Genomic DNA, 116,515 nt, shown 5'->3' with positions numbered 1-116,515 from the left:
CGCGTCCAAACTCCCCGGCAGAGCATTGTCAACCGATGTCAGCTGCAGATTCGCTACACACCCAGTTGTAGCACAACCCCTCTGTGGGAGGAACTCATTAGCTGCGCGTAGAAGAAGAAGGATCTAGCAGCATGCAAGGGGCAAGAGCCTGCAATTTCTTGTTCATCCATCAACCACCCAGGGGAGGGATAAAAAAATGAGAGATTAAAGAATAGAGAGATGTGCGTTGAGAGAAAAAGTGAGAAAAAGGCTTTTTAAGAAAAACAGAGCCTGAGGGCCGAGTGATGTGAAAACCACAAATGAGAAAGGGTGGGAAATAATACCCGGAGAAACTGGCTCCTCGTGTACTAAGAGGTCTCTCGTCTTTGTAACACGTCTGTGTGTCATGTCTTTTGGTTTGTTTGTCTCGATTCTTGCTTTGAGTCGTTCCGAGTGTGTCTCGATGTGTTTAGATTGTTTACCTTTTTATTTTCCATTATTGAGTCTTTTTCGCTGTATTCAGTTGTAGGCTCAATACCTGGTCGAGAACTCATTTCTCAATTTCAAAAAAAAATCATCTTGTGCTCAGAGTGCTGTGCTATTCTCCACATTTGTGCAAAATAGTATTTGTTCTTTCATAAAACTGCAGGGTCCATCCCCGATAAGTGTGAACAGTAAAACAAGGACCTATCTGAAGCTATGTGGGTTCCAGACTACAAAGCAAAAGAAAAAAAGGGAAAATCGAAGCATCTGAGTGTGCTTCAACTTCAGAAAATTCCGTGATTGTATTCCGGATATACCTTTTCAAGCCTTGTCAATGCTCCGAAGTATGAGTATGCCTTTACCTCAAGCGCAAGATCAAGCCTGCTTCAAAGTTATGCACCCTTCCACCCGCATTGTTATGCATTCTTCCACTGGTACTGTCATGCACGCCTTTACTTGTGTTGTCATGCACACTCGTTGTATTGTCATGCACACCTTACTTGCATTTATTTGCATCCTGTGTTATCTTCTACCATTTATCCTTTTACGCTGAGTAGCGTTTGTGATCGTTGTCCTCCGGGACTTTCTCAGGTTACGTTGTGCGCGCACTTGAGTGGTTGTTTTCGGACCTCCTCTCACGATTTCATCGTGGTTTGAGTGTCCCGTTCCTCACACAATTTCAGCGTGTTTAGAATTTATCCCAAGTTGCGTTGTAGACACGCTGGGCGGGCTGTTTTTGTACCTCCTCTCACGATTTCAGTGTGGTTTGAGTGTCCCGTTCCTCACACGATTTCAGCGTGTTTGGATTTTATCTCAAGTTGCGTTGTGCGCGCACTTGAGCGGTTGTTTTCAGACCTCTTCTCACGATTTCAGCGTGGTTAGAGTGTTCCTTTCCTTACACGATTTCAGCGTGTTTGGAATTTATCCCAGGTTGCGTTGTAGACCGCTGGGCGTGTTGTTGGACCTTCTCTCACGATTTCAGCGTGGTTTGAGTGTCTCGTTCCTTACGCGATTTCAGCGTGTTTGGAAATTTATCTTAGGTTGCGTTGTGCACGCACCTGAGCGGTTGTTTTTGGACCTCTTCTCACGATTTCCGCGTGGTTTGAGTGTCCCGTTCCTTACGCGATTTCAGCGTGTTTGGAATTTATCTCAGGTTGCGTTGTGCGCATGCTTGAGCGGTTGTTTTCGGACTTCTTCTCACGATTTCAGCGTGGTTTGAGTGTCCCGTTCCTTACGCAATTTCAACGTGTTTGGAATTCATCTCAGGTTGCGTTGTGCGCACACCTGAACAGTTGTTTTTGGACCTCTTCTCACGATTTCAGCGTGGTTTGAGTATCCCGTTCCTTACGCGATTTTAGCGTGTTTAGAATTTATCTCAGGTTGCGTTGTGCGCGCACCTGGGCGGTTGTTTTCGGACCTCTTCTCACGATTTCAGCGTGGTTTGAGTGTTCCTTTCCTTACACGATTTCAGCGTGTTTGGAATTTATCCCAGGTTGCGTTGTAGACGCGCTGGGCGGGTTGTTGGACCTCCTCTCACGATTTCAGCGTGGTTTGAGTGTCCCGTTCCTTTCGCGATTTCAGCGTGTTTGGAATTTACCTCAGGTTGCGTTGTGCGCGCACCTAAGTGGTTGTTTTCGGACCTCTTCTCACGATTTCAGCGTGGTTTGAGTGTCCCGTTCCTTAAACGATTTCAGCGTGTTTGGAATTTATCTCAGGTTGTGTTTTGCGAGCACCTGGGCGGTTGTTTTCGGACCTCTTCTCACGATTTCAACGTGGTTAGAGTGTTCCTTTCCGTACACGATTTCAGCGTGTTTGGAATTTATCTCAGGTTGCATTGTGTACGCACCTGGGCGGTTGTTTTCAGGCCTCCTCTCACGATTTTAGCATGGTTTGAGTGTCCCGTTCCTTACGCGATTTCAGCGTGTTTGGAATTTATCCTAGGTTGCGTTGTAGACGCGCTGGGCGGATAGTTGGACCTTTTCTCACGATTTCAGCGTAGTTTGAGCGTCCCGTTCCTTACGCGATTCCAGTGTGTTTGGAATTTATCTCAGGACGCGTGAAGCTGTAGACACCCCATTTTTGACCGACCTTAAGACTCAGACGTCACTGATTGAGCGCTTGGTGATGTTGTATATTGTGCTCGTTCAGAAGTTTCAGAGTCGCGGCCGTGAGCCCTGCCTCCGGACTTCCGAACCCTCTTTTGTGCTTTGCCTCGGTTTGCGAACCAGGCTCGGTTTTCTCGGTTTCTTTTCCTGAGGGAAGGGAGAGGTCCCGTAGACCATCTCTCAATGACCGTAGGCTACATTTCGTGGTCGTAGGCCATTTTGCCCATTTCGGAGTCCGGCTTTCGGTTTTTCGGAATCGTTGGCCGTGTGCCTCGGTTCGGGACCACCTAACCATCTCCATTTGTTCTGATTTTTGGCATACTTCCTTTATACCCCCTTTTGAGGGACACTGGGGTCCGAGAAACCCACTTCGAGGTCGAATACCATTTTCGGTGTTTAACGGGCAGTTTCCGGGGCCCCGAACTGCGTGTTTTGGCCCCCGAACATTCGTTTTGCAACGGTTTTCGTTCATTTTTGGCAGGTACCTCTGTTTTATCACTGGGGAGGTCACTGAAGGGTGGGAGGCCAGTAATTGTTGCAGCAACCAGTTATACATCCTCTGACGCCCTCCGGCGCCCGTTTTTCACACTTCCGGGCTAATGTTGAACACCTTGGGGCCACATTCTTGAACTTTCAACCACATATTTGTGATGTACACACTTGGGAGGACCCTAAAAGTTGGTGGCCGGCCAGTAATTCCATTTGACCCTTTTGAACCCCTCCTTCCGGGCTAATGTTGAACACCTTGGACCCACTTTCTTGAACTCCAAACCACATATTTGTGATGTACACACTTGGGAGGATCCTAAAAGTTGGTGGCCGGCCAGTAATTCCACCTGACCCTTTTGAACCCCTCCTTCCGGGCTAATGTTGAACACCTTGGGGTCACATTCTTGAACTTTCAACCACATACTTGTGATGTACACACATGGGAGGACACCATCATGTGGTGGCCGGCCACTAAATCAGCTTGACCCTTTTGACCCCTAGCCGGCCGGCTAGGGGGTGTGGCCGGCCGGCCACCTGCAACCAAAGTAACTGGCCGGCCGTAATCCCCACACTGTTCACTTTACAGCTGTATAGCTTTATCCCCCAGAAAATATCAATATCCGGGGGATATTTTGTGGGGGAAAGTTGGCCTCCTTTTCCCCCACCTTTACACCCCCTTTTTGATCCTTATAACCAGCTGGTGGCATCACATATAGGGGTTAGAAAATTTGTTCTTCAAGCCTCAAGATCCATATCTCCCTCCATCCTTCTCATTTTCCTAAAATACCTTAAGTCCTACACCTTGTTTTCTTCATCACCACCAAGCTCTACCATCACCACTTCATTTCCAGCAACAAGGAGGGCTTCTCAAAGGCTAAAGGAGCTGCAAATTGGTCCAAGAAGCAACAAAAGACTTGTCTCCAAGGGTGAGTTACCATTTTCTCTTTTTTGAGCTTTTATTTGCAATATTTCTTAGCCTCTCCTTCTTATACATTTGAGCTCCGACCAAAACTGAAAGTATCTTTTTTTTGAGCTCATTTTCATGTCTCATTAAGGGCTCAACCCTGTTTGAGCCCTCCATCTTGCACTTGCTTCATTATCCCTCTAAAAGGTCATTTTCTTGCATGATATTTTTAGCTTGTGTGTGATTTATTTTGGAGCATGTTGTAAACTGATAATAGGCTTATTTTGAGCCCCTCTTCAACATTGAAGAAGGGCTCAACACTGTTTGAGACTTCCATGTTATACTTCCCTTTATACTCCTTTTTTGGTCCCATTTTTGCATGCTATGGCAGCCTACCATGCTTTTGTTTTTGGCCATTTTACAGTTCTGGAAATAGTCTTATTTTGGTCCATTCTTCATGTTTCATTTAGGGTCTTTCATGGTTTGGGACCTCCATATGCCACTTCATGTTATATCTCTCTTTTATTCCCCATTCTTGCATGTTTAGTTAGCCTATCATGCTTTTGTTTTTGGCCATTTTACAGTTCTGGAAATAGTCTTATTTTGGTCTATACTTCATGTTTCATTAACATTTTTTTTTCTATTTGGTGATTATTTTGTATACTTCATGCTATAGCACCTTTTGAGCCTCAATCTTGTGCCTTTTTTTTAGCATGTTTGTATATTGATTTGAGGTTTTCCATATACTGTAAACATTCATATTTTTGGTCCCTATTTAATGTTGTAGAAGGAAATTTTTCAGTTTGAATTTTGCTTATATCACTTGCTTCATTACCCCTCTCTTGGCCCCTATTCTTGCATGCCATTTTTGCCCTACCTATGCTTGCTGTTTGGCCATGTTTATAACTGTGAAAGTGCCTTTTTTGGGACTTCCTAGCTTCTCTCTTTGCATTACATGTCCATATCGTGCATGTTTGGCATAGCTATAGGCCATTTCGGGCGCCTAAATTCGCATTTCGGGACTATTCCATGCATTTGGTGTTATTTCGCCTCATTTCGGGACTGTTATACCCCATATTTCATTGCTGAAAATCCATTAGCATGCTTGCATACCATTTTTGCCACATTTGCATCGCATTCTACCATTGCCTCGGTTTGCGTGCCCGTGTGCACGCATTTCGAGGCACTTCGTTTTCATCCATCGGCATCCTATATAAGTGTGGCTGAGGCTCACTCATGTTGGTATAAGCCCATATCATGTTTTCATGTCATTGCATCAAATTCTACCATTGCCTCGGTTTGCGTGCCCGTGTGCACGCATTTCGAGGCACTTCGTTTTCATCCATCGGCATCCTATATGAGTGTGGCTGAGACTCACTCATGTTGGTATAAGCCCATATCATGTTTTCATGTCATTGCATCGCATTCTACTATTGCCTCGGTTTGCGTGCCCGTGTGCACGCATTTCGAGGCACTTCGTTTTCATCCATCGGCATCCTATATGAGTGTGGCTGAGGCTCACTCATGTTGGTATAAATCCATATCATGTTTTCATGTCATTGCATCGCATTCTACCATTGCCTCGGTTTGCTTGCCCGTGTGCACGCATTTCGAGGCACTTCGTTTTCATCCATCGGCATCCTATATGAGTGTGGTTGAGGCTCACTCATGTTGGTATAAGCCCATATCATGTTTTCATGTCATTGCATCGCATTCTACCATTGCCTCGGTTTGCGTGCCCGTGTGCACGCATTTCGAGGCACTTCGTTTTCATCCATCGGCATCCTATATGTGTGTGGCTGAGGCTCACTCATGTTGGTACAAGCCCATATCATGTTTTCATGTCATTGCATCGCATTCTACCATTGCCTCGGTTTGCGTGCCCGTGTGCACGCATTTCGAGGTACTTCATTTTCATCCACCGGCATCCTATGTGAGTGTGGCTGAGGCTCTCTCATGTTGGTGTAAGCCCATATCATATTTTCATGCCATTTGCATTGCGTATGCCATTGCCTCGGTTTGCGTGCCCGTGTGCACGCATTTCGAGGCGCCTCATTTTCATCCACCGGCCTCTTATGTGAGTGTGCCTGAGGCTCTCCCATGTTAGTGTAAACCCATATCACATTTCCATGTCATTTACATTGCGTATGTCATTTTCTCGGTTTGCGTGCCCGTGTGCACGCATTTCGAGGCATCTCATTTTCATAGCATAGTGCATACTAGGTTGTATCTTAGATCGCATTCTGTCATTTTCTCGGTTTGCGTGCCCGTGTGCACGCATTTCGAGGCATCTCATTTTCATAGCATAGTGCATACTAGGTTGTATCTTAGACCGCATTCTGTCATTTTCTCGGTTTGCGTGCCCGTGTGAACGCATTTCGAGGCATCTCATTTTCACAGCATGGTGTATGTTAGGATTGTATCTTAGTTGCATGTCATGCATTTTGCATCGTGTTCGGGATAGGAGTTAGCCCGGGCACGGGAAACGAGGTGCATTTCGTACTCCGAGTGACGGAATGTATCTCAATTCCCCAGTCACCGACACTCCGGATTATCCATGATGGAGCTAGGTTTTATTGTGTTTTTATGTGCATTCATCCTATATTGAATTGTGCATTTCGACTCCTCGGCCATCATGCCTCGGTATGCGTGATTGGTGGCACGAAGATCGAGGCATGCATATATTTGTGAAATACATTGCCATGCCCCTTTCCTGCTCTCTGTTGCAGCAAAATGAAGAATCAGTAACTTTTTGGAGTTTGGCGCGCATTTCAAGAATAACTGCTAAACAGAGGCTAATTGGGGCATCCCGGTGGATTTCCGCGCAAGGCAACCCGGACATGCATCATCTATCAGAAGCGAGGCAGTCCCTGGCTTGCACGCCAGTTTTATTTATTTTCTTAGTTAAATTGTTAATTAATTAGGAATTTGTACATTATTTGGACTGTTATATTTGGACTGTAATATTCTTTCATTTGGGACTGTATTATTTATTCGGACCCTCCGAGCGAGGGCGTAACTGTAATAAGTGTGCGTGAGTGTGATGTATGTCTTCCAACCCCACGTCTTTCTCCCTTTTATTTATCCGCTTATGATGGTTAGATTAGGACATATTTCAATTAGCATACAATATGACAGCATGTTTGCATTCATTCATCTATTTTTGCATGCATCGGGCTCGGCGCATTATACTAACTGCATTGTATTTTCAATTCCAAATTGAATATATGTTAGTTGTAGCATCTCATATGCCATATTTAGAATAGCCGAGCCTGCTATAGTTGCATTTTTGCATGTGTTGCACTAGGCATTTCTGTATACTTAGGTTTCATGCATGATTTCTAATGAGTTTCTGTTTTGGCTTGGAGTACCCGGTAAGTTTTATGCTTTAGCATCCTTGCATGCGTGTGAGTGACTGCCATGAATAGCATGCTTACCATGAGGCTATTTGCTTATGTGATATAACTGCCTGAATGCTTGTGGGTGAAGGTTGGGTTATTTGGATTGGAATAAATCATCAAATGTTTCAAGCCTACCTGCGGGTAGCAAACCCTCTTTCAAAAACAAACATGAAATGTTTCGTTCCAATTCAGGCGACCCGGTCTATACTTGTATGCTGTGCGCATCACATAGTAACCTAGGCTAATAACCGGATTAAGGACACACAAAGTTTTCAAAAATTGATATCATGGTTAGTAGAGGCTGGTCTATGACCGGGCGAGCGGGGGTGCTCACGAAATGACCTTCCCCAATCGTATCCAAGTTCCCGAGCCGAGGCAACTTTGGTGATGACGGACACGTGGCCTTTTGGCACCGAGTCAGGGTTTCCTAAATTTCCCAAAATAAAATATTTAGGTGGCGACTCTGTATCTGACAAAGCAGTCCATGTTTGGCACTTCTTTCAAAAAATCTGTTTTCTCAAAAACGATTTGCCGGATTTGGACTCTTTGGTTCAGACTTAGAACCGTGGCTACAAAGTCGAGTCCGAGCTGTAGCGAGGTCCCCCGCGGGCTTGTTACAGAACCGCAGCCCTAGGCGTGTTTTATCTCGAGACGTGTGAAGCGCGAGCCCAAGCGGTTTCGGACCTCTTCTCACGATTTCAACGTGGTTTGAGTGTTCATTTCCTCACACAATTTCAGCGTGTTTGGGATTTGTTTTTCCTCCTCTCACGATTTCAGCATGGTTGGAGTGTGTTCACCTTTTGCATCTACTCTACTATCTGTTACATCGCGTCTATTATCTATTGCATCATATCTGTTTTATCGCCTGGTCTAGGAAACCTTAAATCCTCTAAAGGCGCAATTCCTTTGGTGTTTATCGTGCCCGAACGACTTCCGGTGGTCTGGTATAGCCACCTGCCTATGTCTGCGGTGAGTTCCTAAGAGACCAACTAAGACGGTGGAAACTAGAGTTCGAATGGCTCATGCCCAGAACACAAAGGTTTGAGATTTCTGAGACTAAAGTCTGGTTTAAATACCCAGGGATATATCCTTGGCTTGAAATCTGTATGGCTGCCCCATACATTGAGATAGCATGTGTATGCGCCTTAATTCTGGATACTAAACCAACCTAGTCTGTCACCCTGTTAGAGAATATGGAAAGCTGCAACCATAGTCAGGGAGAAAAGTAGTACCTGTAGTTCAACCAAGAAGAAGCGAAAGATCCCCAGCAGCATAAGGTAAGTCATTGCCAATTGCCCCTGTAAGGTACCTTTACCTCTTAGCTATTACATTGCATTTTAGCCACTACATTACAGTGCATTGCATGAATCCTCAATTTTCGAACCGGCTTCGCGTAGCGTATAAGTCCAATTTTTAAACTGGCTTCGCGTAGCATATAAGTCCAATTTTCAAATCGGCTTCACGTAGTGTATAAGTCCAATTATCAAAATCTTTCTGCATATCATTTTGCATCCTGCCCCTGAACTATGCTGGTTTGATTCCTTGCAAAGGGATACGTAGGCAGCCTGCGGGCGCAACCATTTATTTGCCTGTATTTTGTTTGTTTGTCCACGTCTTCGGCCTTGTCAAAAATAGGTCGTCTCTGGGCTTTGACACTCACTCCGTCACTTCTTGACTTCCGAGTTTTGTCAAAGAGGGGCAACTGTAGACACCCCATTTTTGACCGCCTTTAAGACTTGGACGCGACTGATGGTTTTAGAAGTTGTGCAGTGCAAAGGTTCAATTTCTTCGGCAAGGAGAGAGTCAAATCTCAACTTCATACCCCATTTTTTGGACCAAAACGATCTTGATCAAAAGATTTTACACTTAAAACCCTCTCTTTCAAAACGTTTTTGAAATAAAGTTTTTACGATGTTCCGATGCTCGCATTTTGTCAAATGTCGCGCTTTTCGGTAAATCGAGCAAGGACAAAGTGAAAATGAATGAAAGAGAGCTGAAATCTTTGAAAAATCTTTCAAAACACCTTGTTCGGGGGTTTGGAGTTGAAGAAAAGAGGAGAAGAGAGAAGAAAACTAGTTTGGGAAAAGTTCGGCATGAATCCAGTTGGACCGAATCTGTACGGCTTCACCGAAACGGGCATAACTTTTTGCACAGGAGGAATTTTGATGCGAGGTTGGTGCCATTGGAAAGATAACTTTTGGGGCTTCAATGTGGCCACATGGCAGACCAGAAAATCAGATGGCCGACCAGCTTTTGTGGTCAAAAGTGGTTCAGTATGAATCTGGGAAGGAGAGAAAAAATCTGCGCGGCTTCACCGAAACGAGCATAACTCTTTGCACAGGAGGAATTTTGATGCGAGGTTGGTACCGTTGGAAAGCTTACTTCCAAGGCTTCATTTTTTAATGAAGAATCTCCTAAAGCCAAGTCCAAGTGTGTGAGATATGGTTGGTTGAAATCCGGTTGGACTAATTCTGCGCGGCTTCACCAAAACTGGCATAACTTTTTGCACATGAGGAATTTTAATGCAAGGTTTCCGGCATTGGAAAGCTAACTTCAAGGGCTTCATGGACGACCAGCTTTGGGGCTTGAAACTTTTGACCCCTGGTCGGCCGACCAGGCCAAGTGGTCAGCCGACCACCTTGGACCTTTTGAACTGGTCGGCCAGCTTTGTCTCAGTAAGTGTATTCCAGCTGTGCCAGTTGTTTGCCATTTGCTACATCCTCCATACACGTGTATGGGGGATGTTTAACCTAGTTTTAAAGCTTCTTTGAGAAGCTTTAGCCCCTCTCTTCTATAAATGGAGGCCTCTTCTTCCATTGCAGGGGTTCAACATTTTTGGTTAAGAGATATACATACATCCCTCTCTATCTCTCTCTTTTGTGCTCAAAAGTCCATTTTTCTTGCATATTTACACTACACCTCTTAGCCTAACACCTCCAATACCAACCTAAGCCTCTTGGAAGGTCTTGAGAGGTCCTAAGGGATTGTTTTTTGGGACCAAAAACTGCTGGAGGTCTTCTCTACAAGGGTAACACTCTATTTCCCTCTCTTTGATCATTATCTTGCTTCATCTATTAGCTATACTTGAAAGCATTTTTTAGCCTTGGTCTAAACTGAAAATAGTCTTATTTTGAGCCCCTCTTCATGTTTGTTTAAGAGCATTTTTCTGTTGGGGGTCATCTATCCCATTGTATGCTTCATCTCTCTTTTAGGGATTATCTTGCTTCATTCTTTAGCCTTATTTTCAAGCATTTATGGGTTTCGACATAAACTGTAAAGTGTCTTATTTTGAGCTTCTCTTGAAGTTTGATTAAGGACACTTTTCTGTTTGAGGTCATCTACCCCCTTGTATCTTCCATCTCTCTTTTAGGGCTATTTTTGCATCCTAGCTTAGCCTTACTTTCAAACAGTTTCGAGATTTGTCATAAACTAAAAAAAGTCTTTTTTTAAGCCCCTCTTGAAGTTTGATTAAGGGCATGTTTCTGTTTGGGGTCATCTTCCCCTTTGCATGCTTCATTTCCTCATGATTAGGGCTATGCACTAGAGCATTTGCATTGGCCTTGGTTTGGGCTCTTAGGCTTAGATGTATTTTTGAGAGCCAAAATCAGAGAGGGGTGACCCCCTCTCTCCTTGTCTAGTTTGTTGCCCTTTTTGGCCTTCCAAAGGGGCTCCTATTTGCAAGCTTCCAAGCTTCATTTCCAGCATTTTTCAGTGGGTTTTAGGACCCTCTTGAGTCATTTCCAGAGCTGGTTTTGCTATGCTAAGTGTTCTTGTTGTATGTGTAGAATACCCCCTTGCATAGCCTTCCAAAGGAGCTCATCATTTTTGCATGCATTGACTGAGTTTCAGTGGTTATTTAGGCATATTTTGGCATGGCATACATCTATTTTTGGCTGTTTTAATGAGCTTTCATATGCTTCATATAGTTGTAGAACAACTCATGGTTCACTAGCTTTCTTTGCGTGCTTTGTGAGCCCTTGATTTTAGCACTTTTTGGCCATGTCATAAACTGATATTGTACTTATTTTGGACTGCCCTAGCTCTGTTTTCAGGTCTCATGATTGAATGATGTTTGTTTTGCATGCTTGTAGTTCAATACCCATGCTTAACTTTGAAATTTGAGGTCCATTGCATGCATGTGCTGAGGTGTGTTCATGTTTTGAGGCCATTTTACATCACATTTCAGAGCCTATATGAATGCCATATTGCCATGTTTTCATCTCTTTAAGTGTGCTTGAGAGTCGGGCTCGAATGCCTTGTTTACCGACCATTGAATGAGTTTCATTTTCATGCTTGTTGAGCCATCATTTTAGGCCAATTTTCCACTGTTTCAGACCTGCCTAGGGTCTGTTTGGGGTTGGTTTTGCCTTTGGTGCATTACTTTGGGTACCTCTAGTGTAACGCACCTCACTAGTTTCGGTACCCAGGCCCCCTAGCTTGCATTGTGTGCCATGTTTGCATGATTCGGGACCATTGAACATCATATTTTAGAGCTATAAATTGCATGTTTGTATGCCATCTTTCATCCCTTGCCATGCTTTGGTAGAGTGACATTTCATGCCTTAGGTTTGGTCCTTGGCATCCGTGCATGTGTGCATGCATTTCGATTGTTTCATTTCCATCAAATGGCCACTGATGTGAGTGTGGCTGAGGTCCACTCATGTTGGTATAAGTCCATTGTGCATTGTATATGCCATTTCAATCCATAGCACTGCGTATGCTAGGTTGCATTTTAGAGCATTGTGTATGCCATGTTACATCACGCGCATTGTGTATGCCATTTTAGTACATAGCATTGCGTATGCTAGGTTGCATGTTAGTCGCATTGTGCATGCCATTCCATTTGCATGGTGCTTGGAATAGGGTTTAGTCCAAGCACGGGAAACGAGGGGCGTTTCGTACTCTAAGTGGCGAAACGTGCCTCGATTCCCGATCCCCGACGTTTTTGATTATCTATGATAGAATTGTTGGCCTCATATGTTCATATATGCATTCATGTCATATTAAAACGTGCAATTCGGTCTCTCGGCCATCATGCATCGAAATGCGTGATTGGTGGCTCGAGAACTGAGGGCCACACTCCCTAAAGCTTATGCAAGGACGGGGAGAGTGGTCGCACACACCCATGTTGAAAATACCTTGCCATGCCTCTCTCTTGCTTGTCGTTGTAGAAAAACAGGATCCAGGGGCAGAAAATGGTCGGCCGACCAGGTTTTCTGGTAGGCCGACCACCTTTTTTTGTTTTCACCATGAGGGGTAGTCGGCAGGGGGTTTCCAAGCCAATACCTGGTTGGTGGCTTTCCTAAGGTGGAGTTTCAGCCTCTTGGAGCTTTGTGTAAGTTTCTGAAATCGGTTGCAAACAATGGTGAGACAAGGCATCACGATGGAATTTACCGACAAAGCGCATCGAGCATGCATGCATCCATTATCATCCAAAATGGAGCCGGGGCAGTCCATTTGCATGCCAGTTTATTGCTTACTTAGCTAATTTGTTAATTAGTTAGTGGTTGTGTAATAATTAACTGTAATTCGTTATTCATTTCGGATTGTATTATTTATTCGGACCCTCCGAGCGAGGGCACAATTGTAATAAGTGTGCGTGCGTGTGATGTCTGTCTTCCAACCCCATGTATTTCTCCCTTTTATTTACCAGCTGATGATGGTTAGATCAGGGCATGTTTCAATTAGCATACAGTATGATAGCATGTTTGCATTCATTCATCTGTCTTGCATGCACCGGGCTCGGCGCATCATACTAACTGCATTTGTATTTCAATTCCGAGTTAAATACGTGTTAGCTGTAGTATCATCATATGCCATCTTAGAATAGCCGAGCCTATTGTAGTTGTATTCCTGCATGTGTTGCATTAGGCATTTCTGTATAGTTAGAATCATGCATGGATTTCTAACATAACTTCTGTTTTGGCTCGGAGTACTCGGTAAGTATTTATACTTTAGCATCCTTGCATGTGTGTAAGTGACTGCCATGATAGCATGCTTACCATGAGACTAATTGCTTATGTGATATATCTGCCTGAATGCCTGTGGGTGGAGGTTAGATTGCCTGAATTGGGACAATTCATTGATTGTAAATTTTAAGCCCACTTGAGAGTGAAATCATCATGTTTTCTAAGCCCATCCAAGGGTGGCAAAATCTCCATTTTAAGCCTACTTACGAGTAGCAAACCGCTTTCAAAAACAAACATAAAATGTTTTCTTCCAATTCAGGCGATCTAGTCTATACTTATATGTTGTGCGCATCACATAGTAAATCTAGGCTAATAACCGGAATAAGAACGCATAATGTTTTCAAAAGTAGATATCATGGTTAGTAGAGGCCGATCTTTGATCGGGCGAGTGGGGGTGCTCACGAAGTGACCTTCCCCAATTGTACCCAAGTTCCCGAGCCGAGGCAACTTTGGTGATGACGGACACGTGGCCTTAGGCAACGAGTCAGGATTTCCTAAATTTCCCCAAAATAAATATTTAGGTGGCGACTTTGTATTTGGCAAAGCAGTCCATGTTTGGCACTTCTTTCTAAAAAAATCTATTTTCCAAAACGATTTGTCGGATTTGAACTCTTTGGTGATTTGTCAATCTCACATTGCACATTGTGAGATCAGATTAAGAACCGACACAAATTGAATCCGAATTGTAGTGGGGCCCGAGGGCGCGTCTACAGGAGAGTAAACAACGAGCTCATAATTTTTTCAAGGATTTGGCACCTGAGCACTAGGCGAATTCATACTTCAGGTAATAATAGTTTCCTAAGGTGTTCCATTTGTCAAGTTTAGAATGGTAGCGATGTGAATTTTCAGTTTAGAATGGTAACAATCTTCGAATTGTGTTTCATGTTCAATGTAAATGATGTGAATGTTCACATCTGCTAATGATGACTGATGTGAATAATGTGAATGTTCGCATGTGTTAATTTGTCAAACAGTCATGCAATGTATTAGAGATGTGAATGTTGACACCTGTCATATTTTGTTGTTGCTAACATTCACATCTGTCTATCATTTAAGTTGACAACATAATAAGCATATAATGTTCAATGCGAATGATGTTAATGTTCACATCTATCAACGTGAATGTTCAGGCCTGTTAAATTCCATATTGTACAATGTTTGTGATATTGTGCATGGGCATGCGTTATGGGGAGATGACATCCAATGCAGCGGAGTCATTTAATAACTAGATTAAAGAAGCACGGAATCTTCCTATCACTCAAATGGTGGACATAATTCGTACTCAGTTGATGCGGCAAATGTCTGCACGGCGTGACCAAGCAAACAAATGGAATGAGCTTATTTGTCCTACATTCGAAACAAGGCTTATGGATTCGTTCAATGACAGTAGGTCTTGGCAAGTTAGCAAAGCCAATGAGGATGTGTTTGAAGTTCATTCGATACTATCTGTTACAGTTGATGTTGCAAGGCGTACATGTTCTTGCTTCAAATGGCAAATCAACGGATTCCCATGTAACCATGTTGTTATTGCCATTCAGAAGAGCCGCTACAATCTCAATGATTGCGTGGAACATTACTTTTATGTAGAGACATATCGTGCCCTATACCATCGGTGGAGAAGCCGTCTTTTGATCCTACGGACTTCACTATATACCCGCCAACCGTGAAAAGACCACCCGGAAGGCCAAAAAAGAATAGGATCCCATCAAGGGGTGAGAAACTGAAGCAAATAAGGTGCGGGAGATGTGATAAGTTAGGGAGCCATAATCGGAAATTATGCACGGAGCCGATATAGGATGTACATTTTTCATTTCAACATTGTATTTTACATTGGATTCTTATATTCATTTTTGAAATAAGATTGTGTTATGTTGGCAAACATTGTGTTGCAATAAGATTACGTTGCGTTGGCAAGCATAATAATGCATTAGTATTTGATTTGTGTTTTAATTTTAATTTTTTAAAGTACCAATCTAAAATTTATGTTGTTGTGTTTTGGATAAATGCATGATGTTAACATTCACACTTGTGTAATATAATCACATTATGTGAATGTTCACATTGTTGAACTTTCAAACATTTCTGTGGTGTGAATGTTCACATTGTTGTTACTGTTAACAGCATCAAAGTAGATGATATGAACGTTTACATCAATGTAACCATTCACATCATCAACTCATAAGATGTGAATATTCATGACATCATTGTTGCCATTCAAATATTCAGAAGTTATGATGTGAATATTCACATCATCAAATTATTAGATGTGAATATTGACTTGTGTTAAAAAATATCATACTCACACCTGTCATATTGTGTTACATGAACACTTCAAGCAATATTCACATCGATGTAGTATGGTTTAAAACATAAGCAAGTGTACGATCATTCTGTGATGTGAACATTCACATCATGTCATGTGTCAAAAAAAAAAAATACAATCTTAATGTGTATGACCAACGCAAAATAGGCCTGAAAATGCATATACATATATTGACTGAAAAATATCTATACAAGCAGTGATATAGACTTAATTTACAATTAAGCTAGTCTGCTCCAATATGTAAAATCTATTGATACTAAATTGTCTTAAATGTGGATAACAGATTTGGGTAACAGTGATAGGTGGACACCCCCCACCTATAGGTTTTCACATTGCACTGTCTTTCTGTGATTCAGAAAAAGGTGTACTAATGAGTCTCTTATTTGACACCATTCAAAGCGATCTAGGCTGGCATCAATGTCTTCGCAGTATACATGCGCCCTCATGATGTAACAAACTGCAGGCCCGCAATCCACCCTGAAAATGCAAACTTCTTGTTAGATTTTGAAATTTATGTTGGTAATGGTTGTGGAACATTTGTACAAATCGATTTTAGGCTTACGAATTTGATGCTTGCTAAGGACAGATGTCTACTGATATGATTGTTTGCGAAGTATTTTGGCTTGATAAGTTGGTCCATAATGGTGATGATGGTCTAATGTTGTGCACCAAAGCCGCGATGTAGTCCCTCTGCCAACAATGAAATTTCATATTAAGCACCAACCAACATAGTGCATACGTCCAAGGTCAAATATTACACATCATGACAAGTATTATATGTGTCAGCCACTTACCACTATTTGTGCTTTGTCAATATGTGGGTCATATATGCCTTCTCTTGGGCGCAGCGAGTTATAATGACTCCATACATTCTCTTTCACGTCGTACACAACAATTGTCCAGTGGAAATTGTCGTGTAATGGGAAGATTAAGAATCTCTGGCCTTGATACTCCTTAATGTGTACATCAATCAATTTATTCCTCGTGTAAGGGGGATACTCTTGCATGATTTTCTGCACACAAAGGGCATACAATGATGTACCAAGTATTTATATCAATGTTTGATATGAATGATGTGAATGTTCACATCTGCTAATGGTGAGTGATGTGAATGTTCATATCAGCTAATGGTAAGTGATGTGAATGATGTGAATGTTCACATCTGCTAATGGTGAGTGATGTTACTGATGTGAATGTTCACATCTGTTAATGTGAGTGATATTACTGATGTGAATGTTCACATCTGTTAATGATTAGTGATGTGAATGATATGCATGTTCACATCTATTAATTTGTGAAACAGTCATGCAATGTATTGCAGATGTGAATGTTCACACCTGTTATATTGTGTTGTTGTTAACATTCGCATCTGTGTATCATTTAAGTTAACAACATAAAATGATGTTAATGTTCACATCTGTCAACGTGAATCTTCTCATCTGTCATTTTATGTTGTTGTTAACATTCACATCTGCCTATCATTTAAGTTAACAATATAAGCATATAAAATGATATAAACATAAACAAAGCAAAAGTCTAGTGGTTAGCAAACATGTGCTTGTAAAGATGAATGATGAATCCTCCAAACTTGGGTTGACTAGCCCTTGTAGTTCAAGTAGAATTTCACCATATGCATCTATCACCTGCAGAAACAGAGGGGTGGCAGTACATTATTTGCAGTGTCTTTAAAGTGTGTGTGTGTGTTATGTACACATTTACAGTTGCCATACGTTGTTGGTTATTGATTCTTCCTTGATGATGTGTATAATGTCATCAAAATACACATCTTTAGTCTTTGAGTCCCCTCGCCACACTAGCAACCTGTGCATTGTTATTACAGAAAACGTTAATGTCAACATCGCACATTTATGAAATGATCAAATTTATTAAGTATGTATGTGAACTGAACATGAGCAAAAAAAAAAAATCAGTTGGGAATATGTAAGATCACTTACTCATCACCGCCGTTCTTGTGCAAATTTTGGACCTTCTGCTTGTTGAGTTTGTTCATATTGGCCCAAACCTTCAGTTTGTTGTTCAAGGTTAACTTCTTGTACTTTGTTGGCTGCTTTTTTTGTGGTTGCTTGTCTAAATCTTGTGCAATTTGGACTGCATGGGATTGCTCTTCGGCTCCCTCTTTGCCTTTCTTTTGACCAGCCAAGTTGGGGTATTCAAACTCATCCATCCATTGTTCTTTCCTTACCTTCTGCTTTATGCGCTTTACCCTCGATGATAGGCTGATAATGTGTTCCAATGCTGCAGTAGGATGCTTCTTAAGGCTGTCTTCAGCCTTTTGTGCTTCAACTTGACTGATAATGTTGACGAACTGATCGTCAAAAAGGTCTTAAAAATTGTTTTTCACATTCTAAGTTGACGACCAACTTTGTTAGCCGCTGAATTTCTGTATCTTTTCACTCCATGCAAGTCTTCATGTCCATGTCCATATTGGATGGGCCTGATTGGTCAAATAGTTTGGCTTCAAGGGCAGCAATCACCCTTGCCCTCAACTCCCATGATTATTCCAACTGTTTGTATTTCGCTTCCCATTGTTGTACAAGACCCCAAGCTTTTTGGTTTTCTTTTATAAGTACTTCCACAATGTTCGGTTCAGTTGGTTGTGCTATGATGATACCTCTCTCGGCATTGGGGGTGCTACAGCTGGGGTTGACATCATGTCCAACATCATTCAAGTCCGTTACATCGACAGAAAATCCATCCCTGTCGTCACTGCATTGACTGTCTTTCCTTTCATCGTCATTGCTTTCATCTTTCTTTGCTGGTGCACTTGACAAAACCTCAGGTTTTGGCTCCACATTCAATTTTGTATGATGACACATCTTCATTTCAGTTGTGGATGCCATTAGCTCGCTGCCATATACCTGCAGTTGGAGACAGTATATTAGTTAGATAGTTCCTTGTCTTACTATGTGAATGGGCACAATATTTTTGGTTGTACTTCTACCTCATTTAAACCAAGCTTAGCCAAAGATATGGACTTCATGTTGCTATGTAAGGCTGTGAGGTCCCACTTTACGCATCGTGGAATGGCATTGGGGTTGTAGGGTTGTAAGATTGTTGTATGTTCACACAACCAGTACTGAAACAAATAACAAATATCAGTAATGTGTATATTCATATCAATTAACACCGATGTGAATGTTTACACCGCATGGGCAGTAATGTGAATGTTCACATCAATTAACACTGATGTGAATGTTTACACCACTAGGTAGTAATGTGAATGTTTACATCAATTAACACTAATGTGAATGTTTACAGTAATGTGAATATTTACATCAATTAACACTGATGTGAATGTTTACATTAATTAACATTGATGTGAATGTTTACACCAGTGGCTAATACTGTGTGTTTATACATTACTGAACAGTAATGTGAATGTTCACATTATTGATGTCAACTTTGATACCATTGCCCAGTAATGTGAACATTCACATCAGTAATGTGAATGTTCCAAATTTGTTTTAGTGCTACCATCACATCAATCTAGACTGATGTGAATGTTTACACCAGTGGCTAATACTGTGTGTTTGTACATTACTGAACAGTAATGTGAATGTTCACATCATTGATGTCAACTTCCACACCATTGCCCAGTAATGTGAACATTCATGTAACAACCCTCACCACTGTTTACCAATTAACCACTGATTACTGCTAAACTGAGACTGATTATGATAAGTAATTGAATCGACTGAAATACTGAACTGATCGATTGAGTGTGCTAGTTTAAATGCATATCTATCTGTTGATTGTTAAATTATCTGTTTATGTTTTATGCTTTAAACTGCAAAGTGAAGGCCTTATCGGCGGCCGAATCTGAAATTGATTGATGATTTATGATCATTAGAATTTTTGTGATTTTATGGCATATCTAATTAAAATGTGATTTGGTATGTTTAAATTAGATTAATTATTGATAAATTACAAACTTGGACTTAATCACGACTTTGCCATGCCTAGTGACCCACTAACTAAACACTTTGAGCCTCATACACACTTGACCAAAACATTTTCTTCAGCCATTTCCTTGTTCTAGCCGACTAGAGTGAGGGAGTGAAAGGAATTGAGTTGAACTTGGAGAATTGGCTAGAGAACTTGAAGAATTGAAGTATAGATTGCAAATTAAGCTCCCTTATCTTGCATTGGAGACCTAAGGTAGTATAATCACCCTCTTGTTTATGAATTGAGCTTGTTCTTGCATGATTCATGTCAAAATTAGGGGATTGAGTCTAGAATTGGCTTAATATGTTGAATTGCAGCATAGATCATGCATGCATGCTTCCATTGTTGAAATTTGAGTCGATTTCATGGAAAATTGTTACTTGCATGTTCAATTGAAGTTATGTTCTTGAAATTTGGTTTGAAATTGAGTTGAATTGATCTTCCTTTGGGGCTTTGGTTTTACAATTGACCTTTGAAACATGTTGTTCTATGAGTTTACAAATGTTTTCCAGCAAATTAGCCCAAGAGGATCAAAATTCATGTTTTAAAACTTGATTTTGAGTTTGAGGTTCAAATCTGAGAATTCCAGATTTTGAACTCATACTCGAGCGGGGTGACTGGGGCTCGAGCGTGAAATTCGTGCTCCCAGTACTTTGCACTGTTTTGAGGTCCGCTCGAGCGGGACCTTGTGTATTACGCTCAAGCGGGTGTCGAGCGCCCAATCGAGCGTGAATTTCACCCATCCAGCATTTTTGACTGTTTTGCAGTACGCTCGAGCGGGTATGTCTGTGCTCGAGCGGAAACCTTTGTCTGCATGTCCGCTCGAGCGGAGTAATCGACGCTCGAGTGGGACCCCTGTTTTCTGAAAATCCTAAAAATGTTTTTAAAGTGCATTTTTGCATCCTCATCCCATCCTAGGCATTCTTAGGCCTAGTTTAAGGCATCTTAATGAGGATATTGGTGTAGAACCACACCGAGTCAAGATAGGGATTAAGTTATATTTTCCCAACCGTATAGCTTAGTGTGTGTTCACTCTGTACCTGTGTAAGGTTGGCATCCGGAGACGCACTCTAACTTATCTATAGCCCAGAACTCTGTGAGTAACAACTGTGTAAAGATATGTTCAAATATGATTATCTTCTGAACAATTGAATTGTACTGTTTTCTGAAATGATACTGTTACTAAATGAATGATGTCCTAATTGTGAACTGTATTGTGGCATCCTTAGCAACCTACTGTTACTGTGTTGTACTGCCACTGTCACAGAGATCTCTGTCGGTTCCTATGTTAGAACCACTACTGTTTACTGATACGATGGCCATCAACTGACTGTTCGGTCTGATAAGACCTACTGTACTGTTTTGCTACTAGATGCACCACATATGACTGTAATGACTAAATAACTGATATACTGATTGAAATAATTATTTTCAATACTGTAAGGACATTCATTTTTAATCTCTTTATGCGTTATGTTATTTACTGGGCTTTAGCTCACTGTTTCTATACATATATGTAGGTGTTTAGGCACCAGATCGGAGCTAGGAGCGTGGGTTAGACTCCCCTTTTTGTCAAGCCAACCACTGTGCCTCACTGCGAGGTTTCGAGCCTACCAAGCTATGGCTTAGGGGTGTTTTAATTTCCCCCGTCTATCTCTGTATCTGTTTTGTAATGTTGTATAGACTGATAGCACTGTACTGTACTGTTTCAATAGGGGTTAAGTCCCTGTCCTAAATGATTGTAAATGTCGTATATACTGTTTTGCACTAATGGTATATATGTATCAAAAGTCTTTTTGCATACAGACTGTCACAGCTCATTGGACATTGTTTATTTATTGTTTTGGCTTCCACCATGCCCCTGTACTCTGTATTATTGTTTGACCGTTAAGCAGGCCTTCGGTAATCACGGATTACTGGCCGGTTACGGTGCTAAGCCTATAGGGGTGGGTTTGGGTCGTGACAATTCACATCAGTAATATGAATGTTCCACATTTGTTTTAGTGCTAGCATCACATCAATCTACACTAATGTGAATGTTTACACTAGCGTCTACTAATGTGTGTTTGTACATTACTGAACGGTAATGTGAATGTTTACATCACTGATGTCAACTTCCACACCATTGCCCAGTAATGTGAACATTCACATCAGAGTGGGCAGACCCCGTAAATGTTCATATTTAAACATAGCATAAGTTTTATGAGATTTACCATTAACAATATCACACATCCGGTGCCTCGTCCTAGTTTTCCACAGTTTTGGCCCAATGAACCCATCAGGTTTGCCCGGATGCTCTCAGCCCAATCATACTCGATCATCTTGTCTAATGGGTCCATGTATGAGTAGAAAGCCCATCCAATTATTTCTCCCGATGTAGAAAAGAATAGCTTGACGCATGCATACATGCAAACTAATCTTGCGACCTCTTCATTGTCTTGTTTCTTTGTGCCCTTCAATGCTTCGCTCAGAATTTCTCTTATTTTGGCAGCACTTAACCGGCTAACATCCTTGCACATTCGGTGTATGATGCCGGTTGTTGGTTTTGCACCGTAAGAGAGGTCCATCGACTTGGTGCCGCAGTCCACCCCAAAAATCAGTGATATGTCGCTTCTAAAAATCTGGATGTTCTTATCCCCAATGTAAAACCTCCCACTAGATGGCTTGAATGTCTGTACTATACGTACAATGACATCATCATATTTCATGTAGTGGTTGAGGTCGACTTCATTACTAATCAAGCAATCAAACAATGGCCAAAACGGTGTTTTTCTAAGGCACTTCAATTGGCCACTTGTAAATTTTGTATCCTTTAACAGTTTGACCAATCCAGTTATATTTGACCGGTAGTTAACTTTTTTCATGTTCACTTCTTCAGGAACAGCTGTTTGATCAGGTTTGGCTTTGGCACGAGATTCCCCTCGTTTTCACTTACCATCAAATCTATGGGGAGGACCTGGGTGTTCAAATAAGAACATATAATTAGCTGAAAAACAGAAGATGGAACCAAAAGCACCAAACAACATTCAACAATCAGCATTAACAGTAATGTGAACATTCACATCCTTGTACACTGATGTAAATGTTTACATCTGTGCATACTACTGTTAGTTTACCCAGTATACTAATGTGAATGTTCACATCATCTATGTTTGCAAAATCAATTCCGAAAACAACACCAATTATAGGGCAATGTAAATGATTTCATGGGTGATCACATTATGTTATAATTTGCTAAAAATCAAAGGGTGGAACCAACAGCACCAAACAACACCCAAGAACACAAACAAGTCGGACATTGATGTCAGAATATGAATATTTACATCATATTTCATCACATTGTTGAGTGAAGTTTGGGGGTTTTGTGGACATTACCAATCAACAATATCAACATTGACAGTAATAGTGTCTACTACTATAAGTTTTACCCAGTAATTAACACTAATGTGAATGTTCACATCATCTATGTTTACAAAATAAATTTCGAAAACAACACCATTTACAGGGCAATGTAAATGTTTACATGGGTGATCACATTATGCTATAATTTGCTAAAAATCAAAGGGTGGGACCAACAGCACCAGACAACACCCAACAACACAAACAAGTCTGACATTGATGTCACAATGTGAATATTTACATCATATTCCATCACATTGTTGAGTGAAGTTTGGGGGTTCTGTGGACATCAACAATCAACAATATTAACAGTGACACTAATGTGAACATTCACATCACTATACACTGATGCAAATGTTCACATTATCTATGTTTACAAAATCAATTCCGAAAAGATCTATGTTTACAAATTCAAATCCGAAAACCAGAAGGTGGATGTATACATCGGCGATGACATTATGTTTGAAAAGCAAAAGGTGGAATGATATTGCTTACTTTTGTTCCTCATGGTTGGTGGATATGGATGACACTCAGTGGATGAAATAAACTCAATGCGACGACAAGAATTTCCGAACGACGAAGCACCTTCCTTCCGATGTGAACCTTTACAGCGGTGAGATGAAGAGGAATCTGGGGTCGACGGTCAATGGTGGCCGATGACAACGTTGGTGAGGCGATGTGAATCTAGGGTTACTGGAGGCGATGTGAATCTCATTTGGTGGATTCAGTTTTTGTTTTGGAAATTTTGTGGATTGAATAGTTGGAATGGGAATGGATTTTGCAGAATCGGTTACATGCGGGAGAGGCAAAGGAGGGTTATTTCATCATTTTACAATTAATGGACCTAATGGAATATTCAGAAATAGTTTGGATTTTATGGAATAAAACACTTACAAATAGGATTTATCAAAAAAAAGCCCATGCTTTTTTATCTAGAAACTGTCACTCATTGTTATCAAATAACTGTCATATTCAATAATAATATTATTTATTTTTTGGCATCAAATTGTCGAAATAAGCTATATAAATTAGGAAAATTACTATTCAGTGATAATTCTACAAAATTAATACATATTCATGAAAGAATTTATAATTTTAATTAGTAATATTTATAAAGTTTACCATTTATTTGCAATTATTTTTCAAAACACCCACTGAACTGAAATTTTCCCATATAAATTGATTCAATCATCAAACTATTAAAGAATTTAAATAGAAAATTGCAAACACACACAGACACACAGCTTCCTAATTTTGATAATTTAATTTGCATAATTTATTTAAGTTTAGAAATTAATCCAAGAATACGTGATGGGTTTCTAACCAAGTCAACAAGTGGTCTGGTTGGGCTGAAGCTTACTTAACCGACTCGAGCCCATTACTTTAAATAATTGGGACACAATTGTCAATTAATCAAAAGACGATCCTTTTTTCGTAATTTAAGCCCTTCATCTTCCTCAAACCCTCGCGTATAAATAGTCGCTGCCTAAGCTACTATAAACCCTCTGTTGCTCGCTCTGTCTCGCAGTGTTTCTCTCTCCGATCTCTTCTCCGTTTGTTTGGACGATCCGAGAGCTTGCTAATCATGTTGGTCTATCAGGACTTACTTACCGGTAATCTCTCTCTTCACATGCATTTATGTAACTTTTGTTAGATTGTATTGTATTCGATTGAATGTTTATGTGTTATCTGAGCTAGTTGGTTTTAGATCAGTGTTCAATTTCTTGCTTTCATGGTGATCTGTGAATGTTTAGAAGGGCTTTTCGGTTAAACCTAGGGTTTTAATACGCGTGATTATATTTTTTAGATCACTGTTCAATTTCATGCTTTCATGGCGATCTGTGAAGGTTGTAAGGGCTTTTTGGCTAAACTTAGTTGTCTAGGGTTTGTATAGAGCTTTTAATTGTATTTCATGTGTTCTGTGAACTGGTTGTTTTTAGATCAGTGTTCAATTTCATGATTTGATGGCGATCTGTGAAAGTTTTAAAGGGCTTATTGGTTAAACTTAGGGCTTTTTAATATGTGATTATTTTTTTTTAACCTTTGTTAGTTTTCGCTTTGTTCATGGTTGTCTAGGGTTTATATAGAGTATTTAATGGTATATTCATGTCCCATGTGAGCTAGATGTTTTTAGATTAGTGTTTAATTTCATGCTATCATGGTGATCTGTGAAGGTTTTAACAGTCAATATTGATAAGTCATGTTAGAGATTGGTTTTGTTTTTTTGTTTTAGTTTTTGGTGTGATAGATCGATGTGACTTTCTATATGATGTTGAATAATCCTTTTTGTTGTGATACATGAAAGTGACATGTTTTCTTAAAAATAATTGTCTCATCCTTTGTTCTGTCAATTTTTTTTTTTGGTTAAGGGTTTTTGATTTGTAGGTTTTGTAGACAGTATAAGCCTGAAGTATGAGGAAATTGTTTACTGTTTAAGCTTGGAGTTGTAATCTATCAATACCCCTGGAAGTGCTACCTTTTCTTGAAATTCAAATATTGTCTTGGTAATTGTGTTGTTTGTGATTTGGATGTTTACCTCATATGTGTGTTGTGTGTTTTTTTTGAACTCTTGGTTAGTGTTAAATATTGTCTTAGAAAGTCTTCCATCTTTGTTTTGCATGATTCCTCTTATCTATCTTTCAATAAGTTGCCACTAATCCGCAAAAGCACTGGTCCACTAATTATCTTAAAGAGGCTTGCCAATTAAGATTGCTGATTTTGATTTGTGAATCATGATTTTTCCTTTTGATATTCGTACCTCCAAAAATAGCTCTATTTATTTTTGTTTTTTCTTTTGCATCTGAAGTGACACTGTTAATGGGTAAAATAAGCATGTACTTTTGAGCATGAAATGGCTCCTCTATTGATTTGAAATGATTGCTAATTGAACTCCGTGAACATGGTGCTGTGGTCAATTTTGACAAATTATTGTTTTATCTGTGCTATTTTACTATTATAAAGGGAGAAACCAGCTTGGTGATCACTTCTATTGAATGACTGCCAACATTTACTGTTTGGTAGACCGAACCAGCTCGGCCTGACCTGACTTTGACTGCTTTCTGATTGCTGGTTAATGAACACCCCTTGTCCTAAGTAAATTATTATAGATCCTCATCCTTAATTATGTAGGAAGTCTAGGGATTTTCTAATCAGCTAAAAGCCTAAAAATTTGAATTAAAACTCCTTTGTTTTGCAAATATCGGGAAGTGGAAAATTGATTAACTAATGGGTGAGCAAAGACAATTAAAAGGGATGAAGGAAAGAACTTGGATTCCATAAATAACTCTCCCACAATATTTTTTGGAGAAACTTCCTAAATTGTTTTAACCAACATCATATAATTTCAATCTTACATTGATGTACACACAGTGCATTCTCTTTAGTATTCCTTAAATCAAGCATGTAGTTGAGCTTATTGTTTGCTTTCCATGCACCTTTTATTAATTAAATGGAAACTTATTGATGCCAGTTTTTACTTTAAATTATTTTATTTTACTTCAATTTAGGTTTGTATGAACATTATTGACAATTTTTGATATCATTAATGCCGTAAAGATTGACTCCTCTCGTTTGGTTAAGGGACTCATGCACTCCTAATCTTCCATATCAACTAAACCCCACCCCATAATTCTATTTAGCATGTTAGAGTTGTTAAATGCCCCAAGTTAGTCGGGAGAAAGACTGCACATGCTTGCACAAGTGTTTCTTTGGTTGATTTTTATTTTTTATCTTACGGCTAAGTTATGTCTTATCGAAAGCATATGTATGAATTTATTGTGCTACTATTTATATTAACACTTTTCATCAACATCAATTAAAGGTGATGAGCTTCTCTCGGACTCGTTTCCATACAGGGAAATCCATAACGGAGTGTTGTGGGAGGTCGATGGGAAGGTCAGTGTTTTTTTAATCTAACTGTACTTTGTTGTTTATTTATGTTGGTTTATTAGTTGGATACTTTACTGGATAGTATTGCATTATGCATTGAGTGTTTAATTTACATTGTGTTTTTTTTGTCATTTCGTAGTGGGTTGTGCAAGGAGCAGTTGATGTTGACATTGGTGCAAATCCTTCCGCAGAAGGTGGTGATGAAGACGAGGGTGTCAATGATCAAGCTGTCAAGGTAGTTGACATTGTCGACACATTCAGGCTCCAGGTTAGTTTTGCAAACTTTCAATCACTTCAAAAGATTAGAAATGTTTTAAAGTTAAATTTGACACCAAAAAAATAAATGAATGTTGTATTTGTAGGAGCAACCTCCTTTTGATAAGAAGCAGTTTGTTGCATTCATCAAAAAGTACATCAAATTGTTGACACCCAAGCTGGAGGGAGAGAAGCAAGAAGAATTCAAGAAGAACATTGAGGGGGCAACTAAGTTCTTGCTCTCGAAACTCAGTGATCTCCAATTGTAAGTAACTTTTTTCTCATCTGAAGTATTTGTTTGTAACTGGATTGTTTTACCTGACTACATTACCGAAATAAAGATGTGATTATTGTTTCGGCAAATTTTTGTGAAATGACAAAACTCTTCCTTGTTTAAGATTCAAACTTAATGAAGTTGACAATCTGTTTTGTAGTTTTGTTGGGGAGGGCATGCATGATGACAGTACTCTGGTGTTTGCATACTACAAGGATGGTGCGACTGATCCAACATTCTTGTACTTTGGCCATGGGTTGAAGGAAGTCAAGTGTTAAAAAGTGAAATGGTAATCACTGGGTTTAAGGGGGGAGACGTGCTTTAGTTTTAGTTATTATTATAATTTCTCTTTGATATTTGTATCATGGAACTTAAAATTTCATCTTTTACTGTTTGCTACTCTCTGAACTCTGGATTGTCTCTGCATTCATGGGCTCTGTGCCTGAAACTTTGATTTTTTTTTTTATATTTATTTTAAGAATTATGTACTATTATTATATAAATTTTTTGGGAGGTTTTCATAAATTGACAGCATTAAAATTGTTCCCAAAAAAATAGATTTGTCAACAAAAATTTTTTTGTATAAAAAGATAATTAATTCTATGTTTATTATATTTTATACTATTTTTTGTTTAGCACGTATGACTATTAATGGTTGAATATAAATATAAATGTGAATGGGACTTGTATGGATATTATTGAAAAATATGGGGAGTGTAGTTTTATTGACATCATAAATTTTAATAATGATATAAAAAAAATTTATACATAATTTTTGTATAAAATGATATAATTTAACATAGAGTTTTAATTTTAAAATAAAATACCGACGAAGATGTTTTTTATTTATAATATTATTTTGGTGAATTTTTGTTGCGTAAATTTTATATATAAATAGAGTTTAAAAGGGAAATTATCAGTAAGTTTTAATTATTCGATCAAGTTTTATTGAAAATAATTTGATATAATTTTCATTAAGTTTATTGAAAATAAGTTTTAATAAAATTGTCGTTAAAAATAATTTTATTGTGTTTTTTTAACATGTTCTTAAAAATTGATTACTTTTTTTGTCACAATTTTTATAAATTATTATTAAAATTTACAAGTAGTGATTTTTTTTTTTTTGTAACGAAGTTTTTAAATTGTAGTTAGAAGTTAAAAATTAGTAATTTTTTATGATGGTTTTTTGAAATTATTGTTAAAATTTATAAGTAATGATATTTTTTGTGATAAAATTTAATAATGCTTTTTAATAGTATTTGATAAAAAAATGTTATTAATTTTTACAAAATTTATTGAGTAATAAATCTACTTTTTAATTTTTATACGTAAGTTCCCTTTTTACTTATTAATTTTTATATGTATGTTCGCTTTAATATTTAAAAAAAAAATATGAGAGAGAAAGAAAAAGGGTTTTTTTGTTTTTGTTTTTGTTTTTTAGTACCTCATTGTAAATCTTACTAGTATAAGAACACAAAGATACCGCTTAGTCAAGTCCTTGGTAGTATGATACAATTTTTTAGACATAAAATGGTTTTATTAATGTTTACGACATGACGTCAGGAACATATATACTACACATGTTTCACATTAGGAATAAATTTTAAAATCTAAAAATTTAATAACTTTTAATTGAGATATCTATTTTTCGTAAAATTTATATTTTTATAATTCTTTTATCGAGATTTGTCAAATAAGATTATAATGAATATGAAATTCTCAACAACAAAAAAAATTTGATGAATTTTTCTCTGAGTTTGTTATCCACAAACAACGAAATTTTATTGAGTAAATTTTTATTTTTATTTTTATTTTTTTTAAAAAAAGTGAAATTCCATTGATGTCAAGGGAAATAATTCTACTATTCATGTCAGTGTAAAATTTTAATCTCTTACTGAGTGCCATTTTGGGAACATAGTAAAAAGTCACGTTTTTGGAATGTCCAAAAATGTGGCTGCCAAAAACGCAACAAAATCCATTTGGGAAGTGCCAAAAACGCAGTCTTAAAATTACAAATTAGGGCTTATGAAAAAATAAATAAAAAAATAAATCTCTTATGTTGGATAAGGGTATTTTGGTCATTTTAATTTGATTTGACACTATAAATAAATATTAAACTAAAAAGTAAAAAGTCAGCTTTTTATCAACTTCCCAAATCACTTTCAAAAAAGCTAAAAAACTTGATAAAAAGTCAAAAACTAACTTTTTACTAACTTCCCAAAACGACTCTCAAAGTCAATGAATTCACTCATACTAAAAGTAATCAGTAAAATTTCAAATGTCAATGAGATTTTACAGAAATTTCATTCATATCAGTAAAATTTCTCTCTCCCTGGCAAAAAGTTAGTGACTAAAATTTCAAAAGTTATTGAAATTTCATTAATAGTAGTGAAATTTTACTAACCTATAGTGAAAGACAGTGAACTTTCAGTGTATAAAATTGTTTTTAAAGTAGATAAATTTTAAATTCAAGCCTAAAAATTGCAAAATAAATGGAAGTCAATTGCAGAAATTAACTACTTGATTTCAAATTATGGAAAATACCTCAAAACAAATATAGGGTTGGGCTTATCTCAAGTTGAAATATGAAATTGAGGAGCCCGTGGAACTCAATCGTTCATTTTGTACGACCCTCCATATATATTATTCATAAAAAAATATTAGATCAATCTAATAATCATAATTTTTTCATTTTATCATGTTTATCTTAAAAAAATGAATGATCTATTTTCAAAAAAAAAATAAAAAAATTTGCTGTCTTTTTTATTTTATTTTGTTGTGTCTTCAAAAAAATGAATGATCGATCCAATATATTTTTACATGAATTTAGGCCTCGTTTGGCAACTCAATATTTTAGTTTAAAAGTAAAAAACTCAATAAAAAAACTAAAAAGTCAACAATTTATACCAAAAAGTCAAAGATTTTATTTTTTCTTTATTTTTTGCAAAAAATAAAAGTCATTCCAAACATATTAAATTTTTTTATCTCATATTTTACCCAAAAAATTAAAGAGTTACTGAAATAGCTATTCCCAAGCCAGGCCTTAATCTTTTTTTTTTGTCCTTTTCTTGCAATTTTTAAATAACATCTAACTGCAAATAAAGACAGAAAAATAAAATTTGTTTCCAAACCAGTTAGTGAGATAATCCACCGATAAAACAGTCTATTTGGAGCCATTTTTGATAATAAAGTGTGGATGTATAACTCAAAAGGAAGCAACAGCTAATGTTTAGTCAATGAAAATGGAGCTTTAATTCAAAATTTTATACTCTAATTGTTAGATCTCAAACTCACATGCTTTAAGTAAAAGCAAGACTTTTTTTTCAAAAAGAAGTGCACTACAAGGCATGATGAGTTAGGCCAAATCAAAAAGGTGAGGTTCAATTGTCCACTTTTGGAATCCACCCACGCCTTCTTCTTCCTCTTTCATCATATGCCCCACAATGACCAAAACAATACACCCAATTAATTAACCTTCATGTAAGCAATGGGTAGATAACTACTAAATACATAAAAATTAGAAGTAAAGTCCTTTATTTTTCTTAGTTATTTGTATTTTATATTGAATTTATATAATACATAAAGGTCACCTACAAAATATTGAGTGTTATATAAACAAAAAAAAATTACAAAATACATATAATGCCATAAGAAGTTTTGATTTTAGAAACATAGCAATGGGTGGTTATCAAGGATGGATATGGGGGAGGGGGGGCGCACCCTCAAAAATTTGAAAATATCATATGCTATACTAGAAATTTCAAAATAATTTAAAATTATAGGAGTTTGCACCCCCAAATTTTTTTTAGATAATTTCAAAATTATATAGAGTAGCCCCCCAATTTTTTAAACTATTTGGAATTTTTTTTTTTGAATTAGTTAACATATATAATAATCTTTTTTAAATTTCATGTATATATATTTTTTAAATTAGGTCAAGATGAAAGCAAAATTTTAGAAACTTCAGTGGGTCAAAGTGTAAAATATGAAACTTTTACATATATGTAAGCTATAAGGCTTGCTGGAGAAGCTTTAAACAAAGCACTAAGATTAAAAAAAAGAAAAGAAAACAACTGATTTGATCTGATCTGAGAGACTTGCTGTGATTCTGCGAAAGAGAGAAGAGCAAAGCGACGAGGGATACAAAGAAGCTTTGTTGTCGGTGGTCCAATGGAGGCTTCGTCAAAGCTGTCGACATAGATGGTGGAACAGTGGATATCCCTTCAGACGAAATTATCTAATATTCAAAAACGAAGAGTAAGGAATTACACTGTTGTTTGCTAAAAAAATAAGTTATGAATCTGAAAGGATATTAGATAAAATAATCTGTGGGGGCATAAGTTATCTGATATTCACAAACGAAGAGTTATGAATCTGGTAAGTTATCTGATGTATGATATCCCTTCAGCTTCAATGTGATGTGATTATTCTGCTTTTAGATTGAATATTATTAATCTATGATTGATTGTGATTTTGGACTGAATAATGTGATTATTTTGCTTTTAATTTTTTATTGGTGCGATGAAAATCTGATAATTGTTATTGGTACAATTATTAACTAAATATTGTGATTTTTTTTTTTTTAATACTATGATTTGGTGTCTACAACGAAGATACTTATTCAAAAATTTAGAGAAGATGGATGGGTTTCATTGTTGGAGAAAATTAAATTATTTTCTAATGCTCATGGTATACAGATTCCTGATATGAGTTGTCCTTATAAAGGAGGCCGAGGTTGGTCTTGTTCTGAAAGAGATCAGCTCACCGTGGAATATCATTTTCGAATTGATATTTTTATGGTTACACTTGATTCTCAGTTTCAAGAATTAAATAATAGGTTTAAAGAAGATGTAATGGAATTACTTGTTCTTAGCTCAGCTTTGGATCCTAGGGATGATTATAGATCATTCAAAATTTAAGATATTTGTAAACTTGCAAATAAATTTTATCCCATGGATTTCTTCGAGCAAGAAAAATTGCATTTGAAGTATCAGTTGGAAAACTATAAGCTTGATATTTCCATACTTCCCGAGTTTCAGAAGCTGTCAACCATTTCTGAGTTGTGTCAAATGTTGGCAAAAACAAAAAAGTCGACAAGTTATCCTCTTATTGATAGATTGATCCGTCTTGTGTTGACTTTACTTATTTCAACTGCTACATCGGAACGTGCATTTCAACTATGAAACTCGTTAAGTCTAAATTGTGCAATAGGATGGAAGATGGTTTTCTGGCTAGATACTTGATTACGTACATTGAAAAATATATTACTCGAGAGTTTGATATAGACTCTATCATTCATGCTTTTGATATTATGAAAGAGTATCGAGTTCAATTGAAGGTGCCTAATTTTAGTAAATAAATGCATGTAGAAATAGTTACTACTTTTTGTAAGTGAATATAGGCAAAAAAATATTCTCAATTGCATGATCATTTTTTGGTACTCAACTATGTTGACAAAAAATATGTAGCTCAATATTTTATCATATCATTTTTGATTTTTTTCATATTAGTAGAAATTGGTATTGAACTTCAAATTTTATTAGTTAGAGGTTAAACGTACTTTGACCCCTCCAAAATTATAATCCTAGATCCGTCCCTGGTGATTATTAACATTATATATGTATAAAAAGTTTATAAATATATGAAAAGTGCATAGAAATGTGTAAAAGTATGTAAAAAGTGTACTGAAATTTTAATTGTTTTTGTATTATCTTTACCTTAGAGACAACTCACAGGGTTGTTATTACCATAATCCTAAAATAAAAGAGTTATCAAAGTGACTTAAATGTTCAAAAATGTTAGTCTCACATAATTCTGGTAAAATATTATATATATATTTTTTTTGTAAGAATATACTTTTTCTTTAAAAAAAATACATGCTTCTATATGTTTTGATGAAATTGTTGCCATCATCATTGCTCAAATCCTTTATTCATCGTTATAATAATAGGTCTAATGCAAATTACATATATGCCAAAAGCAGCATGTAATAGAGATTAACAAGAACATCGTAAATTTGAGATTTTCGACAGAAGCATAACAAATTTAAGATTTAATTTGATTTTGGGTAAATTAACAAAACTTTAATCCTTCCCAATTACATTATAACATATAGTTTAATTACATGCTCCGAAGCTCTAGCAAGGCTTTATTTTATTTTTTTGCTAAAGAAAGAAGAGTAGCTTTATTCATTAACCAAAGAAAAAGGGCCTAACACCAAGGCTTTATTCAAATTGCAATTTTAAGCATCTTTTGAGGAAAAAAGAACTTTAAGGACTTGCAAATTAAACACACCAGTCCCTTGTTTATCAAGAATCAACATGATTAAAAATGTCTTGAACGAGTTTTTTGGTTGATTAGTTCACTTTTCTAGTGTTATTATAATGAAACATTTTGTATCCCATGGATCTTGAGATTTGAAATAGGTTATGGTCCAAACATTTTGTAATTTTTAAAAGCATGCTCTTATATAACAATGTTTCTAGCACGAAATTTTATGCTTGCAAGTATTTCACCATAGAAGAAGGATTAATACTCTAGTTGCCTATCTATTGAGACCGGCATTTAGAATTTTGTCTTGAATTTAAGATGATAACTTAAAATTAGTGTCGCTTATAAAGAGGAATTGATTTTTTAATGAAACAAAGCCCATCTCTTATTCCCTCTTGCTAGATGTGAGATAATCTCAAACTGATTTCATAACAACTACTGATAACTATCACGTCATACTTCAAATTTTACAATTCCTTACAAGATTTTGTTATTTTTTATTTTTAAAATTCTCACATAATTCTACCACTAGCATGTGTATTGAGACCATGTTATTTTTTATTTTTAAAATTCTCACATAATTCTACCACTAGCATGTGTATTGAGACCAAAAAAAAAAGGTGAGACATAAATTTAAGGATAAATCATATTTCTCAGTCCTAAAAAATTATGTTTGTTAAATTTTTCATGTGCATTTACCATCTCTTTAATAAAAAGAAAGTATATATATATATATATGAGTAACGATATATAAGTAAAATTTTTATATAATATTTTTATAAAGAATGAGGTAACTTCTTGTGGTCATTTCATTTCTTATTAAAATACTCAATGTTACTTTTATTATTTCACAAATGCTATTGACATATCATTGTAAATGTATTTTTGAATAAAATTTATGTTTGCAAATTACTTTCGAGAGAGAAAAAGAGAGGTGATCTTGGAAAGGGAGTAAGATGTTGATAGGGCTTATAGTTGTTTGTGTGATCATTTGGACTGACCACTTCACGTGCATGAAATGCATAAACATCCACAACTTGGAGTTTCTAAAGCTTTAATTAGCACAAGCTTATTACTGCTATTTATGACTATTTATTTAGCTGGCACTGGCAAAAGATGTAATAATTTATTGTAATAAAAATGATCGAAATCCATCACATGATTGCTTGACCTAACTCACAAAAAGTGGTCCATCAATTTACTCACCATGATTTGAAGATTTAAAATGAAGAAAATTATAACTTAATTAGAAAGTAGAAAGAAGCAAAAAAAAAAAAAAAAAAAAAAAAAAAAAAAAGAAGAAGAAAGTAATTGCACAATGTGCCTGTTTGGCACAGCCTATTTTCAACTTAAGTTGACTTATAGTTTAAAATAAATTATTTTTATGTGTTTGGTATAATTTAATGGTGTAGATTATAGCTTTTTATAAGCTAATTTTTGGCTTTTTCTTTGAGTGAGGAAGAAGCTGCTTTTCCATTTAGCTTAAACAGGAAGCTAAAAATCGAGGGGCAAAATTACTTAAATGCCCCTCGTCAATTTCAACTATTACGAAAAACCCAAGTATAACTCTCTTTTCTCAAAACACTGTTCATTTGCTCATTGGAGAGAGAGAGAGAGAGAGGCGATTTCTGGCGAACCGCTATCTCTTCTTTCTTTATCTCTCTCTCTCTCTCTCTTTTCTCTCTCTCACTCGCTCTCTCTCACGATTTGTTTCGTCATAATCTCCCGTCACTACTACCATTGCGATCGCGATCTGAAACCTAACCACTGTCATCTCTCTCTCTCTCTCTCCGGCTGCGTAGTTCTTCGGCGTTGCAATTTGAAACACTGGCTGCAGTTAACACTGCCATCACGATCGACCTGCTCTCTCTCTCTCTCTTTTTGTGATCGCCATTGCGATCTGAAACCCTAATTACCGCCATCCCTCCATCTCTCTCTCTCGATCTGCGTTGTTTGTCGCCATCGCCATCGCTATTTGCGTTGATCTGTGTTGAAGCCCTAGCCACCGGTGGTTGTTCGCTGGCAACATTAAAACCCTAGAAAAAAAATTGAAGAAAAAAAAAAAATCAATATTAATATTAATTAAAAAAGAAAAAATTGTATGTTTTTGAAGAAAAAGGAAAAAAAATATATTAATTCATAAATCAATATTAATTGGTATTAATTATTAATAAATTAATATTGTATATTTTTGTAATGAATTAATTATTAATTGATACTAATTAATAACAATTGTTGATTATTAATATTAATTGATACTAATTAATAATTTTAGTATTAATTGAGACTAATTAAGCCATTAATTGATATTAATTAATAATTTTAGTATTAATTGATATTAATTAAGCAATTAATTGATACTAATCAATTTATAATGGAAAAAAAAGCTATTTTACAGTTTATCAACACAAAACTACTCTGCTTAAATTTATAATTCCACAGCTGTACCAAATAAGTTAACAGCTTATATTCACAGTTATAAGTTATAATCTATAATTACTTTCCCACAGCTCTACCAAACGAGGCTAATATAAAGCATAGTAGAGTCTGATGCACGAAAATTAGTATGTGACCTGTGTGTGATGCACGAAAATTTATTTTTAAAATAAAATTTTAATTTTGAGTCTTAATATTTTATGTATAAAATGTTTTAATAATTAAAAATTAAATACAAATAGATTTGTTAATGGCGGATAAATTTTTTTGTCACTGTGTGTGATTCTATGTAAAAGGCTCATACAAATATTTTTTTTCAAAGTTATAAAAAAAAAGTGTATTCTTAAGTTGAAATCAAATTCTCATTTGTGTTAATCAAATTTATCAAAAATTATGAATTTTACTTGTATCAAAATATTTTTTTCTAAAAAAATAAAAACAACAAAAAAATTCTATAATATACAAATTATGACTAAGTTATAACTCAAGATGTATTATATTATGATATATGTTACAAAAGTATAATATTAATTTTAATTTAAAATAAAATTTAAATTTAAATTATTTATTTTAATAATCTTATCATTATCGTTCTATAAAAGTGTTACTTGAATACTTATATATAATAAATTTAGTTAAATTATTTATTTATTTTGATAATTTTAGTTCTATTGTGCTATAAAAGTGTAATTATCATTTAATAATTTTATATGCTACACATATTAAATTATAAGATAGTAAAATTAAATACTCATTTTGATATTAAAAATAATAGTTAAATTAGAAAGAGAATTAATAATAGAAAGGGGCATTTACATACAAGTCCTATTTTGTAAACTTATAATCCATTAGATCTTAGATAAAATTATTTGCTTCTTCAAGTCCCATTAATTTTTAATAGACCAATTTACCCTTCCAAACCTGAATTTGGGAATCAAATGGTCGTCTTCCAACCATCGCCTCATCTGCCTCAGTCCCTCTCCTCTCACCTCCGATCACTTCCCTTCTGTCCAGTGCGTTATCTTCCACAGTCATATGCGCGCATGAAAACACGTTTTCTTCATTTAGTGTTGAGCGACTCGGATCCATCAGCTCCATTGAGTTCACTGCATAGATCAGAACTTTCTGCGATTTCCATAACACAACAAAATTGCCAAAATTCAAACCTGGATATTGGACTCACAATCCGTGCATGTCGATGATCTGTGAACACAACACACAGCACCATATATCAAAATCAAAATCAAAATCAATAATAGAAGAAAGCCCAAGTATTGAGCAATGGCCATTAGTGATAGACGAAGCTGTGTGAAGCTCAGATTTCCAGATCTGGAAAGTGTAGAAGGAGGAGGAGAACGTAAATGTAAGAAAGAGAGTAGATTGATAATATTCTCAATTTTAATCAGGAAAGAAATTGAGAAATTTTTCAAAACTGATAATATTCTCAAAATTGATAATATTCTCAATTAATACTGGAAGCACCACACCAAAAGCATCAAAAAAAAATTGAGAAATTTCTTAATTTTGATAATTATATACTGAAATCATTCTTTATTTTGAAAATTAAGAACATTCTCAGTTTTGGAATTAAAGGGTAAAATGTCTTTTTACCTATAAATTGGACTTATTGGTTCAAAATTTTTTTGACAGGACCTAAGCTATCACCAAATATGTAAACATGACTTTTTGATAATTAACTCTAATATAAAACTAAAAGTGATTCTAATTATTTTATTTTTATATTTATTTAGAAAATAAAAACATATAAAAATAGATCTATATAAAATTTATTTAAAAGAGTAAATATAAAAATGTTGTGATTGGATTAAGAGGAAAATACATAAATTAATTATGTAGAGTATTGATTTTTTCTTTAATATTCTTTTTGAATTATTAGCTGACCCTATTTGATGGGATTTAAAACTTGATTTGGTTTAGTTTATTCTTTTTGAATTATTCAAACGTATTGTATATAGATTTATAAAATTTAAATAAAATATAAATGTAACAACGATAAAACTGAATAGGCAATGAAAAATAATCCATGTTATGGGCAGGAATTTATTTTTTAAAATGAAGAATTAATTTTGAATCTTAAAACTTTATGTGTAAATAATTTTAACAATTGAAAATCAAATAGAAATAGATTTGTTAATGTCTGATGAAAAATTTTCTCATTGTTTGTGTGATCTTACGTAAAAGACTCAAAAAAATATATTTTTTTAAATTAAAAAGGGGTAAATTACCAACACCTCCTCGAGGTTTGACTAAAATACGAATTCCTCTCTAAGGTTTGGGAAATTACAAATTGCCTCATGAGCTTTATATTTGTTATGCAAATATAAACCTCAGGGGACAAATTATTATATAAATATAAACCTTAGGCGGCGGGATGTAATTTCTCAAACCTCAAGGGGAATTCGTATTTTAGTCAAATCTCGAGGAGGGTGTTAGTAGTTTTCCCATTAAAAAAAAATATATTTTCAACCTGAAATCAAATCTTCATTTGTCTTAATCAAATTTATCAAAAATCATGAATTCTACTTGTTTCAAAATAATTTTTGCTGAAAAAGTAATAAAATTATGAAAAATTCTATAATATACAAATTATGACTTGGTTATAACTTATGGTATATTATTTTAGTTATTAATCAAAAAGATCTTTACAAATTTCTTTTTTTTTTTGTTATGTTTAATGTGGTGTATCGAGTCTTTAATTATGTTTTAAGTAGTGTTTGATTATGATTTGTTATAATACTTTTATGTGATAATATTTAAGTATTTTATTACACGAAAAAATGCTTAAAGTGGGTTGACTCAAAAGTAGGATTTATACTTATATCAGTAAGATCGTAAGAGTTATTTACATTGATGTATAAAAAATTATAAATTCAAATCATAAATAGTGTCCTAAAAAGAGAATGAGGCACAAAATCTCTATAACCTTGATAATCTCAATTCTCAAAAGGGTTCTGATTAATTATGTAACACAACATAATAACTGCAAATTTTTTATTACAGCCAAATTATTTTTGCATATCTCTTATGGAAGAACTCATAAAGATGCATTGTTAGTAATATTATATATTCAAAATTTTTAATTAAAAATTATTTAAGAAACATCAATAGGTGCCTTAAATATATACAATCATTTTTGATGAATTATTATTCTTCAAAATAATATTACACTATTTATCATTTGGCATTTGTCAATTATCTTTTAAAAACTTAATAAAAAAAGTATTAAGTTCTATTATTTTAATCAATCAATATTAAATTGAATGCTACACATGTATGTAAATCACTTCTAGAAATATCTTGTCTCATATAAAATCACAATGGAGTTAACTTTAATTAATGTAATAATATTTTATACTATGATATATGTTACAAAAGAATAATATTAATTTTAATTTAAAATAAAATTAAAATTAAAATTAAAATTATTTATTTTAATAACCTTAGCATTATTGTTCTATAAAAGTGTTACTTGAATGCTTATATATAATAAATTTGGTTAAATTATTTGTTTATTTTGATAATTTTAGTTCTATTGTATTATAAATGTGTAATTATCATATAATGATTTTATACGATATATATATACTAGGGATAACCTGTGCCTAAAGGCATGGTCAATAATTTTTTTGGTACCACACAGGCTACGGAATTCAATTGTAATAAATCAATTTAAAATGATATATCATTCCAGTTTAATACTTCACAAATAAGAAGTTGAAATTGTTTCTACATAGTAAATTGGCAAAAACATTCATAAATTTCAAATAACAAACTTCAAAATTACAGTCCAAATAATAAATTTTATATTACAGTGTAGCTTAAGCAAATAATAGAATCTAAAAATATTTGCTAAAATTCAAGTCCAAACAACAAATTTTAGAATTCAATCCATGTTAAAATGACACATGTATAGCAAATCTTCAATAAAAGGATGTTACTGAATTAGTATCATAACTGGTAACCTTTTCAGTTTATCAAATTTCAATACCTTCAAGAAAAGGTGAATGAATATTTTGGTATAAAAGAGTAATCATCCTATCTAACTAAAAATAATAATAATAATTAACCATCCGGTTTAGAATGAGAGCCAACCAACTACACACATAAGGAGAAGCAACATAACCCAACGTTTCCAATATGGATCAGCCGCCTACAACAAAATCACTCACTTAAATTCACTTTAAAAAACCAATAGCTATGAGAAATCATATCAAAATACATATGAGAAATCAACAAAATGATTCTTTAAAAGCAACTCTAATTTGACAAAAAAATGAACTCATTACAGTAATAAAAATAATTTGAAGAACAATAACAAATGCATGAATAGCTTAATATAATATTATTGAATCATGTGGGGATATATTTTCTGAATACCAACACGTGGCATGGTGACGCCAACGTGTCAGCCGAGGTGCCACGTGTCCTGGTCGTGACGCCGAGATGATCTCAACGAGGCCGAGGTTAACTCCGAAGATATCGGAATCCGAGATAAACGAATAATGGACAAGAGTCCTAAGACGAAGATGAGACTTAACCAAGATAAGGATAAAGCTCATAGGGAGTTTATCTTTATCTCTTAAAGAGTCCAAAGTAAGCACTAAATTGGAGTTCATAGAAATCATGCTTCTAGTAGGACTTGGATTGAGTATATTATAAAAGAGAGGCACCCCCGTGGGTCTAAGGTATGCAATTTATGTTTTGAGTATTAAGTTTTGCACTTGATTATCTTTGAGAGAGATACTGACTTGATCGTCGGAGTGCCCCCGGGTGGAAGAACCACCGTCGGAGCCTTTTCTTTCTGTTACAGGTTACTGAAGCCATCTATTCTGCCTGTGCTCTCCAGATGGTTACTAAAGCAGGCAGTGTGGTCAGATTTTCACCCACACAATTTGGCGCCGTCTGTGGGAACGAAGGAAGAATAGATGGCCAGTAACGGACAGCAGGAAAATATTGGGGATGATGCTCCCGCTGGGAGTGGCGGACCAATTGACCTTGACATTGAAGGAGACAACCACAATACAAAAGCCCGTGACCAGGGTCACAGAGAGAAAGACGTCATCCAGGAAGGCGACACATCAAAAAGGACAGACCAAGGAAAGTATTACAATGAAGATAACCTCCAGGTATGGAGGGACAGATGCCTACGGAGGGATGAGGAAGTAAAAGAATTGGCGAACAAGTTGGCAGACCTTCAGTCAGTCGTCAACTTCATGATGCAGAATAATGTTATGCAGCCACCATACCGGCTGCAAGATATGCCGATGCCAGCAACCAACGCCTAGAAAGGCGGAAGAAAAACAATCCCCGACGTCCCTCAGCATACCAGGAGCGGAAGGCATTCTCACCGGCCTTCCAGGGAAGTCGGACGAGAAGAGCCGAGGCAAGAGGAGTCCTGAAGGACGCACCACATGAAGAATCCAGAGCCCAAAGAACATCGGCATGTTCAAAGGCAAGCACTCTGCTTTGACACAACCCATGGAGAAAGATCCAAACGGGCCCACCATGAGGCCGAAAGCAGCGTACCAAAAAGACTAAAATCCATAGACAGCCGAGCTCCAGGGAGGAGTAAAGAAGACCTGAGGGACTACCTAAAAAGGAGGCAGCAGAATGTTGAAGCCGAGGTAAACTCCCCAGTAAAACCGAAGACAGCCTTCTCGGTGGAACTGGACAAATTCGAACCACCAAAGAGATTCAGTATGCCGAGGTTTCAAATTTATGATGGTAAGTCAAACCCAAACTTTCATGTTGGATTATACCTGAATTCAATGGCGTTATATAGCGGGAACGAGCCGTTGCTCTGCAAAGTATTCCCCTCATCCTCTGGGGAAATTGCATCTGATTGGTTCCATAAATTACCAAAGGGAAGCATAAAGACATAGGAAGGCCTGGCCGAGATGTTTGTGGCCAGGTTCATGACCAACAAGCTGCAACCCCTGAGGGTTGATGCTTTGATGGCTCTAAGAATCACCAAGGAAGAAGGCCTTAGGGCCTATGCGAAGAGGTACTACGAGGTGTTCAACCGAATACCCGAATGCAACCAAGAGGTAGCGGTCATGTCTTTCAAGAACGGCCTGAAAGATGACTGCCCGCTACGGAAGTCTTTGGCAAAAACATTGCCAAAAAGCATGGAAGAACTCATGGCAAGAATTGAGAAGTATGCCAGAGCCGAAGAAGATACATCGGGAAACAAAGAGATAAAGCAAGAAAAGGGAAACAGCTCGCCAAAGCGAAGCCGAGGCAACAATGGGCCGACCAAACAAGAAACAGAGTTGAGAAATAAACAGGCGGTAACAACGGTATTCCGGATCCCAATCCATAAAGTCTTAGATCAGATTCGAAATCAACCTTATTTCAGGGCTTCGGCAAGAGCACCAGGGGAATTCATGGGAAGGAACGTTGGTAGACGTTGTGCCTACCACAATGAAGAAGGGCACCCAACTCAAGGTTGCAGAGCCTTGAAAGCACACTTGGAGGACCTGGTAAGACAAGGCCTTCTGAGGGACCTGGTCGATGAGGCCAGGACAAGGAAAGAACAGACAAGGTTGCCTCAAGCACCAGCAGCACCGCCTCCCCCAGCACAACTACCACAAGCAGGAGGACCAAGGGTAGTTAATGTGATCCACTCAAGGGTCAACGAAAACGAAGTCAGAGGAGAGACCCAGAGGGTAAGACATTTACAGCATATCTACCAAGTCGGGGAGAAGAGACATCGGCCAGAAGAATGCCAAGGGCCGATGATAGCCTTTACTGAAGCCGACCTGGAATTGGTCCAACATCCGCATAATGATGCCTTGGTAGTATCCCTCCAGGTTGGGGAGTGCCAAGTGAAACGCATCCTAATAGATCAAGGCAGCTCCTGTGACATCATGTATGTCAGATGTTACAAGGAGCTGGGCCTTCACCCTGATGACTTAGAACAATCCAGCGGCCCGATGGTCGGCTTTAATGGAACGCCGACATGGCCACTGGGCGCAACAAGCTTGGAGGTACAAGCCGGCACTAAGAAGATCCAGACGGAATTTCTGGTAATTGACACGCCCTCACCATACAACATCATCTTGGGAAGGCCGTGGTTGCATGCAATGAGGGTAGTTCCCTCAACGTTGCATCAACTACTGCGGTTCCCAACAGAGCATGGGATTGAAGAAGTCAGAGGGGATCAACTGCAAGCAAAAAATTGCTCCATGACAGCAATGAAATCCACCTGTAGTATACGGGAGCCAAGGAAAGCAGAAGTTGAAAATGAGGACATGGAGGTCCTAGAAGACGTCGGGAAGGAACCAGCCGAAAAGAGCGAAGAGGCGCTAAAAAAAGTTTTCGTCCAAGAGGACGACGAAGAGCGTTTCTTTCTTCTCGGCTCAGGCTTAGCTAGAGAAGAAGAGAAAGAACTGGAAGATTTTTTAAGGGCAAACATAGAGGTGTTCGCCTGGACACCTTATGAAATGCCAAGCATTGACCCCGAGGTCACTTGCCACAAACTGAATGTCGACAGATCGGCAAAACCTGTGATTCAACGAGCCAGAAGACCGACGTTGATGCACGTCGAAGCAGTAGAAGAAGAGGTAGATAGACTCCTGGAGGCCAGGGCCATCCGAGAAGTTCAGTACCCAACATGGCTGTCCAACACAGTAGTAGTAAAAAAGAAGAATGGCAAATGAAGGGTTTGTGTAGACTTTACCAGCCTCAACAAAGCTTGCCCCAAAGACAGCTTTTCTCTGCCCAAAATCGACCAATTGGTAGACGCCACTTCAGGACATGAAAGGATGAGTTTTTTGGATGCATACAAAGGGTACCACCAGATTCCCATGTACCCTCCAGACGAGAAGAAGATCGCGTTCATCACCCCTAAAGGCCTGTACTGTTACAAGGTAATGCCTTTTGGGTTGAAAAACGCAGGAGCAACCTATCAGAGGTTAGTAACAAAGATGTTTAAGCACCTGATTGGCAAAACAGTAGAAGTCTACATCGACGACATGGTCGTGAAGACCAAGGAATCAAAGGGTCATCTTGCCGACTTAAAAGAGGTCTTTGACATACTCAAAAGATATCAGCTCCGACTCAACGCCTCAAAGTGCGCCTTTGGAGTTGGATCAGGTAAATTTTTAGGATATCTGGTAACAAGAAAAGGCATTGAGGCCAGCCCAGACCAAATCAAGGCCATCCTGGACTTACAGAGCCCGACATCGGCAAAGTAAGTTCAAGTGCTTACTGGAAGGGCCGCAGCCCTAAACAGATTCATCAGCAGAAGCTCAGATAAGTGCAGACCCTTCTTCAACCTGGTGAAAAAACCACGGACTTCCTATGGACAGAAGAATGTGAAGCCGCCTTAACCGACCTAAAAAAGTACTTGACCATAACTCCGGTTCTTTCCAACCCAGTACCAGGGGAGGAACTGTTTTTGTACTTAGCAGTCTCAGAACACGCAGTCAGTGCAGTGCTAATCCGAGAAGAAAAAAGGGGGAGCAAAAGGCTGTTTATTATGTAAGTAAAACTTTGGCCAACGCAGAAACAAGATACTTACCACTGGAAAAATTAATGCTGGCCTTAGTAATGGCTTCAAAAAAGTTGAACCATTACTTTCAGGCACACAAGATTGTGGTCCTAACAGAGCACCCACTGAAATCCTTATTGCAACAAGGAGACTTAACAGGAAGAATAGCAAGGTAGGCAGTAACCCTGGGCTAATTTGACCTGGAGTTCAGGCCAAGAACAGCAATAAAGGGCCAAGTTTTGGCCGACTTCGTTGCAGAACTCACACTTGAAACCATCGCACATCAGGCTCCGTCGAGCCAAGATGAGCATTGTCCCAACAAGCAAAAAGAATCCCAGCCAAAGACAAAAGAGCAAGAAAAGGAGAAGCTCAGACCCTGCAGCATCTACATCGGCGATTCATTCAGACTATTCGTCGATGAAAGTTCAAACCGCCAGGGAGCTGGGGCAGGAGTACTACTGATATCTCCAGATGGAGAAATAGTAGAACAGTCCATCCGTTTGGGGTTCAAAGCCTCAAATAATGAAGCAGAATATGAAGCATTAATTGCAGGGCTAAAGCTGGCAGCAGCAGCAGAAGCAGATGAGGTAATTGTTTTTTGTGATTCACAACTCATTGTTAACCAGTCAACAGGAGAATTTGCAGCCAGGGACGAAAGAATGTCGGCATATGCAAAGGAGGTCATCAGATTGGCAGCCCTATTTCAGAACTGTAGATTACTCCAAGTTAGTCGAGATGACAACACCCACGCCGACGCGTTGGCTAACTTGGCCAGTTCAGTTCAAACCGAAAAAACAAGGACAATTATGATCGACTACATGTCGGCCCCAAGCATAGATAAACAGAGCACCGAACAAGAAGCAATGTGCGTGAACTTGGGACCAAGCTGGATGGATGCAATCATTGCGTTCCTAAAAGAGGGGAAGCTGCCAGAAGACCACAAGGAAGCACATAAAATCAGACTGAAGTCGGCCAGATTCAGTCTAACAGCAGAAGGCCATCTCTACAGGAGGTCCTTCACTGGGCCACTTTTAAGGTGCGTACACCCTTTGCAGGTTGAAGATTTTCTTTACGAAATTCATGAAGGAATTTGTGGAAGCCATACTGGGGACAGATCACTAGCCCACAGGGCCATTACCCAGGGGTATTGGTGGTCCTACATGCAAAAGGATGCCGAAGCCTATGTGAAGAAGTGTGAACAATGCCAAAGGTTTGCACCTTTGATACATCAGCCAGCTGCTGACCTGAACCCAGTATCCAGCCCTTGGCCGTTTGCCCAATGGGGCATAGATCTGGTTGGACAACTTCCCCAGGCAACTGGGCAGAGAAAATACTTGCTGGTAGCAACAGACTACTTTACAAAATGGATAGAGGCAGAACCTCTTGCCAAAATCCGAGATGTGGACGTCAAGAATTTTATATGGAGAAACATTATCACCAGATTTGGGATTCCAAGAGCAATAGTCGCCGACAACGGAACACAGTTTGACAGCAAACTCATCAAGAACTTTTGTGCAAAATTCAAAATCAAGAATTATTTCTCAACACCAAGTTTTCCTCAAAGCAATGGACAAGCAGAGGCATCCAACAAAGTAATTCTAGATGGAATAAAAAAGAGACTGCAGGCAGCAAAAAGAAAGTGGGTAGACGAGTTACCCAACGTACTTTGGGCATATTGGACTACGCCGAGAAGATCAACAGGAGAATCCCCCTTTGCCATGGCTTATGGCACAGAAGCGGTCATCCCATTGGAGATCGCATACCAGTGATCAGAACCCAGGGAGTAGAGAATGACACCAATGACATACTTTTAGCCCGAAATCTGGATTTGTTGGAAGAACGAAGAGAGAAAGCTGCAATTCAGCTTGCAGTATACCAGCAACAGCTTGCCAGAGCTTACAACAAAAAGGTCAATCCAAGAGATTTTCAAGTCGGCGACCTAGTCCTGAGAAAAGTCGTTGGGAATAAGAAGGATCTCAGGGAAGGCAAGCTTGGCCCAAACTGGGAAGGACCCTACAGAATTACTTCAGTATTAGGCAATGGAGCTTATCGGCTTGAGGACAATGAGGGCAAAGCATTGCCCAGACCTTAGAATACTTGTAATTTGAAATTTTTCTATCATTAAATGTGCATCATTTTTTTGGCCGATATCATCAATAAAGTCTTTTCAGAATTCTTTCAACACATATGATTGATAAAGTTATGCATTAATGTTTATTGAAGACATAATCAATGTGAACCCAAGTCAAACTCAGGTTCACATTAGGGGCAAAGAAAAGCCACAGATTATTCCTTAATTCACTTGTTGAAATTTGTAGCAATTTACAAGTTGGAATTAGGCTGATTCCTTATCTTCACTTGTTGAAATTTGTAGCAATTTACAAGTTGAAGGTAAGCCGAGATTATTCCTTAATTCACTGGTTGAAATTTATAGCAATTTACAAGTCGAAATTAAGCTGATTCCTTATCTTCACTTGTTGAAATTGGTAGCAATTTACAAGTTGAAGTTAAGCCGAGATTATTCCTTAATTCACTTGTTGAAATTTGTAGCAATTTACAAGTTGAAGTTAAGCCGAGATTATTCCTTAATTCACTTGTTGAAATTTGTAGCAATTTACAAGTTGAAATTAAGCTGATTCCTTATCTTCACTTGTTGAAATTTGTAGCAATTTACAAGTTGAAGGTAAGCCGAGATTATTCCTTAATTCACTTGTTGAAATTTGTAGCAATTTACAAGTCGAAATTAAGCTGATTCCTTATCTTCACTTGTTGAAATTTGTAGCAATTTACAAGTTGAAGTTAAGCCAAGATTATTCCTTAATTCACTTGTTGAAATTTGTAGCAATTTACAAGTTGAAATTAAGCTGATTCTTTATCTTCACTTGTTGAAATTTGTAGCAATTTACAAGTTGAAGTTAAGCCGAGGTCATTGCTTAAGTTCTCATAGCAATATGTGGGTTGTTTAAACCCTAAGGAAGATGCTTAACACTTGTTGAAATTTGTAGCAATTTACAAGTTTATGTTATGCCGACATATGGTCACCAGCCGAGGTATACAGAAACTTACAAGTTGAAGTAAAGGCTAAGTATATTGTTTAAACACTTGTTGAAATTTATTTAAGACTTAGAAAAGTTTACAGTATATGTTAACACTTGTTGAAATTTGTAGCAATTTACAAGTAAGTCAGACCGAAGTCCCTGTTTAATACTTGTTGAAACTTGAGAAGAAGCCTGCAAAGTTTACATTGAGTAGTATATGTTTTATACTTGTTAAAATTTATGCAAGGTTTGCAGGTCAGTATCTTGCCGAAGTAAAAGTTTTGCAGTTATACCCGAGGTATGTAACCCCGAGAAGATTGCACAAAGGAAAATTTCTAAGTATAGAACCATGACAGAAGCAATCAACAGAACATCACAAGATTAAAAACATCTGTAAAAAGAACAGTTGCAGTTACATATTGAAAAGGCTACGTCGGCCATAAGAAGGAGTTTTACATTGTCTAGAAATTAAAAGAAAGTACAAAGTACAAAGTGCAGAAAAAGAAGAAAAAAGTACAAAAGACGTTATCAAGACTCTTCAGTACTAGCAGCTGCAGGGATTGGGACCTCGGACGATTCTGGAAGAACGTCCTCGGCCACTTTTTCCGCTTGTATCTCGGCATCAATCTCTGCTAATGTTTTCTCAACACTTCTTTCTACCAAGAGAAGATTGGATGATAGCTGCTCAACAACAATTTCCTTGGCTGCCTCCTCAACCTCATCACCCTCCTCATCCAAAGTTAAGTCCGTAACTTGCTCAGGTGGAGGAAGGGACTTGGCTTCGACGGCATCCTTGGGTTTTCTCACCAAGGCTTCTTCATTGATCTGCTTATCTTCATCCTCGGCATCAGCCTCAAACTCTGATTCGCCTTCAGGTGGAGGAGGAGGAAATGGTAAAGGAATAGCGTCGGCCTGGCGCAATGGCGAGTCAGCAGGAAGATCAAGCTTCTTTATCAGGGACATCCAACCAAGAGAAAATCCCCTATTGCATGCCTGCCTGACTTGAAGTTTATAATCCTCTGCGACGTCGGCCATACCCTGGGCATAGGCCTTTTCGTCGGCCTCTTTGACTTCGGCCTCTTTGGTGGCCAGAGCTTGCTGAAGTTCTTTTTCCGCTTGGGCCTTCTTAGCCTCAGCCTCTCTTTTCTCGGCCTCAGCAACTTTTTTGACGGCCTCAGCGGATTCGGCCTTCTCAAGAGCTAAAGTTTGGGTTTTAGTTGCAGCCTCGGCCTGATCCTCCAGTTTTTTCATTTTTAATTCAAGAGACCTTATCTCCTTCTTCAGAGAGGACGCCTCCCTCTTCATATCAACCAATCTTTGACGATTTTCAAAAGATTGCATTGAAAATGAATGGGCATGTTGAATGGCCTGAAGAAAAAACAGAAGTATTAGAAAATATTCTCAGTAGGAAACAAGAAGGAAGAATCACGAGTGCAAACAGGAACACTTAACTGAACGGAGTGTTAGAGCATGAGAGCGTAATTCTCATACTCACTGAGCTTAGCATTTCGCTCCAAATCATTCGGAAGAAGAAGAGCAATGCTGAGGGTGACACCAACGTTAATATCGTCGGCACTTTCACTAGCCATAATAGCCCTATCCTCTAGGGTTAGATCTGGGGCCCATGGAACGTCGGGCTTCTTGGACGCCGAGGTCGTCGCAGACGATGACCTTGGCCTCTTTGATTGTGTGGACCCCGAGGGTTGGGTTCCAGCAGACCTCTTGGTGGAAGCAGAGGTTGATTTTTTGCTTTCAGCCAGCTAGGAGATAGGCAAAGCATCCTCAACCTCGGCGTCAGTAGCCTTGGGCTTGGGCTGAGCCTTTTTTACTCTCTTTGGCTTTGGTGGGGGCATTGCATGCGATGCTTCAGCATCAGCGTCGGTTGGAAGGTCGGCAAGAAGATCTTGAACGACAGGCCTTGGACGAACCATCTCGGCAGTCTTTACAAGTCTTCGTCGACGTTTACGTTCTGGAATTGGTATTAAGTAGGGGGCCGAAGTAGATGGAAGATCGGATGGGTCAGAGGTGGATCCTTGATCTGTTCGGGATAAAGACGCAGTTACAGTTGTGGCAGTAGGAGGAGAAAGACTCTTTTTTTTCCTTTTCGGGACGTCGGGTAAAGTGGATTTATATGTCGGAATGAAGTTCAACAACAGGGGAGCCTTACGCTTATGGATTGGAAGACCAAGAAGCTTCTTTAAATATTGACCAGGGAAGAAGGATTGACGGAAGTTCTTTGGTGGTTGGTGAAGATCTGCAGGACAAGCAAACAGACATTAGATCTTCATCTGGGCCAAATTCCCAATTTTCCGAAGTAATAAGAAAGTCATCCCCAGCCCCCTTGTTGGAGTCTGGGAGGTCGGCTACAATTTTAAACTCAGTAGACCTCGGCTTAAGGTAATAAACAAAGCCCCTATCTTTCAGGTTAAGGGGGCACATTGTATAACAGTACTGAAGGTCGGCCAGGGTGATCCTAAGATTCTCCTGCCTAGCTAAAGCTATAATACAGTTAATCACCCTGTAGGAGTTGATAGTAAGTTGCATGGGGTTCAGCCTGTAGAAATGAAGAACTTCGTGAAACAAGGGATCAAGTGGAAGCCGAAGTCCACATTCGGTGAAAGCTACTACAGGAAAGGGCATCGTATGGTCTGTGGGCATAATGGTATCATTATCCCCAGCTAGCTTAAGATAAACATCGGCTGGGATAGAGAATTCATGCCTAAAGTATTCGAGTTTTGTTGGGGTATTTACCCTATGCCTCCACATACCCATTGCGTCGGCCTAAACAAAAAGGAATGTGTTTCAGAAGATGGGCGTTTTAGAAGGATTGCAAAAACCTCGCCAAAGGCCTAGGAAAGGACTGCTAAGGCTTGTTTCAGTTTTCCCTAAAACCTAAAGGTTCTACACACAAATCCCAAGCCTAAGAACTATAAAGATCAAGATCGAAGGCATAGATCTGGGACAGATACGAAAAACAGAAAACAGAGACATAGTTTCAGATTCAAGAACAAAGGTATAGTTCTCAGAAACAAAAGAAGTACAAGAAAAAAAAAAATCAAGAACAATGGCAAGAAAAGTGGTGAAATAGTGCAAGTGTTCAAGACGTAGCCACGATTCAAGATACAAATAAATCCAAGGCTTTGGACAAAAGCGATAATAGCAACAGACAAACGAAAGCACATAAAGAGAGCTAAGAGTGAAAGGAGCAGAATCTTACCAGAACAAATGAAGCCGGGGCAATATTCGTCGAGATCAAAAATCGGTTGTGACAGCAAAGAAAGCTCCGCAAGAATGGAAGATTAAAGACAGTTTCAGAAGATTAAAGCAATGGTAGATTTGAAGAAAAAAAGAGCTTTCGAAGAGCGAGAGAGCAAGAAATCAGAATGAAGAAAGTAAAGAAAGAAAGAGGCAAGGAAAAGTTTTGTCAAAAACGTGAAACGGCGGCAAAAATAGGGCATTTATTACGCCTAGAGCAACGCACGCGTCAGACGGCGCAGACAAATGACAGACGGCTTTCAGGCGCGTCACAGACACGCCCCAATGAAGACAATACACGTGAAAAGAACGGATAGATATGCATGACAACTCATGCACGTGGGAGAGTACGTTCGAAACCTTATTCTCCGAAGAGAATACATCGGCTCGAAGTAGATTATCTCGGCTAAACGGTTTTTTTTAGCCATTACTCAGAAAAGGAATATCGAAATATCGGTATAGGTTCCATCACCTCAGAATGCCGAGGTAATAGAACCTAGGGGGCAGTTGTGGGGATATATTTTCTGAATACCAACACGTGGCATGGTGACGCCGACGTGTCAGCCGAGGTGCCACGTGTCCTGGTCATGACGCCGAGATGATCTCGGCGAGGCCGAGGTTAACTCCGAAGATATCGGAATCCGAGATAAACGAATAATGGACAAGAGTCCTAAGACGAAGATGGGACTTAACCAAGATAAGGATAAAGCTCATAGGGAGTTTATCTTTATCTCTTAAAGAGTCCAAAGTAAGCACTAAATTGGAGTTCATAGAAATCATGCTTCTAGTAGGACTTGGATTGAGTATATTATAAAAGAGAGGCACCCCCGTGGGTCTAAGGTATGCAATTTATGTTTTGAGTATTAAGTTTTGCACTTGATTATCTTTGAGAGAGATACTGACTTGACCGTCGGAGTGCCCCCGGGTGGAAGAACCACCGCGCGGAGCCTTTTCTTTCTGTTACAGGTTACTGAAGCCATCTATTCTGCCTGTGCTCTCCAGCTGGTTACTAAAGCAGGCAGTGTGGTCAGATTTTCACCCACACAATTTAGTTGTGGGGATATATTTTCTGAATACCAACACGTGGCATGGTGACGCCGACGTGTCAGCCGAGGTGCCACGTGTCCTGGTCGTGACGCCGAGATGATCTCGACGAGGCCGAGGTTAACTCCGAAGATATCGGAATCCGAGATAAACGAATAATGGACAAGAGTCCTAAGATGAAGAGGGGACTTAACCAAGATAAGAATAAAGCTCATAGGGAGTTTATCTTTATCTCTTAAAGAGTCCAAAGTAAGCACTAAATTGGTGTTCATAGAAATCATGCTTCTAGTAGGACTTGGATTGAGTATATTATAAAAGAGAGGCACCCCCGTGGGTCTAAGGTATGCAATTTATGTTTTGAGTATTAAGTTTTGCACTTGATTATCTTTGAGAGAGATACTGACTTGATCGTCGGAGTGCCCCCAGCTGGATCACCCAACGTTTCCAATATGGATCAGCCACCTACAACAAAATCACTCACTTAAATTCACTTTAAAAAACCAATAGCTATGAGAAATCATATCAAAATACATATGAGAAATCAACAAAATGATTCTTTAAAAGCAACTCTAATTTGACAAAAAAATGAACTCATTACAGTAATAAAAATAATTTGAAGAACAATAACAAATGCATGAATAGCTTAATATAATATTATTGAATCAGATGATTTTACGGTTTCAATTTGAACAATACCAAAAAAACTCAACAAACCCATGTTTAAGAGTTATAATTGCATGTTTCACAATTTTTTGCAATGACATTGTCATAGCAATGGGACTAAAGACTTGGTTTAATTTGGTTTGGTTTGGTTTGAACATTGTTATAACAACAAATAATCTTCTTTCAATTTGTATTGTAATTAATCCCCTTCTTTCAGCACAAAATTCATGTACTTCTCTAATAGCTCTGAATATATCAGTGGTAAGCATACTTCAGACCCCATCATTGGTTGAAACACACATGAAAAATAGCATTGAGCGAAGATTCTAAACATGAATGTAAGAGAGAAGTTTACACAGGTTTTACATAGTAAAACCTATCAATAAAATGATAACTCTTGTATAGAAGTCTTCCTAGTTGAACCAGAAAGCAAATTTAAAAAGAAAAAAGAAAAAATGAGGGAAATATAAAGTTATTATGATTCAAACACAACCTTACATACGTAAGCAAAATTATTTTTGTTGACAAAATGGTATCAATACATGTTTTATAGAGGGACCAATTTGAGAGAGAGAATAGATAAATGCATGCTCTTTACAACTATCAATTAGTAAGCAAATTGATACGTACGTAGTTTCCTAATATATTTTCTGCCACTGGGAATCCTTAAACCAGTTAATTGATTAAATGTAAAATTAACCGTAAAGATATGTGATTTTTTTAATTATAATTCATAACTACACAACTGAGTGAGTAATAAGCCTGTGAAATTGGACAAAACTTTGTCAAGCCAAAATATTATTTCTACCACTCTACCCATTCGCAATATTATTTTTGCCACTCTACCCATTGGCAATAAAAACTTAATTTTATATGATATATATAGATATATTAAATTATAAGATAATAAGATAAACACTCATTTTGATATTAAAAATAATAGTTAAATTAAAAAAAGGAATTAGTAATATAAAACTAAAAATGATTCTAATTATTTAATTTTATTTTTATTTTTATAAAAATAAAAATATGTAGAAATAGAACTATACAAAATTTATTTAAAAATTAAATATAAATATGTTGTGATTGGATTAGGAAGAAAATATATAAATTAAATATGTAGAGTATTGATTATTTTTGTTTAATATTTTCTTTGAATTATTCATACATATTGTATATAGTTATACACAATTTAAAATAAATATAAATATTTTGTAATGAATAATTTCATTTTAAATAAAAAATTAAATATAAATTAATATTAAGACATTAATAAGATAGACAAAAAATATAAAAGAAATTTAATTTGATCTATGCAATATACGTAATTAAGCACATTTTGTCTTATTTATTTATTTGTATATCGAGATAATTTTTTTTTTCAAATATCATAATAATCAAATTAAAATATTCACTATATAAAATAAATCTGACAACGACAAAACTAAATACACAATGAAAAATCTATAGAAGGTAAGTATTTTTAAATAAAGTTCATATAAAATATAAATTGAGTTGTGTAGAACTTTATATGTAAATGAAAAAGGCATATTAATGTGACTTTTTTAGAAAAAAAAACAAGCTTTTAAAATATGCCATCTAAAAAAAGAAAAAAAAGTTACTTTTAATAAGAATATATAATATGATAGGATTACAATTTTACTCGCAGCAAAATGTAGACACACTTGCACTTCTATATATTTTGTTTATGAGGGTATTTGTAGTTAACAAAATTTAAAATAATTATACATGCTTTATAACATATATCTCATAATTAACAAAAATATATTTTATTTACTTTTCATTGATTTGTAATTTTTCTCCAAAATCAAAGCATATACGCCATGTTAATTAATGTAATAAAAATGATTGAAATCTATCACATTCTTAACCTAACTCCCTGAAAGAAGTTCATGAAATGTACCTTGGTTTTGATGATCTCAATGTGCAATATGAGATGATGGTATGGTCTAATTTGATGCTGACTTTAGCTTATTTTTGGAACCGATTTTTTTTTTAATTTATTATGAAAAAATGTAAATAAAAATAAAAATATAATATGATCTAAATACGTCAATAAATTAACAAGTTAGATTTTTTTCATCTTTTCAAAAGAGACTAAAGTGTCAGAAATTTTTGATACCAACATTTGATATAATGTTTTCAGATCAATAAAAATAATAATTATGAAATGGATGGATCGAAAATGAATCTTATCTAACCTAACTTGATGACTTGGATGAATCCATTTAATTTTATTTTTTATTTTTTATTTTTTTATGCAATGTAAGTAATTGAGACCATTATTTACACATGTCACAATATTTTTTTTTGGAGGATAGTTGAATAATTTGACAGAAAGAAGACAAATGTCTCTGAGTCTCTCTGCACACCTCTCAGTTTTGTTTTGGTCTGCTATTCCTATTCTTTAGAGATTTAATTTTTATTTATTTTTTATTCAATGTGGAAGTGCCGCCTAGGCAGTTAGGTTTATTTTTTTATTTATTTATTTGAATAATTAGCTCTGTTTGTTTAGTGGGAAAACCTAAACAAATTGCCAACTTATATCATCATTTGAATTACGACTAGCCACCCAAGTTTAAAATGTGTTGCTCACTTCTTCCAATTTTTTACCATATTTTGCCCTCCCTCTCCTATTCAAATGACTTGTGTTAAAATGGTAAAAAATAAAATGAAAGAAAAAAAAAAGGAAAGAAAATATTATTTTTTATGTATGAATTTAATTAAGCTAAGAATTTTACAAGAAAATAGAAACTCTAGTTATCACCTTTATAGCAAATTTAAATTTTCTTTTATTTTTATGTGTAAGAAATTAAAAACTTAATTATCATGCTATCATAAGTTGTAAAAAAAAAATAACTTTCTTGTAAATTCTATCACTTTCATACTAAATAAACTCATAATTTTTTTTTTAATATATTTTCCTCATTTTTCACCAAACTTAACCTAATTAAATTCGTACAAAAGGACATATTTTATTTCATTTTATTTTTTATCATTTTTACTTTTATAATTTATTTCTTTAAATCAAACAGAATTAATTGTAAAAATGTTTTTGTCATAAAGTTTTATATATATATATATATATATTTAACAAAAATTATTTATTTTTAACAATAAACATGAGGGTAGATAGTCTTTTGGCTAATTTGAAAAAATATATTATGAGGCAATAATATAGATAGATTAATGCATAATCCGTGTCACAAAAAAAGTCTTATTATATAAAACCCTACTCTTTCGTCGAGGCCCTGCTATTGTTATCTTTCCCAACAAATTTCAGAGAGAGAAGGAGAAAAATATCGACGGAGCGTTCTCTTTCCGCATTGAATCCACAATTAGGGTTTTGCTTTGTCAATTTTCTTCAGATCTAACAACAATTCGTATCCCGAACCACTCGATTCAACGGATCGAAATCACGATCCGCTTCAAAAATTGTTCATTTTCCCCTGAATCTGGTACTTTATCTCAAAAAATTGTTCCTTTATATGGATGTATGTTTGTCTTTGTCTTCGATTGCATTATCTCCTAAATTTATTGTCTCTGTAATGTTCGGTTAACTTTTTTAGGGCTAAGGTTGAATTGAATTATCTGCATTGGAAGGCTACGATCGAAGTCAATTGAATTCTGTTTGATGTGGATTTGAATTACATTTGAAGGGAAATCACGTTCATGTGTGGTTGCTTTGAATTTAACCTATCAATTTCGGGTGAGTGTATTTTACTTGGATCAGTAGATTTGTTGATGTATGTTTTTGAATTGACTGAATTGTTCGTGTGTCCTGTGTTTGTAGCATTGTTTAATAGATCTTGAAAAATTGGCTCCCCAACGCCGATCACAGCGCCACATGGGTGGCCAGATGCAACAGAGCAATGCTGCTGCGGCAACTGCTCTGTATGATCACCCTGGCGGAGGGTCCCTGCACAATGCGGGTCCCGGGAGCGATGCTGGAGATGCAGTCATGGCACGCTGGCTCCAGTCCGCCGGGTTGCAGCATCTGGCCTCACCCTTGGCATCTACCGGAATTGATCATCGCCTCCTACCTAACCTTCTCATGCAGGTATCTCTACATTTCAAATTCATTTCTATGCCTGTTTGTTTACTTCATTTTGTCTTTCTTATGGGAATGCAACAGTAACTTTTGTTGAAATATGAATTATATGACTGCTTTTAGTTCAGTACTCTATGATTGATGCTCCGTAGTCCCATTTATGTTGATAAAGTAATGCATGTTTCACTATATTTATGCATCATAATGCATATTGAAACACAATGCAAGACTAATCTTTATTTATTTATTATTATTTTTTTAATTTAAATTTTGATCGTACTACGTATATCTGTTAAAGTTTTCCTCAGATTCATTATGGTCGATTAAAATAGAAAATATAACTGTCAGTTTCCTTTCATTTGATTTGTAAATGTCGTCCAGGGTGTCTTGTCTATGTACTTTAGTGGGATTCTAATGTGAGATAGTGGGAAACTGTTTGAAGGGTTATGGACCACAATCGGCTGATGAAAAGCAAAGGCTTTTCAAGTTAATGAGAAACCTCAATTTAAATGGAGAATCTGGTTCTGAGCTATACACTCCGCCTGCCCAAAGTTTGGGTGGGATGGGTGCATCAGAAGGTTTTTATTCTCCCGACTTCAGGGGAGATTTTGGAGCAGGGCTTTTGGATCTTCATGCTATGGATGATACAGAGCTTCTATCTGAGGTATGGATGCACATGTATCTGGCTAGGTAAATCTTACTTTTGCTGCAGTCAGTCACTTTTACAATGAAAATACGTTTTTTGTTTTGTTTTTTTTTATCAGGTACAGAGGATGTTATGCATATTTTATTTTATTTTTCCCTTAGTTAACTGATAATTGTTTTGATTTATTTTTCAGCATGTTATCTCAGAACCGTTTGAACCCTCACCGTTCATGCCTGCTGTCACACAAGCATTTGACAATGACTTCAATGTGATGACCAGCAGGCAGGGAAGAGCGCAAACAGATACCGATGCCTTAGTTGGATTACCTACTGAAAAGGAGAGCAGTACACGGGAAAACAATGTGGCTAAGATAAAAGTTGTGGTATGTTGTTCTGTTGTCAGCTACACGTGCTCTTTTTCTATTTATTTGTATTTGTTATGAAATTGACCTGGTGGAGTGTCAAAAAGTCTATATAGCTGTGCAACATTAAACAATGTGGCTAGTATTTTTTTCACTTGTTATTTCTTTTATTTTCTGACCTTTATTAAAACCCCTTTTACCCCATAGGGAGATTGAATAGAAGGTACTTTTTGTTGCCACTGTAATTTTGAAAATGGACATTTAAATGCCCCTCAAAAGTACCTTTCTGGCCTAAATCCAGAATTTGGTTACTTTTTTGTACCACCCTTAAAGCAATTCTATTTGACAAGAGCATTCCCTAAGATCACAAGCCAGCTATTGTTACTGTTCACGGCTCCATAGAGTCCCTCCAGAAAATCATTCCTTAGCCTTTTCCTCCCATGATTCGTCAGTCAATGATTGAAATTTATTTTATTGCACTATTTTATAATTCTTCGAGTAATTTCATTGATGTTTGTCTCAGGTCCGTAAAAGACCATTAAACAAGAAGGAGATTTCTCGGAAGGAGGAGGACATTGTGTCTGTGTGTGACAATGCTTATTTAACAGTTCATGAACCTAAGCTAAAGGTTTGGATATATTTCAGCTGCCACAGAAGCACATGAATTAATATTTATTCTGAATTTGATGTGGAAGGATTGTTGCTAGCTTGGTATTATATTACTTTTTTTTTTCTTTTTTTTTAATGTTCCATTGAAGGAACTGACTTTTGGTTTTGGTGCAAAGGTGGACTTGACTGCTTATGTGGAGAAGCATGAATTTTGTTTTGATGCTGTTCTAGATGAGCATGTATCCAACGATGAGGTAATAATACCATTATTAACTAGACATTGAAGTTGCTCAAGACTGTTCTATACACACACAAAGAACTCGTGAAACTAAATGTTTGGTTGTGACTTAAGCTTCCATAAATTAAGAATTCCTTGGTTCTTCACCCTATTTTTTTTTTGGCCAGATTCTTTTGGTTAATGATTAGGAAGTATTTGTTTTCAATTTTTTTTTTTAATTTTTGTTTTCTGATTTCGTTTTTCGTGATTTTTTGAAACAAAAATAATGAAAAGTTACCCATCATTTTCATATTTGTGCAAAAGCAGTTTTTGGAAACTCAGAAAGTAATTTTAAAGTGTTTCCTAGAAAGGGGGTCTAAAAAAAATTCCTGAAATTTTAGAAAACAGTTTTCCATGTACAATAAACATTGGTAGCTCGAATTGAGCTTCCCCGAATGGCTTGAATTTGTGCTTGCCGACCGGCCGGACGACCACCTGGACGACAGATGAAACACTTGTCTACCGCGGTTGTCACCTTGTCTGTCAGCTTTCTTGCCTGATGACTGGCCGGTTGACCGGCAAGCCAAAATTTAAGCTATTCGGGCAAGATGAAATTCGAGCTACGCAACATTGTTCTTCCATATAAGTTTCCATTTTTCCTGTTTTCAAGAACAAAAAGCAGGAAATGAAAATGATACCAAATGCGCCCTAAACTTTTCTCATCTTTGGTTTGTAATATTAATGGTTTGATTGCTTCTTGCTTGAACAGGTATATCGTGCAACTGTAGAGCCAATTATCCCCACTATCTTCCAGCGAACAAAAGCAACATGTTTTGCATATGGTCAAACAGGTGTGATCCTGTTCACTCTTCCCATGTTATCTGGTCTGATAGTATATGCTTGCCTTAAAGAAAAACATATATTTGTTCTGTCAGATGTTAGGATGCATTTCTGCTAGTTCATTAGTGTTTATATTGTCTTTGTTGATGCATGGACTTCCTGAAAGTAAGTTGTGTGCTACTTAGTTTCATTATGCCCATATATATATGTTCTTCAATGCCATATATTCATTTAGTGTATCTCAATATTTGGTGTAATGAGTGTGATCTGTTCCAATTTGGAAGTTACTTTAGTGCCATAGGTGGATAATTGATATGGTACTACTTTATAATTTCAGGAAGTGGTAAGACGTTCACAATGCAACCATTACCTCTCAGAGCAGTAGAAGATCTTGTCAGATTATTGCATCATCCAACTTATCGCAATCAGAGATTCAAGTTGTGGCTTAGCTTTTTTGAGATATATGGAGGAAAACTCTTTGATCTTCTTAGTGATAGAAAGTTAGTATTGCCATTGATTTTGTCTCTTGTCTTTGCTTTATGCTTCTTTTCCTTCTTTCTGTTTTGATCTTGTATTTGACTGAAAAGAGCATTTGTAGGAAGTTTTACGAAGTATGGTGCACTGCATCACATTTGAAAAGAAAAATTTTGTATGCAGTTTTGTTTCGTCGTTCAACTGTTCTGCAATCTTTCTTCTTTTCCTACCAAGAAAAAAAAAGACAAAAAACAAAAAAAGAAAAGAAAACCGGTGAAACATGAGTTTATTTTTGTGAAAAGTTGAGGGAGCTCAATATTGCTTATGTTGGTTTGGTCGCTTATTCACATATTTGTTTTGTGTCTAAGTAGAGATCTCTTTGTAATTAATATGGAGTCAAAAGTTTGCATGGATGAATGTACATTATTGAATTTTTAGTATGAGACATGGCAGTGCTTTGACTGGAGGATGATTGATGGGTTAGGCTCCCAATTATCTGCAGGTGAGGTTTGCTCCAAAGTCTTAACTGCCCCCATGTGTCAGAAGAAATATGTATAAGTGATCAAAAAATACCAAGAATTTAAAATGACCAAATAAAGCTAAAAGGAAAGGCAACAAGATTGCGTCAAATATATATATGTTTAACCATCAAATATTTATAAGTGAATATATATGTTTAACCATCAAATATTTAATGTATGCTTAGCTCACATGCCTAAATGCTTGATGGGTGTGTATCAGTAATAGGAACTTCTTTGATTGTTCTCATATAGGAAACTTTGTATGAGAGAAGATGGGCGACAACAAGTTTGCATTGTTGGACTGCAAGAATTTGAAGTTTCAGATGTACAGATTGTTAAAGAATATATTGAGAGGGGAAATGCAGCTAGAAGTACCGGCTCTACTGGTGCTAATGAGGAATCTTCGAGGTCCCATGCTATATTACAACTGGCTGTTAAGAAGCACATTGAAATAAAAGACTCCAAGCGGAACAATGATGGAAATGAGGCCAAGAGTGGGAGGGTTGTGGGGAAGATTTCTTTCATTGATCTTGCTGGTAGTGAAAGAGGAGCTGATACAACTGACAATGACCGACAAACACGGTACATATTTCTGCAAATAAGCACACATACAGATGTAAACATATATTTCCACTTTTTCATTGGAATTGTTTGGCTCATCATTGCACATATTACATTGTTTTGTTCCTGCGTTGCTCAAATTTCAAGTGTTTTTTGGCCTTTCAATTTTTGTTTGATGAATTGTATCCTGGGGACTGGGCTGATGTTTCAGTAAGGAGGCTACTAAACCTGAGGTTTTTGTGTGGGTGATTTCTGTTGTGTAATGTTATTATGATAGAACTCGACATTCAGGGCCTTGTTATGATTTTGCTTGTAAATGTTTAGGTAAGTGAAATATTATGAAAAAAGGACTATTATTATTAAAGACAAGTGTCTGGTTGGAATAGTAGACTGATAAGTTCGTATGTATTATCTTCAATTTCATGATGTCTGATCTGGACGTGGTGTAACTGGCCAAGTTTATGTAGAAAGATGGTGCTACAATTGGACTGGGTTGAGGGCCAACAGGAGAACCCTGGAAACTGAACAAGTTGCCCACAATCTAACCCATCTCAGTCTCCATTGTGGGAAGCTTAATTTGAGCTGCAGGGGTTCTCGAAGTGAGCTTGGATTGCGTGAGTTGTTTGGACAGAGTCATTCAATTTGCAAGTATCTGGTCATTTTCCTGGAAAAACCTTGCTAAGATTAGAGAAAGAAGGAAAGGAAAGGAATTAGGTTTTTAATGGATTTGTAAGATGTCTTGGCTGAATCGAAAATTAATGCTTTGTTTAAAGTCACAAGTCTTCTGCAATGTCAAAAAGCCTTCACTTGACTTCCTTTTCTAACAAATTATAGGTTTTAAGATATTGGTCGTTATCTACTTGGGTTCTGTTGGTTTTAATGTCTTCCACTGTGACATCCCAAGTCCTTTGCCTAGTAATCAGTTTTTTGTATATATTTTGAATTAGTTTTTCCAGCAGTGTACGACAATTTTGATTTTACAAAGTGCTTGAAGCAATATCTCGACAGATATATATATTCCACTTTTTTTGCAATATTGCAATTATAGTTACTATTCTTTTGGTTTATTGCAGGATTGAGGGAGCTGAAATTAACAAGAGCCTTTTGGCTCTTAAGGAATGTATTCGAGCTCTTGACAACGACCAGATTCATATCCCATTTCGTGGGAGCAAACTCACTGAAGTACTTCGTGACTCCTTTGTTGGCAACTCAAGGACCGTGATGATCTCTTGCATTTCTCCAAATGCAGGCTCATGTGAACACACGCTCAATACATTGAGATATGCTGATAGGTATCACATTTTTATTAGAAGTTTCAACAAATACATCACCTAACAGTTTTGTGTGCTTCAATCTATTATCTTTTTAGCTGAAAAGGATGATCATAAAATCAACAGGGTTAAAAGTCTTTCGAAAAGTGGAAATGCAAAGAAAGATCAAGTTGCAAGCTTAGCACCCATTAACAAGGAATCTATATCACCATCAACTTTTCCTGTTTCTGCTGATGTGGAGGATGTTTATGAGCAGAATCAAGAAGTAAAAGTTGATACAGGTAGAAGGGTTGTAGAGAAAGAGAATCTGTCTTACAATCCTGTTGAGTCCAATAAACATCCCTCAAATTTTCCATCAAATTATCCTTTCAATGGGCATGAGGATAGTAGTGGAGTGACTTCTGGTGCTGTAGAACGGGAAAGGGTTGATAAACTAAATTCTGGTGGTTCAACAAGTCAAAAAATGTATTCGTCATCATATTCGCAAAGCACAGGCGATACAGAAGAAAGAGTGCAGAAGGTGTCACCCCCTCGAAGAAAATCTCAAAGGGATGAAAAACCTGAAAAGCCAGGGAATTGGCTGAAAAAAGATAGCAGTGGATCTGATCATTTTACGAGTTACAAGCAGCAAAACAATAGCAATTTTACTAGTAACAATGCAGGATCCAGACAATATGAACCTGAGCTGCCTCCTCCTGACGGGAATATCAATGAAATACTTGAGGTTGGTTATATAATTGCACACCGCTGTTCTGTTGTTTTGCCACATTACAAAATTTTCGATGTGGCTTAAATTTGGTTTATCCTGCTTTCACATTTAGGAAGAAGAGGCCCTAATTGCTGCACATAGAAAAGAAATTGAAGATACAATGGAGATTGTTCGAGAAGTAAGTGAAATTTCTTTCTCTCCTCCATAGGTGTTACGATGTTCATTTACTTAAGTTGCATTTGGGCCACACTTATTAACTAAGTTGAATTATATTATAAGGGATATCAATATCCAGCGGAAATGAAAGATTTTTTTTTTCCCCTTTTCAGATTAGCTCAAGGGTCTCCTTTTTCTCTCTTAATTTTTGCGCTCCTACGTATTTCCAATCTTTCTTGTTGAAGTCATTGCTGTAGAATTGTTTATCAATATGCCATAAAAATTTTATTATTCATGACATAACTTGGTGTCATTTTTTATTTTATTATATTACGTTGTTGCTCTATTATGAAACAGGTATATATGGTTTCCAAGTGTTGTATACAGAGAGAATAACACACGTGTATAGAGAGAGAGAGAGCAATGAAGAAGGAATTATTGCTCTCATTGTGTATCTAGTCATGCCAATTGTCACCCTGGTAGTAGTGCACAAATTTAATCTATGGGTTATCCAGTAGAATGTCAATAGTTTTGTGAGTCCACTACCTAATTAGGGTAGGTTTTACAATGCCCCTTTTCCTTTATTATGCATGATTAGATTTGAACTATGAGTCTGCATTTTTTTGTTTCTTGAACGGTATAGTTTTTTCTTCCTTCAAGATTTTGAACTCATGTGCTTCTAGCTGAACATCTGTAATTTTACCTATGGCAAAATTAATCAATGGAAAGGGGAAAAAACAACTCTCCAAGAATCTAGCAGTTATGTAACCTGTTTGGTTGGCTTATGGATGTCAGGAAATGAAACTGTTGGCGGAAGTGGATCAACCAGGCAGTCTCATTGACAATTATGTAACTCGGTTGAGTTTTGTGCTCTCGCGGAAAGCAGCAGGTCTGGTCAGCCTTCAAGCCCGCCTTGCCAGGTTCCAGCACCGGCTTAAAGAACAAGAAATACTGTGTCGGAAGAGAGTACCCCGTTGAGGCAGTGCACTCCCTGTGAAACAGCAACCAGCTGTTGTCCACAAAAGAAATGTCTTTTTTCAACCTACAAAAGACATTTCTTTTCAGAGAAAGTAAAAATAAAAAAATAAAAAATTGAAAGTTGTGAAATAGATACTTTTACTTATGTGATTTCTTGTAATCCATATGTATTTGAAGAACTTTATTTGTTTTGTGGAACCCTTGATTTGTTTAGCAGAACTCTTTTTGTTTAACGGCTCAGTTTTTTGATTACTTAATGATTAAAAACAATGTGGTAATTTTGTATTAGACGATCAAAAATAAAAAGATATAAATGAAAAAATAAAAAAAAAAATCCCAGTGTTCTAGGCTGTGCTTGGTCTTGTGATTCTAAACTCATTCCCCCGGCATAGTTTTGAACTCCATTTACTTTTTTGACTTGTTTTGTTTTGTTTTTGGTGATTTTTATTTTTATTTAATTAGTTAATTTAATAAATTTTTAAATCCATTGACGCTACACAATTATTTAAAAAAAAAAAAAATTAAAGATGAAAATATGCTAAATTGTCTCAAAATTAAAAAATAAAATAAAATACACTTAACTTGTAGTCTTTTGTGGATTTTTTTTTTTCCCTAGAAAGTTCTGTATATCTTGATCACTATTCTACTTCCATAAAAACAAATGAACATCATACTATATAACCATGAGGCGGTGAAAGTCTTAGTGGCCGTAGGAATTGAATTACCAGATGATCAACGTCTGCCCTCACCGAACTAGATGTCTAACCTTCCTGCATTTGATCAGAAGAAATTCTGCATACAATGCTAAAATCTTCTCAAGAGAACCAAAACCGAATGCTTCTCATTGCAATTGCTAACTACTTCAATACAGTTAGAACAGGAGGCCACATCAGTCATAACACATACAGGGCCAAAACTGGAAAAAGAAAAAAAAAATTTAAATGAATGGAAACCTTAGTGTCAAAATCAGACCTACAAGAAGGTAAGTTTCGCACAACTTAATGTGGTATAAACAAATTGCCCTGTCCTTGATAATCTTTGATTCCCAGCCCACGATAACTGCCAAATGGTCATCACCTCAGAAGCCTTGATTGAAGTAAAAGTATCCTCCATAAACACAGCACACACAAACTTCAGTCAGTCAATCTTCTATGTCCAATGAATGGCATGAGGGAAATACAATATGCATCAGAGAAATAAGTTCATATCAACATCACTCAGCTTTCAATCTTAAAATCTCCTTGGCAGTCCGCAGCCGAAAATATGGCAAATGTTCCTACAAGGGGTGAAAAAAATGTTAGAAATACATTGCACAGTGTTTATTATCCAATGGAATTTTTTAGCAGAAGCAACATGACAGTCCTATCTATGCACTACAATGGATATTAGCAAGAACGTGGGTGCAACAAGATGAAACTCCATTGCATTACTATTTACACAGCATTGGCAAATCACCATAGTCAGCACAACATTTGCAGTAGTCACCACAACATTTGAAGGTACAAATCAGTCATCAAGACCGCAGCAATGGAAGAAAATGGTAGCCAAAGCAGCTCGTAATCTGAGATCAGTTTTAAGACTGGACTGATTATGGAAACAATTTGATTAAATCTGATTTCAATTTGTTTGCTGCACTAGCAGTAGATCATTTCAAGAATTCATAATGACTAAAAATCTCTCTTCTTGTCATTTCTCACTCTGCTGAAAATTTTCTTAGAGATGATGAAAACTTGGTCACAAACGACACACCTTCAATTTGAATCTTTCCATTTTAACAAGGGCAGGAAAGTGCCTACATATTGTAACCCTCCCACCAAAAGGAAGCTACTGTGGTATGCATAGCATATTCCTAGATGAATATTTCTTTATTTTTTTAGGTGAATAATAGATTAATATTTCAGACGAAGGTAAATGTAAAAGCTGCAGCAAATTTCCTTCTAACTATTCATCTCTCTCCATTTCATCCTCGTTCATATTTTCAAATTGGCAAATATATAATAATGTGCTTCATAATAGATAGCTTAGGTAACACATGTTAGACTCTGATGAAATGAAGCCAAATCAAGAAGGGAATTTGCAACATGAAAGCGAATGATACAGGCACACGCATTCACAAAAGTGGTCTGTACAATTCTTGTGGTTTACCTGGTTGAAACAGAGTCCCAGACCCCTGCTATAAAAGTCAGCATACTTGATCATGAACAGGCCACAATCCCACCTGTCCCCCCAAAAAATAAAAAGATCAGTCATTTATCTGTAATTTAGAAACATTAATAAGCTCAGATGTCAATTTTTCCTTCTCACTTGGGGAAAAAAAATTCACTTCAGCAACTTCCTAGTTGTTGTTAAGTTGATGCAATTAAAAATTCAGTAGTTTACCATCATGATAACGTGGCTGTCATTGACCACCCAATAACCAAATAGCTGCAAAGCTAATTTCAATATACAAATGGAGAAAACAAACTCCAAGACTTCTACATCAGCCTAAACATATCTTCTCCTTTCTTTTACTATTTTTCTTCTTCTGTTCTTAGTGAAATATATGCTTTTGGCCATACAAATTCATTCCACTTAACAACAAATTTTCTTTTTCGTAAGTCCATTTGCTAATCTAGAATCTTCAAGTGATTAATTGTGAAAGAAAAAGAAAGTCGAAAAGCATACACACCCATTTTCCTGTTTAGGAAGATCCTCAACATATTCTTGCTTCCACGAGCTAAAATCAATGTCTTCTCCACTCTTGTCCTTCACCTCATCCATAAAGTACCTAGCCTGGCATTAAAACAACATTTATAAAAACATGAATCACAAGCACACAGAAAACACACATAATTTGAAGTACTTTAGGAGGACAAGACAGAAAAAAACAACTCAAAACTTCATATTTATCAGAACACAAAAAGCTAATGACTGTAACATCTTAGCAGGAAGACTATATCTGCCTGCCCTCAATACTATTTCAAAATTACCCAATCCAGAGGCTTTGAAACACAAAAAGCTCAAATCTAGACAATGCATTAACTTAGAAACATGCACGACCTGAGTGAGGTGATAATGCACATGTGACATCCACACTTTGTCATACATAACATGCAACAACCACCTATAAATACCGCTGATTATAGTTTTGAATTTGCAGCCTCTGATGCTCTATAATTTCTCACACATATACCCAATGTGCAGACACATTGTGTGTTCCTTTTTTCCCCTTAATATATTTACGTAGTACGATATAGAACATACCAGGCAGCTTATTTACATATATGTTTTTGGCCTGGGTTCTTGGTAGTTGCTCTTCATTTCTCTCACACAAAAGGCAGGCCATAAAAATGAAGAACTAACAGGTCTGAGAGAAAAAGAAAAAAAAAAGGGATAAAAACAAAGAAACGTACAATAAACTTCTAGATTCATTTCATGCATCCCAATACATGAATGACAAGACAATAAGTACAAAGCATACCAGTACTTTCAGCACTTGAGCATCAATTCCTCTGAGCGAATCAAGATACTGGAACTTCTTGTCCTTCTTGTTTATAACTGCTAAGCACCAGTGAATTTCTTTGTGGATTGGAACAAATATCTGAGCACATTAGCTAAATTAATATACAGATAACACACAATATAACAAAACAAAACAAATTGGTAGTGAATGAAAATAAGAAATGGCATACAACTCACCTTATCACACTCAAGAAGACAGTATCCCAATTTCCTTTGGGTAGTCCACCTTCTAACTGCTTTAAAATCATAGCCATTCCTCCCACCGATTAACTGGACATTACATTCATAGCGAAAATGCATTTCAATGAGCAAATAAAAGCAACGAAATGCCCCACTCTTCGCCCATTTGTGAGGTAATATTAATAGCAAAAGGCTTGTTTGGCATGCAACAAGTTGTAGGACTGAACATGAAAGATCAAGACCAATCATATAATTGAGTAGGTAATATTTCAAATGTATGAAAAGTCATCTTAGTTTGTGAGTTCTAATTTTCACAGTAAATCTGATATTACATATATAGAATAGAATGATAGAGGGGGATTCCAGGGAAAGATTAATAGCAAAATTAATGTGTAGAGATGGTAAGAAAAGACATGGTAGTATGTGGGTTAATAGCAGTAATGGCCACAGAGTGGAATGGAAATATGGGACTACCACATCATTCACTAAAGTGAAATTTCATACCCTACATATATCAAATGTGTAGGGTATGAAACAATAAAGATTATAGGGGAAATGATCTCATAAGGTAAGCGGGTTATTGAAAGAACGTGCAAAAGTTAGGAACTTAACACAAATCCTAAAAGAAATATTATGCCAACTTAGCCTAAAAAGGTAGGCGGCAGAGTAATTATAATACCAACCTTCTTATAAAAGAATGTGTTGAAGAAATGACACTTCAAAAACTTTTTGGGCTCCCTCTTTTCCCTCTCTTTTAGTAATTCAAGATACACATTTATAACCTACAAGAGAAGAGAGTCAGCCATTCATGTCAAAGAACCGCATTACAAGCTTACATATTTATTTGGATGGTCTGATTCAACCATTACACAAAGAATTAAATCAAGACCTCGTACATTTGTCCAGGGCCGGCCCTGAGTTTCCGGGGGCCTAAGGCAAACTAATTTTTCGGGGCCTTTTTAGATATTTATTAAAAATAAAAATAAAAATCACTTTGTTTGGTTTAGAGTTTTCAAAAATAATTGTCTAAGTTTACAATTTGTATTTTTTTTTTTTATATTTTTGTATTTGGTAACATTTTTTCAAAAAAATATAAATATTATAGTTTTTAAGCGTATCTAAATTAGATATATCTACAAAATAAATAAACAAAAATTGTATAAAATATTTTTTAAAAAAATACTAAAAAACACATAATTGGGCCATAAAGAGAAAAAAAAATAGGTCACATAAAATTAGGCTAACGACTAATACATATACATATATTTTATATTTTATTTTTTTAATTGGACTAACAACTAAAACTTATAAATATTTTTCAATTAGGCCTTTTATCAATTGGGCCAAATAGATTTGTTGAGGCCTCCTTTAAAATGGCCTAAATTAATTAAACAGAATTGGGCCATCTTCAAATTTTAATATACTACAAGACTAAATTTGGGGGCCCTTTTTTGGGCCCTAGGCACAGGCCTTACCAGCCTTAGCCCAGGGCCGGCCCATGCATTTGTCATGATCATGGAGGGTTAATTCCAAAACCAAAAAACACAAACACACATAAAAAATCACCTCATCATTCAACCATGCGCCCGGTCTCAAACATTGCAAAAGTTCTCCGCTGATCTGAATATTAGAGTTCTCATGTGTAACCAAGACCTTCCTCCTGCAAAAGTAAGCCAAAGAGATTAGAATGTCAATAGTGACCCCTTTTCAAAACAAAAATGGTGTACTCATCAAAATCATACCGATTGGAATTAGAGAATGCCCAAGAAACCTCAGCCTCTTCTTCCTTTGTAAGAGGCACAAAAGGTTCACGAAGCACATCTTGAAATACATCCTGGAAACAATTAACTTAGGCACAAAAAAAAGCCCTAAATACAAGAATGTAGGTAGCACTTTCAAAAATAAAAGCAGTGATGACATTTCACCTCCTCTGGTTTCTTGAAACGTTGTAGCGATTGAAATGAAGCACGATGCTTCTCATTTAATTCAATTTGAAAACTCAAACTGCTCAACTTAGGATTCCGCCTCTCTGCAGTCTCATACAACTTTTTGTGTATTGAATAGCCCAAAACATCAAATTCCCGATCCAATGAAAGCGAGTCCAACAACTTCCCCGCATTGTCCACTTTCAAATTCACATTTGTCAAATCAGAAACCACTGATGACGAAGATGGTCGAAAATTTCCCTCCACAACCTTCCCTTCCAATTCCAAAGAATTGGGAACAACTTCCCGTGACCTCCGGTCCAAAACCACTGAGCTCCCTTCACGCCATTCATCGTCAACAACTCCAACCTCCTCAATGCTTGAATCCTCAGAAACACCATCTTTATCAGTCTCTTCATCGACCTCAATCACTTCCTTACCCTTCTTCAAATACCTCAAAGCCTTACAAGCGCAATTCTTCGCCTGATCATATTTCAAACTGAAAACATTCCCCATTGAATCACTTAAACCCTCCTTACTCGGCCTCGATTCTGTATTCGAACTCGCCGAAAACCCGAATTTGGGTTTTCTACAAGGGGCATGAACTTCCCTTTGAATCCGATGCACCGGTTCGGGGTACTGATAGATTCTAGAAACTGAACTTCTTGATGAAAACGATCGTTCGGGACTCAGACGCATAAATAATGAAGTTTTGGGTTTTTTCGAAATGTGGGTATCGATTCGATTATCCAAATTGGGCGAATACAAAGATGGGAATTTGAAATTCGAGTTGTGGTATTTGTCACCGCGCCTTCGATTGCTCGTTATGGCACCCATTGATTCGACCCAGAATTTCTAATTCCTAGAAGTAAACAACAACTACGCTGACCCATCTAACAACTACCATCTTCAGCAAACATTGGCTAGTGAAATTCAAAGAAATTGAATCGAACCCCACAAAAAGAAAGTCGAACTTGTTAAAGCCCTGTATTTGAGGAGAGGAAAGTAGGGTTTTGTGTGATGAGTGTGAGTGAGTGAGAGAGAAAAAGAGTTATTGATTGCTTAGAATTGTTAAAATTAAGCTAGAAATCGAATGAAGAACATGAATGCAAAGCAAGAAAGAAAGAAAGAAAGATTGGTTGCGAATTGCGAGTTCGATTCGTAGTTTGAAATCGATCGATATCGATCGATTTGGGAGGGGGGTTTTTGATTTCGCGGTTTGATGGAGAAAGAATCGGCTGTTTCGCACAAATTTCCTTCTTTGTTGGGTCCCACTAAAATCATACTGTGTATGTTGGTAGTTTCCTTTCCTGGAATAATTTCAGAAATTAATGAAAATTTTAAAACTTCGGTTTTTTGAAAAATTATTTAAAAATGGTAGGTGAGCAACATATTAGAGATTTGGAAAATATTTTTTAATTACATTAGACATGAAAAGTGGGAAATTAATTGCAAAATTGTATGAATTTTAATTTTTTATTTCTATTTTACTCCTGTTGTTGATCTTTTTAATCCTATTGTCAATCACTTCTTTCCTAAGACAATTTTCAATTCAGACTCAAATTTTTTATCAAATTTAAATTTGATAAAAATTCAATGAAAACAATATTTCAACCGTTTCACCAAATTGGTATCAGGGAACCCTACTTTTTTCATTAAATTAAGGGAGCGTTTAACTTTTTATCAAATCTCAATAGTGATCGTTGGTGGACGATCGGATGGATAACTGGCCGATCAACTGAGTGGACAACTGACCGAACTTGAACAGTTGGGCAATCGGGTGGACGACCGAATTGAAAATTTTTTGAAGAAAATTTACATTAGGCCAAACTACCACTGGGATATCCTTCCAATTGTCTTCCCCGATTGACTGGTTGTTTGATGAAAATTAAAAATTTAACATTAAAATATTTGTTATCAAATAAAACTTTTAATCAAATCTTTACTCAAATTTAGCGTTAGAGATACTCTAATAGCAACTTTTCAGTCACTTCCCCCCTATTATTCTTACACTTTTCCCAATCATTATCATCCTGTCCTTAACCCACCCTAGCCCTTCCCTATCCACTCCCAGTCTCATTCACTGCATTCTCGGTCTTCATCTACTATCTCCAACCTCCTCCATCCCATCTCAATCCCCTTTCGCTGCTCTCAACCTTATTTTTCCTCAACCTCGTCTATCCACTATTGGTCCCTTTCATCATCATCAACAACACAACAAAATAAAAATAAAAAAAAATAAAAGAGAGAAGAAATGAAGATCAAAGTAGGCTTTGACACTTTGCAAATGTAGTTCACGACTGATTTGGAGTGGGTTTTTGCATAGATTGAAAAAGGAAGGGATTGGTTTGGAGTGGGTTTTTGCAAAGATTGAGAAAGGGTAAGGTTTTGCAAATAGGGGAGGGAGGAGAAGGGGAGGAAGGAGAAAGGGAGAGAAGTGAATAGAGGAGACAATGCAAATATGGGAACAAAAAATTATAATCTCTATGATTTTTCAATTAATTTTGCTTCCATGTCTAGTGTAATTTAAAAAGATTCTCAATCATTTTTGTTATATTTTGTCCCATTTACCATTTTGCATTGTGCTTTTTTAAGGAGTTATTGTCAAAAAAACAAACTTGTTATATGAATCCAATTTTCATTTCATCCGAGAGATGCCTTTGTCATTTTATCAAAATGAAACATTTATCCTAATTCCGTAGAACTTAAAAATGATATTGAGCTTGCAAAGCTTGATTATATATATATACATATACACACTCTACCTGACTGATCGTCAGACCATTTGTGTATCACATATATGTATGTAGATCTTTCAACATTGCTTGAAAAATCTTCAACTCACAAAAACAAATTATGCAGAGTTTGGCCTACAGTTGTTGGCTTCCAACATTGGCAGTGCAGAAGAAAATCACAAGAGTGGGTGATGTCACAGCGCTGCGAGAAGAAAGAAGGAAACAAACAGTTACAAAAAAAATAAAAATAAAAAAATTTCATTCAAGAAGAAGATGTAAATATAAGAATGATAGAAATGAAGAACTAGAGAAGGAATGCAACATCTGGAGACCAAAAAAATATTCTGATATTCTGTGGGGGGAAAAAAACCAAGACTACATCTAGTACATCAAGCCTATTATTCAACTGCAAATTCCATTAGGCAATAAATAAAGCCAAACAAAAAGAAAAACGACTATCAATTAAAGCCAAAAATAAACGAGACTACAAAATTTAATTTGAGTTAGCTTAGAATCTCTGCCTTTGCGTGCACCTCTAGCAATGGGGGCAAATATGAGGTAGCATAAGCCACCAAGCTACTCTTCTATGTGCACGGAATCCATCACAAAACCAAACATAACTTTTTCACAGAGTTAGGGCCCACAAAATTGATGAGTCTCACCATATGTGAGAGGGTTGTGTCTGGTTCTATGATTGAATTATGTGCACTTGGAATTTTTCGACACCAAAAGGGGTGTGTTCATATTTCTGATCGGCTGGCATACTCCTGCACCAACGCTCCAAACAACGAAGGCCGCTCAAGCAAGTGAGAGGGGGCATCAAATTCCTTTGCCCGTCCTGTACAAAGCAATCAAAGCCACAATGCAGAAAATTAGCAATAGCATGACCAGAACTGTGTGAGTATTTGCACCCTGAACACAGTCCTCGCAGTTAAAAGAAATAAGTCAAGTTTTCCCACCCTCAACATAGAAAATGAAACTAGAAATAGCTAATAACATTAAGGAATCTAAGTTCACAGTCATATTAATCATGGCCATAAATAAAAGCTCAACACACCAGAACCATTCTAGACTCCATTTGAATTAGTCAAAAAAAATTATAAACAAAATTCATCTAGGGCAGCGCCATTCTTGCAAAGTTGCAATTACAAGGCATAATAATGGGTGTTTTGACATAAAATGAAAGGGCCATAAACGTCACATCATTCTATATGAAATTTATAAAAAAATAAGTTTGTATAATATTACCCATGTGTTATAAAAAAAATAAGTTCGTATAATATTACTCCTGTTTAGGTGAATGTGAATCTTAACAAGTATAGGATGCTAACTACTCGACCGCAAACCCAACTGTGCAATGAGTTGGCGAGGGTTGTAGGGGATAGAGCACCCTGCCCAAAGGAGGGGGGTTCACGGGAACTAGTCCCCAAATTTGAAGTAAGGGTAGTTTGGTAATTCGGCACTCGACCTGTAAGCCTAGTTATATGTATATGTCGTTGAGAGAAAGTTCTCCATATCTTGCTTATAACTCTTTCTAATCATGATAAAAATACGACGACCATAGATGTAATATTAATTTTGGAGTGAACCACTTAAATCCAATGTCCATGTGTGTATTTGATTTACAATTCTTACTCCATTCGTCCCATTTTGATAGTCCCTTTTGGAAATTCAATTTTTTTAGGGGATATGTAATCGTTGCATTTCAATTCAAATTTTAGAGCACTTAATTCCAATAATGCCCTTCTCTTTTTCAATTTTTAATATTTCTAGCCATTTAAAAAGGGTAGTTTTGAAAAACTAAATATTATTTAATTTGACTATTCAAATAGGACTAACACTTTGGGACATCCTAAAATGAGAAAAAGGACTAACAAAATGGGACAGAGGGAGTATTTGTTTGTCTTCTCTGTTTTCCATGTCTCACCGATCCTAAGTAGTTGTGACAAAATTCTTAAAAATGTGGAGGCTCGCGTATATAATGTGTTTTGCATAGCAATCTTGACAAAAGTTCCTATACTTCTTTGCTGAGCTTACATGTATAGCTTAACTGCAAAGACAAAAGAGTGAGATACATACCAGCATCCATAACCAACACTCTATCGCAGTCCATGACAGTGGGAATTCTGTGAGCTATGCTGATTATTGTGCATGCCGAGAAGTCCTCACGGATGATTTTTTGAATCACTGCATCAGTTTGAGAGTCAACAGAAGCTGTTGCTTCATCCATAAATAGAATCTTGCTGCACTTCAGCATGACCCTCCCCAAGCACAGAAGCTGTCTCTGTCCCACACTCCAATTGTCTCCACTATCAACCACTAGTACAGAGGGGAGAGAGAGAGGAAAAAAAAAGGTTAATTGTTAGGGAATTTAACTTGAAAGATTACTGATGTGAACACTAAAGCTTTATTTAAGCAGAAAAAATATAAAATAAAACAATTAATTATATATATTTTTTTGTGTGGAGAAAACATTTTCCAATGTTTGATAACGAGTTTAAAAGTAATGTGCTAGTAGTTGTATGGTGGTGGAGGTGGTAGGATGGTGGAAGTGGAGGTGGTGGGGGAGTGGTAGAGGTTGTGTTGGTAGGATGGTGGAGATGGGGGTAGTGGTGGTGGCAATGTGGTGCCATTGGTGAGCCTATAGTCCAAAAAATGTTTTCCACCTAAATAAGTTTTTTTTTTTTTTTTTTTTTCTATTGATCATAGAAAACATTTTTTATTCACTTTCGCTTCCAATCATACAAAATGCCAGAAAAATGTGAAAAACATTTTTTCAAAAAGTATTTTCTGCCGAAATAAATAGAGCATAATTGAATTTGAGGAGAACTTCAAAAACTAACAAAGAGAAGAGACCAACCAGAAGCATCAAGTTTTTCAGGCTTTGCAGCAACCACATCTTTCAGCTGGCAGCGTTCAAGACTCTACAGAAGCAGAAAACTGTTGTCAGCTAATTCAAAAAACAAAAACAGAAACAAAATCAATGCTCTGATCCTATATTGCGTAGACACAATGTACAAATGAGGAATATTTACCTTCCATATTTCTTCATCAGAATACAGCCCAATTGGGTCGATATTGCTTCTTACTGTCCCCTCAAAAAGTACTGGGTCCTGAGGGATGATCCCAAACCGGGACCGGAGATCATGAAGACCAAGCTTGCAAATGTCAACCCCATCAATTATAATTTTTCCACCAGAAGGCTCCACCAGCCTGAAGAAAACTTGGATCAGAGTTGACTTTCCGCTGCCTGTTCGCCCCACAATACCAATCTTCTCTCCTCCATAGATGTTGACAGACACACCTTTGATAACCAGCGGAGTGTTTGATCGATATCTAACCTGCTCAAAATCAGTGCATTATGTGTGAAGAATGCTTTCAAATCATTTAACAGTAACTCAAAATCCAAAATTTCCTAGCTCGAATCAAATGGTTATCCAAGTGAGCAACTCCGGTGACAAGAGTTAAAAATTACTAAAGCTTTCATTGTTGTTCAACAAAGAGGTCTCATAATAGGAAAAAAATTAACAATGCCAACAAAGCCAAACAACAAAGTCAAACAAACAAAATACAGAATTATTATAGTTTCATCATTTATGAACAAACCAAAAAAAGGACAAAAAAAAGCAAAAGAAATATAATAAAGGGTATGTGCAATTACCAATTACCTTCAAGTCAATAATCTCAATGTCACCATGGGTAGGCCAATTTGGAGAAGGAAGACAATCAGCTATCCTCCAAGGAGCCTCTGATGGGATTCTTATAAACTGCTTGATTCTCTCAACAGCAACCATTCGGTTTTCCACCATGCAACTCATAAATACCGTCCAAAACATCACAGCATTCAGGGAAAGGCCATAGGAAAGAGTCAACCCAACATACTCTGCCGTACAAAAGCATCTATTAGTTAGATTTTTTTTTTTTGGCCACACAATAGGATGTTAATATGTAGTAGAGTTAGATTGCTACAGCAGGCCGATTCCAATCCACTGACTCTAACCTGAGACTGAGACTGAGACTTCACCCGCACTTAATTGCCCTCATGACCAGTTGAGCTATAGCTGAGGTTATATGAGTCAAGTTGTCAACTCTAATATTTTAATAATTAGTCCATACGGATAATCCTTTGCCCTTATGCATTTTCTATAGATATACATGTAGACAATAATATATGTAACTTAAAGCAAACCAATGTGTCATGAGAAGTCTGTGAACATGGTCACCAAAAAGAAATACATGGACATGAGCATAAAACTTACTCTTTCCTACTCTATTTTTAATTCCTTTTTTTTATTATAAAAAAAAAATAAAAAAAAAAATACAGGGAACGACCAATGTGTGGCAACCTATAAAGCACGGATACTTCAAATAGGAAGACATATTGTAGAAATTTAATGTATAAAGATAAATGATTGTATTATTGATTGATTGATTGTTGTGGTGTGTTGAGCTCTCTCCTTTATAGAGGAGAGGGAGAACAATTACAAACCGAAAGTAGAAGTACAAACCAAACAACATTATTAAAGGTACATTATTAAAGCATACTAATTATTATACTAACCTAATTATTAAAGCAACATTTTACATATTATATTCTAACAGCCCCCCTCAAACTCAAGGAGGATAGGAACCAACCAACTTGAGTTTGGAGAGAGTAACAAAACAGAAAAATAAAATAAAATAAAATAAAAATGGATAGGAGACACTGTATGGTCGTGTCAGACCGTTGTAGAAGACTGTATGGTTATGGCAGACCGATGTAGAAGACAGTTTATGGGATCATGTCGGACCATTGTAGCAGACAATGTTGTGACAGTTGTTGTGACAGTTTACGGAGTCTTGCTGGACCCTTGTAGAAACTAACCGGAATCAATGTCGGGACAGTTTACAGAGTCTTGTCGGACCCATAAAGGAGCTAACCGGAATCAATGTCGGGACAGTTTACAGAGTCTTGTCGGACCCATGAAGGAGCTAATCGGAATTAATGTCGGGACAGTTTACAGAGTCTTGTCGGACCCATGAAGGAGCTAACCGGAATCAATGTCGGGACAGTTTATAGAGTCTTGTCGGACCCCTAAAAAGTCGCACCCTCAAAAGGTGTGCCCAATCTTTCAAAAGGCGTGCCCAATCCATAAAAAGACGTGCCAGACATGATGGCGAGGCGCGTCACCACATTGGCTTGCGCGCCCGTTTTGTCGTCTGGCGTCAAGTGGCGCGCGATGTGCGTGTCTGCCTTGGCTATTTAACCAAGACGGAGGCTGAGGCGAAGGCAGAGGCTGAGACAAAAAACCTGCGAAAATCCTTTGAAAAACCTCTTCCGTTTTTGAGAAAGAGATTCTAGAACACTCTGTTGCCCAGAAAATGGCATCGTCTTCCCGTTCAGCTACCCAGAATATGGCCTCTTCGTCCCGTGGTCTGCTCACTCTCTTTCCCGACCTCAACGAGTCAACAAGAGAGATAACTGGTGCAGTGGCCAGTGAACCTCAACCAAGCGCCTCTGGTTTTGCTCCGTTGAACTTTCCGATGCGGTCGGTGGAGCAAAAAATGGCGGTGCAAACTGATATTGAGGCCAATTAGTATACTTTGAAGTCATGTGTGGAGACCATGACGGCGGTCACAAACCTGTCGCACCGGCTGCAGAGTAGGACAAATGAGGTGCAACAGTTAAACGCCCAACTGGCTCTGCTCCAACGCATGTATAAGGATGCGCGAGCAGAGATAAGTGTGCTAAAGGCGGAAAATAAGGAGCTGAAGCGGAAGGCCACCGTGATGTTCCGATTTGGAGGTCCACCGTATGCTGTAGTGGAGGAGCAGGGAGGAGGCAACTTGCTTGGTGGGCTAGGAAGCACGGAGGCACCACCGTCAAGGGCCGTCCAGGACGGAGGCAAAAAGAAGAGACCGGCAGCAGAGTAGAGAAGAAAAATCCCACTGTGGGTGTGGTTGTTTTGTTTGTTTTGTGGTTTGTTGTTTATTTATTTATTTATTTATTTATTTATTTTGGTGTAAAATTATGATCAGGGCGAAGTCCCGATAGAAATAAAATGAGTGTATTGTGCAAATCCGAATGGCTGGAAGGTACAAGACTGAGCAGAAAAATTAGATGGAATGAATAGAAGGTTTTTTTTTTTTTTTTTTTTAAAGAAAAGATAAAAAGTTGAGGTTCAAGGAAAAGTTGGGCGGTGGAAAATATGTTAGAATGAAAAAGTGTATATAATAATAATAAGAAAAGTGAATTGGGTGGCCCGAGGAGGGTTCAGTCTCTAATAATAATAAGAAAATGAATTGGGTTGTAGAGAGAAGAATCTGAGAGAGATTTCTAAAGAATGGATGTTTTTTTTGTTGTTTTTTTTTTTGTTTGATAATGTTAAAATATATCATCACCTACCACCTCCACTCAACTCACCTACCACACACACTCACCTCACCTACCACACACACTCACCTACTCCCCAATCCTCTCCTATATAATTAGTACCTCACCATCTGTAATTTACACATCAATGTAACACATCAATCTTGTATATCAATCAATAATACATAAATTCTTACATGGTATCAGAGCAAGGTTAAGAAGCTAGTAATTCTGCTTCACCGGCGGGCGGCAGCCTCGCCTTGGCCGCCCGCCGGACCTCTACACATACCTTCCATCCGCTGCCACAAATCCCATAACTGAATCATCGGAATAGTTGCCGTCGTCCACGGCTTCACCGGCGAGTCGAGCTGGCTCATTCAGCTCACCTCCGTCCTCTTCGCCAAGTCCGGCTTCGCCACTTGCGCCATCGATCACCAAGGCCCACGGCTCTCTCTCAGTCCTCTCTTGGTGTTCGAACTCGCCCCAAGTCCCTCGCTTTGCAGAGACTCCAACCAGCACCACCCTTAGCTTTCGCAGCCATCTCTTTCACACCTCCTTCTACTCGTCGAGCTTTATCCGAAACCGCCTCAATTTTGGTCATCGTCTCCGAATCTAGCTAGTGTTTTGAAGAACAACACTACACAGCTCTGAGAGAAGATGGGTCACTCGAACATCTGGAACTCGCATCCCAAGCCCTATGGCCCTGGATCGCGTACTTGCCGCGTCTGTGGGAACCCTCATGGGTTGATCAGGAAGTACGGTCTCATGTGTTGCAGGCAGTGCTTCCGCAGCAACGCCAAGGAAATCGGTTTCATCAAGTATCGCTAAGTGGTTGAAGTCAAGCACAAATGGAGCTGCACTGGAGAACTTTTTTCATATCATAAGATTTTGTTATTTCCACTGCCTAGAAGTACTATTTTAGTATCTGGACCTTATCAAAAAAAAAAAAAAAAAAAAACAAAACAAAAAAAAAAAAAAAGAAGGCCACAGATCCACATCACCACACACGGCCGACACGCACATGCATAAAGAGACACATTTTCTTTTATTTTATTTCTTTTTATTATTCTTCCAACAACACAACGTTCCCACACTCTTTTTTTTAATAGCGTCTAGCAGATTCCCTATTCGAAACCATTCTTTTCATGCGTTTTTCATCAATAGTAGGTTCAGTGCTCTGTTCACAAGGACCTCCACTTTAAATCCCACAAATTTTTTTTTTTTTTTTTTTTAATATTTCAGCCTTTTCTTTTTTTATTTTTTATTTTTTATTCTTCACCTCACCTGGCATGTCTCTTCATGATTTTTTTATCATCATCACATTACACTCATCATTTATCCCACCTCTATTTTCATATTTCCCCTTATTTCTTTTAAACTTTTCTTCTACCAACCTGTTCCCCATTGCTTTTTTCATTTCTTTTATTTTATCACCTACCTATTAAAAACAAAAAAAAAAAAAAAAAAAAAAAAAACAAAAAAAAAAAAAAAAAAAAAAACAAGAGAAGCAGAAGCAGAAGACGAAGACGACCTGCACACCAAACTCATTTTATTCATGTCGGGGTTCCCCCCGATCATCATTGTACACATTAACTTCTTGCAAACATAGCATCATTTCAAGCTCTCTCTCGGTCTCTCATTTCTGCTGCTGCTACTGGAGCACAAGTGGATGAGGAAGAGGAAGAGATTGACGAGACTGGGGTGGAGCCACGTGACATTGATTTGGTGATGACACAGGCAGGTGTATCAAGGGGTAAAGCTGTCAAGGCTCTCAAGACTCACAATGGAGACATAGTCTGAAAGTATTTGGGCAATGATGGGAAGGTATGTGTAGAAAATAAACGGAATAGGTTGAGGTCCGGCTGGCGGCTAAGGTGAGGTTGCCGCCCGCCGGGGAAGCGAAAATATTAGGCTCTAAACCTGCTCTGATACCATGTAGAAATTTAATGTATAAAGATAAATGATTGTATTATTGATTGATTGATTGTTGTGGTGTGTTGAGCTCTCTCCTTTATAGAGGAGAGGGAGAACAATTACAAACCGAAAGTAGAAGCACAAACCAAACAACATTATTAAAGGTACATTATTAAAGCATACTAATTATTATACTAACCTAATTATTAAAGCAACATTTTACATATTATATTCTAACACATATACTCCTTGGATACTTACGGATACGTATCAGATACTTAGTAAAAGTATTGGATACTTCTTAATTAATTTTTCATTAATTTTGAAGTATCGGATACTTAATTGTGAAGTATCGGATGCTCCAAGTCACATATTACTCCTTTTATGAAATTAGAATTGTATCATTTCTTGCATAATATCATAATATAATATAATATAATTGCGAGGATAAATAGAATATTTTTACAATACTTTGCTTAGTTTTTTTTATAAAAATAACATAGTAAGCTAAAGTAATAGAATTCATCAAATTGACATATCTTCATTGTATCATGCAAGTCCCCTATAACTACATAGAAGTAAAGATTAATAAGATAATATAATAATAAAAAAATTAAATATCAATAAATAAATAAGCAGATAAACTTGCATAGAATATTTTTGACTAGTGCAAAAGGAAAAAGCACAGGGTCAAGTTGTGGACTATTTTGATATTATAATATCAACATATTAGACTTGATATTGAAATGAAATATTTGCAAGACCTATTGAAAATTTAAAAACTAAACTAGCTACTGTCTTAAATTAATACCTAATTCTTAAAGATTAGTATTTTGCATCATAAAGTTACTGTAGTTTCTCAACATTCTTGAGCTTATGTGTAACTCACTGCTAATAATTTATTTATTTTTTATTTTTTACAAACATATCCTAACCGTACCCGTATCTTACTTTTTTAGGTTTTGCTGTATCGCCGTATCCGTACCTCGTATCCATGCTTTCTAGGTGGCAACCTTCCCTAGGCATGTGACTATAGAAGCCCCTACTACACAGGGAGACGGACAGGCTAGCAATTGCGTATGATCCGCAGTGTTCCCTCAAGATGGGCTTGAAAATAAATTATATTAAATGAAGGAGTAAATTACACTTTGCATCCTACACACTTTACACCAAAAACCTATGGTCTCTCATTTTTCAATTTTAACAGTCAAACCATTGCACTTTTGATCAAGTTGTAATGTGGCCTTCTTGTCAACTAGGTGTTAGATTTCGTAATGGAAATTGTCATGTAACTCTCACATTAGGCATTTTTTAACATAAAACATAATTTTATTCTCTTTTGTTTATTCTTTATTTTTTTCACTATATTTTCTCACTTTACTGTAACTTCTAAGCTCACCACCACCGACTAGTTTTTCTCTCTACAGTATTTTCTAAATCCTACACCACTGACCACTGCTTCTACCCTAAAAATGCATCATGTGAAAATCACATGACAATTTAATGTCAAAAATAAAACAAATTAAGCACATTGTAACTTGATTGAAAAAGGAATGAAATATTATAATTAAAAAATAGGCGATCAAAGTAGGACTTGGTTCAGGGGAATACTACCTGGCTGGATAAAAGAACTTGGCAACGTGACCATGAACAATGTAGCTGTACAGAGGAAAAAAGCCCCCGTAAGTTCCAATCGGAATCCCAACCACTCGTTCGATGCATTGTTGTGGAAATCCATCCGTAGATTTGCATTAACCCTCTGAACATTTCCCTCGAAAAACCTTCCCTGCTTCCTGAAGGACCGGATTGTCATAACACCAGACACAGTTTCCGAGAAGTGATGTATAACCGGGGCTTTAGTAATTGAATCAAGACGGGTCAACTCACGAGATGTTGCCAAGTAGTATCCCTACACATCAGAAATACAAGAAAAATCAGTTTCATGTTAGAATTTTCTCAACACAAACCTAAATTGTTTGTTTTTTCGTGTAATCATGCTGTGTCATTTTAGATTTGTGTTATGTCCAAAAAAAATCACCTTTAATTAAAATGTTTAAAAAAAATCATAAGCTGAATTTCATGAAAGTGATTTCCACTAGATGAAATTATTCATAGAAATGTTTAATTCCAACTGAATACTATTTCACCAATTTTATAAAACTAAACTTATTTATTTATTTGTTTACTAGATTGAATCTAAAATAGTGAATAAAAATATTAGATTCTTAAATAAAAAAATTTATTTGTGTTATGTAAACTCGACACTAACAAGATATTTTTATTTATCATTTAACTTGCTAATTTCGTGTACAGTTCATGTCATATTGAAAATTCCCATGCCAAAGCACAAGTCAACAGATTATATTTTCTAAGAACTAAAGTCCAGATAATTCAAATGAATCAGATAAAAATCTAATAACGACTCAATGAAGATCTACAAAATTTTTGGTGACCTCTTTTACCATAAAAAAACAAAAGTAATAGCAACAACAACAACAAAAAAGAGTTGTCATACCCGGCACCAAATATTCAGCCAAACCAGTGGAACTACAAGGAATACTGTTGGCCAAGCATTCACGCATGTAACAACCACAATGCTGACCAAATTAAAGTACATTACTAGTGTCATACTCAGAAAAATGGGGATCATAAAGTCAACAGCAGCTTGATCAGTTGATGCCTGAAAAGTAAATTTTCTAGTTAGTGCAAGCATGAAGTGAGAGCATGTTATCTTATGTCCACAAATTTGCTTGTTCTTTTGTTTCAAAACATTTGCATCCATTGAATTATGTCTTGAAAATTACTACATTTCATGGTTTTCAAAAATTCAATAATTGGTAGTGTTTTAAGACAAGAGGACATTAAGATTTGGAGACAAAAAATTCTTAGCCTGAAGGGATTTGGTTCTTTCTCATTCACGTGGTTGATAAAATAGTTCAACCATGAATGATTAAAAGGTTCAAATTTAACAATCAACATACCAAAAGAAAGTCACTACAATTATTAGGGGTAAATTACACTTTTTTCCTTTATACTTTACATCAAATTTGACTTCCGTCTGTCATTTTTTAATTGTAACAGTCAGTCCCTTACACTATTGGTCAAGTTGCAATGCAAAACTTCCGTTAGTTTGGTGTTAAATTGTCTAATGAAAATTATTAGGTACCTCTCACATGAGACATTTCTAGGGAAAAAAGTAATTGTCTTTCACTTTGTTCTTTTTTCTCCATTTCTCCATTGTATATTCTCTCCACTACAGTGGGGAGAAAGGGGAGGTGGGTTGAGATTGGTTTATAAAGCACAGTAGAGAAAGAAAACAATAGATAAATAGAGAAGAAGGAGAAATAAAAAGGAAATTATATTTTTACCCAAAAAAACGTCGCATGTCAGGGCCACATGATAATTTTTCTTAATCAATTTTGCACTTGAATAATGGAAGAGTCAAATTGCAACTTGACTGAAAGTGCAAGGAGTTCATCATTACAATTAAAAAAATGAGAGATTGAATTAAGATTCAATGATGTAAAGTGCAGAAGTGCAAAGTGTAGTTTATCCAAATATTAGGAAAAGTGGTAAAACACACTTACTCGACTTAGAATTCTTCCTGATGGAGTAGTATCAAAGAATGACATTGGAGCATGCAGGATGCTGTGGAGAATCTGAGCAAAAAACTTCTGAGCTGTTTTAAGACCCAAAATTGCAACAAGGAATGCTCTTATAAACACCAACACACATGCCACTCCTGCTATGATCAAGTAGACCATCATAAACAGAGATGGGTTAAAAATGGTATTTTCAGAAGTCTCATATGCTAGCCAGTAATCATTGCCCATAAGAGAAGACAGCCAGAATATAGAAATCAGTATTACGGCTCCAACTCCCGACCATCCAAATGCCTCGGTGCAATACTGCCTGTACACATCCGAGCTGACGCTACCGGTTTCTCTCTCCTCGTCTTCAATGAGCTTTGAAGTACCCTTTTCAGACTTGGATCGGTCCAGAGTCCTGCTTTCACCATTGGATTCCCCTCGGGTTAAAGGGGTATGGGGTGATTTTGGAGTCTGCGGATTGTCATCAGATACAGGAGTGCTCATTTCCACAAGATCCATGGAGGATTCATACGCAGCTACAAGTGCACCAAAATCCATGCCAGATTCAAGAAGCTCTTGGTACCTCCCGGATTGTACAATCATCCCATCTCGCATGACCTGGTAATTTGGTAATAAGAAATTATGTGAAGAAGCTGATGAAAAGGAAAGGATTAAAAGTAACCTTCATAAAAAAATTATAAAAAAAAACACTTGTGTTTTCGAAGTTTTGATTGAAATTGAAAGGAACTTCTGACTTTAAACTTGCTCTTAATTTATGTTTTTTCAAATTGTGCCTTGACCAATTGACTGATTAATAAGCAATGCAATGAGTGCAGTCTGTAAAAAAACTGTTTTGTGGTTCATCCTTAATAATAATAAAAAAAATGGACTCTTCCTGTTATCATGTGACTTAGTGCAAATTCACATAAGAATAAAGGAGATGATGTTTCTAGCAATCAACATGTTTGGCTAAGAGAGAAATTTAATTGATCATGAAACATGTGATAAGCCATAGAATAGAGACCAAGTTTTCCATGAATTCCTTGCACACCATTAAAAAAATTAGAAAAGAAAAAAAGAATTATACTTACCAATATGCGGTTAGCATTATGTAGGAAGTCAACTTGGTGTGTCACAAGTAAAATGGTCTTATCTTTGAGAGCTCCTCTCACACATTCCTGCAACAATTTATTGATGTTAGAATCCTTTTAATTTAAGAAATATACAAAAGCAAGCTTCTTTGTTTTTTATCAGCAACAAAAGAAATTTTATTGATGAAGGTGTCCACTTCAAGAAAACCAGCCATTACATCCAAAAATAAACTATACATCACAAACCGCTTTCCAATCTCTAAAAATAAAACGAAGCGTTGGCCGTGTTTGTTTTGCCTCAATGTAGTGCCAAAATTATGTTTGGGCAGATTGCATTACCAAGTTGTCCGGTTTTATTTATTTTGACAGCAAATGCCTCGCAAAAACATCAGATTGTGTCCCATGCAACTTTAAGTCCATCAGGATACCAAGTAGGACCTCTAATGATAAAAACTAAGTTTTTGTAGGTGCCAAACAGCCCCTTTAACTTTTAGGTTGTTTCAATTTTCATTTCAAGCTTTTCTATTACTGCTATAGAAGTTGTAGCACATGAAAACATGTGAGATGTACATCTCAAATCACCAATATCACTTAGAGGAAGAGAAACATATTTAAAAATAGGATAAATTACACTTTGCACCCGTAGGATTTATTACATAAAATCTCACTTTGGTCCTTCCTTTTTTCACATGTACCAGTCAACTCCTTGCACTTTCAGTCAAATAGTATGTGGCCCTTCCATTAGTTTATTGTTAAATTGCCTACCACAAATTGTTATGCAACTCTTACGAGACATCTTTGAGGGAAAAAATGTTATTCTTTCTACTACTAATTTTTCCACAATATTTTGTCTTTCTACTATAATTTAGAAAATACAGTAGAGAGAGAAATAGAGAAGAAAAATAAGGGAAAAAAAATTATATTTTAACTTAAAAAATGCATCATGAGATGGTCATATAAAAATTTCCATTAACCAGTTTAACACCACACTAAAGGAATGGCAAGTGCAACGAGTTGACTGCTACAATTTAAAAATGAGAAACCAAAGTGAAATTTAATGTAAAATACCAAGTATAATTTACCCTACCAAATAATTCTCAACTATGGCATTATGCAGTAGGCTATAACCTTGAATATCTCTGATCCAGTGTGTGCATCAACAGAGCTAAATATATCGTCAAGAAGATAGATATCACAGTCCTGATACAAAGCTCGAGCAAGTTGTATCCTCTGCTTCTGGCCACCACTAAGATTGATTCCACGCTCTCCAATCTCGGTCTGGTCACCATGCTCCATTATTTCCAAATCCTTCTCCAAACAACAAACTCTAATAACTTCCTTGTATCTGTCCCTATCCATTGGTGAACCAAACAAGATGTTTTCTTGGATGGTAGCATTCTGTATCCATGATGTTTGTGCCACGTAAGCAGTGGTCCCACAAACTCTGACCTGTAGGGGGAGAAAAAAGAAAAGAAGATGTCAAGAATACATTTTCAAAGCAAGGAACATAATATAGCAATTGTCTCTCAATCAGTACAAAGTCAAAATGGTTACAATATCATTGATCATTTTTTGTTAAATAAAGTGATTCATATCTTCAAGTTATACAAGTAACACAACATATAAGTTACACTTACATGCTAATAAAAATTATGTTCAGTCTTTTATGTTGAGTAAATAAATAAAACTCTTTTTACCCCTGTAGTTTAAGGTCAGAACTTAGGAGCGTAAAAATGACCGCAGCCCGTGAGCCCGGGCCCAGACCGAGAGCTGGATCTGAGCCATCATTTTGAAACCCGGCCTGGCTCGTGGACCAGCTTAAGGTAATTTCAAGGCCCGGCCCGAGGCCCATTATCTTTTTTAATGGAAAAACAAAAAAATGTTTAATCCCACCCAAGCCCAGCCCAGGCCCAAATATCCCCTAGGCGGCTTGGCCTCATTTTTTTGGCTCGTAGGCCGGGCGGGCCTGGCCAAATTGTGACAGGGACCCACAAGGCCCAACAGGGACTGGCCCACCAAATTTACAACCCTTGCCCTTATAGCTCAAATATAGGCAGAGACTTATCGATGTAATTTTGGATTAAAATGCAATCATTACATTTTTCATCCAAATTATTGTAAGTTGTGCCACACTTAGGGCGTGTTTGATTCGCGGGATAAGGGGGGTGGACTATCCACTATTTGGATTGTAATCCAAATAGTGTTCCTTATCCGTCGTTTGATTTTTTTTTAGTCCGACGGACTCCATGTCCGGCCGGACTCCATGTCCCCCATATGGGGGACTATCCTATCCTGGGGGGGGGGGTGGGATTGTTTTGGGGGGACTAATCACTGTTTGGATTAGATGCGAAAATGACAATTTTGACCCTCTACTATTTAATTATGTATTATATTTAATAAAATTTAATAAAATTTAAATGTCTCAATTTAAAAATAAAATAATTTTATTTAACTTTTTATTAATGTTTTATTTATTTAATTTTTTAAAATAATTTTTTTATAGATATTTTATTGATGTTTTATTTTAAAATTTTGTTTATGTTTTATTTAATTTCATTATTTAAATTTAATAGATGTTTTAATAGATGTTTTATTTAAACAATTAAATGTTTAATTTCAACAATAAATAATTTCATTTATTTAAATTATGTTTTATTTAAACATTTAAACATTTGTACATCAACATGTTTATTAAATTATTTCAACATCTGTACATCAACATGTATATTTATTTAACATCTATTAAATTATGTTTTAATACGTCAACATTTGATTACATCTACATTTGTTGATTGTTAATTACATCAACATTTGTTAATTGTTTAAACATAATCTGTACATCAACATTTATTTAATTGTTAATTGTTAATTGTTTAAACATAATCTGTACATCAAAATAATTTCAATGTTAATTGTTTAAATAAAAATTTAAACATTTAACCATTAGTATGTTTAATTTAAAAATAAAAATAATTTGTACCAGTCAAATTTTTTTATCAATATTAGTATGTTTAAATATCTTTAAACAAAATTTAACCATTAGTATGTTTAATGTTTAATTGTGTAAATAAACAAACACAGTAAAGTTTTGCATGTAAAAAAAATAATGATTTGTTATACAGTAATGATTTAAAACAAATTTTATTGATATTTTATTTATTTATTTATTTAATTTTAAAAAAACGAATTTATTTAATTAAAAATAATTAAAATATTAAAGATATGTTTAATATTACTATTACTTAGTAAACAATTGAAAAGGGTAAAATAGTCTTTTGTTCATTTATCCTATCCAGTCCGTCCAACCAAACGTTGGATTCACTGAAAATAGTCCTATCCAGACATCTAATCCCATGAAAAAACAAACACAGGATACATATCCAATCCGACCAAATAGTCCGGGGGATTCACAGTCCCAGGACTCAAGTCCGATGGATTCTAATCCCCCCTTTTCCAGTCCGTCCAATCAAACACACCCTTAGGCCATGTTTGTTTGGGCGGACTGGATTAGTATTCCCATGACTAATAGTCCTAGGACTACGAATCCGTTGGATTATGTATCCTATCTTAACTAATAGTCAAGTTTAAAATAATTAGTCCCTACTTCAATTGTTTAACCAAACATCGGATTAATAATTTTATTGGACTATTAGTCCAATCCCAAGCTCATGTCCACCCAAACAAACATGACCTTAGGGTTTAGAGTGTCGCCCAAAAAAAAGTCAAATTTTTATTAAAAAAGAGAGTGTTGTCCTTCACTTCATCTTCCTCCTCTATCCCAATTGATAACCCTAACACCAAATTATATAAAACGTGAGGCGGTCTTTCCAATGCAAATATATACAAAACACACACATATATGATATATATACATACACAATGTTCCATATCTGCAATCATATTAGTATTTGGTGAAATAGGTAATTAAATAATTGCTGCAAATATATCAATTGATATGTAAAAAATGGATAGTAATAAAAATTGGGGACATAAAGACAGACGAGAAGAACGAGCGATGAGGGTAAAAACAAGAAGCTGTTTGTGAAGAAGCATGACCTAAAAATGGAAGGTAAGATCAACAACACCATCGAAAACCTAATGAGTAAAGCAAGCGCCATCGTCATTGTTGGAGCTGTTGTTAATCTGGGACTTGGACTTGGACTCATCAGAGCTAATTAAATATTAGGTGCAACTAGGGGTGTGCATAATACCGCCGAAACCGCCGAAACCGCCAAAACCGCATCGAACCGCACCGCCAAGGCAAATTCGTTATTATTTGTCAATCGAACCGCCGGTTTTTGGTAAGAAAAATGGCAAATTCTAGTGACACTTTTATCAATCCGTCGGTTTCTATTTTTCTTCCAAACCGCACCGACCCGCACCGCTATTAAATCATGTTTTATAGGATTCTAAAAATTCTTTATTATTTAAGTTTGCTTATTGTTCTATACCTTAGAATATAGTATTACATTACTGCTCGAGGGGAATTTTATGTATTGTATTTGATCATTGTAGCTTCCACAGATGCTTGTAATGAACTGATGGCATAGTCGTTGATATTATCATGTTGTTGCTACACTTGCTGCATCAGAAGAAAGCTTCGCAAGATGCTTAACATCACGATATCTCTCGTCTTTTTTTTACTCTTTGATTTAAGTTTTGTAATTTGAATTATATTTTTTATAAACCGCCTATCCGCCCGAACCGCCAAGGCAAATCCACCATTATTTGCCAACCGAACCGCTGGTTTTTGATAAGAAAAATGGCAAATTCTAGTGACACTTTTATCAATCCGCCACCCGCCATACGGTTTCTATTTTTCTCTCAAACCGCACCGACCCGCACCGCGCACACCCCTAGGTGCAACTTGGGCGGGTTCGGTCGGGTTTGGAGGTTGTTCAAGTCCAGCTCAAGTTGTGTTGAACCCTACTCAAGTTCGTCTAAGCCCAAATTGTAACTTAAAGTTGTCTGTCTAACCCGAGTTAAATCTGAATTGTCCGAGTTGCCCGAATTGTTGAGTTGTAAATTAATTTTAGTTTTTTTTTTTTTACAGCTACATTATTCAATTATTAAAATTTGACTCTATTTATAATTTTTTTTATTTATAAAAAATCATTAATACCATCAAAATAAATAATCTATATAATGTAAGAGAGATGTCACTATAGTAGTTAAGGTTCTGAAAAGTGGTTGCGGTCGCCGTAACGGTAGCGGTGACGCGGTTGCGGTTGCGGGGTGTAAATGTCGTAGTGTAACGGTTGCTGTAACCAGAATTATGAATTTTTTTATTTTTCGCACAATTTGAAAAAAAATTACCGATACGCATATTTTTTTTTCCATGATCATATTTATTGGATTAAAAATAAATATTGATCAATTTTTGTAAATTTTTAAGTATGATCCAATATATTTCATATTTTTAAATCACTATAAATTAAGTTTTTTACATTTTATTTTAATAATTAATGACTTTATATTATACAAAAAATCAATCACTAACTATTATATAAGATAAACAATGACAAAAGTATGAGAATAAATAAGAGCCTAAATATATATATATATATACGCATATTTTAACCAAGCCAAATAGATAATGACCACACTTATTATTATTATTATTATTATTATTATTATTATTATTATTATTTTCAAATAATATATAGATAGACACACACAAACAAAATAGTTTAGTGATAGCAGCTGAATAGAATAGCATAGGGCATACAACTTCAACAAATCAATAACATGTTCTTCATCTTCTCTCTTCTCTCTCTCTATCTCTTGCTCCTCCATTTTCTCTCTTTATCTTCCCTATTCTCTCTATCCCTCTTCCCCCATTTTCAGTTTTTTTTTTTTATATGTTTTTTCGAAAGAAACAATTTGGAACCGTTACGCAATGGTGCGTAACAGGCTGTTACGGCTGTTACGGCACCGTTACGACCACTACGGCAGCCGCTACAGCTGACATACCTGTGAATTTCAATCACACTGCAAAAGCGGTCGTAACCGCCAAAACCATTATAGTAACGGCGTTACGTAACGGTTGCGGCCACTTTTTAAAACCTTAATAGTAATCCTTACAATTTATGAGTGAAAATAAAAAGAAAAATAAAATAAAATTTTATGTTATTTATATATATAATATATATATTCAATATGATATAATAATATAAATTACTTTAATATCATGAAATGGCTAATAATTTATATGTATATTTATTATTTTTATATATCTATATATATATATATAATTCGGTCTTCGGATTGTTCGGGTTGTTTGACGTCTTTATCCAAGTCTGTTCCAATTTAATTCGGACTTTTAAATTTTTACCCAAACTCGTACCGAATTTAAAAATATTTTGTCCAAGTTCTAAAAAAATTCAGGCTAATCTCAAGTTACTCGGATTGAGCCCGCCCAAATTACACCCTTAATTAAATCTAAAGATTTTACTAGACATCAACTGAATGGTTCCTTTTCCAGATTCGAAACAGAGCAGAGCATCCTTATGATAAGTATTTTTTCAATTTATTGGTGTAAACAAATAGAAATGCAGCGTGACTTAAATAATTCAATAAATTCACTTTCTTCTATCTATTCAAATGGGAAATTATTCAATAGTTCCGGGGCATCCAGTGTTTATATTCTAAACTAATTATCAATTAAGGGTGACTATTCAGTACTCCCGGAATATGGACACGTGGTGCTCTATAGTGTTTTGATTGGTGAAAAGACACAAGGACCCACGATTTATGTTGGGGGTGGGGGAACAACATGGGGCTAACTAATTGGTGATTGGTTTAGAGTATGGACACGTGGTGCTCCGGGAGTATTAAATAATTTCCCACCAATTAATTAGCGTCATGTTGTTTCATATTCCTAACATAAATCGTGGACCCTGCTGTCTCTTCACCAAACCCTGCTGTCTCTTCACCAATTAAAATCTTATGGAGCACTACGTGTCCATACTCTGGAAGTACTGAATAATCACCCCTATTCAAACAAGTCTTAATAAAGGTTTGGTACTTATTAAAAAGGGTAAATTACACTTACACCCCTGAAGTTTAGGTTTAATATAATTCACCCCTTGACGTTTGGAAAATTACACTAACCTCCTTATCATTGTAATTATTTAGACGGAATGAAAACATTAAACTCGTGCACTCTCTCTTTTTTGCTTTGTTTTCCTTTCTCATTTTTTCCCGTTTCCTTGACCTTTTTTTTTAATGTAATTTCTTCTATTTTTCTATTAGGAGTTGTTACCTTTTATATAAGTAGGGAGTTTGTGAAATGAAACTATTAACCACAGGGGTAAGAATATAATTTCCAAAACGTCAAGAGGTGGGTAGTAATTGGACCAGACTTCAATAAGTGTCAATGTAATTTATCCTATTAAAAAAGTATTAATAACATTTAATATTTTTTTTTTGTTTAAAGGATTTGAAAGAAAAAAAAAAAATGTGTGTAAATTTTTTCCTAAAATCCTTAACTCAACACAGTCTAAAGGTACTGATTGTTTACTAGTAATAAAATTTATTGACGGTAATAAAAATATGTATTTAAACAATTACCTGACTCTAACCCTTTTTTTACATATTTTTTTTCACCTCAGCCACCCCACCTGCTCAATTAACCCAACTTTGTCATATACAAAAATATGAAAAATTACATGTAAATAGGAGGAGGAAAAAAATAAAACTAACACATTGGAGGTTCAAGTGAAACTTGCACCCTTTTAATATTTCATTTGCACTCTATCACGGATACACTTATACTTTCATATGCTGATAATTTTTTTCCTTTTGCCACTTGCATATAATTCCCTCTAAAAATATTTTTAAAAAAATTATATAATATAGATTTATTTTAAATGTAGGGATGTATTTTCTGAATACCAACACGTGGCATGGTGACGTCGACATGTCAGCCGAGGTGCCACGTGTCGTGGTAGTTATGCCGAGGTTATCTTTGGCGAGGCCGAGGTGATCTCCGAAGATATCGGAATCCGAGATAGGTAGATAAATGGATAAGGGGCAAGAGTCCTAGGTAAAAGAGAAGACTTTGATAGGATAATGATAAAGCTCTTAGGGAATTTATCTTTATCTCTTGAAGAGTCCAAAGTTGACATTGAATTGAAGTCCATAGAAGTCAAGCTTCTAGTGGGACTTGGATTGAGTAAACTATAAAAGAGAGGCACCCCCGTGGGTCTAAGGTACGCAGTTTTATACTCAAGCTTGTGATTTTAGCACTTGATTATCTTTGAGAGATATACTGACTTGATCGTCGGAGTGCCCCCGGGTGGAAGAGCCACCGCCGGAGCCTTTTCTTTCTGTTGTAGGTTCACTGAAGCCATCTATTCTGCCGGTGCTCTCCAGCTGATTACTAGGCGGGCAGTGTGGTCAGAAAATCACCCACACAATTTGGCGCCGTCTGTGGGAATCTTAGAAGAATAGATGGCCAGTGACGGGCAGAGGGAAAACATTGGGGGCGACACTCCTGCTAGGAGTGACAGACCAATTGATCTTGACGTTGAAGGAGACAACCACAGTACAGAAAATCATGACCAGGGTCACGGAGAGAAAGACGTCGACCAGGAGGGCGGTACTTCGAAGCGAACAGACCAAAGCAAGTATTATAACGAAGATAACCTTCAGGTATGGAGGGATAGGTGCCTACGGAGAGATGAGGAAGTAAAAGACTTGGCAAACAAGTTGGCAGACCTACAGTCAGTGGTCAACTTCATGATGCAAAACAATGTTATGCAGCCACCATACCCGCTGCAAGATACCCCGATGCCGGCAATTAACACCCAGAAGGGAGGAAGAAAAGCAATCCCCAAAGCCCCTCAGCATACCAGGAGTGGAAGGCATTCACACCGACCTTCCAAGGAAATTGGACGAGAGGAGCAGGGGCAAGAAGAGTCCCGAAGGACACATCGAATGAAGGATCCAGGGCATAAAGAACATCGGCATGTTCAAGGGCAGGCACTCTGCTTTGACGCAACCCATGGAGAAAGATCGAAACGGGCCCACCACGAGGCCGAAAATAGTGTGCCAAAAAGATTGAAGTCCAAAGATAGCCGAGCTCCAGGTAGAAGTAAGGAAGACTTGAGGGATTACCTCAAAAGGAGGCAGCAGAATGTTGAAGCTGATGTGACATCCCCAGTTAAGCCGAGAACACCGTTCTCGGTGGAACTGGACAAATTTGAAGCACCAAAGAGATTCAGTATGCCAAGGTTCCAAAATTATGATGGTAAGTCAGATCCCAACTTTCATGTTGGACTATACCTGAACTCAATGGCATTATACAGTGAGAACGAGCCGTTGCTCTGCAAAGTATTTCCCTCATCCTTTGGGGAAATTGCATCTGATTGGTTCCATAAACTACCGAAGGGAAGCGTAAAGACATGGGAAGGCCTGGCCGAGATGTTTGTGGCCAGGTTTGTAACGAACAAATTACAGCCCTTTAGGGTCGACGCCCTGATGGCTTTAAGAATCACCAAGGAAGAAGGCCTTAGGGCCTACGCGAAGAGGTACTACGAGGTGTTCAATCGAATACCCGAATGCAACCAAGAAGTGGCGGTCGTGTCTTTCAAGAACGGCCTGAAAGATGACTGCCCACTACGGAAGTCTTTGGCAAAAACATTGCCAAAAAGCATGGAGGAACTCATGGCGAGAATCGAGAAGTACGCCAGAGCCGAGGAAGATACGTCGGGAAACAAATAGATGAAGCAGGAGAAGGGAAACGGCTCGCCGAAGCGAGGCCGAGGTACCAACGGGCCGACCAAACAAGAAACATAATTGAAGGGTAAACAGGCAGTGATGACGGTGTTCCGAATCCCTATCCATAAAGTCCTGGACCAAATACGAAATCAACCCTATTTCAGGGCACCGGCAAGAGCACCAGGGGAATTTATGGGAAGAAACGTTGGTAGGCGCTGTGCTTACCATAATGAAGAAGGACACCCAACTCAGGGTTGCAGAGCCTTAAAAGCACACTTAGAAGACCTAGTAAAGCAAGGCCATCTGAGGGACCTTGTTGATGAGGCCAGGACAAGAGAAGAACAGACAAGATTGCCTCAAGCACTAGCAGCACCGCCTCCCCCAGCACAGCAACCACAGGCAGAAGGACCACGGGTGGTTAATGTAATCCACTCAAAGGTGAACGAAACCGACATTCGGGGAGAAACCCAAAGAGTAAAACACCTGCAGCATGTGAACCAGGTCGGATACAAAAGATCTCGGCCTGAAGAATGCCAAGGACTGATGATAACTTTCACTGAAGCCGACCTGGAGTTGGTCCAACATCCGCATAATGATGCCTTGGTAGTATCCCTCCAGGTTGGGGAATGCCAAGTGAAACGCATCCTGATAGATCAAGGCAGCTCTTGTGACATCATGTACGTCAGATGTTACAAGGAGCTGGGCCTTCACCCTGACGACCTGGAACAACCCAGCAACCCTATGGTCGGCTTCAATGGAACGCCGACATGGCCACTGGGCGCAGCAAGCGTGGAAGTACAAGCTGGTACTAAAAAGATCAAGACAAAATTTATGGTGATTGACACACCCTCACCATATAATATCATCTTGGGAAGACCATGGTTGCATGCAATGGGGGCAGTTCCCTCAACACTGCATCAACTACTACGGTTTCCAACAGAGCATGGAATTGAAGAAGTCAAAGGAGATCAACTGCAGGCAAAAACTTGCTCCATGGCAGCAATGAAGACCACTTGCAGCATTCGAAAGACAAAAGAGGCAGAGATTGAAGACGAGGACATGGAGGTCCTAGAAGATGTCGGCAAGGAGCCAACCGAAAAGAGTGAAGAGACACTAAAGAAAATCCTTGTCTAGGAGGGCGACGAAGAACGCTTATTTCTTCTCGGCTCAGGCTTAGCCGAAGAAGAGGAAAGAGAACTGGAAGATTTTTTAAGAGCCAACATTGAGGTGTTCGCCTGGACACCTTGCGAGATGCCTGGAATTGACCCCGAGGTCACTTGCCACAGACTGAGTGTCAACAGGTCGGCAAAACCTGTGATTCAACGAGCCAGAAGACCGACGTTGATGCACGTCGAAGCAGTAGAAGAAGAAGTAGATAGACTTCTGGAGGCCAGGGCCATCCGAAAAGTTCACTACCCAACTTGGCTATCCAACACAGTAGTGGTGAAGAAGAAGAATGGAAAATGGAGGGTTTGTGTAGACTTTACCAGCCTCAACAAAACCTGCCCCAAAGACAGCTTTCCTCTGCCCAAGATTGACCAGCTCGTAAACGCTACTTCAGGGCATGAAAGGATGCGTTTTCTGGATGCATACAGGGGGTACCACCAGATTGCCATGTACCCTCCAGACGAGGAGAAAACCGCGTTCATCACCCCTAAAGGCCCATACTGTTACAAGGTAATGCCTTTTGGGTTGAAAAACGCAGGAGTAACTTACCAAAGGTTAGTAACAAAAATGTTCAAACACCTGATTGGTAAAACGGTAGAAGTCTACATCGATAACATGGTCGTGAAGACCAAGGAATCTAAGGGTCATCTTGCCGACCTAAAAGAGGTCTTTGATATACTCAAAACATACCGGCTCCGACTCAACGCATCTAAGTGCGCATTTGGAGTTGGATCAGGTAAGTTTTTAGGGTACCTGGTAACGAGAAAGGGCATTGAGGCCAGCCCAGACCAAATCAAGGCCATCCTAGAGCTGCAGAGCCCGACGTCGACAAAACAGGTTCAGATGCTTACTGGAAGGGCCGCAGCCTTAAACAGATTCATCAGCAGAAGCTCAGATAAATGCAGACCCTTCTTCAACCTGGTGAAAAAAGCCACAGACTTTCTGTGAACAGAAGAATGCAAAGCCGCTTTAACCGACCTAAAGAAATACTTGACCACAACTCCGGTTCTCTCCAACCCAGAACCAGAGGAAGAACTGTTTTTGTACTTGGCAGTTTCAGAACACGCAGTAAGTGCAGTACTAATCCGAGAAGAAAAAGGGGAGCAAAAGGCTGTTTATTATGTTAGTAAAACCTTGGCCGATGCAGAAACAAGGTATCTACCACTGGAGAAATTAATGCTAGCCTTAGTAATGGCTTCAAAGAAGTTGAACCATTACTTTCAGGCGCACAAGATTATGGTCCTAACAGAGCACCCACTGAAGTCCTTGTTGCAACAAGGAGACTTAACAGGAAGGATAGCAAGATGGGCAGTAGCCCTGGGCCAGTATGACCTGGAGTTCAGGCCACGAACAACAATTAAAGGCTAAGTTTTGGCCGACTTCGTGGCAGAATTCACACCCGAAACCATCGAACATCGGGCTCCGTTGAGCCAGGATGAGCATTGTCCCAGCAAGCAAAAAGAATCCCAGTCTAGGGCAAAATAACAAAGGAAGGAAAAACTCAGACCCTGCAGCATCTATATCGGCGATTCATTCAGACTGTTCGTCGATGGAAGTTCAAACCGACAAGGAGCAGGGGCAGGAGTACTGCTGATATCTCCAGATGGAGAAATAATAGAACAGTCCATCCGTTTGGGGTTCAAGGCCTCAAACAACGAAGCGGAATACGAAGCATTAATTACAGGGCTAAAACTGGCAGCAGCAGCAGAAGTAGATGAGGTAATAGTTTTTTGTGATTCACAACTTATTGTTAACCAGTCCACAGGTGAATTTGCAGCTAGGGACGAAAGGATGTCAGCATATGCAAAAGAGGTCATCAGATTGGCAGCCCTATTTCAGAACTGCCGACTACTCCAAGTTAGCCGAGATGACAACACCCGACGTGTTGGCTAACCTAGCAAGTTCAATGCAGACTGGAAAAACAAGGACAATTATGATCGACTATATGTCGGGCCCGAGCATAGAACCAGAGAACACAGAGCAGCAAGCAATGTGTGTGGACATGGGGCCAAGCTGGATGGATACAATTGTTGCATTCCTGAAAGAAGGAAAGCTACCAGAAGATCGTAAGGAGGCACATAAAGTCAGACTGAAATCGGCAAGATTCTGTCTGACAGAAGATGGACACCTCTACAGAAGGTCCTTCACTGGACCACTTTTAAGGTGCGTACACCCTTTACAGGTTGAAGATTTCCTGTATGAAATTCATAAAGGAATTTGTGGAAGCCATACTGGGGGCAGATCATTAGCCCACAGGGCCATTACCTAGGGGTATTGGTAGCCCTACATGCAGAAGGATGCTGAAGCCTACGTAAAAAAGTGTGAACAATGTCAAAAGTTTGCACATTTGATACATCAGCCAGCTGCTGACCTAAACCCAATGTCCAGCCCTGGCCGTTTGCCCAATGGGGCATGGATTTGGTTGGGAAACTTCCCCAGGCAACTGGGCAGAGAAAATACTTACTGGTGGCAACAGATTACTTTACAAAATGAATAGAGGCAGAACCTCTTGCCAAAATCCGAGATGTGGACGTCAAGAACTTTATATGGAGAAACATCATCACCAGATTTGGGATTCCAAGAGCAATAGTTGCCGACAACGGAACACAGTTTGACAGCAAACTCATCAAGAACTTTTGTGCGAAATTCAAGATCAAGAATTACTTTTCAACACCAAGTTTTCCCCAAAGTAATGGGCAAGCAGAAGCATCCAACAAAGTAATTTTGGATGGAATAAAGAAGAGGCTGAAGGCAGCAAAAAGAAAGTGGGTAGACGAATTGCCCAACGTACTTTGGGCATATCGAACTACGCCGAGGAGATCAACAGGGGAATCCCCCTTTGCTATGGCTTATGGCACAGAAACAATCATCCCATTGGAGATCGGCATCCCAGGGATCAGAACTCAGAGAGTAGAGAATGGCACCAATGATATAATCTTAGCCCGAAATTTAGATCTTTTGGAAGAACGAAGAGAGAAAGCTGCAATTCAGCTCGCAGTATACCAGCAACAGCTTGTTAGAGCTTACAACAAGAAAGTCAATCCAAGAGATTTTCAAATCGGCGACCTAGTCCTAAGAAAAGTCGTCGGCAACAAGAAAGATCCCGGAGAGGGCAAGCTTGGCCCAAACTGGGAAGGACCCTACAGAATTACATCGGTATTAGGCAATGGAACTTATCGGCTTGAAAATAACGAGGGCAAAGCACTGCCAAGACCTTGGAATACTTGTAATTTGAAATTCTTCTATCATTAGATGTGCAGAATTTTTGACCGATGTTATCAATAAAATCTTTTTCCTTTTTCTTTAAAACACATATGATTGATAAAATTACATATTGGTGTTTTTTGAGACATGAATAATGAGAACCCAAGTAGAACTCAGGTTCACATTGGGGGCAGCGAGAAGACAGAGATTATTCCTTAATTCACTTGTTGAAATTTGTAGCAATTTACAAGTTGGAATTAAGCCGATTCCTTATCTTCACTTGTTGAAATTTGTAGCAATTTACAAGTTGAAGTTAAGCCGAGATTATTCCTTAATTCACTCGTTGAAATTTGTAGTAATTTACAAGTTGGAATTAAGCCGATTCCTTATCTTCACTTGTTGAAATTTGTAGCAATTTACAAGTCGAAGTTAAGCCGAGATTATTCCTTAATTCACTTGTTGAAATTTGTAGCAATTTACAAGTTGGAATTAAGCTGATTCCTTATTTTCACTTGTTGAAATTTGTAGCAATTTACAAGTCGAGGTTAAGCCGAGATTATTCCTTAATTCACTTGTTAAAATTTGTAGCAATTTACAAGTTGGAATTAAGCTGATTCCTTATCTTCACTTGTTGAAATTTGTAGCAATTTACAAGTCGAAGTTAAGCCGAGATTACTGTTTCTCTTCACTTGTTGAAATTTGTAGTAATTTACAAGTCGAAGTGAAACCGAGGTTATAGTTTGCACACTTATAGCAATCTACAGGTTGGTCCAACCAAAGAAGATGCTTAACACTTGTTGAAATTTGTAGCAATTTACAAGATAACGTTAAACCGACATATGATCATCTGTTGAAATTTGCAGCAATTTACAGGTTGAGGAAAAAGCTAAGTATGTTGTTTAAACACTTGTTGAAATTCGTAGCAATTTACAAATAGATTATTGTTTAACACTTGTTATGTTAATCCTTGTTGAAATTTGTAGCAATTTACAAGTAGGATAAACCGAGATCACTGTTTGCAAAGTACTTGTTGAAAATACTTGTTGAAACTTAAGAAAAAGTTTGCAAAGTTGACATTGAATAGTATATGTTTTACACTTGTTGAAACTTATGAAAAGATTGCAGGTCAGTATCTTGCCGAAGTAAAGCTTGTAGTTATTACACCTGAGATATGTAACCCCGGGAAGATTGCACAAGTAAGAAAAGAAGTATGTAAATCATGCAAAATATTCTAAGTATATAAACCACGCAGAAGCAATCAAAGAAAAGACAAAGATTCAAGTGTTAAGAAAAGGAAAGCTGAGTTAACATTTACAAAATTGAGAGGCACGTCGGCCACGCAAAAGCTTACATTGTTCAGAAAAAGATAAAGGGAAAAAAAAAATACAAGTAAGCAAAAGAAGAACATAAAGCTAAGGGTCTTCTCCTCCAGATTGTTGGATTTGGAGATCAGATACAACCTCGGCCTCCTTCTCTGCCGCTATTTCGGCGTCAATTTCCTGAAGAGTTTGTTCGACAGTCTTAACCTCGGAAGGGATGACGGCTGGAACAGTGTCAGGAACAGCTTCAGGGATAACCTCATCACCTTCTTCATCTTGAGTCAAGTCAAGGACTTGCTCATTCTGAGGAGGGGACTTAGCCCCATCAGCATCCTTTGGTTTTCTGACCAAAGCTTCATCCTCTTCCTCATCGGCATCCTCAGACTCAAATTTAGATTCTCCTCCGGGTTGACTTGATGGAGGAGGAGGGGGGAACGGCAGAGGAATAGCATCGGCATTGCGGAAGGGTGAGTCAGCAGGAAGATCAAGTTTCTTTATCAGGGACATCCAACCAAGGGAGAAGCCCTTGTTGCAGGCCTACCTGACTTGAAGTTTATACTCCTCAGTAACGTCGGCCATACCCTGGGCGTAAGCCTTTTCGTCGACCGCCTTGATTTCGGCATTTTTAGTAGATAAAGCATCTTGAAGTTCCTTTTCCGCCTGGGCCTTTTTGTCCTCGGCCTCTTTCTTCTCGGCCTCAGCAACCTTTCTAATAGCCTCGGCAGATTCAGCCTTTTCCTCGGCAAGGGTTTGGGCTTTGGTGGCAGCCTCAGCCTGGTCTTCCAGTTTTTTCATCTTTAATTGAAGAGATTTGTTTTCCTTTTTAAGGGCAGAAACCTCTCTCCTCAGATCAACCAACTTTGTCCTGTTTTCAAAAGCTTGCATGGAAAACGAATGGGCATGCTGAATGACCTGAAAGAAAACAGAAGTGTTAGAAAATATCTTAAGTATGAAACAGAAAGAAAGTAGAAAATTCCAAGCAGGAACACTTACTTGAACGGAGTGCTGGAGCATTAGAGCGTAATTCTCGTACTCACTGTACTCAGCATTTCGCTCGAGGTCACCCGGAAGAAGCAACGCCGTGCTGAGGGCAATGCCGACATTTATGTCGTCGGCACTTTCACTGGACATAATTGGCCTGTCTTCCAAAGTAATTTTGGGAGCCCAAGGGACATCCGGTTTCTTGGACCCCGAGGTAGTAGCTGAGGCCAATCTTGGTTTTTTTGTCTGTGTGGACTCAGAGGGTGGGTTTTCAGCAGACCTTTTTGCAGAAGCAGAAGAAGTCTTCTTACTCTCAGCCAGTTTAGAGATGGACAGAGCATCCTCAGCCTCAACCTCAGTAGCTTTGGCCTTAGGCTGAGCTTTTTTGATTCTTTTTGGCTTTGGTGGGGGCATGGTTTGCATCGGTTGAGCGTCAACATCCGTGGGAAGGTCGGCTAGGAGATCTTGGGCAACAGGCTTCGGGCGACCCATCTCAGCAGTTTTGACGAGTCGTCGCCGACGCTTTCTTTCTGGTATTGGGATTAAGTATGGGGCTGAAGTTGATGGTTGGTCGGCTGGATCCGAGGTTGACCTTTGGTCAGCCCGAGATGTTGATGCTATTTGAAGAGTGGTAGCAGAGGGAGGAGATAGGCTCTTCTTCTTTCTTTTTGGGACGTCGGGCAGTGTGGATTTGTATGTCGGAATAAAGTTCAGAAGGAGAGGTGCTTTTCTTTTGTGGACAGGCAAGTCCAGGAGCCTTTTCAGATCCTTGCTAAGAACGTAGGATTGGCGAAAGTCTTTCAGTAACTTACAAACGTTTGCAAGAAGAAACAAACATTAGAAACAGATTAAATATTGAAGACTTGAAAAGAAACAACTAAGTAAAAAAACACTGGGCTTTTACCCTTGCCCTCTTTAACCGTTCGAGGAAGAGGGTATAGATGGACATCTTCGTCTGGGGCAAATTCCCAATTTCCAGAGACAATGAAGTAGTCATCTCCAGCCCCCTTGTTGGAGTCTGGGAGGTCGGCTACGATTTTGAATTCAGTAGACCTCGGCTTGAGGTAGTAGACGTAACCTTTTTCCTTCAGGCTAAGGGGGCACATGGTGTAACAATATTGTATGTCGGCTAGGGTGATTCTAACGTTTTCTTGTCTGGCTAAGGCGATGATACCAAAAATCACTCGATAGGAGTTTATAGCAGGTTGCATAGGGTTTAGCTTATAATAATGCAGAATCTCGCGAAAAAGAATGTTAAGTGGAAGCCGAAGTCCACATTCAGTAAAAGCTACAATAGGGAGAGGCATGGTGTTTTCGGTAGGCATGATGGAGTCATCATCCCCAGCCAGTTTCAGGTGAACATCGGCAGGGACGGAGAACTCCTGCCTAAAGTACTCAAGTTTGGACGGGGTATCAACCCTATGTCTCCACATACCCATAACGTCGGCCTAAAGACAGAAAGCTAGGTTTTAGAAAGAAGGTGGTCTTAAGGGGTTATCGGGACCTCAGCGAAACCCTAGGTATATGCTAGTAAGGATTGTTTCAGTTTTCTCTAAAAATTGAAGGTTCTACAGACAAAACCCAAACCTAAATCTATGAAGGCAAAGATTGAAAGCAAGAATTAAAGGCAGAGATCTGGAAAACAACACAGGAAACAAGAAACAAAGAATGACGTTTCAGAATCAAGAACAGGGGTATGGTTTTCAAAAGCGTAAAAAACAGAAATATAGACTCAAAAACAAAGGCAAAAAAGTATTGAAACAGTATGAGTGTTCAAGACATGAGTGAAATCATGGAATAAACACGTCCAAACGAACAGTTCAGCAAAATCAAAGGTTTGAAACAAAGCAATAATAGCAGCAAGTAAACGAAAGCACATAGAAGAAATTTGGAATAAGAGGAACAGAGGCTTACCAGAACAAATGAAGCCAGAATAAAAGGTCGCCTAGATAAGGCAACGGTTGCAGACACGACGGAACGGCGAAAGCTTCAAAGGGAAAATGAAGACGGTTGCAGAACTTGGAGCTAGAACAATGGCGGATTTGAGAAGGTTTAAGAAAGAGAGAAAGCCAGAAAATCGAAAACAAAAGTAAAGAGACGAAAAGAAAGGGGGAAAAGTTTTGTAAAAAAAAACTTGAAACGGCGGCAAAAGCAGGGCATTTATTACGCCTGGAGCAACGCACATGTCAGACGGCGCAGATACAGCTTTCAGGCGCGTCACAGACACGGGCCAATGAGGATAAAGCACGTGAGGGGAACGGTTGAAAAAAGGTGCATGACTGTTCATGCGCGTGGAGAAGTTCGTTTGAGTTCTTGTTCTTTGGTAAAGGCATGTCGGCCTAAAATGAATGATCTCGGCCAAAAAAGTTCTTACGCCGAGGAACTAGAAGAAAATACAGATATAGGTTCCACCACCTCAGAATGCCGAGGTAATAGAACCTATGGGGCAGTTGTGGGGATGTATTTTCTGAATACCAACATGTGGCATGGTGACGCCGACGTGTCAGCCGACGTGCCACGTGTCGTGGTAGTTATGCCGAGGTTATCTTTGGCGAGGCCGAGGTGATCTCCGAAGATATCGGAATCCGAGATAGGCGGATAAATGGATAAGGGGCAAGAGTCCTAGGCAAAAGAGAAGACTTTGCTAGGATAATGATAAACCTCTTAGGGAGTTTATCTTTATCTCTTGAAGAGTCCAAAGTTGACATTGAATTGGAGTCCATAGAAGTCAAGCTTCTAGTGGGACTTGGATTGAGTAAACTATAAAAGAGAGGCACCCCGTGGGTCTAAGGTACGCAGTTTCACACTTAAGCTTGTGAGTTTAGCACTTGATTATCTTTGAGAGATATACTGACTTGATCGTCGGAGTGCCCCCGGGTGGAAGAGCCACCGCCGGAGCCTTTTCTTTCTGTTGCAGGTTCACTGAAGCCATCTATTCTGCCAGTGCTCTCCAGCTGATTACTAGGCGGGCAATGTGGTCAGAAAATCACCCACACATTAAATATAAAGTTTGTAATATAAAAATTAGAATATGAATCACACAACTTTTTTTTTATTTTTATATTTTTATGTGTTTAAATGTTTGTCTTTAGCATCACTGTTAGCGCACCACTCCTCCTCTTCCTCCACCTTCATTAAATTGTTTATTTACATATATTTTATGCCTTAATATGCCATTAAATTTGAAATTAGGTTTAAAAGCTGGCAAATATAAAAATTAGATTATGAGTCCCACTACTACTCCTCCTCCTCCTCCATTGCATTATATATATTTATATATTTTATATCTTAATATGCCATTAAATTTGAAATTAGGTTTAAAAGCTAGTAAATTGGATTTCTTTTATAAGTTAAAAAAAATATGATTCATAATAAAGTTTGAAAAATAATAAATCTGCTTCTTTTCGCAAAAAATAATCTGTGAAAAAATATTAAATATATTTATATATATCAATATTTTTTAATAATTAATCTTAGTATTAGTGTTGCATATTTAATTTAAAATCACATGAAACCTCTCTGTCACAACTATTATGTATTACTCTAAGCAGTCGTAATAGGTAAAGTCACTGTCCATTTTTTAAAAACACTACTTCATCATAGACAATAGTGAATTCACCGACCTTGCAACTTATAATTTGAATAGGTCCAAAAAAATGACAAACATCAAGTTCCAACAACATAATAACAGAAATTTCACTTTCTTCTGCTATAAAATATGTCTTGCAGATGAAGTCCAGCACTATTATTTTTTTCCTTCTTTTATTACCCAAATGAAATTTGATACATCAAATTACCATAGTTTGTTTTTGTCTTAATAAACTAAATTAAACTAAACTTTAATCCCATAGATTCATGTTTATAAGGAATTTGCCGAGAATTTTTATGTGCGAGTAATGGCAGTTAAGATTTCTATATGAAACTATGTAACTAATGTAATGTATTAATGTATGAGAAACACAAAACAAAAATATTCAAAACTTGGTTTGTTATAAATTAATAGAAGAAAAATAAGGGTTCATACCTTTCCAGACTTTTTGTGTAGCTCACCAAGAATAGAAGCCAACAAAGAAGACTTGCCTGATCCAACAGTTCCAACAATCGCAGCAAGTTCCCCTTTCTTGATCTCCAAATTCACCCCTTTCAAATTCACATTGTCGCCTTCATCGTCCCACGAAAAAGTCCCATCTTTCACCTCCACCGCGATCTCACCACCACACCCTTCCTCTCTCTCCACTGATTCATCGTTCAATTCCTTGCTTGTCAGAAAACCGTCCAACCTCCCTAGCGAAATCAACGCTTGTGTAACCGAAATCAATGATTGAGGGAAGGTCCTAACGGGTTCTTGTATAAGTCTCAAAACAGTTGTCGCTGTGAACACTGTCCCGGGTTCAAGACTAATTCCCAACAAAATCGCGACACCAAACACAAGCGCTGACATCAAAATCGGCATGCTCCAGAGGACAGCAAAGGTCAAAGAGATCGAGTACGTGAACTTGCTAAGCCAACCATATTCCTTTTCGCGACAAGATTCAATTCTCTGATTGAAATGTTCTTCCCATGCCTGGAATTTAATCACGCGCATATTGCTCAGCATTTCATTAGTAGCCTTGAGCCTTGAATCGCGGTTTTTCATCACAAAATACTGGAAAGTGTTGTTCTTGCGCGTGCGCATTAAACTAAAGATCAGAACTGCAGTAACCGCTGCCAACGCTGCAAGCGCTGAGAGGCCCATGTAGACATAAAGAAGCAGTAATGCAACCCCGAGCTGGAATGGCATTAGCCATATCGAATGAAGCTGCATCATGAGATCTGAGAGCTGTTGAGCATCGACAGCCATGTAATTCACAATCTGCCCAACCCCATGAGCTTGGCGTGATGAGCACGACAACCTAAGCCCCTTCTTATATAAAGCGGTGATGACTGTGCACCGGATTAGCATCCCAATCTTCTGAGAATGGAAATTGAAGTGGTGTGAACTAAGTACTTCAATGATTTTCGCGACTAAAAGGATCAATACTAGATAGTACCCCTCATAGGGGTTGCTTCCCTTCCCTGATGTGAAATCGACAAAACTGTTGATTAGCATGGGGCCGACATACATGACAAGCAGTTTCACGACAGCAAGAAAACCGGTGAAAGCAATGTCTTTCCAGAAGCACCGGATCAAAGTGGTTCGAACAGGGTTTTTTGAATTCTCCTCGGGTTTAGGCCAGTTCATTTCGAAAACCTCAGCCATTATTTTAGCCCGGTGAGCGGGCGAAAGTGAGGGAACTTCATCCATTTTTAGAGGGGATTTGTAGCCCTTACTCAACAATGGATTCATCCAATGCCAAGTCAATTTGGAGAAAAAAGAAGCCCTGGCATAGGCACTCACACTAGAATCAAGCAAATTAGGATCATTCACTTGTGAAATTGTTGAGTTTGTGCCTAATTCTGATTCTCCAACAACAATCACCCCAGATGATCCTCTAACACTAACAATCAAAAGAAATACAGATATTGGAAGGACTACCAAGAAAACTACATCATCCAATTTCATGGCAGGGTCAAAATCCCCACCAACGGTGATGAATCGGGCTATACCCGAGGCAGCAAACAACGATACAACAATAAAGTTTGCCACCCAATAGATCCGAAGGGGCATCGGATGAGTAACAGCTTGAAATTTTCTCTCATGGGCAATTAGGATCGAAATTGCGACATGGGTTATTGCTTGGAATAACCAAAACAAAGCTTCTGCGAGCTTCCATGGAGATTGGGTGCCTTGAACAAAGGCTAAAATGCATAGAACAGAGAAACATATTGATAACAGGGCTGTTAGAGCTAGAGAAATGTACAGCCATGTTGTGACTCTGAAATTGGGCTTGTTGGTTTCAATTAAGGGCTTGCTTATGGAGGAATTGGGATTGGTTCTGGAGGTGAATCTAGAACACAGCTTTCGGAGCGAAAACACAACAAGGGTTAGTAAGAATAGAGCATCAATGGTTGAGAAGAGAAGTCTTTGAGGGCATGGAGATAGGAAGATGAATCTCAGCCATTGGATTGCAGTTGAAAGAGTGTCTGAGGATTGAATGACAGACGTTGAACATTGAGGAGATGTGAGCCAAGAAGGAGATGATGGCATGGTTACAAAAACTAGGATTGAAACTTGCTTCTCATTCACCGACTAGGCTCCTGCATATATAACAAGCAAAAGCATTAGATATGCATAACATCAGAGAACTGAAATTACTGTAAAGGTCAAAATAACAAAGTTCATCATCAAGATGATCAATTTTTTGCATGGTCTGAACCAAATCAAGAAATAAAATGGAGATCACAAGCTCCAAAACCCATTTGAGATTGGTTTTGTTTTATTGTTAGAAGACATGAATCAATAAATGAAATAGAGATCACAAATTCCAAAACCCATTTGAGATTGGTTTTGTTTTATTGTTTTGGAAATTATCCACGTGAGAAAACAGGGATGATCAATTGAAACAGAGAGAGATGTTTGGACAGTTGATCATAAATATTTTACCTGAACTGAATCAAATCAATAAATGAAATTAAAAACACAGATGAAAATACAAGTTGGAGAAAAGATGGATTCAAGAAAGTAACTTACACAACACCAACCAAACTTGTGAAACAGAGGAAGTTTGCAACACAGTGGTGCTCAGAGGAGGTTTTGACCTTTGTTCAATGGCATGGTCTGAAAACAAAAGACAAATCTTTCAAAAAAAAATCAAGAAAAGATAAGTTGGACATAAGTGGGAAAAAGATTCCAAATCTGAGAGGCATTTTTGAAATTAAAGTGTGGAGGTGAGGTTCAAATGTTGAAGGTCACAAGTATCTGTAATGAATTGGCATTGGAATCACAGGCATCAAAGTGTCCATTCTATTAAATAAATGAAGATATGTAATGCGACAATAATATCAAAATGATACATCCCTCTAACTAAGAAATTTTAAAAGAGCACTAATGATATGAAAAAAAAAAAAATTAAAGCCAAAACATCGTATCACATGAGATTCAAACACCAATTAAAATTATTAAAACTCTTAATTTAAAGTTTCCATTTTTTTTTTCTTATTTTTATAGAAATTAATACCCAAAAAAAAATTCCTCACACTGTTGGCCTAGTCAATGAAGCACCAATTAACAAATAGAATATGCTTCTCTCCTCTCTTCAATGTGAGTATAATAATCGTATCAATTATTTATACATAAAAATTTATAAAATAAATAATTCCTTTGAAGGGATTTTTATTGATAAGTTCAATTTAGAAGTGTTTTAACCTAAGAAATCCATGAAGGAATTTTTTAACCCATTTAGTCCCATGTATGTATAGTTTTATTCCATAAAGTCCATTTTCTTGATTTACACTATTTTCTTGGACACTTATACCCTTATATTTAATTTTGATACCCTTATAAATATTTTTTCAACGATTAGCAATTTAATGATGTGAACATTCATATTTTAAAATTCACATTTGTAGGAATGTAAATTGGCCCGTGGGCAGCCCGAAACCCGCCTGCGAGCCAGGGTGGGCCCGACCCGTTGACAATGTGAATATTCACATTGACATGTTAAAATTCACATTAATAGGAGTGTAAAATTGGCCCCCGTCCCGTGGCGACGCGAAACCTGCCCGGGGCCCATGGGCGGCCCGGGGCGGGCCCGGTCCGGCCCGTTGACAATGTGAATATTCACATTGACATGTTAACATTCACATTGATAAGAGTATAAAATTGGGCCGCAGCCCATGGACGGCCAAAAGCCCGCCCGCAGCCTGGGGCGGGCCCGGCCCGGCCCGTTGACAATGTGAATATTCACATTGACATGTTAACATTCACATTGATAGGAGTGTAAAATTAGCCCGTGCCTCGTAGCTGCCCAATACCCGCCCACGGCCCATGGACGAGCCCGGCCCGGCCTGTTGACAATGTGAACATTCACATTGACATGTTAACATTCACAATGATAAGAGTATAAAACTAGACAGCAGCCCAGGGCGGGCCCGACTCGGCCCATTGACAATGTGAATATTCGCATTGACATGTTAACATTCACATTAATAGGAGTGTAAAATTGGCCCCCGTCCCGTGGCGGCGCGAAACCCGCCCGCGGCCCATGGGCGACCCGGGGTGGGCTCGGTCCAGCCCGTTGACAATGTGAATATTCACATTGACATGTTAACATTCACATTGGTAAGAGTATAAAATTGGCCCGCAGCCCATGGACGGCCAAAAGCCCGCCCGCGGCCCGGGGCAGGCCCGGCCCGGCACGTTGACAATGTGAATATTCACATTGACATGTTAACATTCACATTGATAAGAGTGTAAAATTGGCCTGCAACCCGTGGGCGGCCCGAAGCCCGACCGCAACCCGAGGCGGGCTTGGCCCGACCCGTGACAATGTGAATATTCACATTGACATGTTAACATGCACATTGATAGGAGTGTAAAATTAGCCCGTGCCCCGTGGCTGCCCGAAACCCGTCCACGGCCCGTGGGCGGGCCCGGCCCGGCCTGTCGACAATGTGAATATTCACATTGACATGTTAACATTCACATTGATAAGAGTGTACAATTGGCCCGTGACCCGTGGGCAGCCCGAAGCCCGATCTCGGGCCAGGGCGGGCCCGGCCCGTTGGCAATGTGAATATTCATATTGACATGTTAACATTCACATTGATAGGAGTGTAAAATTGGCCCGCAACCAGTGGGCGGCCCGAAGCCCGATCGCAGCCCGAGGCGGGCTTGGCCCGACCCGTGACAATGTGAATATTCACATTGACATGTTAACATTAACATTGATAGGAGTGTAAAACTTGTCTGCTGCCCAAAGCTCGCCCGCGGCCCAGGGTAGGCCCGGACCCAAACCCGGGCCACCCCGGGCCGCCCACAGGCTTCGGGCCACCCATGGGATGCGAGTCAATTTTACACTCTTATCAATGTGAATGTTAACATGTCAATGTGAATATTCACATTGTCAACAGGCCGGGCCGGGCCCGCCTCGGGCCGTGGGCGTGTTTCGGGCAACCACGGGGCACGGGCTAATGTTACACTCTTATCAATGTGAATGTTAACATGTCAATGTGAATATTCACGTTGTCAACGGGCCGGACCCGCGTCGACCCAGGGCCGAGCTTCGGGCTGCCTACGGGTCACAGGCTAATTTTACACTCTTATCAATTGTTAATGTTAATATGTCAATGTGAATATTCACATTGTCAACGAGCCGGACCGGGCCCGCCCTGGGCAACGGGCGGGCTTCGGGCCGCCCACGGGCCACGGGCCAAGTTTACACTCTTATCAATATGAATGTTAATATGTCAATGTGAATATTCACATTGTCAGCGGGCCGGATCGGGCTCGCCTCGGGCCGCCTATGGGACGCGAGTCAATTTTACACTCTTATCAATGTGAATGTTAATATGTCAATGTGAATATTCACATTGTCAACAGGCCGGGTTGGGCCCGCCCCGGGCTGCCCACGGGCCGTGGGCTAGTTTCGGGCGGCCACGGGGCGCGGGCTAATTTTATACTCTTATCAATGTGAATGTTAACATGTCAATGTGAATATTTGCATTATCAACGGGTCGAGCCGGGCACGCCCAGCGCAGCCCACGAGCCGCAGGCGGGTTTCGGGCCGGCCACAGGCCGCGGGCTAATTTTACACTCCTATCAATGTGAATGTTAACATGTCAATGTGAATATTCACATTGTCAACGGGCCGGGCCGAGCCTGCCCGGACCCGGGCCCGGACCCGGGCTTCGGGCTGTCCACGGGTCATGGGCCAATTTTACACTCTTGTCAATGTTAATGTTAATGTTAATATGTCAATGTGAATATTCATATTGTGAACGGGCCGGTCCGGGCCCGCCTCGGGTGACGGGCTGGTCTCGGGCCGCCCACGGGCCGCAGGCCAATTTTACACTCCTATCAATGTGAATGTTAACTTGTCAATGTGAATATTCATATTATCAACGGGACGGGTCGGGCCTATTTTTTTGGTTTGTGGGCCGGCCCAGCCCGACTCGAATATTTCGGGGCACCCACGAGGATTGACATGAGCCGGGCCCCTACACATTGACGATATAAATATTTTTTTGACGGTGTGAACATTCACATTAAGGGTATTTTGGTAATTATGTCACCCATAGGACTTATTGAAACATAAGAAAATAATGTGAACTAAATGGAACATAAGTAGATGAAAAGGGTATTTTGGTCTTCTTATCTCAAATTGGACCTAATGGAATAGTCAAAAAGAATATGGGTTGGATGGAATAAAGCTCTTAGAAAATGGATTTATCAAAAAAGCTCCCTTTGAATAATCCGTGGTGAGTTCGTATAAACCAGATCTACTTTAAAGATAAGGGCAAATTACATATACCTCCCTTGAAATTTAGCTAAATTACAAATATCTCCCTGAGGTTTCGAAAATTACAGATACCCCTTGAGATTTTTATTTTCATAACAAATTGCCTCCTGAGGTTTATATTTTCATAACAATTTACCCCCTAATTTGTTATGTAAATAGTACTTTTAGAGAGTATCTGTAATTTCTCAAATCTCAGAGAGATATCTGTAATTTTGTTAAATCTCGAGAGGAATATGCGTAATTTGCCCTTAAGATAAATGGTGCTCCACATTACTTTAAATAAGAAGTTGGTATTACTAAAAAAAGAAAAGTAAAAGTAAAAGTAAAAGTAAATTACTTCTATTTTTGACAAAAGAATGATTTTACTATTGTCTTTATGATTAAAAATGATATATATTATACTATTAACTCATAAAATTTCAAGCAAATATAAGGGCACCTATTTTTAAAAATCTCATCAGGTGTGACAGGTCCCTTATCCACTCTAATAAATAAATTATTATTTTTTATATGAGAATATGATTAATTATGTTAAAAAGTTAATATCTACCAAAGATATACCATTGGTGAAACAAAAGGAATATATATCTAACATCCAATAAAGTGTTACCATTTTACAATTTTAGTCATAAAATTAATAAATTTATTGGGTTTATCTGAATCAATATAAAAGCACTTAAAATAATTAAGTATTTAATATTTTTTAGCCAAAGCCACAAGTACACTACTGGTCATTAATTTAACTCTATCGTATCTCATAATTAAGTTTATTTTTTTTAAATTATTTACCTGCAAAGCTTTATAAAAATAGTTAATCTCACAATGCATATTACATCTCTCTAATTTTGACTAAAGATAAAAATTACTTTATTTTAGTGAGTTTCATTTCAATTAGTGTGTGAAAGAATTATCCCAAAAAAATTAAGATTTTGTTAGTTTTACAACTCGTTTGGGAACAAGCTAATTTAGTAACTTTTTGGCTATTTGGCTAAAAAGGTATGTAAAAAAAACTTGTATGTTTGGGATGATTTTTTGGCTAATTACGAAAAAATGTGCAAAAAGTAAAGAGAAAAGAGAATATTTGACTTTTTGGTATGGGTTGTTGGCTTTTTGGCTAATTTAGTAACTTTTTGGCTAATTGACTAAAATAGCCTCTTGCCAAACGAGGCCAAAATAAGAAGAAAGAGCAGCGGAAAAAATTATTCTATTTATATAAAAATTAATTATAAGATTCACTTTATATAAAAAAATTATATTTAATTTTATAATTAAATAATTTATTCTTAAAAAAATTTCAAAAGTAAACAGTAAGGAAAAGAAAAGGTAGTGCGTACTAGGTGGTTGTGGCGTCAATAAATGTGGACACGTGACTTGTCATTTGGCAAATGAATGAATATGAATTCGATTTGTTAGTGAAAAAAAAGGACACTTTTTGCTGCGGATTTCACCACTCATGCCACCTGCTTTTTACACACTATTACCTTACCACGTGGGTTTTCTAGAAAACTCACATGCATTCCAATTTTTTTTTTAATTATAAATTACAATGAATCTTTGATAATTATTCTGTTTTTAATTTTTAGTTTATATTTATAAATTTTTTTAAAATTATCATAAAAATTTATTTGATAATTTTTTTAATTTATAAATAGTTGTTTCAATTTATAAATTTGAGAAAAAAACGTTAACTCAAAAAATGAGTTTACATTTTCAATTTTCAATTTTTTTTTTTGAATAATTTTTTTTTCAATTAATCTTTTTTTTCAATTAATTTTTTTTCCCAATTAATTTTTTTTTCAATTATAATGTGTGTGATCCCATTATATAAATATTTTAGGCCTGAACAAACATATTTTTTAGTTTATATTTTTAAAATTCTTTAAATATTTTGTTCAAATCAAACGCGTTTATAATTTATGTTTTTTTTTAAAATAAACAAAAACTAGTTTATAAAATTTTTATAAATATGAACAAAAAACGTAAACGTTACCAAATGCTACTAATATAAAATTATTATCAAATTATACGGTAATAATATATTCATAAATTATGATTACAATAATTGGTATTTTATTTTTAAATAAAATGAGCACAATATATCACCCCGCTGTGGTCCCCAGCAGGACTGATTAAGGGTTGGTTTGGGATGTCCTAAAAACGTGTACTTTTTGACTTATTGGTGGGTTTGGGTTGGGTTTGGGTTGGGTTTGATGTGATGTGTTAGAGAGGTGATGTGATTTAAATAAGATGATGTGACTTAAATAAGATAGTGACTTTTTGACTTTTTGACTTATTTAATATATGCCAAACTAGCCCTTATAATAAATAAAAGGTACATTTTCCTCAAGACCAGAAAGGAAAACCAAGAAAAGTTTGGTATGGCATGGAAAAGCTGCCCATTCTTTCTATTTTTAATTTTTAATTATTATTATTTTTTAAAGAAGCACCGACACTGTGACAGATATAAATAAATAAAAATTATAAGTCAATATATTTGATCAAAAATGTTTACAAAACCATGGGTAAGAGTTGCACCCTCAAAAGTTTCTCACATTTTGGTAATTTTTCTTATCACCTCTCACTGAATAATAATTTTCTATAAATAAAAATAATAAAGCTATGCTTTGGTTTTTTTCATTCATTTTTTTTTTAAAAAAAAAAAAAAAGCCTATCAATTGTACCATTTTTTTAAAACTCTTAATCAGTGTGTTTGGTTTCATTTTTCTGAATACAATTTTTTGAAAACTGAATTTTTTTATTTTTCATGATTTTTTGTTTTTAGTGAATTTTTTAAAAAATTTAAGTAATTTTTTTTACTTTTTTAGATGCACCTTACTTAGATATATCTAAATAGTAAAATATTTGTAAAAAACTATTTTAAAAATATAATAAATACACAAAAATACGAAAAATGTACTGAATTTTCATATTTTTTGTTAATTAGTGTATTTTTTAAAGATTTTTTTCAGAAATATTATATTTTTTAAGTATATTTATGTTAGGTGTGTCTAAAAATTAAAAAATTGCTTAAAATATTTTTAAAAATCATTGAAAACATTAAAATACGGAAAATAAAAAAATAAAATTTTTTAAAAACTGTTTTCTGAAAACTATAATCAAACAAGCTGTAGTTTTCTTACATTAAAAAAAAATATTACAAAAAATCTTAATCTTTTGACATAATTATTACAGAAAATTATAATTTTAACAAAAATATACTGATATTCTTTTTAATAAAGTTTAAAAAAAAAAGGCACATACTATGTGATAGATACAAATAAAAATAATGAAGGTACCATATGCTTTGGTTTTCTCAGTCATTTTTTAAAATTAAACCTGTCAATTATACTTTATATTATTTTATGTGATGACTTTTTCAATAGGGTCATAATTATTGTAAGTTATTAGCCAATGTCCAACAACTTCATGACTCATTAATTTATGTAAGTTTGTGTGCTGACGGATTTATCGAGTTTGCCCCTCTTCGAAAGTTAAAAAATCATATTTTTGTAGACAAATTGCGTATAGTTTTTTGTGTTATTAATTTTATTTTTTTACATTTTATTAATTTAATTTAATTAATAATATCCGTTAAAAAATTAAGCAAAAATTAAAGACAAAATGGTTTAACTCCAAAATCACACATTGATTTTAGTATATTTTTTAAATATATGTTATTAATTAGACTAAATTGGTACAATTTAATTCACTTGTAATTTTAATAAAAATATTCAAATTGCCCCTCCTAAATATTTTATAGACTCTCCGTTTTTAAAACTAAACCCTTTTAGTTCCCTTGAAATATTTGTATTTTTTTAAACACCCATCTTTTAATTTCTATAAAGAAAAAAAAACCGTTTTTATATTACATAAATATTTACATTATTATATAAAGTATAACTCACTTGGTATGAATAAATTTGTCACACAATTTTGATTGTGAAAAAATTCACAACAATAATTATATCCTTTCTATATTACTACAAGAATAAATATAAAAAAAAAAATCACTAAATCAATAATTGCTATCCACCGCGCACCATTTTCTCACCTGGAAAATGAGTGAGAGCACTAATTAGTGCTATCACTAATAATGTGGCAGTGGGTCCCACTAGGAATGATTTGATGTTTTGGCCTTGGTGTTGTATTTTTTTTCTTTTTTTATTGAGTGTCATGTCATTAGTGGTCTTTTAGAGCTCCAAAATTAGTGGTCTCTATCATTGTTGTTTCTCACCTCGTTATACTGGTTTGCATCATAATTTAAGTATAAATTTGAAAATAGAAATGGAAGATAAAATATAGGTAAAATGTAATTATATTTTAAAAAAATTTACTTATAAATCACATCTTGAAAAATAATGATTAGTCCCAATGATTTTCTTA

General features: G+C 37.1%; 5 protein-coding genes across 13 annotated transcripts; 2 read left to right on the top strand and 3 right to left on the bottom strand.

Moving 5' to 3' along the window:
* Nucleotides 1–24,326: 24,326 nt before the first annotated feature.
* Nucleotides 24,327–27,843, top strand: LOC114316828 (translationally-controlled tumor protein homolog). The gene is made up of 5 exons (XM_028263506.2): nt 24,327–24,631; nt 26,839–26,912; nt 27,046–27,174; nt 27,269–27,426; nt 27,596–27,843. Exons 1-5 carry the CDS (start codon nt 24,604–24,606, stop codon nt 27,711–27,713), a joined length of 507 nt encoding a protein of 168 aa, XP_028119307.1. The 5' UTR covers nt 24,327–24,603; the 3' UTR covers nt 27,714–27,843.
* Nucleotides 27,844–54,915: 27,072 nt separating this feature from the next.
* On the top strand, nt 54,916–64,304 carry LOC114316825 (kinesin-like protein KIN-13A). Of its 2 annotated transcripts, none has more exons than XM_028263501.2 (14): nt 54,916–56,135; nt 56,247–56,386; nt 56,471–56,737; nt 57,171–57,392; nt 57,568–57,756; nt 58,259–58,363; nt 58,521–58,598; nt 59,331–59,412; nt 59,739–59,901; nt 60,649–60,978; nt 62,031–62,249; nt 62,355–62,952; nt 63,050–63,115; nt 63,889–64,304. In XM_028263501.2, the coding sequence occupies exons 3-14, from the start codon at nt 56,525–56,527 to the stop codon at nt 64,069–64,071; spliced, it is 2,448 nt and encodes an 815-aa protein (XP_028119302.2). In that variant the 5' UTR covers nt 54,916–56,135; nt 56,247–56,386; nt 56,471–56,524; the 3' UTR covers nt 64,072–64,304. The 2 variants fall into 2 exon arrangements, with proteins under 2 accessions (XP_028119302.2, XP_082729060.1); XM_082872934.1 differs by having other exon boundaries at nt 55,866–56,135; nt 57,110–57,392.
* A 579-nt stretch (nt 64,305–64,883) lies between these two features.
* LOC114316827 (ubiquitin-like-specific protease ESD4) lies at nt 64,884–70,989 on the bottom strand. Of its 3 annotated transcripts, XR_014331581.1 has the most exons (10): nt 69,678–70,985; nt 69,495–69,586; nt 69,319–69,412; nt 68,436–68,534; nt 67,750–67,842; nt 67,532–67,651; nt 67,315–67,417; nt 66,740–66,843; nt 66,217–66,289; nt 64,884–65,347 (listed from the first exon to the last, which is right to left on the bottom strand). XR_014331581.1 is itself a non-coding variant. In XM_028263503.2 (9 exons), exons 1-9 carry the CDS (start codon nt 70,512–70,514, stop codon nt 65,285–65,287), a joined length of 1,575 nt encoding a protein of 524 aa, XP_028119304.2. In that variant the 5' UTR covers nt 70,515–70,989; the 3' UTR covers nt 64,884–65,284. The 3 variants fall into 3 exon arrangements, 2 of the variants coding, with proteins under 2 accessions (XP_028119304.2, XP_028119305.2); XM_028263503.2 differs by lacking the exon at nt 67,315–67,417 and having other exon boundaries at nt 69,678–70,989; XM_028263504.2 differs by lacking the exons at nt 67,315–67,417; nt 68,436–68,534 and having other exon boundaries at nt 69,678–70,989.
* A 1,382-nt stretch (nt 70,990–72,371) lies between these two features.
* LOC114316826 (ABC transporter C family member 14-like) lies at nt 72,372–108,633 on the bottom strand. Of its 6 annotated transcripts, none has more exons than XR_014331579.1 (14): nt 108,364–108,633; nt 105,778–107,930; nt 86,488–86,808; nt 85,360–85,446; nt 84,266–84,886; nt 83,194–83,358; nt 82,293–82,587; nt 76,413–76,473; nt 76,081–76,295; nt 75,448–75,753; nt 75,273–75,336; nt 74,492–74,731; nt 72,946–73,250; nt 72,372–72,614 (listed from the first exon to the last, which is right to left on the bottom strand). XR_014331579.1 is itself a non-coding variant. In XM_082872932.1 (12 exons), the coding sequence occupies exons 2-12, from the start codon at nt 107,878–107,880 to the stop codon at nt 73,153–73,155; spliced, it is 4,515 nt and encodes a 1,504-aa protein (XP_082729058.1). In that variant the 5' UTR covers nt 107,881–107,930; nt 108,364–108,633; the 3' UTR covers nt 72,738–73,152. The 6 variants fall into 6 exon arrangements, 1 of the variants encoding a protein (XP_082729058.1); XR_014331580.1 differs by having other exon boundaries at nt 73,075–73,250; XR_014331576.1 differs by lacking the exon at nt 76,413–76,473.
* On the bottom strand, nt 99,539–102,245 carry LOC114269107 (uncharacterized). The gene is made up of 2 exons (XM_082872935.1): nt 101,766–102,245; nt 99,539–101,684 (listed from the first exon to the last, which is right to left on the bottom strand). Exons 1-2 carry the CDS (start codon nt 102,243–102,245, stop codon nt 101,310–101,312), a joined length of 855 nt encoding a protein of 284 aa, XP_082729061.1. The 3' UTR covers nt 99,539–101,309.
* Nucleotides 108,634–116,515: the final 7,882 nt, after the last annotated feature.

The sequence above is a fragment of the Camellia sinensis genome, chromosome 6 (assembly GCF_055761805.1).
Source record: "Camellia sinensis isolate YWXY chromosome 6, ASM5576180v1, whole genome shotgun sequence".
In the NCBI taxonomy this organism is placed as follows: Eukaryota; Viridiplantae; Streptophyta; class Magnoliopsida; order Ericales; family Theaceae; genus Camellia; species Camellia sinensis.
Note: the sequence above shows the minus strand (reverse complement) of the source record. Positions and strands in the feature narration are given on the sequence as shown.

Excerpts from the sequence above, each read along its gene's own strand:
- LOC114316828 (XM_028263506.2), top strand. The coding sequence starts at position 24,604 with ATGTTGGTCTATCAGGACTTACTTACCG. Across the intron at positions 24,632-26,838 it reads CTATCAGGACTTACTTACCG|GTGATGAGCTTCTCTCGGAC; the intron begins GTAATCTCTCTC and ends CATCAATTAAAG. Across the intron at positions 27,427-27,595 it reads AAACTCAGTGATCTCCAATT|TTTTGTTGGGGAGGGCATGC; the intron begins GTAAGTAACTTT and ends TCTGTTTTGTAG.
- LOC114269107 (XM_082872935.1), bottom strand. The coding sequence starts at position 102,245 with ATGGGTCGCCCGAAGCCTGTTGCCCAAGATCTCCTAGCCGACCTTCCC. Across the intron at positions 101,685-101,765 it reads TGCTCCAGCACTCCGTTCAA|GTCATTCAGCATGCCCATTC; the intron begins GTAAGTGTTCCT and ends GTTTTCTTTCAG.
- LOC114316827 (XM_028263503.2), bottom strand. The coding sequence starts at position 70,514 with ATGGGTGCCATAACGAGCAATCGAAGGCGCGGTGACAAATACCACAAC. Across the intron at positions 69,413-69,494 it reads GCATTCTCTAATTCCAATCG|GAGGAAGGTCTTGGTTACAC; the intron begins GTATGATTTTGA and ends TTACTTTTGCAG. Across the intron at positions 67,652-67,749 it reads GTCTTCTTGAGTGTGATAAG|ATATTTGTTCCAATCCACAA; the intron begins GTGAGTTGTATG and ends TAATGTGCTCAG.
- LOC114316826 (XM_082872932.1), bottom strand. The coding sequence starts at position 107,880 with ATGCCATCATCTCCTTCTTGGCTCACATCTCCTCAATGTTCAACGTCT. Across the intron at positions 86,809-105,777 it reads TACACAAAAAGTCTGGAAAG|GTCAGAGTTTGTGGGACCAC; the intron begins GTATGAACCCTT and ends CTCCCCCTACAG. Across the intron at positions 75,337-75,447 it reads CTGATGAAGAAATATGGAAG|AGTCTTGAACGCTGCCAGCT; the intron begins GTAAATATTCCT and ends CTGCTTCTGTAG.
- LOC114316825 (XM_028263501.2), top strand. The coding sequence starts at position 56,525 with ATGGGTGGCCAGATGCAACAGAGCAATGCTGCTGCGGCAACTGCTCTG. Across the intron at positions 58,364-58,520 it reads TTCATGAACCTAAGCTAAAG|GTGGACTTGACTGCTTATGT; the intron begins GTTTGGATATAT and ends TTTGGTGCAAAG. Across the intron at positions 63,116-63,888 it reads CAATGGAGATTGTTCGAGAA|GAAATGAAACTGTTGGCGGA; the intron begins GTAAGTGAAATT and ends TATGGATGTCAG.